Below are 126,561 nucleotides of genomic sequence, written 5' to 3' on the forward strand. Positions count from 1 at the left end.
CACCCCCAGCGGGACTGGGCCCTGCGGGGGAGAGCCCGGCGACCCACAGCCCGCGTCAGTGGTCTCCGGGGTAAAGTCCCCTCGGGGGCCGCAGCCTCTCTCCAGGCCGCACGTCGCTCCTCTGGGGCGGGGTCAGGGGGCTCTCGGACCCGGCGCTCCCCCTGCGGCCCCGCCCCACCGGGCAGCAGAGCCCCGCTCTCCCCCTACGGCGACTCCGCGCCCCTCCCCCCACCCGAGGCCCCGCCCCTCTCGGCGCCCGCCCCCCCCGCCGCCCGAGGCCCCGCCCCCGCGCGGCGCCCAGTCGCGGGGCTCGCGGGCCCGCCCCCGCCCTGTGCCCGCCCCTCCCGCCGCCAGAGGCCCCGCCCCCGCCCGCGGCCCCGCCCCCGCCCGCCCTGCGCCCGCCCCTCCCGTCGCCCCTCCGGCGAACCCGGCCCGGGGCGGCCAGTCGCGGCCCGGAGCTGCGGAGCTTGGCTTCTCTGCCCGCTCGGACGGCGCGCCCGCTCGGCCATGGAGCAGGGCCCCGACCCCGAGGAGGCGCGCACGGTGCGCGAGGCGCTGGGCCGCTACGAGGCGGCGCTGGAGGGCGCGGTGCGCGCGCTGCACGAGGACATGCAGGGGCTGCAGCGCGGCGTGGAGCGGCGCGTGGCGGAGGCTCTGCGCCTGGCCGGCCCGCTGGCGCGCACGGTGGCCGAGCTGCAGCGCGACAACCAGCGGCTGCAGGCGCAGCTCGAGCGCTTGACGCGGCAGGTGGAGGCGCTGGGCTTGGCGACCGGGCCGTCCCCCGCGCCCGGAACGCCCGGCTCGCCCGGCTCGCCCAGCCCCCCGCCCGCGCCCGGCGTCCCCAGCCGCGCGCCCCGCCTGGGCACCGCGCGCTTCGCCAGCCACGCCACCTTCTCGCTGTCCGGCCGCGGCCAGGTGAGCCTCGGGGCGGGGGGCGCGGGCGCCGGGGGCGTGGGGCCGCCGACGCGGGGGTGCTGGGCTGGGGGCAGGGCCTCTGCCGGCCGCGCGGGGACTCACTCCGGGGTGGGAGAGGGCCCTAGAAGCCTGCCCGCTGCACCTGTCTCCGGCTCCCGGCCCCCTCCTTTCTTGGGAGCCAGGCCCTGTCTGCCCCGAGTTCTGACTCCCTCTCCCCTTTGTCCCATGACGCTGAGGGCGCTGAGGTTCGGCCCCTGACCGGTTCAACACCGCCTGGGCCTCGCCGGCAGCCCCCGACTCCCCCACCTCCATTCATGCGCCCCCTGCGTCGCCGCTTCACTGAGGCCTGACGGCTCTCGTTATTAATTAACCCAGACTGAGAACTCAGGCCCGTGTGTGTGTGTGTGTGTGTGTGTGTGTGTGTGTGTGCGCGTGCGCGCGCGCGCGCGAGGGGGAGGCCAGGAGGACGCAGTGTGGTCGGGGCGGCAGCGTTTGGGAACTCGCAGGGGGTAAAGACAGATGGGAAACCAGCCTGGAGCAGTCTCCAGCTTCCTGGGGTCAGTGACCCGCGTGGGGGTGGGGTGGAGGCCGGTGTGGACCAGCACGCCCAGCATGGGGCCTCCCGGAGAGGCAGGTTAGAATGTTTCCATGGTGTGCGCAGTGGCCTTAGGTGGGATTTTCCACTCTGCTCAGGCATGTGCTCTGGGGTGCGGTTTCCAGGGTCCGGGTCTGAGCGCTTTGCACCTGCCGCCCCTCCTTGGTTCCATCCGTCATCCGTGCAGATCTCCTGTGTGGGCTGGGCTGCACCTCGGGGGCCAGGAGGAGGGGGATCACATCAGCCCCTGGAGGTCCCAGCCGGGTGGGAGGTGGCCCCAGACAGAGCAGTGCCAACAGTGTGGGCAGCGGGACCAGATGTTGTGCCCCAGTCCCTTCCAGGTGGGTGTCCCGGGAAGGCTTCTGTGCCGGAAGCCCAGGGCTTGCTGTAGCTGCTGTTGCAGGTTGCGGGGGCGAAGGGGACTGTGCACGTGCAGGCTCCGCGATGCTTTCAGAGGTGGGGGGTGGCGAGGGGGGCTGGTGGGACTGAGAGGGGAGGGCTGAATTGTGAAGGCCCTCTGGGCGCTGGCTACGGGAGCTGGGCTCTGTCCCTGGTGTCCGGTGCTCCGTGTGAAGGGTCTGGAAATGTGGAGACATTTAATTCTGTGCCATGAGCACAACACACTACGCATCCGTGGTATAAAATCACCACGGTGCGGTGAGCTCACACGTGCCTAATCAACTGTGTCATCGGCTGTTTCTGAAGTTGGGTTTTAACACACGTTTGCTACTTGTCTGCTCATGGAAGCAGCTTCCCAAGTGTCCAGAGACATAACGTCCCAGTCATATGTGTGTGACCGCAGGTACGCACGTGCGTGCTCATGCATGTGTGACAGGAGGCTTTCCCGGCATCCAGCTGTCTTGGTGGGAATTGGCCGTTCTCACCTGAGGTGACTTAGTCATCTTGCATATCGTGGGGGTGGTGGGTGTGGGGCACCGGGCAGGGAGGGACAAGGTTCTCCTTGTTCCGCAAGGTCCGGCAAGGATGGGTGGCGGGTTGGAGGGTGGCTGGACACAGGGTGGGTTAAGGGGGATGGTCCAAGGAGAGGAGACGATCTTCAAGGGGGAGTCGGCAGGGAGGCACAGACCGGAGCCGTGCCTGGGGAGCTGTTGGGTCACAGATCGGGGTGGGGGGGGGATGCCGGGATCTGGCTGGGTCCTGCCCAGTGTGAGGGGCTGCGGGACATCCAGGCCAAGCTGTCCCAGAGCAGGTGCAGTCCCTGATCTGGTGAGCCAGGGGGAGTCAAGGCTGGACTTTAGGGAGACATCAGGGCAGAGCCTACAGCGGAGCCCTGAAGTGGGTAAGGTGTTCAGGTAATTGTGCAGCAGGACGGGGAGGAGCTGCTGGGCAGCTAGGGGGTCCCAGCGAGCCCTAGAAGTCAAGGGGACAGCACTTGGAGGAAGGGGTCAGGGACGCCACGGCTCTTTGTGGGATAGGGATGGAGTCACGAATGGGAAGTGGTGTGGGCTTCAGAAAGGTATAGACGGGCACTTGGGTGGAGGATGGCCAAGGTCTCCAGGGGGTCAGAGGTCGTGCAGCCCCCCTGCGCCGAGGCAGCACCCCCTCTGCTGGCTTCAGAAGCGTCGTCCCCACTTCTCCTGCAGCCCCCTCTCAGGAGCGCTGACGGGCGGCCTCCAGCCAGTTTCTGGCGGCAAAGGGGACCGTGGAGACATCTGTATGTCCCCACTCTAGCAGCACACAACTGGGTGCTTAGTCACGACCTGGAAGTCAGGGCTCCAGGCTGGGCCCCAGGGTGGCTGGTTCTGTGTTTCGTGCCCCGGCTGGTTCTGTGTCACAGCGGGGAGGGGTCAGTTACAGCCGAGGTGAGGCCAGCGGGGCCTGGTGTTACACCGCCCCTCTGTAATAAGCGGTGAGATTTAGAGAATCTTTTGGTTTCTGCTGTTTCAAACTTGAGGCCGTTGAAAGTGCATCATACTTAGCATGTAAATGGGTCCCGAACTCCATGCAGAAAGAGTCGATCATGGAATCCACTTCTGAGTGCACAAGCCTTGACCTTGCTAAGTGGTAAGGAGACAGAAGAGTAGCCAGGGCGGCTCCAGGAGGAGGGAGAGGGCAGGGCCATGGAGTGGGAGAAACCAAGGTGGACTTCCTGTAGGAGGCCCAAGTCCCGGAAGCAGACAGGAGCTGCTTTTGCCATGTTTGCTCTGAGGCCTCGGGAGCACCTCCTCAAAGGTCGACCTCAGTTTCTCAGGATCTAAACCAAGGGGGATGGGGCCAGGCTGGGTGGGCCCCTCAACTCTGAGCTGACTGGCTCCTTATAACGGTGACATCGGCAGGGTCTGTTCACAAGCATCCACAGAGCCGCAGCCGTGGCCTCGCAGGCAGAGGGAGCCCGCGGGGACCTGTGGTATGGCGGCAGCCTGAGGCCAGGCCGGGCCTGGAGCGTGGCCCTTGGAAATGTCCTCCGCTGGGCTGGAGGCCCGGGCCCCGCTGGCGGAGGCCCTCAGGGCCGGCTGCCAGGAGCTCTGGGTCGAGGCCGGCGGTGAAAGAAACCAGACTCCCTTATCTGCCTTCCTTTCCCAGACACACTGTGTGATAAGAGAGGTAAATGCTTTGGGGAGATGTTTGGGTTGAGTCTCGAAAGCCGAGTGTGAGTGGGGGATGGGCAGCAGTCTCAGGACGGGCTTCTGGCCCCTCCCGGGCTCCTGTGCCCACGCGTGAGCCCCCACACGTGAGCCCGCATGGGGCCAGCGGCACTGAGAATGCCTGAAATTTTCCCACCCTCCCGAAGCGTCTGCAAACTTCCCAGTGAGAGGATCGTATCTCCTGGAGTCCCTGCAATCAGACCTGTGTCACCCTGTGCCTCCCTCTCATGCTCTCAGGCCTGGGCTCCCTTATGCAGGGGGTGGGGGGGGAGTGGGGGGGGTGGGGGCGGGGCTCTTCCTAAAGTCCAGATGGGGACCGTTCTGTGCTGGTTCCCGTCCCCAGGGCTCACCAGTGATTTCTGCCCCAGCACACAGAGGCTGCCCTGCCCCGGTTCTCTTCCTGGGGGTGAGGCAGCCCCCCCACCCCCATGCCGGGAGACGCTGGGAGAGTGTGTCTGAGGTCCCAGGGTGTGCTTGGGGACCAGGACAAGTCCTTGGTTTAAGGCCTCTGTTCTGCAAAGGTCCTGCTGGGGCGGTTATCCCATTGTTAACCCTTTTCCTCCCCCTCATCTGGCTAAGACAGGTCTGGCAGGGGCCAGGACCCGCCCTGCCCCAGGTCCCGGGGGACACGTTTGTCCTGAGCTGTCCTCTGTTCTCTGGAAGGCCAGAGTGCCTTGTGGACAAAGTCTCAGGTTGGGGTAGGAGACCCGGGTCCCAAACTTCCACTCCTCTACCCCTCCCCAGCCTGTCCCACGAATGGGTTATGTGATGATTGTTGGTGGGTGGTCTCCCAATGACCCCTTGGCTTGAGGGGACAAGGGGTAGTTCCAGTCGAGGGGAAGTGGCAGTGGGGGGGGTGGCGGGCAGGAGACCCAGGAATCTGGCTGGTCCAGAACCTACTTCCTGTCTGGTTGTGGCTCCTGGTCCCCTGGGGCGTCACAGGGGTGGGGGACCTGCTACGTGCAGGGGCAGGCGTCTGGGGGCCCCCCATTCCTGGGAACGTGGTTTCACCATCACCCTGTCCCTCCAGGCCTCTGCCCAGACCTGTGGCACCGGTTGGGCCAGAGTAGGAGGGTGGGGGGACACGGAGACCCCAGGCTGAGCTGGCCCCGGTGACAGGTAGGGGCTGGGGTTCAGGGTGGACCGGCTGTTTCTCCTTCTGCTGCTGATTTGGCTTCAAGTTAGGGGTGCCCACAGAGGCCCCCCTTCTCCACAGCCTGGCCCCTCCCTCTCTGTCCTCCTGAGTCAGAACTTGAGGTGTCCCCTCCTCTCCCAGGCGCCCCCCCCCCCCCCCCCAGGGCTCTGAGTCCTGTCCTTTCCTCCTTCTGCAGGGACCCACACCCCACAGAGGGACAGCCCCTCCCAACTCTTCCCCTGTCCTCCCAGCTTCTCCCCCCTCCGCCCTCTCCCGCCCCACCCCTACCTCATTCAGTCCCTAAATCACCTGCCGGCCTCTTCTTTGCTAAACCCAATGAGCGGCCTCTTCTTTGCTAAACCCAATGAGCGCTGTTCAGATCTCATCTCGACCATTTCCTTGACCCGAGGCCACCTTTGGGCGCCCCAGGCACGCCTGTGCTCTTCCTGAATGTGTCTACCTGCCTCACCCAGCCTTCTCCATGTTTTCTCGCTGCCCCTCTGTAGACCCCTCTTCTTCCCCCAGGCCCCCTCCACCCCTGGCCACCTCTTGCTCTGTGCGTGTGCCGAGGACACAGGACTCCTGCTTGTCCCTCATTGTTCCCTCCATCCTTCTGTCTTGTCTCTTAAACTGTAGACCCAAACACACAGCTGTGTCCTGACCTCACCTCCTGGATGCCCCAGGGCACCTTACACTCCATGTGGCCCGAACTGAAGTCCCTGTTGTCCCACCAACGCCCCTTCCTTCCCCCTCAGGTCACTTATCCCTGCAGTCACCCATCAGAACGCGTCACAACTCCAAGTCGTCTGTCCCTGCAGACGCTAGTTGTCCCCTCCTCATCCACCTGGCGTACCCTACACCCGGCTTGGGCACTGCTGCCTCCGGGGGGCCCTCCCTGACCTGCTGGGCTGGACGCACTCTCGGGCTCTGCTCGAGGTCCTGGCTCCCCCGCCAGAGCGATCCCCCCATGGCACAGTGGCCACCCCTAGCACTGGCTGAGGGGCCGCTGAGCCATCTGGGGCCAGGGGTGGTCTTTAGTCATCTGGGAAGCTTGCAGGCAAGAGCCAGCCTGGAGGTGTCTCGGGAGAGGTATAGCCAGCCTCCAAGTGGCCCTTAGTACTGGGGGGTCTGCCCCGATCCCCTTCCCGCCAAGCAGACCCCGCCAGCCCTGTGGACACGCCGGGCCCTCCCCACCTCCCTCGCTTTGAGAGAGGCAGGAGCTCGGTGCAGGAGGACGTCCCTCCTGGCCACAGACCACAGGTGATTCTCACGTGTCACTGTGGACAGGACACCTCTTCTCGGAGCCTTGGGCTTTCCCTGCCGCGTGGGGGTGTTAGCACGCACCCGAGAGGACGAAAGCACATTGGCGTAACTGGCGTGGCCAGAAAAGGGCCTGATGCCCGATGGATGCTCTGCAGTGTACCTCCCTTATCTCAGACGGGAACACTGAGACCCAGCAGCGGCATGACCTGACCCCCAGCTCCCCCAGGGGGTCCGGTATTGGCTCCACTGAGGTTCGGGGGGGCTGGAGGGCCCCGGAGCCAGTCAGACCCTCGTAACCCCGGGCATCCAGGCAAATCTTGTGACCGCGTCCCATGGAAGGTCCTCAGCACGAAGGCCCCAGTGCCTGCTGTTGGCCCAGAGAACCTTAGGGTTCTGGTTTCAGCGCCCCTACACGGGCATCCGTGTCGGCTGGCCACGCGGGGGTGAGAGTGAGAAGGGCCAGGTTCTTGCCGGGGCATCTGGTCCAGGCAGGGGAAGGGTGGGCCACTTTGCGCCCTGCCAGGAGCCCCATTCTGATCTTTGTCTCTAGTGCTTTTGGAGTCTGGGGTGAGCCCAGGAGAGTCGTTTGCCTGGCAGGATCGTGGGGGCTCAGCAGCCGGGGCCGGGTCCATGCCAGCTCGCTGTGTGGCCTGTGCCCAGGACCGTATCTCCCAGGGGCTGTCTCACATGGGAGTGTTACTTGTCCCCAGAACTGGGGGGGCCTCAGGCAGCAATCTCGGGAGGGGGCAGCCGGCCCTGCCTGACTGGGCCCCCCTGGTGCGTGTGTCTCCGTAGAGCGTGGATCACCAGGACGAAGCCAGCGAGGTGGACACAAGAAAGGCCTCAGACTCGTGCATCGTTGAGAACGGGCACCAGCCTGGGACAGGTAGGGGCCGATGGCAAGGGGTGCCGTCCCGCGGCCGGGAGGGGACGTGGCCCTGAACCCCAGCAGGCCGACAGGCTGCCCGGAGGGCGGCTTCACTCGGGGTGAAGTAGAACTCTGTCAACGCAGAGGGAAATGGGAGGTCTCGAGGTTCCCTGTTTCTGGAGGAAGCAAGTGGGCCCCGAGGAGATGTCCACGCAGTGGACAGCACCGCGTGGCCGACAGGCTAGGTAGTATTTACTGAACTGATGGTGACAGCAGTTTGGAACAGACATAAACTCCGGTTGCATTGAGGCGTCCCCAGAAGAGGGAGGTCAGGGAGGCCTTCCTGGAGGAGGTGGGAGGAGGGTTCACAGAAGCTGGAGTCCTACTTGGGCGGGGGGCAGCCTGAGGCCCCTGCAGATGCCTTGGCTGACTCCCCCCACCTTCCCCACTGGCCTCGTGTTTCAGGTCTGGGCGATGGGTCACCAGAAGCCGCTGGATCCTTACCAGCACCAGAGCCCCCCAGGCCTCGCCCCGTGAGCCTCTCCCTGCAGCTGCCTCACCAGCCGGTCACGGCCGTCACTCGGGTCTCGGAGAGGTTTTCAGGGGAGACCTCGGCCGCGGCTCTCTCGCCCACGTCTGCCGCCATCCTGGGGGGCCCCAGCCCGAGCCCCAGTGAGGCCACCGCACCCTGGACTGCAGGTCCCAGCGGTAGGAGCGGGAGAGCATAGCCTGGGTGCAGACCCCACGGGGGTGGGGGGCTGGCGAGAGACTCGGAAAACCTGGGACCGAGCTGCCCACCTGTGCCCGGTCCCTGTGACGCCCTTCCCTGCCTGACTCCTTCCAGAGATGCCGTGAACTGGCGGCTTCCCTCGGGGAGACCGTGGCTTTCATTCCAGGTCAGGCTGTGGTGAGGACGTGGCTGACACCCTGCCCACTTGGCAGGGCTCCACCAGCCTGCTGTGGGCCTGTGGTCAGGGCCCGTGGTGTGTCCTGGGGTGGGGCTTCCAAAATGAGGGTCTGGCGACAGCGTGCTGCACCCTGGGACCTGTGCTCCCCAAAGCAGCCAGGAACGCTTACAACACCTTATGTCCGAGCTCTGAGCTCCTAGCCCCTCTCCCTCAGCTGTTGGCCATGGGGGGCCAGCCTAGCGGGGGGGGGGGGCTGCCCATCCAGGGAGCCGTGTTGGGTCAGGGAAGGGCGCCGGTGGCTGGCCCTCCCCAAGGCCGTGGCTACTTCTGTTCCTCTCCTTGTCCTGCAGAGAAGAGTCCTTCCGCCCCGAGGTTGAGCTCTGGCTATGGGGCAGCATCGGCCGGCAGGAGCGACAGGTGCGTCAGGGTGAGGCGGCCGGGTGGGCTGTGCTGTCCTGGGACTTGGGCTCCCTGTGCTGACCCAGACCTTGGAGAGCCGGGCAGCGGGTTGCAGGAGAGGCCGGGCCGCGGGGCTCGCTGGACAGCCTCGTTTGGAGAAATGTGGCCGCGGCTGGCTTCTCTGTGGACCCTGCAGAGCGGGTCTGTGTGGAGGTGGGAGGGGGTGTCTCCGTCCCCACAGAGGAGGGAGGGTGGGAGGGCCTCTCCATGCGGGTGCCCAGAGAGGCCCTGCCCCCCTCGTGGTACAGACCCCCTCCCCCAGCCTGCAGCTGTCCCCATATTCCCCCAGGCCAGCTGGCTGGGGGTGGGGGGCTCGCTTGGCTTTTCTTTCAATAATCAAGGAAAATGGTGACTTTCTGGCAAACCGTTCAGGAGAAAACAAAGGGGGTCTTATCTAGTGGTGGAGAGGGGCCTGGTGCGGCTGGTTGGGGGTCCACCTTCTGCCCCAGGAATTGGCACCTGCTGAGGGGTGATTATGCCAGGCATTGGGTGCCCCCTGCAGCGGGCCAGACCTCTCAGTCAGAACCTGCCCAACAGGTTGTGCCTGGTGCTGCCGTGCCTCCTTTGTTCCTGCCTCGGTCACTGGGGGGAGGGGGGCCCTGGGCCCGAGTGGGCTGGGATGTTCCTGACTCGGTGGTTCTCTCTCTCCTCAGCCCACCCCTGGTGACGCCTCGGTCTCCACCAGCCACCGCCCAGGCCCGGCGCCGGGAGCTGGTCAGGTCGCAGACGCTGCCCCGCACATCCGGGGCGCAGGCCCGGAAGGCCTTGTTTGAGAAGTGGGAGCGCGACACCGCGGGCAAGTACGGACGCTCGCGCCCAGACCCACGTGGGGGCCAGGCCGCACAGGAAAGCCGGCCCAGTCCTCTTCCCTGGGGGCTAGGAGCAAGGGCAGGGCCCATGATGAGAGCCCCTCGCCTGCCTTGTTCCAGAGGTGCCCCAGGCCGCCCTCCCCGTCTCGCCTGGTTGGACGGGGAGACCACAAGGGGTAGTGGGTTAGGATTCCCGGGGGCGGGGGCTGTGGGGTGACACCCTGCCCCCCTTAGGGACAGGGCTGGTCTTTGAACAGGGATCCAGTCGTCAGCATGACACCTGCTGGGTGCAGGGTGGGGTCCCAGCCTGTGTGGTGAGGACGCCCCTAGCCCCAGCTTCCCGTGACCAGTGAGGGAGACGGACCAGGGCAGTTTCCCCGCTGAGCCAGATCTGGGCTGTGTCCTCGGGGCCACCAGGGGGACCACCCTCCCGGGGCTAGGAGGCTAGGAAGGGAGCTGTCAGTGAGGGTTACGTCTGGGCGGCTGGGACGAAGGGAAGGGAGCAGAGGGCAGGGGCCTGAGGCCACGTGGGCTGCGGTCCCCTGTCCCAGGATTGCCAGGCGACCCCCGATTCCCAGTGTGGGAAATGGATGCGGGCTGGCGGCTGGAGGGAGGGTGGTCCTGCCAGCGGGGCGTCTCCCCGGGTGAGCAGAGCAGGTGGTGTGCGAGCGGTGGGGACCCGCGGCCCCACAGCAGGCAGGCGCTCTTTGCACAGGGGGAAGGGCGAGGTGCGGGCCAAGCTGAAACGGTCGCAGAGCTTCGGTGTGGCCAGTGCCAGCAGCATCAAGCAGCTCCTGCTGGAGTGGTGCCGGCAGAAGACCCTTGGCTATGAGGTGGGCCCAGACCCCGCCCTGGCCTGGGGGTGGGGAGGGGGACCCTTGGCTACGAGGTGGGCCTAGGCCCGCCCCAGCCCAGGGGCCCCTGGTCTGCTCTGGGAGGGGCTGGGAGCGTCTGCTTGATGAGTTAAATTGGGTGGGGGGCGCGGTGGTGGGACGGAACCCCCGCTCACGCCCCTGTGTTGCCCCCGGCCCTCCGGAAGCACGTGGACCTGCAGAACTTCTCGTCCAGCTGGAGCGACGGCATGGCCTTCTGCGCCCTGGTGCACTCATTCTTTCCCGACGCCTTCGACTACAGCGCCCTGAGCCCCGCGCAGAGGCAGAAGAACTTCGAGCTGGCCTTCACCATGGCCGAGTGAGTATGGCGGGTGCTGAGCCCCCCTCCTGCCCGGGGGAGTCGTCTGCAGGGTCCTGAGGCCATCCCACGGCCTCCTGTACGGGTGGGGACACTGAGGCTGGAGGGGTCGCCCACACTCGGTGCACCTGCCCCTCTCGCTGGGTGCCTGGCCTCTGCTGTGTGGTCTGGGAGGCCAGCCAACGGGCCGGGCGTGAGGGACTGCGGGGTGGGCTCTCCCAGGGCACCCAGCCTGTCCTCTCAGCGTTGGTGGGGAGACACTGTTGCTTGGGCAAGCAGGACGTTGAATAATGTCTGCCTCGGAAACATTTTTAAAAATTCTTCAGTAAGTAGATTTTGCTTCCCTAAATGTTGTCCTAGCGTTTGCTACGAAATCGTCTGTTTTCCTGAGACTGGCTCCGAGAGGCAGTTGGGTGGGGAGAGACTCTGGGATTCCCTTGGCACTTGGGAAGCCAGTCTGGGATTTGGCCAGTGGCTCAGGGCAGCCCCTGGGGCATCGGGGTTCTAGCTGGGGTCGGGAGGTGGGGGTTGCAGCCTGTCCCCCGGGGCTGGTCGCCTGACGTTGTGGGGCCTGGAGGGCAGCTGTGTGGGGAGGGCTGGCTCACGGGCTGTGCGTGTGGGCGGCGGCTGGCAGGGAGCTGGGGCAGAGGGCCTCCTGTTGGTTGGTCACAGTCCAGAAGCAGAGGCTCAGGGGAGCCTGGGGGCGGGGCTCAGGGGATGCTCAGGGGATGCTGGGGTGGGGGGGGGGGAGGAAGGTGAGAGGAAAGGCGCAGTTTCCTGGAGGGGATGTTTGTCTCCTGCCGCAGCCTCTGTGCCTGGACGTAAGCCCGTGAGCAGCACCTGCCCACCAGGTCTGCATCCCTGGTGCCCTGACCAGGGGGAGGCCTCGCTCCAGACCTGTGTGCCCTCCGCACTCCGTTCCTGGACCCCAGCCCTGGCCGGGCAAGGGGTCGGAGCCTACGGGTCAGTCCTGGGGGCAGAGTGGAGCCGGCCTGAGTTGTGGGAATGTCGCCGTTGCCCCCGTGCAGTGGTCTCAGGTGACATGCCGGGACTCTCGGCCCCCGCGGGGTCACAGAACTCCTTCTCTTTCTCGGCTGCTCGAGCTAGCTGTCTTCCTAATCGCAGAAACAGCTCTGGTTGGAGTGTGTTATGCAGCTGGACCCAGACGGCGGTGAACCAGAGCCAAGGGGGACAGCACAACGTCGGGGAGGGACACCTCGCAGGGGGAGGCCCGGCTGCTCGGGCCTAGAGACGGTGGCTGTCAGAGCAGACTGAGTGTGCAGGGCGGGGGCTCTGGTGTGGGCGCCGCACCTCAGGACCCACCCCGGAAACTGGGCCGGCGAGGCCCCACTCGGGCCCCTGGTGTTTTCTTCCACAGACCAGGCTGGGCCCGGAGAGGGGGCCCTGGGCCGCAGGGTGGTGGCCCTGCCTCCCAGATGGTGGGGAGTACAGCCCCGCCCCGACAGCCAGAGCCAGATTGCTCTGTGGCTGTGCTTTCCCAGACGTGGGCACCTCCAGTCTCGCAGCACAGAGCACGTTCCTTCTGTTCCCAGCCTGGAGGGTCAGGGTGTGTGCAGGCCGCTCCACGTTTTGCCTCCCTCCTCCCCAGAGCAAACGGTGGGGTGGGGTGGGGGGACTGAAGCCCTGCCCTGCCTCTCTGTGGCCTGAGTATGGCTGGGGAGGGGAGGGTGGTCTGCCGGCTAGGGGCCCAGGGCAGGCCTGTGTGGGGAGCTTGTTTGGGGCCTGGGAAGGGACCTCCCCTGGGAGTCCCTGGGGGAGGTGACCTCGCAGATATGGGGGGGGGTAGGAAGGTGGCCTCCTAAGAAGACAGCAGCTTGGGTCACCTGGCTCGCTCCCGGGACAACAGGCTGGAAAGAAAGCACAGGACCCCTGCTGGACGGTTCTGGCTACCAGTTTCTTAGCAGACACTCCCCAGGTTTGCCAGCGAAGGTCCGGCAGACTCATGGGCCCACAGGCGGCAGGAGCAGGCTGTGCAGGGTGACAGGGGTCCGGGCTCCATGGGGTCACAGCCTTTGCACAGGAACAGAGGACAGACAGGCCCCTCAAACAGGGGGTTCACCCCCCCCCCCACATCAGGAAGGAAACGTTTGCAGACCCTTCTGCGAGCGAGGGCCTTAAAACCACAAAGATGCACCGGGAACTGGGTGGCATAAGCCGTGTGCTACCCCTCCTCCCGGGAACTCCCGGCCCCGAAGATTCCCCGCGGCCTAATCTGTGCGAGCAATGCGGTGTTGACAGCAAAGTACGAGCCCTTGTTGGACAGGTGTCCCGGGCTTGGAGAGCGGGAAGACCGGTCCTTTTATGGAAGGGGTGCGACGGTGTGCGGGGGCCCTGCCCTCTGCGCCCTGCGCCCCACATCTCCAGGCCGAGCGCCCGCCCAGAGCCGGACGTGTGGCCTGAGGCTCCCGCTTGCCCTGCAGGGAATGTGTCCTGCTCTCGGGTTACGCCCAAGCAGAAGGGGCTTCGGGCTATTTGTAGTGTCCATGTGTCTCTGTCTAAAACCAGACTGGAGGCTGTAGTCCGAGCCTGGCATCTGCGTTTAGCGAAGGCTTAAACAAATAAAAATAGCCCCTTGAGCCCCTCCTCCCTCGCCCTCACAGGCCAGCCCCGTGCCGACCGCAGATCGTAACAGAGCCGGGGCAGGAGAATCCTCGGAACCTCGCTTTTAAGCCCCAAGGAAGGTGGGGCTCAGTACGTTCACTCAGAAATGATGGCACACAGATGTCACCCCGGTTCCTGCTACACGGTGCCATTGAAGTGTCTTGTGCTTTTCCCTTTGGGCTGTTTCGCGGCGCGGGAGTTACGCTCGTATCGCTGTTACAAACGCACTTGCTTCCTTTTAATTTGAAAGGCAATGGGGTGTGTGCCTAATAGTGTTCTGCCTTAACCGTACCTCAACTCTTTAAAAAGGGCAGTGGGGGCCTCTAATATTTTGAGACTTGAGTATTTTTATAAAAGTCAATACTGACCACTTTCCTTTTCTCATATCCTGATTCTGAAGTTTCATTCAACCCGCGTGTGCAGCTTTTAGGACTCGTGAGGTTACCGTTGTGGCTGCTGGGGTGGGGACCGGGAAGCCAGAGCCTTGCCCGTGACCTCTCGCCTGGGTTGTAGGGGTGACGACAGGGTAAGGCCTTAGTGCCCACCCTGACCGCGGCCCTGAGGGCGAAGCCTCGCTGCCCAGGCAGGGATGCCGTGGGTGGGAGCCGGCGCAGAAGGGGGTCAGTGGACCCTCCCTGCGCGGGTTGGAACATCCTAGGCATTGTGGGCGGGAAGAAGAAACCAGAAGCAGGGCACAGGAGAGCGTCCCAGGTGCCCTTTGGAGGCCCAGTGAGGGAACCAGAGAGATGTGGTGTCGGGGAAAGACGTGATATGAAGATTCTCTTCCAAAGCGTGAAAGGCTTTGGTGGGGAAGAAATTAGGCAGAGAACAGACTTGTGGGGCCATCCGTAGAAAGTGCCCAGCGGCAAGTGAGCATAGGGAACAGGAGGGAAACTCTCCTGGCCAAGAGCCACCTGCGGAGGGATTTGACCGCGGGGCGCTGGGGCCCGTGGCCTGAGCCTGGAGAAGATTAAGGCCAGGCCGGACTCCCCCGTGTCTGCAGGGTGCACTCGGTTCTCTTCCAGGCCGAGGTCAGGGCTTTAGTACGGCCCTCCTCTAACTTGGGGACCACTGTGGCCAGTGGCGGCGAGTGATGGTCTGGCGCGCATGCATGGCCCGCCCACACGCACCTGGTGCAAGTTCGGGCCCGCCCACACACACCTGGTGCGTAGGAAGGGCTCACTCACACACACCTGGTGCACGTTCGGGGCCCCTGCAGGGCACGCTCACACGCACCTGGCCGGTGTGCAGGGGGCCCTGGGAGGAAGGCAGGAGCGGAGCGCAGCAGGTGCTGACGGCTCAAAAGGTGAACTCAGGCCAGGGAACTTGGATTTGCAGCTCTTCGCCATTAACAAAGCACCTTCCCATGCCTGCCCTTGTCAGAGCTCGCACTTCCCTGACCCCGAGCCCGGCCCTGGCCCGTCTGGGATGCCAGGCCCTGTCACCTCACAAAGCCGTTGGATTCCGCCATTGGCCACCGGCTCCAAACCGAGGGGGAGGGGGCAGTGGGACAGACGTCCCCATTTGCTCTGACATTTGGTTAGCGATAGGACGTCTGGCACATGGCCAGCGCAAGATCCACCCGCGAGATCTGGCCGGCAGGCGCTGGGGTACAGGCCACAACCTTGGAGGTGGGGGTCTGATCTCTGCTGAGGACACGGCTAGCGGACCCAGGGTCTGAACTCCGCTGTTTAGGTCCCAAATTCTGACGAAAATGGCAACCCCCGGGGACGTGTACTGAGCTCTTTCCAGGCACAGAAGCCGTGCGACCTGCGCGCCCACCCCGCCCCGTGCAGGGGCGATGATTCCACGTGGGGGACTGGGAGCCCGGGAGAAGCCAGGTGTCTTTCTTGCCAGAGTCAGGGAGGCCGGGGCCGCCGTGAACCCCGACAGTCATGCATTTGTTGACAGGAGAGGCGGGGGGCCCCGGAAGCAGGGGGGTGCCCCGTGCTCGCTGCTGAGCAGGGGTGGTCACGGACTGGAGCAGGTGTGGGAGTTTGTTCCGGGCTGGGTCCCCCAGGCCCGCCGCTCTGCACCCTGGGGAAGCCCGGCTCAGCCTCCGGAAGGACACCCGCTGTTATTTCAGGGCGTGGCGCTGACCCCTGCCACCGTGGGTGCCGCCTCGTGGGTCGTGGGAGTTGGGGCAGCGGGGGAGCCGCTTTCTTTCCAGGGCAGTGTCTACACGCATGTTTCCCAGAGCGCGAGGCACAGGCCCAGGGGTCGTAAGTGGAGGTAGGCAGGTAGTGAAAGCAGGTGAGTGTTTCGTGACCAGCGTTCAGGAACAAGTGTGGGGCAGGAGACACGAAACGCCACGGAGGAAATCTCGGTGGTGAGACGTTTGTGAGCGTTTTCCGCGTGCACGTGCTGACCTGGGGTGAGAAATCGCCAAGGGTGCGTCTTGGAAAAGTTTTAAAAGACGGTTTTAGAAGCCGCATGGGTGACTTCTATGTTTTACTTCATTTTACATTTATTTTTCTAGTTCGTGCTGATTTCCCACAGGCTGCCGACGTACGTCGAAGTTTTTAGTGAAATTTAGTTTTTATTTTTTTATTAAAAAAAATTTTTTTTTTTAACGTTTATTTATTTTTGAGACAGAGAGAGACAGAGCATGAACGGGGGAGGGTCAGAGAGAGGGAGACACAGAATCCGAAACAGGCTCCAGGCTCTGAGCTGTCAGCACAGAGCCCGACGCGGGGCTCGAACTCACGGACCGGGAGATCATGACCTGAGCCAAAGTCGGCCGCTCAACCGACTGAGCCACCCAGGCGCCCCTGAAATTTAGTTTTTAAATTAAACTGAAATTTGACTAACAGAGTTTTGACTCGCATTTACTTTTTAAGTGGATTTAGTGAAAAGTTCAAAGTGAAATTAAATTTCACTGAAACTTGCAATAAAGTAAGTCTACTTAAGTCAAAACGTGAGTTGTCGCAGTGGTTCCTGGACGCGGGGGTCTGGGCAACCCGCCTCCGAGTAGGCAACTCCAGGGTCTCAAGGGGTTTCTTGGGGTCTGCTGGGGTCTCTGGGTGTCTCCAGGGCCCTGCTGGGGACTCTCAGGGTCTGCGAGGGTCTCCCAGGGTCTGCTGGGGTCTCTGGGTGTCTCCAGGGCCCTGCTGGGGACTCTCAGGGTCTGCGAGGGTCTCCCAGGGTCTGCTGGGGTCTCCGGGTGTCTCCAGGGGTCTGCTGGGTGGGGGGGTCTCCCAGGGTCTCCTGGGGTCTTCAGGCATCTCTTGGGGGGGGGTCTCCTGGGCTCTCCCGGGGTCATGGAAGGCCCTGTGGGGACACCCCTCCTCTCTCCCCGGGGTGGCGGGGCTGGCCGGTGGCTGGGACCCTGGTCCTGACCCAGCTTCTGTGTTTCAGGAATCTGGCCAACTGTGAGCGCCTCATCGAGGTGGAGGATATGATGGTGATGGGCCGCAAGCCGGACCCCATGTGTGTCTTCACCTACGTCCAGTCTCTGTACAACCACCTGCGTCGCTTCGAATGAAGCCCGTGGGGGCTGGGTGGCCAGGGCCCAGGCCCGGGAGGACACGGTGGGGCGGCCCCACGGGAGGCGCGTGCGTTCTGGGGTGAGCGCGCCCTGGCCCCTGTGTCGCTGATGCGCCCCCCGCGCGCAGGGGCTCCGAGGAGGAGGGAGCGCGCTCGGTGCTACGTGATTATCTCCCTGCAAATAAAAGGCTTGCCTGTGGATTCTGGAATGTGAGATCCCTTTTCCCTTGGGCGAATTTGATACATTGGCTTCACGGGGTTACACTGGTTACCAAGTGTGTGTGCTCAAAATACCCAGAGTTTTTTTTTTTTTTTTTACTTTCTCACCGTATCTTGGGTTCCCTTCCGCCGTCCCTGGGGCCTCTGCCGGGAAGCAGGGAGGACGCCCCAGCCCAGCCTGACGCGGAACCGTTCAGTCTCCCCCAGGTCCTGGGCGGCAGATGACCTTCAAGTTACCCTGGCTGGCTGGGCGGCGGGAAGGCCGTCACCTGGTCCCCAAAGCTCCCTGTCTCGGGAAGTTAACGCTTTGGGGGGAGGACGAGGCCCTTTGTGCATAGAGGTAGTTTTTATTCACATCTTTTTTTAGGGGATTTGCTGGAGATATTTATGAAAAGTAACTATGTACCATTGGCCGTTTGTACATAAAAAGATGTGTCAAACTTCGCTTTGGATTGGTTGTTTCTGTTCGGGAGACCCGGGGCCTGTGGACGACAGACTTTGCATGCATTCCGAGTGAAAATCTGCTCAAATCCCCCCCTTCTCTGCTTCTGCACCTAGATCGCTGCCCAGGAAGTTGACAACCACGTCCACGTACTTGTCAGTCGGGCTCCCTCGTCCCTGCTGCTGGGGGACGTGGTCTGGGAGTCCCCTTGGGTTTCCAGGGGACTCTGGGCCTTGGCTGGTGGGTCTGTGATAATGGTGGCCCACGTGTGGAGGAAGCCCACCTCGGCCACTGCTCTATAGTCACAGCGATTTGTGCTAGGATTCTAACATCTTTAGGTCCTGCCAGGTGCAGTCTTTAGCTCCTTCAAGAACCATTTTCTTTCTTTTTTTTTTAATGTTTATTTATTTTTGAGACAGAGAGAGACAGAACATGAACGGGGGAGGGTCAGAGAGAGAGGGAGACACAGAATCTGAAGCAGCTCCAGGCTCCGAGCTGTCAGCACAGAGCCCGACGCGGGGCTCGAACTCACGAACTGCGAGATCATGACCTGAGCTCAAGTCAGACGCCCAACCGACTGAGCCTCCCAGGCGCCCCAAGAACCATTTTCTAATTCGGTTGGACTTCAGTCACACGCTTCCAGAATTTCCCTTCAAGCAGCTAGTATGTTCTTCAGCTGGTGCAGTTTGGGCTCCTGTGACCGCCTAGACGCACACGCGTGCCCCCCGTGTGTCGGGAGGGCAGGGGAAGAGCTCTTTGGGGTGTGAGGGGGAACGTGGTGGGGTTTTTTGGGGGGGGGGGCTGAGCAGTAGGTTCAGCAGATTCGCTTCTTCGGGACAAATTCTTGTTCCACGTTTTGGATTTCCCCACAGCGGGAACCAGGAGAGGGGCGGGGAGCCCTCTTGTTAGCAAAGACGCAGGGCCCGTTTTTTATTGTATTTTGTTTCTTCATACTGCAGCTTAGGGTTTCAAACCTAAAGCCGATGTGGGAACACAAGAGCCCTATAAAAATCATTTCTATATGTGAGTATTCGCGCATGTTAAACGGAACTCTCCGGAATTGCAGATGTGGCCGCACACCTTCGCTCATAAAACAGAGCGGATCCTGCCGGGACAAGGAACGATTTCTCTTCAACGTTCAGAACGATACAGACCGGATACCGTTTAAAGCAGGGTCTGTCTGTGATGATCTCGTCTGGGGTCTTCAGGGGGAACTCGGATACCTCAATGGGTTTCAAACCTCATTACCTCTAGGACAGAGCCTGACGGTTCCCGGGCTTGGGCAGAAAGTGCCGGAAGGCTGCACCACGTCAAGACATTAGGAAACCATCGTTTTAGGTCGGGGTTGCTTAGAGGTTCCGTCTGCGAAATCCAATTTCAGGTACAAATGGCTTCACGTCTTTTCTCATTTCCCTCCCCGGAGAGAATTGCTTCTCAGCGTGCCTGTAAGATCTTCTCGCTTTTCCAGATAGATTCCTTCACCTGGCTTTTGTTAAGACTTACTAAGTCGGACAAAACTGGCTTGTGTCTCCCTGACGTGAACGTTTCGCCGGAGCCAGCATGGGCTCTAGCCTTTCTGACAGCTGATGGGTTATTTCTCAAGGCGACTGAGAGCTTATAAGCACTTTCTGAATATGATACAGCACATGCCGGTTAGCAGAGCACGTACAGGCCAGGTGTTTGGGGAACAGTTTGTTAAAGCCAATGAATTTCGCAAATGGTCGAGGGGATGAGAAGTTCTCCGCGTCCCAGGCCACGGCGCTCAGGACTCTGTAACCAGAGGAGGCGAGCGGGGGGCACTATTTGCTGCAACGCCGGGTCTGTCGGACTCCAGGCGATTGGGTGGCCAGCTAAAAATGCTGGTTAAGTCGGTCAGTCGTGGGTGGGACATCTCCCCACCCAGCCGACGCAGCTCCAGACTGGGATTCTTGAACTGGTGACGGCTGACGCTCCTGTCTGCCTTCTCTTAGCCCGCTCTCAGGCTGCTGCTGATGGCAAATGTTCCGGTGTGACTGTCCATCCCATTTCCCTTGCTTCTAGCGCCTTTGATCTCTTATCTCTTGGTTCTTCGTCCTCCTTTGACATCCAACAGCCTCCGTTGTCCTTTGAAGAGCACATTAAAGATGCCTGGGCAGGGGCACCCGGGTGGCTCGGTCGGCTAAGCGTCCGACTCTTGGTTTTCGCGGTACCTGAGTTCGAGCCCCGTGTCGGGTTCTGCACTGTGCTTGGGACCCTCTGTCTCCCTCTCTCTCTGCCCCTCCCCTGCTCACTCCCTCTGTCTCTCTCACTAAATAAAGAAACTTTTTTTAAAAAATGCCTGGGCATGCCTCTTTCCTAGGAAGCATCAAGCAAGGCAAAACACCGAGGAAGGAGGGAGCCGAGAATTCTGGGCTCTCCGGGGCATCCAGGCAGCCTCCGTGGGATTGGGCCGTCCGACCAGGTGTGATAAAGGGCCGCGAGGGGCCTCCGGACAGTAGGGCAGGTGACAGGGCTGGTGGCAGCGGAGAGATGCATCCAGACCGGCCACGGCCATCCCTCCACTGGGTCCCGTGCTGGCACGGGGCGCGGGGGCAATGTTGGACCCTCTTCCTGCCGCCCGAGGCCTCACCCGCACCTCCAGGTCCCCCGTCTTCCCGGCCTCTGTCGTGGCCTCCCTGCTCTCATCAGTGTCCTGAGGCAGAGAGCCATTAAGTTCCCAAGGTTCTGGTTCAGAAATCCACGGAAAAGCGGGAAGACGAGGTCAGCGGACAGGTGTACTCCTTTCGTGGATTGCGAGCACTGTGCCACGTTCCTGCTTGCCGAGCCGTGGGTAGGACGGCGCAGAGACCGCGACGCTCCCGGCCGAGTACTCGGACATCCACGGAGACACCCACCTCCTCCCACACGCGCGTGTGTTAGCACACTCCAGAAATCAGACATTGATTCACCTGATGTACAGCCTGTTTTCAAATTTCTCTAATTGTCCCCACATGCCTTTCGTGGCTGTTAAGAAACTGAAAAACCCCAGGGTCCCGTAGAAGTTCACGCGCCACGTTCCGTTGTTACGTCTTTTTAACGTCTTTATCTAGAACACTCTCCCCACTCTCTGCTGTCTATTTTCCATTCGATTCTTTTCAAGAGCCCGGGCAGGGTGCCTCCCCAGCTGAGCTCCATTCTGCACGTTTCTGTTTCCTCCCGATCAGACGTGGACGAGACGTGTTCGGCACAAATACACCCAGCGTGGTGGCAGGTGACGGGCTCGCGCTGTGGGCTGGCCCGCCCTCCGCCGTGGGGGGGTTCGACTGCACACGGCACCTTTAGGGTCATCGAACGATGATTTTTACCTGAATCTGTAATGATGCCGGGCGTTGACTGGTGATTTATTTTTTATTTTTTTTTTTAACGTTTATTCATTTTTGAGACAGAGAGAGACAGAGCATGAACAGGGGAGGGGCAGAGAGAGAGGGAGACACAGAATCTGAAACAGGCTCCAGGCTCCGAGCTGTCAGCACAGAGCCCGACGCGGGGCTCGAACTCACAGACCGCGAGATCATGACCTGAGCCGAAGTCGGACGCCCAACCGACTGAGCCCCCCAGGCGCCCCAGACTGGTGATTTTTAAACTCCACTTAAACTCACGAGTTCTTTTATTGTTTGTTTTTGTTTCGTTTGGTGGGTTGTAACCACAGTGGTCCAAGGCCGTCCTGCCCGCCGGAAGGGGTCAGCTCTGGGGTCCCTTTGACGCGTCCCCAGGCATCTCCGGGCACCTCCTGCTTTGGGCACAAGGTGCTCCCAGCTGACTTTTGACTTAAACTTGGAATCAGTCGTTTCCTTGAGAAATCCGGCCTCTTTTAGAGGGGACTCAGATTTATCTATCAAGATTCGGAAGCTGGCTGTGTTCAATGCAGGACGTGGGCGTCCCGCGGTGGTCACGGCAAGGACGTCTTGTGCAGAGATGCCCGCAGAGGCAACAGTGCCTCCCGTTTAAATCCCGCACCGCACGACTCGGCCAACTGGCCTCTTTTCTTACATTTCCTTTTCTCTGACCCTTCTGATTCCCCACGATGTCCATATGTCCGCACATTTCTTCCTCAAGACACAGACAACAGTGCCGTGGTTTTACGCCGATGCCACTGCCAGTAACAGGCCACTAAGTGAGGTCCCGGAGGCCTCTGGGCGTCACAGAGAACGGATTCAAAGTTACGGATTGGACGCACGTTACCTTCACTTGTTTCCGCCTGTGTTCAGTCGAGGGTTTGTCTCCGTCATTTTATTTCATTTCCGTGGATCCGAAGTTCTTCGGCTAATTCAGAATCACGACCAAACGAGGTTTATTTCCTCGTCCTCCACCCAGCCCTGCTGTGCTTGTCGCCGGTCCGTCCGTCCGTCCTTCCTTCCCCTCCCGCGGCAGGAAGCAAATGCAAACCGTGCCTCTGTTTCCCGTCCTGTCTTACACAGCAGAAAGCGTGGCACATACTCTCCGTGGACTTTGCTTTCCATTTTTGTTCTCAAGTGAAGTTTGGGGCGCCGACTCTTGATTTCAGCTCAGGTCGTGATCTCACGGTTCATGGAATCGAGCCCCGCGTCGGGCTCTGATGCTGGCGGTGTGGAGCCTGCTTGGGTCTCTCTCTCTCTCTCTCTCTCTCTCTCAAAATAAAAAATCTTAAAAAAAAGAAACAAATGCAGCTGTCCCCGCCCCCGGACAGCACAGCCGCGGGGGCCTCCAGCCCGTGCGGGCTGAGCTTTACTCGGGGGCGGCCGGCCGCTGACACCAGGGACTCTGCTGGGGAGCTCTCGGCTCGGTGCCTGTGCTGTTCACACTCGTGGGGACGAGTCCTCGGGGTGAAAGCCCAGGCACGAGATTGCTGGCTGGAAACGCCGCGCGGGTCTCTGCGAAACCGGCCAAATCTCGCTGCACCCGGTGGTGCCACCTGCACTCCCACCGCCAAGGTGTGAGGACACCTGTCTCCCCGCAAGGGAGCGTGCTCAGCCTCCTGGACTTCTGCCATTCCCCGGGCGACAGGGGCTGTCAGCGTTGTGTCTGTTTTTACTTGTCGTGTGAGCGTTTTTATATATATGTGAACCACTCCTGTGTCTTCTCCTATGACCTCCCTCTGTTCACCTCTCTTGTCCATCTTTCTTTTATTCCTCTTGATTTTTAAGAGCTCTTTATATACAAGGAGGACTTCTGTATCTCCTTGTGCCGGTTTCTCCGTCCCCTCGGCCCCGGAACCGTGTCTGGTTTGTATCACTTCTCACTCGGATTGTAATGACCTCCTAACTGGCTTCCAGACCTCCCCTCGTCGGCCCCCGTTGTCTGCACCGCCCCCAGGAAGAGTCTCTCCAATATGTGTCATCATGTCACCTCCGCTGAGTGGATTCTCACGTCCTTGGGACAAGCAATTCCCTCACGGGGCATCGAAGGCCATCTCACCCGCCTCGAGTCCCGCCACAGTTCTCCCTTTGCCCTGCTGTCCCCGTTCACCCGACTCCTCCTACCTGGTGCCCAGAGCTCAGTCTACACCTGGGGAGAACCTCACCGACGCCCTCTGCTCCTCGGCTCCCAGAACGTCACCAGCTGGGTCTGCCCGTCACCGACCACCTCACTCGATCACTAGGCCGTGAGCTCGGGAGGACAGAGGTGCCTGGTTTCCTCGGGGGTCCCCGTGGCCTGACACGTGCTTGACACATAGTGGGGGCTCCAGGAGTGTCTCAGAGGGGTGGCCAGGCTGTGAACTCAGTGCCGGGTGAACACGGGAGGAGCTGGCTGAATGGAGCCGTTGTTCAGGCCCGTGGACCCGGCCCAAGTTTCTGAAGGCTGAGTGCTTCCTTTCAGAATTAATCGGGTGCCATTGCCTGTCTCTCCAGTGGGACGTTCTTGTTCGGGAGGGCTTCAGCTCCGCTCTCGGGGGCTCCCGGACGCCGGGGAAGGCGGCCCCGGGGTCACGGCTGTGCTCCCGTGGGTATCTGCTTTACTCAGCAGATGTTCATACGTGAGGCCGAAGGTAACTTGACTGGGGCCCCGCTGGTTCACGTTTCCGTGCCCAGGGTGCAGCGTCACGGCCTCGGAAGAGGGACAGTTACTAGCGTCGCGGGGCGACCACCATCTCCTGGCCATTATCCCCAGACTGGAAAAAAATAAAATCACCTTTGGTGAGAGCCCGGGGGACCCCGCCCGCTGGGGCTGCTGCACTCAGAACACGGGACCCCCGCCGCCCCTGCACCCGCACGACGGTCTGGGGGCCGTGCTCCCCGAGGCCAAAGCGCCCAGCAGAGTGAACGGTCGGGCCCGTGCCGGCGTGGCGGGGCCACGTGGATCAACCACCCTGCGCGTGCGGAGTCACGGCGAGGGCTCTGGAGCCACTCGGTGCGTCCACGTGGGCTCCCCAGGGGCCGAGGGCGCCGTGTCGGGCCCAGCTGGCCGCAGCGGGCGCTCAGTGGCCCTTTGACCTGGTGTGCCCACCTGTTGACCTTGTGCCACCGTCACGGCCACGCTCGCACGTTGGGGAACTGCGGGAACAGCGCTCGCCAGGCCACCCGATCGCTGTAATAACGGAGCTGGTTCCGGGGGGTTCGTGGGCTCATGGTGTGTGGAGGGTTAAACGGTTCGCAGCGGCCTCACGCTGGTGTTTCCTCTGCCCCCGGGAGGGGTGGGCTCCAGGCGGTTTCCCTCGGCCGAGGAGTTCTATTTCAGAGGAGATCTGTGTGTTTCTTTGTTACTTTATCCACGGCTCACCCGCCCCGAGCAGGGTGACTCAGGGGAAATGGGTATTTTCAGCCAGGGGCCACCACAGCTGCTGCATCAAGTGTCTTTGGACCGGCCGGTTTCACGACAGGTGTGTTTTTATTCAGGAAAAATAATGCACTTAATTTAGAGGATGCACTTCCCTTCCAAGAACATGGCCCTTCCTCTCTCCCCACCCGCCCCTCCCGCCCGTAACCCGCGGGAGGGTGACCTCGTGTTCCCAGTGCAGAGGCCGCCAAGCCCCCAGCCGGCAGACGGGGCTTCCAGTCTGCACCGTCCCCTCTCCCGAGTGGGTGGGGGCCCGCCCTGTGAGCCTGGGGGCGGGGGGCTGGGGGAGGCCGGACGCTGGGGTCCTTGCGGGCCCAGGCATGAGGAGGCACACGGACGAGGGGGCCCGTGCCATATGGGTGTTCTATCCTAAACCCTTTTAAAATCAGTTTTACCGAGGGGCGCCTGGCTGGCTCAGTCCCGACCTCGGCTCAGTCCCGACTTCAGCTCAGGTCATGATCGCACAGTCTGTGGGTTCGAGCCCCGCGTCGGGCTCTGTGCCGACAGCTCGGAGCCTGGAGCTGCTTCGGATTCTGTGTCTCCCTCTCTCCCTGCCCCTCCCCTGCTCATGCTCTGTCTCTCTCTGTCTCAAAAATAAATAAAAACATTAAAAAAATTTTTAATCAGTTTTATTGAGACAAAATCAACACCCTCTTAAGAAAGTGCTAATTCTGTTAGCAAAGTAATACTTGTGCAGAGAGTAAATGGTGGGAAAGATGCCTTCACCACCCCCCCACCCCCCACACCCCGACCCCTGCCAGGAGGCCTCCTCACGGTCCCTTTTCCGTGGATTCCCTTTGTACTTGCCCGTATCTCTAGTTGGCCTTTCTTTCTTGATTTTCCCTTTGGATGCATCCACGGATTTCCCACGGTGGGGGTGGGGGCTGGGCTGTCCCACTCTGTGGCCCCCACACGTCCCCCCCGTGTGGTCACCTCACGAGCGTGGGCTTAAGTCACCGTGAGAGTCTCTGCGAGTCCGACTCAAAACATTCCCCGGCTGGGGCGCCTGGGTGGCGCAGTCGGTTAAGCGTCCGACTTCAGCCAGGTCACGATCTCGCGGTCCGTGAGTTCGAGCCCCGCGTCGGGCTCTGGGCTGATGGCTCGGAGCCTGGAGCCTGTTTCCGATTCTGTGTCTCCCTCTCTCTCTGCCCCTCCCCTGTTCATGCTCTGTCTCTCTCTGTCCCAAAAATAAATTAAAAAAAAAAAAAAAAAAAAAAGTTGAAAAAAAAAAACATTCCCCGGCTGAATTCTTCTCTTCTTCCCCAGACCTGCCGTGGTGACTTCGGACGCGTTCACAAGTTCCGTGAGTCCACGTCCATCAAGAAGGGAAACTGATCCCTGCCCTACTGAATACGGTGACTGGATTCCAGGGAACAGACGCGGAGGCCGTGCTGTGTTGCTGCTGGAGCTGGGGCGTAAGGGCCACGTGGCTTCTCGGCGCGTCTGTGCAGCCCGGGGCCACCACGTAAGGAGTCTGGCCACTCTGAAGGCACCACACTCGGGAGATCGTGGGCAGATACTGGGGCGGGGAGGGAGGGATGTCCAGACCCCTGCTGTCCAGCCCCAGCTCCCGGGATCTTCGAGGGGCCCCGGCCCCAACCACCAAGGGAGACACACGCGGCTGAGCCCCGTCAACTGCTAGAACCACGCGCGTTAATAATAATAATGTGATTGTTGTTGTTTTGTGCTCTACGTCTGGGCTGGTTCCGCAGTCGGTAATGGGAACGTTGATCTGGTCACCTCACTGAGGGCAACTTTATCCTTCCAGACCGAAGCCTGGGAGACATTTTTGACCCCATCTTTCTGCACACGTCACAACTAGTATGTCACGAAATACTTGGGCTCGTCCTTCAAGTCAACCCCAAATCCAGCCGCCTCGCAGGGCCTGCAGGGCCGACAGCTGGTCCGAGCCCCATCGTGTCCTGCCCCGGAGCACGGCAGTGGCCTCCTACCTGTACCGGTGTCTTGCTCCCTCCTTCCCTGGCTTATTCTCAACACAGCACGTGAAATTTCCTGCCGACAGGTAAGTCAGGGCAACCCCCCCTCTCCCTGCAGCAGCTGAGTCCCTGTCCCTCCGAGTGGAAGCCTGTCCTGGCCCCTCCTACCCTGTGACATCATCCCCTGCCCCCCCTTCTGTCCCGCCCCCTCCTCTGAGAACACACTGTACCTCAGGCCCTTTGCACAAGCCATGCTCGTCATCTATTTCCTGGAACCAATAATTACGGCTGGTGTTCTCCTTGCCCGGTGCTCCACGCACCATTTGCTAATTTCCCAAGTGCTTCAGTGTTTCTGGTACTGGTTTCCATGCCACAGGTGTGTCGTTTTCTCCCATCCTTCGGGTGGTCTGTCTCCAACAGCGGTCACCCCGGCATTTCCTGTCGGTGCCCGGCTGTGTGGAGCCCGTGAGTCCCCTCCCACAGCCCTGTGCTCCGTGCACTTGCTCACCCGGCGGGCACACAGCCAGAGCACGTGTGAGACGTGCATTCCGCTCCCCTGCCTCCCTGGTCACCTGGTCCGAGCGAGTCGGAGCGCTTGGTCCGTAGCTCGCTCTCACACACGATGGCGGCGGGGGCTCTCTCACTCGCAGCGGGGACCGCTCCCCTCGCTGTGCGGTGACTATTCAGACACCGGCTGCCACTCTGGTCTTCAGAGCGGGTTTCTCCCTGCAGATCTTACAATTTTTTTTTTAAACATTTATTTCTTTTTGAGAGGGCCTAACATCGGTACTTCTCTGACCGAATTCTTCAAGGGATCTTGGCATCCACGTTCTTTTCCTGTCCCTGCACGTGTCTCTCCTCCGGGTCCTCTTTGCTGGCCGTGGGTGGGGGGGTCTCTATCTTCAAGCTGACCCCTGGTGGTCTCGGCCGTGCACTCTTGCCTGAGCCCGACCTCCTGGGCAGGTGAGGGAGGCCGGGGGCTTGTCTGTGGGGGGAGGGCCTGCACAGGTGACCTCAGAGCTGGGACCCTCTGCCCCGGGGCCGTGGGGGCCGGCAAGGCTGCTGGAGGCAGGAGGAGGTAGACATAGCCTTTACCCCGATTTTAGGGCCAAGCCTCGAACGTTCCTGCCTCCTGCGGATCCTGGCCTCCCTTCTCCGGACCTCGGGCTCCACAGGCCTGTCCTCAGTCCTCTGCGTCCTCCAGGCACCCGTGGGACTCACTCGTCCACACCGCGCCTTCAGCCATCGTTCCCTCTAGGTGTGCGCACACGCGTTCACTTCTTCACCGCGTCCTGGTGATGCTTTGCAGGCGGAGTGGGCAGCCGGCCACGTTTGCTCACACCTGGGTTGCCTTTAATTTCCAGAATTTGTGTTGCTCAATGAGAAGGGAGGGAACTGGGACACACAGTCTGCGTGCAGGATGTGGACCCTCACTCAGGGCGCGTCCTTCCCCGGGGGGCCCGCACCTCCCACTCTTACACGCGCCTGGCGACCACCCTGCGGGGTCTAGGAAGTAGGGGACGGGAACAGGTGGTGCCCCCGCTGAGGGTCTGGGAAGTCGGGGGGGGGGGGTGAGGACAAGGTGACGCCCCCCCCCTGCAGGATCTAGGAAGTTGGGGGGGTGAGGACAGGTGGTGCTTCTTGGAGCCACGTGTGTCGTGAGAATGCTGGAGGGCGGGGCTCACACACACTAGTATAATTTTGGGGTGTCCTTGACTAGAGGCGCTGGGGGTGCAGTCTAACTGCCCTGAAGCAAGAGGCAGGCTTCCGGGGCCTTCTGGGAAGTGCGCCCACCCGGAGGGGAGAAGGGCATTCCCTCTGGTCTCGGCCCCCCTGGTCGGGCGCACAGCAATGACACGTGGGGCGCCCAGCTCAGCCTGGAGTTTTCCCTCTCCCCGCACGAACCCGTCCCTCTGCAAACGGCCGTTCTGCGCCCCCTCGACCCCCTTCTAAAGTGTTCTACCCACTCCTGCCCGGATGATTCTTTTTCAACACAGAAGTCCCTGTTACGTTTGCCACAGAGACACCGGGGTTTCAGTTCTGTCTCTGTCACTGATTGCCTGGAAATAGCTTCAATTCAGGACCTAGACCCGAGCGGCCCAGGCCGGAACCCCGGCCCTGCGCGAGGGCCGCGTCCTCCGGGGCAGGCACGCAGTCCCCAGGGGCAGCTCCGCGGGCCTCCCGTCTGTCCCATGCTGAGCTCCGGCCTCCGGGGCTGGGGAGGGGGCCGCGCCCAGGCAGGCTGGCGGTTCACCCGGTTCACAGGGCGCCAGCCGCCCCCTGGATCATCCTCCCCGCTGGAAACCCTGCACGCTGGTTTCTCCGGCGCCCAGGACGCCTGGGGGTGAGGCTTCGCAAAGGGCTGAGGCAGAGGAAATGCGATCTCGCTGAGTGTTTGGTCTCCCGGGACCTCCTAGCAACGGCAACATAGCAACCGGGGGACAGCCCTTTTGTTCAAGACGGCCGACTGCATTGAAAAAAGTGTCGTTCCGGCTTGAAACCACTTGACTGGTCCTCTGCCGTGCGCACGCCCCTGTGGCAACCGTGGGCTTTGATCTTGTCGATCTTGTCTGTGTCACGGCGGGCTGTCTCCCCCGAATCGGTCCAGGAGCTGCCAGCTCCCCGCCTCCTTCCCGCCAGCCTGTGAGCTCGGAGACGGGTGACAGGCCGCCCACGGCGCCCTCTCGTGGAACAACGGTGTCCTTGCGCTTAGGGCCTCGCCTGGATTGTAATAGGACCCCGCTGAGTTATTATTCGGAACGTAAGGCCTATCTCAAGATACAGCCTATCCACACGTTTCGCAAAGCGCTTCTAAAAATCACCCGTTATTTCATTTTCGATCCTTGGAACTGTGGGGTCTGCCTTCACCGCCTAAGATTCTGCCTGGTGGCCCTACACGCTGGCACAGTGCAGAAGACAGGCCTCTCCAGAGCATGGGACAATTGTCCTGCACGGGAGCTGCAGTGAGAGCTCAAAGACGCTGCCTGCAGTCACTTCCTGTGCCAGCCCTGACCGCCTTCTCCCCGGCTGGGCGAGCTGGCGATGTCGAAGGGGGTCAGGAAACGCCCCCCTGACATAGGCCACTTCGGCACAAGGGTTATTTTGAGCTGAAGGTAACTGAGAATCAGCAGGTCAGGAACAGTGTGTTGCCCTCCTCTTATCTGCCTAAACGCAGGGCATTAATTTTCCTTTGAGAGAGGTCCCCTCCACCGGGAGAAGGAGATTGTTATCACGAGATTGAGGGTCACATCAAGGTGAATCTGCATGAACAGACCTTCCTAAAATAGTCCTTATCTTCCATTAGTTCCCCCAGATCTTATACTCATGTTCCCACAATTTATTGCCCTTTCCAAAAATGGCATTAAGTGCCCAAGTCTAGCCGCTTCTTTGAGTTTTTGCTTCTCTTTGGTGAAGCCCCCATCGTGTGAAGTATTAACATCAATGAAAATGGTATGCCTTTCCTCCTGCTAATCTGTCATTGCCTATTTAATTTGCAGGCCCCAGTGACTGATCTTAAGAGGATAGAAGATCAATTTTCCCTCTCCTACGATCCCGGGTGTGGACCTAATTGTGAAAAGGGCGGGAGGTGGGTCAGCAGGCTTTGCTCCACCCTCCAGGGGCATATCTTGCAGTTGGTTCAACTCCTGAATGTCACTGCTTTATCCAACTCAGCAGCCTCAGCCGCGGTGCCCGACGAATGGCCAAAGACAAGAAACCAACCACACAAAGAGCGCAGTGCACGCTTGGCGTCACCTCATCTTGACTTTCAAGTGGCTTTATGTGCTCTGTGAAATGTTAATCCTCGAGGGTGAAATCCAAGCCGGTTTATCCTCGGGGCTACCAGTGCCAGTGGTGATGCTGAGCATCGAGGCACCAAACTTCTTCTCCTAAAACACAAGGGATCTTTTCAACACACTCACCGTTGCAGCACAAAAAGCCATTCTTCTGTCAGATCAACAGAGGGAACTGGTCCAAGCGCAAAGACAATTTGAGGCTTATGTTCTGTTTCCTGTGTCCTGTTTCCTTCCCCGGGGGAAGACCACCGGTCGGACACAGCAGGGACCCCGAAGGTCCAGGTTTCTGCAACTCGAGTTCTTATTCGGCAGGTCCTGTGGCGGGGCTGGGAACCCACAGGCGTCCCCGGTGAGGGGGTGGGTGGTCCTGATGCCGAGGCCTGAGGGCCGCCCACATTCCAGAAACACCCCCAGGCTGCACCTGCCAGGATTCAAGAGCAGACGAAGTTAGAACTACCAGGAGCCCGAGGCCAGACACGGCCGTCAAGGAGTAAATATATTCACAATTTCCAGGGTTGGGCCCACGCAGACTTTGCCTGGCCCACGTCCGCGCAAGCAGAGGGGTATTTCCCAACAGCGAACGTGCCTGTGGCTTCCTGAACTGTACTTTGAAATAGAACATTAAGAGATAGTCATTACTTATGCAATTAATAATTCCACAGTTGGCATTTAACACAATTAACAAGGAATAATTAGCGTAATTTTTACTATGCAATGCTAATTTAAAAGGATCTCTTACAGCTCACGGGGTGGGGCCAGGCTGCTCAGACCTCTGTGGGAGGCCTGGCTGGTGCCTGCGTCACTACGCTTTTCCTCTCCTGGGTCCCGGGTCCCCACGCGATCGATAATCTCATCGTAAAGAACAGAGACAACCGCTGTGTCTAGATATACTCCGCCGCTTAGGGACCTGTTCTTTATTAAATCTGCTAAATACAAAATACACGTGAAGCCAAGCCCTCGCACTTTACTTTCCTTGGAGAATTCTGGTATTTTCATTAGGAAATACCATCCTGCGTAACCATATATTTTTAAATTTTTTGGAACTCATGTATTTTTAAATATATATATATAGGGGCGCCTGGGTGGCTCAGTCGGTTGAGCGCCGACTTCGGCTCAGGTCACGATCTCGCGGTCCGTGAGTTCGAGCCCCGCATCGGGCCCCTGTGCTGACAGCTCAGAGCCCGGAGCCTGTTTCAATTCTGTGTCTCCCTCTCTCTGACCCTCCCCCATTCATGCTCTGTCTCTCTCTGTCTCAAAAATAAATAAACGTTAAAAAAAAATATATATATACACATATATATATATATATATTTTTTTAACTTTAATGTTTATTTATTTTTGAGAGACAGACAGACCACGAGCAGGGGAGGGGCAGAGAGAGAGGGAGACACAGACTCCGAAGTGGGCTCCAGGCTCCGAGCTGTCAGCACAGACCCCGACACGGGGCTCGAACCCACAAACCGCGAGATCGTGACCTGAGCCGAAGTCGGACGCTCAACCGACTGAGCCCCCCTAGGCGCCCCGAGAACTCATGTCTTTAAATAGGAAGGTTGCTGAGTGGATATTTTGTTCCAGGGGCTCTTGTCAGTCTTACCCAAACTTTAAAGCGATTTTCAGGGAATAGAATACACACTGATTATGTGTCGTATGGTTTCCCACGACTAATCTAAGATGGGATAAGTTCAAAAGCAATTAATTTGCAGAAGTCTGCCTCCTTCTCCCCCGTGCAGGGAGCGGGAGGAGAGACCTGTGTCCTCTTTGCTGCTGGACTCGGGGGCCAGCCCTGGTCCAGCAACCCCAGGGCAAATGGCAGAGTCGTGTTCCTGTCCTCACAAGGCCTCTGCCCGCCCCCGGGGCTCCTGCGAGGCCGCCTGGCAAGCTCCACACCTTCCTTAATGAGGCGCCGGGAGAGATCTTTACAACGTCCAACAAAATAATATGCAACAGTCAGTGTGTTTGGTGTATTCTTACCAAATAACTTGGCAGAATATACGCTGTTTTCGCTTATCTTAGATGCACGCTACAGTTTCCCAGTGAAATACTTGCTTTTTAGTAAAAACTGAAATTCACAATTCCTTGCAAGATGGACAAAAGGATTTTAAGAGATTAGAATGACTTTCTTCCTGTGAAGGTCGCTGGGCCTAAATCTTCATTCTCTAGATAAACAGGGGATCCATCTGAGAATTAAGTAAACGCAGAAGGTATCTTTCCAAGGGGCGGGCACCGAATCCTAACGAATGAAAGATAGGAAATTCCATCAGAGAAATGGAAACTTTAAAACATCACCAAGTGGCAGAATCCTAGTACTAAAAATGAAATATTGGAAATGTAAAAATCATGGGATGGGCTCACAGCAGCATGGAAATGGAAAAAAGAACACAGAGAAAACAGTTTGGGAAAAAATGGCGCACGTCTTTGGGAAAAATGAACGTTCTGCGGGCGGGGATAGGGAAGGGGCGGCAGTGGGGGAGTTTGCCTCTCATCGCATATCTTTTTTTTTTTTTTTTTAATGTTTATTTATTTCCGAAGGAGAGAGAGACAGAGCGTGAGTGGAGGAGGGGCAGAGAGAGAGAGAGAGAGAGAGACAGAGAGAGACAGAATCTGAAGCAGGCTCCAGGCTCTGAGCTGTCAGCACAGAGCCCGACGCGGGGCTCGAACCCACGAACAGTGAGATTGTGACCTGAGCCGAAGTCGGACACTCAAGCGACTGAGCCACCCAGGTGCCCCTAGAGAATGTGATTCTTTTTTTTTAAATTTTTTTAACGTTTATTTATTTTTGAGACAGAGAGAGACAGAGCATGAATGGGGGGGGGGGGTCAGAGAGAGGGAGACACAGAATCCGAAACAGGCTCCAGGCTCTGAGCTGTCAGCACAGAGCCCGACGCGGGGCTCGAACTCAGAAACTGTGAGATCATGACCTGAGCTGAAGTCGGACGCTCAACCGACTGAGCCACCCAAGCGCCCCTCATCGCATATCTTTTTTATGCTATTAAGTGTTTCTTAAATTACAGTTTTTTCAAGTTTATTTTTTGGAGTAATCTGTACACCCAATGTGGGGCTCGAACTCATGACCCCAAGATCAAGAGTCACACGCTCCTCCAAATGAGCCAGCTACAAGCTTTCCCCCGTTTTTATTTTACATTTATAACTGGAAATTTGTACCTCTTCATGCTGATCGGTCATAAGTCTGCATCATTGTTCTAACAGGAAATAAACGCACGCTGTATTCGCGCAGCCAGCCCTGCGCTGGTGATTCTGACGGAGCCGGTCCGACAAGCACTAGTAAAGAAGGGTTTCAGGCAGGTGCTGATATGAACGGCTGGTTACAAGTTTCTGCCCCCCCCCCATATGTGCTGTTTGTATCACTTGTTTCATAACATACGCTGCTTGCAAGTGATGTTCGTCTGAGCGCGTCCACACACCGAGCACCTGACACAAAGTATTTACTGATCAGCTATTACGTGACAGCTCTTTGCATACATTCCGTTTAATGCACATCGTGCCCGATGAGGTAGATACTATCGTGTCCTTCGTTCACAGATGAGGAAACCGAGGTGCAAAGAAACAGGTGTCCCAGATCGCCCAGCCGGTATCAGGGTCAACTGGATTTTGTTTTCTGTCATTGTCTGAGTTTAGCGGTCGCGCAACGGTGCGCTCGTCCCGGGTGCACGACACGGCGACTCACCTCTGTCATGTGATGCTGTGTTCACCAGTGTAGCTCCGACCTGTCACCATCCAAGGCTATGACGGTATCATGGACTATATTCCCTATGCTGTGCCTTCTACCTCCGCGGCTTGCTCATTCCCTGACTGGAAGCCCGTGCCTCCCACGCCCCCTCATCCATTCTGCCCGCCCCCTCCACCCTCTCCTCTCTGGCAGCCTCGGCTTGTTCTCTGTGTTTACAGGCCCCATTCTGCTTTCTGTTCACTGATTATTTGTTCCTTTTTATTCCACTTACGTGTGATATCCCATGGGGTTTGTCTGTCTCTGTCTTATTCCACTTCGCATAATACCTTCTAGATCCATCCGTGCTGTCACAAACAAGACACAGAACCCCAACCAGGCTCCAGGCTCCGAGCCGTCAGCCCAGAGCCCGACGCGGGGCTCCATCTCACGGACCGCGAGATCGTGACCTGAGCTGAAGTCGGACGCTCAACCGACTGAGCCACCCAGGCGCCCCTCGTCTTTTTTTTTTTTTTAATGTTTATTTATTTTTGACAGAGAGAGAGAGAGAGAGAGAGGGGACGTGTGTGAGATGGGGAGGGGGACAGAGGATCTGAAGCCGGCTCTGAACTGGCAGCACAGAGCCCGACGCGGGGCTTGAACCCACAAACCGTGAGATCATGACCTGAGCTGAAGTCAGACGCTTAAGTGACTGAGCCACCCAAGCGCCCCTGTTTCTCGTCTTTTTAAAAATGTTTATTTATTTACTTTGAGAGAGAGAGAATTAAAGTAGTCTGTGTGCTCAGTGCAGAGCCCAACCTGAGGCTCGATCCCATGGCTGGGACATCGTGACCTGAGCCAAAATCAGGAGTGGGACGCTCAACCCAATGAGCCACCCGGGCGCCCCACCTCATCGTTTTCATTGTAGCCACACTGTCAGGTACGGGGCGACATCTCATGGTGGTTTTGATTTGCATTTCCCTGGTGATTAGAGCCTGAACTGGGTTTGAACTCAGTCTGACGGCAGAGGCTGGCCGCATGCTGCCCACCCTGAAGCATCTAGAACGGTGCTATGCAGCTAGCGGAGTGCAAAAAAGCAGAGTGCAAAAGGGATTTGTTAAACACGTGTGTAAATTAGGTAAAAAGTTTTCTGAACTGCAGGCATGTAATTACTAATTAGATGTTCAGGAAAACCACAGAATGTCTATCATTATTATGGCGGGGACGCCTCTGGGGCTGCACCCAACGACAACAACAAATAATTATTAGGACCCGGAATTTCCAGGGAATCCTGCACATGTAGGTTATGTAATGGCTTCACCAAAGCAGAAATTGGATTTCCACTCTCTTTTCTGGAAATGACCAAACGCAGTGACTCTGTTACAGGATTATCTGTCTTGTTCCTACTGTTCTGTGCTCAGCTTTCTTTAAACATTTAATTATTTTTGCGAAGGTAGTACATGTCTGTGGTTCAAAATCCGAAAGACACAGAAGGGTATTCCGTGGGAGGCCTCCCGTCCACGGCGGCCCCCCCAGCTGCCTACTTTCTTTTAGGGCCAGCCGGCGTCACCAGCTCCTGGTGTATCCTTCCCGGGATATTTATGCGTTTACAAGGAAACGTGTGTATGTTTTTGCTTTCGGAAAAGAGTCGTCTTTCCTCTCACGTGACTGCTCTCACGTGACTGTCACGCTCGCAGCACCGGTGATGCCGGGCCTGTGGGGTTTTTCCCACGGCAAACAACTCCGTGACACCAGCCGGGCGTCCTTCGATTTAACCCATTTCTGACCCTGTCCGCCCAGAGATCGCGCCAGGTCGCGCAGGTTGAGGGCTCGGTCCCCCGAATCTGCCGCACTTCAGATGCCGGTGGGAAGGACTAGGTCCCCCGGTTACGCGCAGCTCTCGTCCGACTTGGCTACAGATCAGACGTTCCCACCACCTCTTTCCCCTTGGACTTGATGAGTTGCTCAGAAGGCTCGCAGAACTCAGGGAGGCCCTTGCTTCTGTTTGCCAGCTTATTAAGGGTCCTGGACGAAGGCCACCGGGGGGCGGCCAGAGGAAGAGACGCACGGCGTGAGGTCCGGGAGGGTCCCCAGCACAGAAGCCCCTGTCCCCGCGTTCTCGGGGGGCGTCACTCTCCCCAGGGGGACGCGATCACCAGCCCGGAGGCTCCCCAGCCCCGACTGCCGGAGCTTTACGGGGACTTCCCCGCGTGGGCGTGGCCGGCTATGAACCGTCTCCGGCCCCTCTCCCCTCTCCGGAGGACGAGGGTCCGAGCTTCCAGTCCTTCCGCTGACCAGTCCCCGTCCAGGAGCCCAGCCAGAGTCGCCTCAGTGGAACGGAAGAGGCACGCGGTGTTCTGTCACTTGGGGGCTCACGAGGGTTCCGGGGGCCCCGCGCCAGGAACAGGGACGAAGACCAAATACAACTCTCTTGTCATAAATCACAATATCAGTTTCCTTCCCCCCGTTTCGTGCGCAAACGATGGCGTCCGATACCAGCAGGCTCGCACCTTGATTCTTGCTGTTCGTTTCCTCGTTGAGCATTAACCCTTGGAGAGCCTTTCGCTTCCTTGCTCTTAGGGTTCACAGTTCACAGTCGTAAAGACCCCACGCGTCTTTAACAAGCCCCCTGTGGATGGGCAGCACAAGTTCCCGGTCTTTACTGCCGTCATGTTGTGAATGCCACCGCGTGCGGGCCTCGTCCCCGGAGCCCCCGGCGGAGCCCCGAATGTTGAACGTCTTCCGTCTTTGGTTTGCTCGCCGGGACAGCAGCCAGGAGCAAGCGCTGTGGGTCTGATCAGACACCCGTCCCCCGAGCGTCTCCAAAGCTAAACCCGAAAAGGCCGGAAACAAAAGGCGTTTCGTAAGGGTTGATCCAGCACTTTTGGAGACGAGGGACACGCGGCCAAAGCACCGCCAAGCCTCCGCCGTGACTCAGGAGCCCAGGCGTCGGGCGGCAGGACGGCCCGAAGCAGGGCCCCTGCCCGGAGGTTGTCGCCGTGCGAAGCAGCCTGCAGGACATCTCCCGCGGTGACGGGGGCTCTCCCGGGATCACTCGCACAGCCCACTCTTCTTTAAGGGAACCAGGACAGCACACGATGAGGGACGTGATACGGCCACTCAGCTCAGGTTCCAGAAGGCAGATACGGGCTACACGCCTTGCCAGATTCAGGAAAGGTCTCCGTCAAGCCTCGGGCGTTCTACTTGGAGAAGGCCACCTTGGACTACCTCAGAAATGCCCGGCGGGTCCTCCCGAGCACGCGAGTGACTGCAGGGCTCAGATGACGGGCTCAGGGGTTAGGGTTACAGGCTGTAGCGTCATGTCCTTGAAATCCCAGTTTTTGGCTCAGGTCGGCTCAGCTAATAAGAGGTGGCCCTGGGATTCCAGTGACAGTACCGTACCGGCTTCCACATCTATTATTTCTCCTTATTTTTTTTTTTTTTTTTTTTTTAATTTTTTTAACGTTTATTTATTTTTGAGACAAAGACAGAGCATGAACGGGGGAGGGGCAGAGAGAGAGGGAGACACAGAATCGGAAGCAGGCTCCAGGCTCTGAGCCATCAGCCCAGAGCCCGACGCGGGGCTTGAACTCATGGACCAGACCGTGAGATTGTGACCTGAGCTGAAGTCGGATGCTTAACTGACTGAGCCACCCAGGCGCCCCATATTTCTCCTTATTTAAAACAGTTAGGGGCGCCTGGGTGGCTAGGCCGGTTGAGCATCCGACTTCAGCTCAGGTCACAATCTCGCGGTTCGTGAGTTCGAGCCCCGTGTCCAGCTCTGTGTTGACAGCTCAGAGCCTGGAGCTGCTTCGGATTCTGTGTCTCCCTCTCTCTGCCTCTCCCCTGTCCAAATCTCTCTCTCTCTGAAAAATACATAAGTATAAAAAATTAAATAGAACAGTTAGCTGTATAATAATGAGAAAATCCTACAGATAAGTGGTAGCAAATGACATTCATTTTCTAGACTTGCAAACCCAATATATTCTTCAGCCAAAAACTGACCCTGAGAGAGACCATGTGAGCAGGGGAGGGGGCCAGAGAGAGAGAGAGAGGGACAGAGGATCTGAAGTGGGCTCTGTGCCGACAGCAGAGAGCCTGAGGCGGGGTTTGAACTCATGAACCGTGAGATCGTGACCTGAGCTGAAGTTGGACGCTTAACGGACTGAGCCACCAGGCGCCCCGGAATAGACCCTTCTTAATGAAAAACGCTTTTAGATGTAGTGCTCGGCTTTTGGGGTCACATAGTGCCCTCTTTCTCAGATTAAAAATGAGGAACAGGGGCACCTGGGTGGCTTCATCAGTTAAGCATCCAACTCTTGATTTCGGCTCAGGTCATGAGCTCACGGTTCATGAGGTCAAGCCCCGTGTCAGGCTCTGCGCTGACAGCACGGAGCCTGCTTGGGAGTCTCTCTGTCTCTCTCTCTCTCCCATGCTCACGCTCTCTCTCAAAAATAAAGAAACATTAAAAAAATTTTTTTAAATACGTGAAGTTTGTATCCATGGATGGAAACTACTGAAAGGACTTTCCAGCACAGCAGCCCAAAGGAGGACTGTCTTGGAGGTGATGAGCTCCCCGTCCCTGGGCATGATCAAGCACTGGGCAACAATTTGGCACGGATGTTGCAGAGGACATTTCCACGTCCGATTGGACCAGACAACCTTTCAAGTTCCAAGAATCAGATTCTCTTTTTTTTTTTTTTTTTTTTTTTAACCTTTATTTATTTTTGAGACAGAGAGAGACAGAGCGTGAACGGGGGAGGGTCAGAGAGAGAGAGACACAGAATCTGAAACAGGCTCCAGGCTCTGAGCTGTGAGCACAGAGCCCGACGCGGGGCTCGAACTCATGGACCACGAGATCACGACCTGAGCTGAAGTCGGATGCTTAACCGACTGAGCCACCCAGGCGCCCCCAGATTCTCTTAAAAGATATTCCAAAAATCCCAAAGTAGACCCATAGATTTAAAAACTACCAAAATTGCTTCCCAAAGTTCTTTCACGTGAAGTGAAATAAAGGGGAGGAGAATTCTGGCCCCACGTATGCTGAGTGCTTAGAACGTTTGAAGGACTAGAACTATATTAAGCCGTACCTAAGCCATCAGAAATGTACGTCGAAACCAAAGGAGCCAGGACATGCACAGGCCCCAAAAAGGTAACCACGAGGAACAACAAAATAACACAACCTGTGTGCTTTCTAAGGTGTTGAAGTATATTTTAGTTTTTGATAATTGGGATTCATAAATGTTCCATATTATTTATGGCTACTCTCTATAATACGAGTGATACTAATTTTCCCTTTACGATGGTGATATAAAGCCTCCTTTTAAAATAATTATGCTTGGGGAGCCCGGGGGGATCAGTCCCTTAAGAATCCGACTTCAGCTCAGGTCATGATCTCATGGTGCTTGAGTTCAAGACCCGCGTTGGGCTCTGTGCTGACAGCTCGGAAGCCTGCTTTGGATTCGGCGTCTCCCTCTCTCTGCCCCTCCCCTTCTCGTGCTCTCTCTCAACAATAAATACACATTAAAAAAATAAATGAAATAATTATCCTTACATGTAAAAAGGAGTAGAGTTGAAGGAAACCGCAGAATAATTTTATGGGTGGTACATGGAAGGGCCAAAATTTAATAAATTGGTACCAGAATGACTCAAGTTTGGGAAACACGGCTTTATTCCAACCAACGAAAATCTCAAAATCACTTAAAGCTTCAATACACCTTGCCTGAATATTCTAGTTTGTAAGCTTTGGCTGCATGCTTGTTAAGTTAGCAAATTCTAAGCCTTGTGCTGGACGTGTGCTTTATAGGGTCCATCCAGCCCGCAGCCGTGTACCAGGCCCCCCTGAGCAATCAATCGGTGATCAGTCCTTCCAGGCTTCCTCTATCCGGCCCATTCCTTTGCTGGCTTGTGCGTGCAAAATAAGGTGTTTCTTCTGAAAATGTTTTCAAATACTTGCAATTATATTGGAACTCTAGAATAAATAGCTGGAAAGTCAGTCCTTTCTCCTTTTTAAGCACATCGAGAAATGCAGCAGAGTTAGGCCTTTGGAGGGCGGACCTCCAGCGGAGGGGGCCGGCTTCACTTCACCCCTAGCGCCGGTTCTCTGCTGAGGGTCTCAGGTTCTTCTAGCCCCCTCCACCCGGTGGGGAGGGCGAGGGTTACCTTTGAGCATCGGTGCGGATACAACGGTGACCTACGATCATGATTCACAACTCATTTCATGTACTTCTGCCCATTCTACCCTCTTTCCAGCACTTCTGGGAAGCCTCGGGGGTCTGCAAACTGGGGACGCCCCCATGGTGGGTGGGGCCTCAGGCCCACCAGCTCCCAGGACACCGCCCCCTCCTTTCGCCCGCGTGCGTGAGTCCAGCACACCCGGGAGCCACACGACCCCCACCCGTCCCCGCGCTCGCCTTCCGAGCGGGAACCCCACAACACAGACAAGACACCCAGTTTCTCGCCGGGACACTGACCGCAGGGCGCCCAGCTCGCTCCTTAAATAGACGCTTCTCGGGGGCGGGGATATGAATATACAATATCAGCTCCCCAGGATGCCATTGGACAGCAGCTGCTTAATATTCATGACGCTTCGCTGGACTCCCGGCCGCGCCGACGGCTCGCGAGACGTAGGGGGCGGGCTTCACGAGGCAAAGCCTCCTCTGATTGGTTGTTTTTAGAGGAAGGTTGCCTTCGATTGGCTGGTGTCAAGCGGTAAAGTAGTCCGCCTCCTGGACGGGAAATTTGAATGCCCATTTTCTGGGATTCGGGTTGTGTGGACGAGGACCATTCCGCATTTCTCCCCCAGCTGGGTAACTCGTTTATTTTCTGTTAGTGCGCACATATCCCGAGCGCTGTGCTCTCATCCCATAGCCGGGCAAGCTGCCCCCGACCCTCAACCCCCGACCCTCCCGGCTGCCAGTGCCTGCGCCTTCTCCCGCGGCCTCGGGTCCCGGCCCAACCCGCTGGGCCCCAGGGGCGCCGCGGCAGGGCCAGGCCAGGCGCAGGGCTCCCCACCCCAGACTCGGAGCTACGGTCGCTGTCCCCTGCCTGGCGCCCCCCGCCGGTGTGGGAGGTGCGCACCGCCGAGCCCCCGGCCCACCTCCCCAGCCGCAGCTAGGCCGCAGGGTCCGCGCCTGCGCAGAGCCTCCCGGCCGCAGCCGCCCCCCCCCCCCCCCCGCAGCGAGGCCGCAGGGTCCGCGCCTGCGCAAGCCTCCCGGCCGCAGCCCCGCCCCCTTGGCCTGGGTAACGCGTCCCCGGTTGCCGCGGAGACGCGCCGTTGACCCGTAGGTTTTGCGGAGCCGGGAGCTGCAGGTGGGTGAGGGCGCCGCCCGGGAGCCGCGTGGTCGGTGGTTCCCGGAGGTGAGTGCAGGGCGCCCACCCTCCCTCCCCGTCCGGCCTCTTGTCCATCTCCCGGGGGCTGCTTGGACGCACCGAGGTCTTGGGGTGCATTTCGAGCCCGCATCCGGACGGACTCGGGGGGCCGTGGGAGGGTTGGAGGTTCTGGCCCCTGAGGGGCGTGGGCGGACAGGTGTTCCGGGGGTGCTGCGTGAGGAGCAGGTGTGGGGGTCGGGGCGCTCTGGCCCCCGCAGGCCGCCTTCTCCCTTTTCTTTGTCGTGCGGAGGAGGGTCTGTTTCTTCCACCTGCCCAGCAGGCTCCAGACCCACCTGTCTGGGTGCAGATGTCACAGGTGTTGGCTTGTCCAGGGAGCGGGGCTGGGTTCCTCTGCTGGCAGAACATAACTAAAAGTGAACACTGCCCAGGATCCAGCCATTCTGATGAGTCTTAAAAATGCATGCCCGGGGTCGCCAAAGGACACGTGTGAGAATATTCCTGGCACACTCCAGATAGCCCCACGCTGGAGCCCCAAACACCCAAACACAGTAGAGAAGACAGATACATTCACGGCGTACTGAACAAGCCACTCACACAAACCACATCTAGGTGAGCGATGCGGGTGAATCTTACAAACATAAGGTTAAGCGGGGGCGGTCAGATGTCAAAGGGTACATGCTGTCTGATTCCACCTATAGCACGTTCAGAAACACCAGAACGTTTCTAGAGTGGAGTCAGAATACTGGTTGGCCCGTGGGAACGCGGGTGAAGGACAGTGACCCGAAGGGAGCGTGAGGTGCGTACAGGTTATGATTTAGGTGCTTTTTGGTATGTATGTCACACTTTCATACAAAGTGACATCAAAAAAAGGACAGATTGCTTTCTACGAAACTAAAGGAGGGTCTGCCTTTGTAGTCAGGACTTTGGGAAGCTGCAATGGCCAGACTTCTGCAACCTCCGCCCAAGTTCCTGCCGGCAGAATGGCACATGGCGAACGAGAACCAGTACCACAGAGCGGAGGCCGAGAGGTCCCGCTCCGAGCGCCTGGTGGCAGAAAGCCAGAGGCTTGTGGAGGAGATCGGAAAGACCACAAGAAAGTCTCAAAGCGACGTGAACAAGAAACTAGGTAAGGCAGGCCACGCGCCGCGCTTTCGCACGTGCCCGGATGTGGCGGGCGAGGCCCAGCCACGGTGCCGTCTGCATTGGGCGCTCGCGAGTGGCAAGGGAGTACCCTGGAATAGCGGGGGAGACACGCGTGCTCTTCAGCTTCCGGCTTTAAGTTCACGGCCCCAAGACAGAGGCCCGGTAACCTAGCCCGCTTTCCAGCTCTCCGGTGTCCATTCCTCTGTGGATTCCAGGCACACTTACTGGGCGCCTGAGAGCATCAGACACGATTTAAAGGGCAGTGCCCTTAAGTGAGCAAAACTCACATAAACATGAAATGAGACAACACCTCCCAGGTGCCAAAGAGGTGACAGCTGGAGGGAAGAGGTGTGGCGGGGCCGCGCCCTCCCAGCAGGCTCTGGGGAGTCTGCTCGTGCCTGCCTCTCGGTGTCTGGTGTAGACACAGCCCTCCACCTCCCACCTCCGCTGTCAGTGACGTCCCCTGAGTGTATGTCTGTGTCTTCTGTCTTTGTGTGGGGACAGCAGTCGTACTGGCGGGGAATTTGGTTGCACCTGCAAAGACCCCGTATCCAAATCAGGCCACACGCACAGAGTACCGGCAGTTACATCGACCCACGGGTGCCTCCCGTCGTGTGCTACATGTGTCACTGCAGGACCTCACTGAATGCACCCCTGCCTCCGTGCATCTTTCACACTCTGTCTGGAGAGACCTTCTCAGGGCTCAAGTCTAGAGGTCAGAGCAAGGGGCTCGTCAGTGCTGGAGCCTTTCCCGACCCCCAGCCTCCCTCCTTTGAGCCTCCACTGTGCTTTTTACGTGGTGAGAGAGAGTACAGACTCACTGAATTGAAACTCTGTTTTCGCGTCTGCCTCACACACGATGTCTTTCCATTGCGTCTCTTGGACCTCACGCCCGGTAGGGGCCTGGTAATCAGCATATTGGGTTCCTGAGTAAATTCTAGCAACAGGAGTCCAGGAGATGGCGTTCTGAGCGAGGAGGTGGCCCGGACGGAGCCACGAAGGCGGGAGGCGTGCAGCACTCCTGGTGTGCACACAGCGGGGTGGAGGGAGGCTGGCCAAGCCAAGGACGGCTGTGGGTTGGGAAGGCCCAGTTCGGTGGGAAGCCAGTTAGATGTGGGGGCAGAGGTGGCGGTCCGGGGTCACCACGGGGCAGAAAGGGGAGAGCCAGGCCATGCTGTCATGGGCAAGGAGGTCTTCCACTGTGCTGGTGGTTGTGCAAACGTCAGGGAGGCTGAGAGCCGGACGAGCAGGAATTGAACCGGGGACCTGTGGCTAACAGATCCAGCGGGGCAGCGGCCGATGCAGCGTGAGGGTGGTGGTCAGGTACAGGCAGGCGTCGGGGGACATCAGGGCACGTGGTGGACACACGCGTTTGCCTTCCCTCCCTTTTAAAATTTCGACAAAGTCGGGGCGCCTGGGGGGCTCAGTCGGTGCAACGTCTGACTTCGGCTCAGGTTATGATCTCACAGCGCGTGAGTTCGAGCCTCCTGTCGGGCTCTGGGCTCACAGCTCGGATCCTGGAACCTGCTTCGGATTCTGCGTCTGCCTCTCTCTCTGCCCCTCCCCTGCTTGCACTGTCTGTCTCTCTCAAAAATAAATAAACGTTAAAAGGATAAAACTCCAACAACGTCCTGTATGGCATCGATGAAGAGTGTCAGAGCTGGTGGGGGAAGGGAGTGAAGTGGAAACGTTGTGGAGAGAAGATTCTGGGGACAGAAAGCAGAAGGTCCAGGTGACAGGCGTAGGGACTGCAGGAAGCCTGTGCAGGTGGGGACAGGAAGATGCTGGCTGGGCCTGTCGCAGATTCGTGTTGTGGACACTGTGTGATGCTTAAAACCTAAGCGTCAGTTACCTGCGGCTCTGGACGTCCAGGGCAGAACTGGAGACGAGACTGGTTGGAAGAGTTTACAAAGAGCCCCTTCCGCACTGTGGCTCTGTCTCCCCCAGTGGAGAGTCACAGGCCTCAGTCCGTGCGAACAGCAGCAGGCCCACGGGGGGCATCTGCAGACGATAGGGCCCGGGATCACCCGAGGAGAGAACCAGGTGCGGGGGCGGACAAGCCCTGTGCCTGCAGAGAGAGGTTCCAGCCGGGGTTTCGGTCTCAGGCGTAGTCAAGCTGAGGGTCAGCCAACACGACATCTGTCTAACACGACAGGACACTCAGACAGACACACGGATGGTCAGACGCACACAGGGCCAGAGAAGAAATTATACCATAAAGTCTTCAGGAAATTTGGAGAAGACACTGTGTCCATAGACCAAGGAGAGTCTTAAAAAAGAACATTCGGGGCATGAGAAAGTGTTCTTGGGAACTAAAAATATCAGAGCAGGACATTTTTACAAATTAAAAGAAGGATTGAAAGAGAAAGTGGAAGAATCTCCAGGATGTAGGGGAAAAAAAGACAGACAGTTGGATAACAGGAGAGGAGGGGTAAGAACTTGGGGACCCTGCGGGGAGGCTGTGTCTCTGACAGGGATTCAGAAGGAGCACGGAGAAGACGCAGGAGAGGAAACCACCTGCGGGGGGCCCTAGCAAGCTCCCCAGAACCGGAGGGTCTGTTTCCAGCGTCGAGCATACTCGAGTAAGGCCGACACTAGGGGAACAGGGAAGAGACCCCGGGAAAGCTTTCGGGCCGCACACAGAGAATCAGGAATCCGGAGGGCTTCAGACTTCTCCGCAGGAGCTCCAGACCCTGGCGGGAAGTGAAGAGACGTCATCAAAATTCTAATGAAAATCACAGCCTGTAGTCTACACGTAGCCAAAGTCAAACGAGGAAGGTAGAACGAAGGCTTTCAGACATTTCCGGTCATGTGCGCCCGTGTCTCAGGAGGGCTTGCTTCACCTGTGGAGGGGCGTGAACAGGAGGAGGAGACAGATGGGACAGGGCTGCGGCGGGTGCACAGGGTGGGGGTTCTGGAACAGACAGATGGGGGGCTGCTGTGGCAAGGGCACAGGGTGGGGGGTTCTGGAACAGACAGCTGGGGAGGGGGCTGTGGCAGGTGCACAGGGTGGGGGGTTCTGGAACAGACAGCTGGGGAGGGGGCTGTGGCAGGTGCACAGGGTGAGGGGTTCTGGAGGAGACAGCTGGGGGGTTGCTGTGGCAAGAGCACAGGGTGGGGGGTTCTGGAACAGACAGCTGGGGGGGCTGTGGCTGTGCTCAGGGTAAGGGGTTCTGGAGGAAACAGATGGGGGGGCTGCGGCAGGTGCACAGGGTGGGGGTTCTGGAGGAGACAGCTGGGGGGTTGCTGTGGCAAGGGCACAGGGTGGGGGGTTCTGGAACAGACAGCTGGGGGGGCTGTGGCTGTGCTCAGGGTAAGGGGTTCTGGAGGAAACAGATGGGGGGGCTGCGGCAGGTGCACAGGGTGGGGGTTCTGGAGGAGACAGCTGGGGGGTTGCTGTGGCAAGAGCACAGGGTGGGGGGTTCTGGAACAGACAGCTGGGGAGGGGGCTGTGGCATGTGCACAGGGTGAGGGGTTCTGGAGGAGACAGGCATCGCCGGCGAGCAGGCAGGCAGAGAAAGCGCTCCGGGCAGAGGTCCTGGGGAGTAAGCAAAGCCGTTGGCTAATCGATGGGTTTGAATATACCTGTGGGTCATAGTTCTGTCAGAAAGTTGAAAGAAAAGTTAGTAATGAGTATCTGGAAAGCGAAACAAAAACACAACTAGCAGCCCCTCCGAAAACAAACAAAAACGTGTAAGAGAAGAGACTGGTATTAGCACGCTGCCTGGCTCAGGTGTAAATAGCTTCACATATTTGCAGTATCATAAGCAAGTGTGAAATTATTGTGTAACCAGAAGCCAATGCGGCCGTATCGGGAAGACAGAAGGTCAGGGACGTGCTGTGTGAGCGCAGATCCTGGTCTTTCCACCACAGGAAACTGACCGACGTCGTTGAAAGTGATCCTGAACAAGCAGCCGTGTGAGCAAATGCGGGAGGAAATTCTAAAAGCATTTAGAAGGCAGTTGCTTCCAGAAAGCGGGATTGGGTGGGGAAGGGTCTGCAAAACTTGGTCCGTTTGACTTTTCAAACACCGTAGGTTTCCAGCTTTGATCGGATTAAACGTTATGAAAAACACGGGTATTGAAGAATTAGAGCGACCCGCGTGGATGGTGTTTGCACGAACTCCACCTTGGTTTTGTAAGAAGAGATCCCTTCCCTCCCTCCTGCCGCCCGGCCCCGCCCTCCCCCAGTCGGCACCTAACGACGGCCCGAAGGTGCCCCAAGCAGCAGAGAACGTGTCCCGGCTGGTTTAGGTCTCTGATCCCAGAGCCGGTGGCCCCGGGAGCGGGCTGGCCCCCGTGTGACTCCGTGTCCTCTCTGTGTGCCCAGAACAGAGGCTCGAGGAGGTCAGGTTCTGGAAGAAGGAGCTGGATGACAAGCTGGAGGAGCTGGTGTGCACCACCGAAGACCTGCTCGCCTACCGGACCAGACTGGAGAACGCGCTGGAGAGCCTGAAGGAGCCCCTGCACATCACCCAGATGTGCCTGGAGTACAGGTGGGCGGGGGGGGGGGGGGAGGGCTCCCCGAGGGACCTCTGCTGGGAGTCACCGGGTGCTGGGTGGCGGGTCGCCAGGGGCAAACGAGGACATTTCTCTCGGCCTCCCGCGGTGGCGGGCAGCTGGCGGGCAGCGGAAGGAGCTGTTGTCTGCCTTAAGTTAAGTGGAAGTTAGGGCTGGGTTTGTGCACGGCGAAACGGTGCTGAATTTAAATAGGGTGGTTTCTGTCTGTCTCACGCTTAGGGAGTCTGCAGACGGCGCAGGGCTGGCACGGTGCGCGCCGTGCTAGGCTCCGGGCGCTTGCCGTCCCGTGCCCTGCCGCATGCGTTCATCCCCCCAGGTTACCTCGCGTCGCCAGACGGCAGCCGGCGCCCCAGCCATTTCGTCTGTGTTCCCGCAAGGAGGAATAATTAGGGCTTGGTATTTGCCATTTCCACCTGCATCCCACTGACCAGAGCTTAGTCACATGGCCACGCCAGCGGTCTAGCGTTTTGCTCCCGTGCACCAAGCCACACGGGAGCATTTGGTCACCCAGAGGGCCCTGTGCAGACATACCTCTTACTGTCCCTTTGCTCCTACCAGTCCTGGGAGTGGGCGGTGCTGTCTGCTCTGGGGAGACACTGTTCCAGTTTTCACGGGGCCCCCCTGGGCTCACAGTCCTCTCCCTCCAACCCGATGCCTCCAAGATCAAGTGGCAGCTCCTTGGCCAGACCCCCCAGGGTCCTAGCGACCGAGCCCAGGGACCTCTCCGGACCCTCACCTCACGCCCAGCAGTGGGGTGGGCTCAGTCGGGTGTGCAGAGTTTGAGACCTCGCGGCTGGAAGAGGTGGGGCCTTCCCGCCACGCACGGCCACGCGGGGTGGACAGAGAGATCGGCAGGGACGGGTCCTTCTGGGGGGAAAAATGGGGGGGACGTGGCGTGACGCTGGGTGAGATACTTGCTCTGAAGCGCCGTTTCCTCGAGTTTGCTGGAAAGGGCACGTCACAAAAGCCCTTGAAAAGGCCGGCACGACACCTGTGGTGTCACGGACGCCCAGCGTGGGCATTCGAGCCTGCGTCGTGGTTACTATCAAAGGGCATCTTTCTGGATTCAAATCCTCGGCAACAGTCAGGACTGGGTCCTGTTTCCAGGAAGGAAACAGGCGGGTTTGGAATTCTAAGTCAAAAGACGACGTTTCTAACGAGCGAGTAAAAAGGAAAAGGCTCCTGAATGAAGGCGAGATCGAGGGGACGAGTGTATCCGCCGTGAGCAGCGAGCAATCGATCGTCTTGCTTCCTTGTGCTTTGGATATTTTGAAGTCTCGCAGATGCGGACCCACGCACGTCCCGGCCACGCCGCCCAGACGGGTCTGGCCGTGCTCGAACCTGTTGTCCGGCCAGACGGCGCGTCGAGCGTCCCCGGCCCGTTGGATGAGCAGCCCCTTCCTCTCGTCCAGGGAGAAGCGGGTCGGCATCGACCTGGTGCAGGACAAGGTGGAGCAGGAGCTGGTGAAGGAGGCCGAGATCATCCGCGGGGTGACGGCCTTGCTGACCCGCACCTTGGAGGAGGTGTCCGAGCAGATCAGGTGCGCCCGTGCGGCCCGCCTGCGTCCGCCGGGGGCGTGCCCAGGAAACAGGCCCCAGGCGGGGCCCGGGAACACGCAGAATCAGGCCTACGTGACAGCCGCCCCCTGGCCGTGGCGGGGGACGGGGGGGGGGGTTGGGGGGGGGGTCAGGGATTCACCCCGAAGGACACGGAGCCGTTTCCCGCCAGCGCTCAGCCCCCACGTTCCGCACTCTTCCGCGCCGACATCAGGAGCCGTCCCGGTGGGAGGGAGGGTCTGGAAGGCCAGGGTGGGTGACCCAGTGGTGAGCGCGGTGCCGGGGGCGGGCGGGAGGGGAGCAGGCGCCGTGTCCTGCGCCAGGCTCGCGGTGGCTGGTGTCCCAGGGTCTCCGGGGGCCCGCGGGTGCCGCCTGGGCGTCGCAGAGGGAACCCCGCTTCCTTCTTCCGCAGGCTGAACCGCTCGGCCAAGTACCACCTGGAGAAGGACCTGAAGGACAAGTTTGTGGCCCTGACCATCGACGACGTTTGCTTCTCCCTCAACAACAACTCCCCGAACATCCGATGCTCGGAGGACGCCGTGAGGGTGGAGCCCCAGTGAGCGGCCCGGGGCGGGGGTGGGGGCGCCTCAGGGGCGTCTGATACAAAAGCTCTAAACAGTGAGAACTTGTCCTGTTTTAAACGTACGGGGGGCACGTTAATCACCCCCTTTCCGGCCCACACCCGCGGACACAGCCCGAGTCGGGTGCGCATTTGCGGCGCCCGGCACCGGAGCGACAGCGGTGGCCACGGAGGGGCCGCTGCTGGCTCTTTCTGGAGAGGGGGGCTTCCTCGTGCTCCCGACCCCGGGGGGGGCGGGGGGGGGCAGGCCGAGCTTCCGCGGATCCGCGGGGCCCCGTCGCCCGGGCGCACCCCTTCCGCAGCCCGACGCGCCGCGAGTGAGCGCGTGGCTTCCGTCTCAGCTCCGTGAGCCCGGAGGACTGGCTGGGGTTCTCCAACGCCAACGTGGAGAAGGCCGCCAAGCAGAGGAGCAGCTCCCTGGCGCTGAAGGCCCTGGTGGACCGGATCCTGTCCCAGACGGCCGGCGACCTGCGCCGGCAGTGTGACGCAGTGGACGCGGCGTTCAGGGACGGGCTGCAGGAGACCAAGGGCGCCAGGGACAAGCTGGCCGCTCACCTGGCCAAGGTGAGCCCCTGGGCGGGGGAAGCGGGAGGCTCGCCGGGGCCGGGGGGGGGGGGGGGGGCGGGGGGGGTAGGGGCGGGCGGCGGAACCAGCCCGGCCCCCGGCCTGTGCTCGTGGTCCGCAAGGAGGAAGGCTGTTCGGCCCCCCGGCTCGGCCGCAGGGCTCGGCTTCTGGGGTCGGAGGGGACTTTGCCCCGTTCGGGGGCCTCCGCGTCGTCTCTACGAAGAGCGGGCCGTCTGCCCACCCCGGGCCTCGGCTCCGCTCGCGTGCGAGGTGGCCACGTCCTTCGTGACTCCGAAATTCCACGAGTTCGTCGGATGCCGCCGATCGCCCCATCCCCGCCGGGGTTTCAGGATTCGGGCGCCGCGTGCCTCTCGGTCACCCGCTGCTGGGCTGCTGGCCTGGCGTTCGGGACAAACTAGAGCTACGGGGCCCCGACTTCCAGCATCTGCCGGTTTCTGTGGTGTAAGCACTTGGGGCCGCCTACGTGGCAGCGGGCCGGCAGAGTTGCACTCGGACCTTGAACCCAGGCCTTGGCCGTCGGACAGCTCAACCGCGCGAGGAGCCACACGGGCAGAAAGCGGGGTTCCGGCAGCACCGCGGGGTTCAGCCAGCACCTGGCGGGATTCAGTCAGCACCTGGCGGGATTGAGTCAGCACCACGGGGTTCCGTCAGCACCTGGCGGGATTCAGTCAGCACCTGGTGGGATTCAGTCAGCACCTGGCGGGATTGAGTCAGCACCATGGGGTTCCGTCAGCACCTGGCGGGATTCAGCCAGCACCTGGCGGGATTCAGTCAGCACCTGGCGGGATTCAGTCAGCACTTTAGGGTTCAGTCAGCACCGAGGGGTTCAGTCAGCACCGAGCGGGATTCAGTCAGCAATGCAGGGTTCCGGCAGCACCGCGGGGTTCAGCCAGCACCTGGCGGGATTCAGTCAGCACCTGGCGGGATTCAGTCAGCACCTGGCGAGATTGAGTCAGCACCACGGGGTTCAGTCAGCACCTGGCGGGATTCAGTCAGCACCTGGCGGGATTGAGTCAGCACTTTAGGGTTCAGTCAGCACCGAGGGGTTCAGTCAGCACCTAGCGGGATTCAGTCAGCAATGCAGGGTTCAGTCAGCCCCTGGCGGGATTCACTCATCGCCGCGGGATTTAGTCAGTACCACGGGGTTCATTCAACACCTGGTGGGATTCAGTCAGCACCTGGCGGGATTGAGTCAGCACCGCAGGGTTCAGTCAGCACCGCGGGGTTCAGCCAGCACCTGGCGGGGTTCAGTCAGCACCGCGGGGTTTAGTCAGCACCTGGTGGGATTCAGTCAGCACCTGGCGGGGCTCAGTAAGTACCTGGCGGGATTCAGTCAGCACCGCGGGATTCATTCAGTACCACGGTATTCACTGAGCACTTGGCGGGGTTCGGTTAGCACCTGGTGGGATTCAGTCAGCACCGCGGGGTTCAGTCAGCACCTGGCAGGATTCAGTCAGTACCTAGAAGGATTCAGTCAACACCGCGGGGCTTAGTCAGCACCTGGTGGGATTCAGGCAGCACCTGGCGGGGCTCAGTAAGTACCTGGCGGGATTCGGTCAGCACCGCGGGATTCACTCAGCACCGTGGGATTCATTCAGTACCACGGTATTCACTCAGCACTTGGCGGGGTTCGGTCAGCACTTGGCGGGGTTCGGTCAGCACCTGTCGGGGTTCGGTCAGCACCGCGGGAGCGAGAAGAGCCTGGCGGGTGAGCGCGTGGACCCCGGACAGATGGAGCCCGTGTGGCGCTGGGGGGCCCCCTTAACGTTTGTGCACTTTTTGACGGACCCCCAGGTGCAGCGGCCGGGGAGACACCGCTGACCAGGCCCGCGGGCCCTAGAGGCGGACGCCCGCTCAGGGTCGGGCGGAGACGCGGGTGGCCGGGGCCCGCAGCGGGCGTGAGGGGCCCGGGCTTCCTGGGGCTTCCTGGGCAGACGCGGCAGGGCCGACAGAGCAGCTCGGGACGGCCTGAGTGACGTGAGAGGTTCTCTGGGCCTCGGGGGCGTCCCTGGCACCTGGCCCTGGGGGGCTAAGGCGGGGAAGTACGGCCCCCGGGCTCGGGGCGCACAGAGCGGGCCGAGCCCCAGACCATCGGTCTGCCGGCAGCGAGCGCAGGCGGCCCCTTCGCCGTCGCCAGGCCCTCCCCACCGGCAAGGGTTGGTGTTTCGATGGCAGGACATCAGGATATGCAGAAAGTTGACAGCGTGCGCAATCCGCCTGAGCCCCGTTGCTTATCTTCCTCGTTGCTAACGTAGGGAGCCGCCTGGGTGGGTCGGGGTGACAGCAGACAGCCCCGGCCGGGCCCCCAGGACGTGCCGCACGCGAGTTGCACGTGTAAACGTACGCACGTGGATGTGGCTCATACGACGTATCCCCGGTGCAAACTGGCGGCCGCCGCTGAGAGTGCTATGAATGGCCAGGGAGCAGGAGGAGGCTTGGTGGGGGCCCCGGAAGGAAGGCGGGTCTGAGGCAGGAGGGAGGGGGAGGGTAGCCTGGGGCAGGAGGGGTCGCGGCCCCCGGAGCCGAGGACCCGGGGGTGCTGAGTCCACAAGGGATCCAGCTGTCCGGACAGGCTGGGGGTGGGGGGGGGTCCGGTTCAGTGAGACCCGGCAGACCCCGCAGGGCGGCCTGGGGGGCAGCAGGTGGGGGTGGGGCCTCAGCCGCAGGACTGCCGCCAGTAAGACGCGACAACGAGAGGGGCAGCGTCGTGGTCCCCCTCTCTAGGGTGAGGACGCCGGGGCCACAAAGGTTGACAGCTTTGTTACGGCCCCGGGGCTCACGGGCTCACGGGCGGCAGCGCCGGGCGCGGAGCCCGGGCCGGGTGGCTCCCGTCACTGCCTCCCGTCACGGCGACCGCAAAGGCTGTGTCTCTGCTGACCCCACGCATGGGAGGGATGGGCGGGCACTTGGGGGGTGACTGGGTGGCACAGCCGAGGGGGTGGGACGCCGGCCACGTGTCACAGGAGGCGACCCACACGCACCCCGCAATCGTTCCGATGTTCACAAGGGTCGGCACGGGGACTGTCCCCTGTCCTTTGGGCGGATCAGAGACAAGGCTGCTGTGGGGGCTGGTGACCTCGCCCTGGGAGTGGCGGGTCAGGGATCCCCCAGGTCGGGGAGCGGAGGGGTCGGAGAACGCAGGGCCAGGGAGCCGTGGGGTCGGGGAGCTCGCGAATGGGTGACTGGGGCTGCCGGCACCGTCTGGCTCTGAGACGAAAGCCTCAGGCCCAGCCGGGCCGCTCACGGGGAACGAGACGGACCGTGCGAGTCACGCGCCTCGTTCCTTGAGTGACCGTCGGTGGGCTCCCAACGCGCCTGGCGCTGCAACCCTTCTTGCAGAAGGACCGAGGGTCACCAGCACATTCGCATCCTCGGGCCGCCCTTCCTCAGCTGCCGCCATCGAGCACGACCTGATTAACTCGCCCTCGGCCAGCGGCTTTCCCGCGCGGCCGACGGCAGGGCCGCTCGAGCCTCACTCGGACCCTCAGTTTCATTTTTGTGAAGAAATCCCGCTCCTGGGGGCGGGGAATGTTGCGCCGTGTGGCGCAGACGTCCGGCCCTGCTGTGCGGTCTCCTTGATTAACAAAACCCCCCCTTGATGCGCCTTAAACGTGCAAAACGCAAAGGCTGCTTTCCTTGCGTGACCGTAACGAGCGTGCGCAGGTGCACCAAGTAAGGTGGCCGCGGAAGTCGCGCTGTCGGGTCACGACCGTGGCTTTGGGGTTTGTGACGTTTGGGGCGGCGCAAAGTGGTGACAGCCGGGCCCGTGCCGTCTGTCAACCCGCCACCGTAGTCCAGAAGGAGCCACTGTAATGAATGCGCGTGGCTGTGTTCCAGTAAAACCTTATTTCTGGGCACCGAAATTTGAATTTTACATAATTTTCACACGACGTGAAATCTCATCCTTCTTTTGTTTTTTTCAACCACTTAGACACGTGAACACCTGTCTTTCACTCTTTTCTAGAGTCTACTTATTTTCGAGAGAGGGAGGGAGTGTGTGTGCATATGAGCATGTGTGAGTGAGGGAGAGACAGAATCCGAAGCAGCCTCCGTGCTGCCAGGGCAGAGCCCGGCGCCAGGGCGTGATCCCGTGAACCGTGAGATCGTGACCTGAGCCGAAAGCAAGAGTTGGACGCTTCACCGGCTGAGCGGCCCAGGCGCCCTGCGAAAACCTTCCTTTAAAGAGAAAAGATGGGCCACAGACTCGGAGAAAAGACGTGCAAAACACACGTCCGATAAGGGACCAGCACCCAAAATAGGCAGAGAACTCTTAAAACTCACCGAGAAGGAGACAAACAGACCGACTGAACCATGGGCAAAAGACGTGAACAGACGCGTCACAGGAGGAGACACGGGTGGCTGAGCTCGAGGAAAGAGGCACCACGTGGCGGGTCGCCAGGGAGGCGCCTGTGAAGGCAGCGGGACGCCGCGCGCACCTGCAGAAAATCCAGCAGGGGACGGCGCTAAACGCTGGCGAGGAGGCGGGGCAACGGGCTGCAGTCCGTCCCGGTGGGAGCGGGGAGGGCAGCTCGGCAGCCTCTTAGGAAACCGAGCGCGCGCCTCAATCCAGCGGTCTCGCTGCGGGGCGTTTGCCCAGATGTGTTGAAGATTTATGTCCACACGAAACCCTGCGTCCGAACGTTCGTAGGACTTTACTCAGGATCGTCGAAACTTGGAAGCAGCCAAGGTGTCCTTCCATAGATGAACGGACGGAGAGGCCGTGGTCCATCCACACGACGGAATGTTACCCAGAGAAAGAGAAACAAGCTGTCAGGCCACAGAGAGATGTGGAGGAACCTCAGCGATCGCTAAGTGAGAGGCGTCCATCTGAAATCCATGCCGAGCTAGTCGTTGTCTGATCCCACCCACGTGATGTTCTGGAGAGGGCGTGGCTACAGGGACGAGCGTGGCCGGGGTCTCCGTGAGAGGGAGGGGTGAACAGGAGGTGCATGGGGGGGCGGTTTAGGGCAGTGAAGTTATCCCGTGTGACCTGTGTCATCACACGTGTGTCCAGATGCACAGGATGTGCCTAACGTGAGCCCTAACGTCACCGTCGACTAGTTACTAACGTGTCAGCATGGTTCACCGATTGTGGCAAACGCACGACACCGATGCCAGACGCTGATGATGGAGAAATCCGCCCTCCAGGGAGAGGGGGTACGTGGGAACTCTGGACGTGCCGCTCGTTTGCTGAAACCCTAAAACTGCTCTTGAAAAGAGTCTGCTAATTAAAAAGACAATTTTTTTTTAACGTTTATTTATTTTTGAGACAGAGAGAGACAGAGCATGAACGGGGGAGGGTCAGAGAGAGGGAGACACAGAATCCGAAAGAGGCTCCAGGCTCTGAGCTGTCAGCACAGAGCCCGATGCGGGGCTCGAACCCACGGACCGTGAGATCATGACCTGAGCCGAAGTCGGACGCTTAACCGACTGAGCCACCCAGGCGCCCCTAAAAAGACAAATTTTTTTTTTTAATTTTGTGTACAAACAAAAACAGGCATCAGACTGGGTTTGGCCATACTGCTGACTCCTGACCTAACCCATGGTGACCAATTTTGTTTTCAAGAATCTGTGTGTATGTTGGGTATTTTAAGCATTTGTAAAATTTAAGAGAACGTAGCCTGTTTTTAAAGGATTATAACTTGAGCCGAACTCGGATGCTTAACCGACTGAGCCACCCAGGTGCCCCAAGAGGTCTTATGTTTTAAAAACACGTACTCAACTTTTTTTTTTTTTTTTTTTTTTAATTTTTTTTTTTTTCAACGTTTTTTATTTATTTTTGGGACAGAGAGAGACAGAGCATGAACGGGGGAGGGGCAGAGAGAGAGGGAGACACAGAATCGGAAACAGGCTCCAGGCTCCGAGCCATCAGCCCAGAGCCTGACGCGGGGCTCGAACCCACGGACCGCGAGATCGTGACCTGGCTGAAGTCGGACGCTTAACCGACTGCGCCACCCAGGCGCCCCTCAACTTTTTAACACTAAGGTGATACAATATCTGGGATTTGCCTTAAAATGGTTGAGTGGATGGGCGGGGCTGGGATGGAAAAGAGCTGACCATATAGTGATTGCTGCTTAAATTGATGAGGGGCCCACCGGGGTCACTATCCTCTCTACTTCTGTGTTCTTCTGGAAATTTCCATGATGCAAAGTTTAAAAACAAAAAAGCTTAAGGAAGAAATACAATTTGAAACTAGTTAAGTATTCATCTAAAACCCCAAGTCACTTCTAAGTGATCTTTTCTGCGCACAAGCCCCCATCAAAGAGACCCCGAGGCAGCTCGTCCACTCTCTCCAGGCTTCTAGGGTGGACCCCGGGCCGGCGGGCAGACCGACAGGGAAACGGGCAGCTTTGTGCTCCCGGCACAGGGCACCCGGCCGAGGTCGGCGGGCAGCCTGCGGCCCACGCTCAGGGCGTTCTCCAGGGAACCCACGTGCCCGGGGAAGGACGTGAGGCGACAGCGGCCTCGTTCATCCCACCGGCGAGGTTCTGAGGGTCGGTGAGCCTCCTCGCCGGCCAGCTGTGCCCTCGGCAGGGAGGAGAGGTCAGGCGCGTCCCGGGGCCCTGCGGGGGTGCAAGTCTTGCTCACCTACGTGATCGCAGCAGCCGTGAGAGTGTGTGCGGCCGAGCGCTGAACGGCACAGCCCGCCCTCACTGTCTCCGATCTGCTTGCAAGGTCATGGAAGAGATTGCTTGCCAGGAGAAAAATGTCACGGTTCTCGAAAAGGCCATCGCTGACCAGGAAGGACCCGCCAAGGTGGCTCACACGCGCCTGGAGACCAGAACGCACCGGCCTAACGTGGAGCTGTGTCGCGATGCCGCGCAGTGTCGGCTGGTCAGGGAGGTCCAAGAGATCGCCCACAGCGTCGCCAGGTAGGGGGCGGCCGGCACTCGGGGTGCACAGGACTGTGCGCGTGGACTGTGAACAGGGCTGGGCAGAGCCACGTGGGCATGAGCGCATTTGCACCGGTGAAGTTCGAGGGCTCCCTTCCTAGAGGGCGGCCACTTGCTGTCACGCAGAAAATGGGTCCCGAGGTTTAAATTTTTCTGGAGCCCAAATCCAGACGTTTAGGTAAAAATCCACAGTTGTTTTTTTAATTTTTAAAAAATATTTTATTTATTTTTGATAGAGACAGAGGACAAGTGGGGGAGGGGCAGAGAGAGGGAGACACAGAATCCGAAGCAGCTCCAGGCTCCGAGCTGTCAACACAGAGCCCGACGCGGGGCTCGAACTCATGAACCGCGAGATCATGACCTGAGCCGAAGTCGGACGCTCAACCGACCGAGCTACCCAGGGGCCCCCCAAAATCCACAGTTTTAAGCGTTGGCAGTTGGTGGGGGTTTCTGCCTTGGGAATCTGGCTCCCTTTGAAGTCTCCGTGGGGAGGAAACTATCAATCTGGCTTCTGTCCCGAACACATGAACACATCCCCCCGCACCCGGCCCCGGGAAAAGCGCCTCAGGCTCTCCCTCTTCTCCTAGACTCAAGGAGACCTTGGCCCGGGCTCAGGCGGAGCTGAGGGGCCTGAACCGCAGGCAGCTGGCCCTGCAGGAGGAGGTCCAGGTGAAGGAAAACACCATCTACATCGACGAGGTGCTGTGCACCCACATGAGGAAGTCCATCCCCCCGAGGGACGGGGGCGACCAGGGCGAGTGGGCGGGGGGCCCCCGCCCCGACGCCGGCTGCTGATTGTGCCCACGGTTCAGATGCTGATTAAAGCACTTCACGACCGGTGGCCCAGAGCTCTCGCTTCGGGGAGGCGGGACTGCGGTCAGAGACACAAGCTCTGGGCGGGGCCTCGGGGCCGAGGTTTGGGGGGCGGCTCGGGGCCGCTGGTTGGGCAGTGGTGGCTCCCCAGTTGCACCCCACGTGCCCGGGTCCAGTCGTCCATCACGGGACTCGGGGCCTGGGGCGGAGGGGTCCCAGACGTTTAGTTCTGATTCCGCCGACTGTGGTCCTGGATCCCCTACGCAGACTCGGGAGAGGGACGGACCTCTCTGGTGCCACCATCCCCGTTCCCTATGAAACCACGCCGGGGCTGCTGACTCAGACCCACTATTCAAGCCTCACAGAGAGCAGATGAGAGCAGAGGCCCTGGATCTACCCGCACCTGCAGGCGTCTCTCTCTGGGCCCCTTTCTGCTGGGAGACCCAAGAGGACAGAGGGGCCTCAGCTCCTAGACAGTCAGCTGAGTACTGGGGCTTGAGGAGCCGGTGGGCCCGGCTGCTGCCGCGTGGGGTCGTGCGGTTCGGGGGCAGGGGAGGGGTGGGGAGGACGCCTCTGGTTCACCGGCCGGAGGGGTCGTTAGTGGACGCGTCTGTTGCAGAGCCGGCCGTCAGGCAGGGCAGGCTGTGGTCTCACGTCTCCAGTCAGGGAGATAGAGGGCGCCTCCTTCAGCCCCCCCGGGCTCGGGGAGAGGTTCCCAGCCTCCTTCCTCCCCTGGATGCAGACGGAGGGTGTGAGTTTAGTGACGGTCTCCAGACCAACGGGTAATCATTTTTCAGACTCAAGTAACAGTAAAGGAGAAAGGAAAAACGTTCCCCGTTTCTGCCGCAGATTCAAGCCTGTGTCTGGACGAGTAGGCAGCTCTGGAGACGCAGGGGGGCCTAGGCCCCCGCACTGCCCGCCTGGGGGGGGGGGGGTGCCGCGCGGCCGTGTGAGCCGCGGTGACAGCCCCCCTGCCCTCACACCCGCGTCGCTTCTGCACAGCTGTGCTCACGGCTCAGGCGCGGTGAGGTCTGACCTCTCTTCCCTCGTGGTGGCTGTGGGGACTGGCCACCCGCCCTCATTCTGACGTCAAAGGGCCACCTCGCAAGTGCGGGGCTCACGTCCAGGCGCCTTGCTCGGAGCCACTGCCACGCTCGGTGCTCACACTCGACTCGGTGATGCGGGGGTGGGGGGGGGCCACTGGCCAGGAGGGCGGAGCCCCCACACCCAGGGTCAGCACCTGGATTCTAGTTCCCACATGGCCAGCCGAGCCCGCCTCCTCTTAGGGCCCCCTGCAAGGTGACAGTCGGCCAGACAGCCCGGGGCCTTCCCGTCTCTGATGTTCCCTGAATCTGGCTGCCCAGCTCCAGACGCGGTGTCTTGAACAGTGTCAGACGCGGGCCCGACTCCCTCGGGGTTTAGCATCTAAGCGTTCCTTGGCCCGGAGCGTCTGTGCGGCCGGCGAGGGGTGTCCCTAACCTCTCTGAGGCTGAGGGCGTCTGCTTCGTGCCGACCTGCGCCGTGACCTGCCTGCCCAGGGGCTGCGTATCTCCTGCCGGGTGATGAGGAGGGACCCCCTCCTCTCTGCCCCGGGGGCGCCCCCGGGAGCTCCTCTGCTCTGGCTGGGAAGGGTCCGGAGCCCCTTCCCAGGGGAGAGGCAGGGGGTGTCTGTGCAGACTTGGGATTATCCCAGGGGGTGTGGTCAGCAGGTGCGAGGACTCAGCGGGAAACCCTTTCTTGTGAAAACAGCTCTGAGGGGCTCCGTGGTTCCTTGAGGTCACCACCTGGCTCAGGTCAGCCCCGTCACCTGCCTGGTCCCCACCGGTCCCCGGCTCCCAGAGTGCCCGCTGCCCCACAGGTAAACCGGGAGTAGTGAATCCCGACCAGTAAACCGGCGTGTGGCCGGAGAGGACTCGATGGGGCGGTTCCATCCACCGCCATTGGTGCCTGTTCCCGCTGCTTAAAAAGGGTGGGGTCTCGGGGCGCCTGGGTGGCTCAGTCGGTCGAGCGGCCGACTTCGGCTCAGGTCACGATCTCGAGGTCCGTGAGTTCGAGCCCCGCGTCGGGCTCTGTGCTGACATCTCGGAGCCTGGAGCCTGCTTCGGATTCTGTGTCTCCCTCTCTCTCTGACCCTCCCTCTCAAAAATAAATAAACATTAAAAAAAAAAATAAACCTTGGTTCTTGAGAACTGCATCTTCCACGGCAGCATTTCTCAGCTACACATAGTAAAACGGAAGTTTTCTCTGATTCGTCCGACGCTCCCGTGCTCCGGCGTCGCGGGGGCTCCACGTGTCCTTGCGTGGGAGGCAGTTGGCCGGAATGAAGGGAGAGGCTCTAGGTTCCGGTTGGCGTTGACGCACCTGCTTCCGGCACTTCCTGAGCGAGTGACCTCGGGCAGGTTACTCTTAAGTCCCTGTTTCCTGATCTCTGGAGGAGGGAGGATGGCGTCCACCTGCCAGGGCTGTTACGTGGGTTCAAGGAAACCGTGACCCACACCTCGCACGCACGCACTGAGCACTCCGCCCCTTGTGGGGACGCCTCCCGCTGTATGGGGGTGGGGGGTAGAAAGTGTCCCGCGTTTCAGTCAGGGACTCTGGTGTCAGCTCTGCCACTAATTGGCCGTGTGGCCCCGGGACAGCCACCTCTTCTTCTGAGTCTGTGTTCTGTCATGCACATATTAAATCCCTCACGGCCCATGGCCAACTCTGGGTCCAGGCGACAGACGTGGCCCTTCCCAGTTCCGTGCAGCCTCCTGGACCCCGTCCCAGCTTTATTTGCATGCTGGGGAGCTCGGCATGTCTGAACCAGGTACAGAACTCAGGGTCACACAGCCAGTGGCCTGAGGGGACGGAGGTCACAGGTATCAGGACCCTTCTGCCCACGGAGCTGAAGGCCCCTCGCTCAGTCTTCTCAGAAACAAATCCTTCACTTTTGTTGTGGCCTTGCCTGTGGGTGGTGGTCTAGCGCCTCAGGGGACCGCGGTCCTGCTTTCCTCACGCATTTAGAAATTCGGAGGATTTGGCCCCCATCACGGTCGCCAGGGCTTCCTCTGCTGCACCCACAGCCGGGAGAGGCTCCTGTGCTCCGGCCAGAGGGGACAGGCAGGGACACGCAGCCATGGCCCACGGAGGTCACAACCCTGTGGCCATCTTCATCCACTCCTGGGCCCTGAGCATGCGGGTTACAGACTGCGTGTGCTCTGTGTTTCCCCGGGGCTCCCCTACTCTCAGCTGGGGGTCCTGCCTCAGCTCCATGGGGAATGGGAATGTCTGTGTGGCCAAGGAAGTCTCGGTGTCCTTCAGACTGTCGTCAGGGGACCCATGGGTCAAACTATTTTAACAACACCACCAAGATGTTACATGTGTTTTCACTCATTCTCTCTGGAGTTTTCCAGAGGCTGCATGGCATGTGATGTCTAAACAGATGGCAGAGGCAGGGATGAGAAACCCAGGTTAACTATTGAGCCAGACTTAAGATTGTCTGAACTGTAAACTGAGCCCACACTTCTTTGGAAAACATGTCCATAAAATGTGTTAATGTGTTTTCTGTATGAGACTCCTCTACACTCAGATTCCATGTTTGGAGATGAAAGCAAGCTGTCCAAAACTGGTCCATGCCGAGAAGTCATTAGCCAGTCAGTCAACCAGCCATCAGTCAACCAAGCAGCCAATCAGTCAACCAACCAATCAATCAGTCAACCAAGCAGCCAATCAGTCAATCAACCAGCCAGTCAACCAACCAGCCAGTCAGTCAACCAACCAGATGATCAGTCAACCAACCAGCCACTTAATCAGCCAGCCAATCAGCCAAATAGCCAATCAGTCAATCAACCAACCAGCCAATCAGTCAACCAACGAGCCAATCAGTCGATCAACCAGCCAATCAGTCGATCAACCAGCCAGTCAGTCAACCAACCAGACGATCAGTCAGTCAACCAGCCAGTTAATCAGCCAGCCAATCAACCAAATAGCCAATCAGTCAACCAGCCAGTCATTCTTACAGGTGGTCTGCATTCTAGCCGAGGCTCTCCTCACTGAGCTGGCTGTGCCCTTGTGGCTCCCAGGGCCCCTCTGGTGTCCCAACAGGGGGACCTACCCCCTCGCCTGTGTTGGTCTATCCTGAATGCTAGTGAGACAGGAGCCACGGGGACCCAGCAGCTGCAGGGTGGTTCCTGGGGCCGTGGCCACGGAGGTGCTGGGACCTCAAAAACACTGGATGCACAGGAGCTCTCACAGAGGCCTGGGCAGCTGCACAGATGCGGACAGAGCACACAGAAGGCTGCGCAAATCAAGTCTGCAACGAGACCCTTGTCGAAGGTATTCTGAAATTTTATTAATTGAGGTCTATTGGGAAAAAAACCCTATATGCAAATATATGCACAAAAATCTCAAAAGACCAGGATTGATACATGTCTGGGGCCTGGGCCCAAGGATTTGTAATTACTTCCTATTTAAAACACAGGAGACCACCCCCCTCCATTCTAAAAATAACACACAGCCCTTGTAGAAAGTTTGAGAAGTGGGGTAAAGCATAAAAAGGGAAACGAAAACCACGTATAATCCCATCACCCAGGGACGCTGTTAACATTTCTGGGGTAGCTCTTCTCTGCTTTCAAAACGCCCCCCTACACACTTTACATGATTGATATCTCACCAAACACGCAGCTTTGTGTCCTGGCCTTCTCGCTTAACACCGAATTAGGGATGTGTCCCCAGGACATTACAATTCTTTGTCAGTGGGAGTGATGGCCACAGCGCCGCTGGCGTGGGATCACTGTGCAGGGGTCAGGGGAGGTGGGCCCAGTTCTGAGCGGCTGCATTTAAAAGCGGGAGTTTGGGGGCGCGTGGGTGGCTCCGTCGGTTAAGCACCGGACTTGGGCTCAGGTCATGTTCTCGGGTTCGTGAGTTGGAGCCCCACCTCAGGCTCCATGCTGACAGCTCAGAGCCTGGAGCCTGCTTCAGATTCTGTGTCTCCCTCTCTGCCCCTCCCCTGCTCACACGTGCGCGCGCTCTCTCTCTCAAAAATAAATAAAAGTTAAAAAAAACTTACAAGCGGGAATTTCCCCACCTCCCAGAGGACGTGCATTTCCAACCCAGCGCTGAGCTGGTGCTGGGGCTCCTGCAGTCACCAGGGACGCCAGGCTTTTCCGAATTGGCCAGTTGGGGGAAAGCGCGGTTCTGTTTGCCCCCCGAGGTGTTCTAGGTGTTCTAGGCGTCGCTGCTCTGTGTGGCTCCCGGCTCTCAGCTCCCGCCTGAGGCAGGCCATGCCGCCCAAGCCCAGGGACAAAGGAGAAGCCAGCCCTGGGTAGTTGGTAAAGATAGCACTTTGAAGGCACATCACCAGCGGCCCCAGCCTTTGTCGGGGCGTCGGATGGGGTGGAACTGGCAACAGGGACACGGGGGGTGGGAGGGGGGGTTCCGGGTCCTTCTGTGGGAACTGGCGGGGGGCTCCGACGCCCTCGGAGAGTGCTCCCTACATCATGGGGTAAGCGATGACGAAATAGTTGAGCTCAGAGTCGATGAGTTTCCTGTACTTCCGGTGGATCTCACGCAGCGTCCTGTCCTCGTCGTTGGTCTCGTACCTGTTCGTGTAAATTCGCACCTGCGCAGCACAGAAACACGACACGCGCACCGTGACTGCGCCAGGCCGGCCCCACGCTGGTCCCAGCCTCAAGCGCACACGGTCGGGCATCGCCGGGCACAGCCCAAAGCCAGCTGCTGGGGAGAGGGGGCTCTGGGCCCCCTCCCGTGCAGGTACTGCCGGGGACAGACCCAGGGCCCCACCTTGAGAGTGCGCAGGGAACACTGCCCTTCCTCCTGGCTCTTCAGGATCCGCTCCACGAACCTGACGTCCAGGAAAGCCCAGATTTTGAAGTAGAACAGCTTCCTGCAGGATGAGACGAGGAAGCACAGTTCCTCGTCCAGGGACTCGTGGTTGTTGTTGAACTCAAACGTCAGTTTCTGGAAAGGCAGCGAAGGGGAGACGGGGTGAGGGGGGTGGGTGGTGCAGTGGGCAGAGATGCTGGGACCGGCTGGGTCCTCCCACAACACGCCTGCGGCCCGGCTGTGGGTCAGACGACCACGGTGGCCCCAGGGCCACAGGTAACAGACGGGACGTGTGGGTGATTTCACCCAATCTGCAAGAGGCATTTGGAGCTCAGAGCCCGAGGCGCTGGTCCCAGCCCCTCAGCCTCCCGGCCGGGCCACCAGGCGGCCGCCCCCCCCCCCCCCCCCCCCACGGAAGGACAGTAACAGGCAGGCTTCAAATGAGTTATCGGCACTTAGAGGCCCTCGTTGGTGGCGGTGGTATTTGTATCAGTTGACCGCAATCGTCCCAGCCCCCCAGGAGGTCCTTGGAGGGACACAATGACCCCGATTTTACAGATGGGGAAGCGGCCAGGGGAGAGGGCCGCGCACGCCCCTGGGCTCCTCAGTGACTTGGTGGGTCTGGTCTGGAGTCAGACTCCCGTGTGCTGCCGGGACCCGGTGCCGGGAGGAAGCAGCCTCAGACCCGCCCTCAACCTGGAGAGGCTCCGAGAGGGCACAGAGGGCTTTCCCTGGCGGGTAGCCCACCCGAAAGTGCCTCGTGCTGCGCGTGCACAGGTGAGCAGTAGCTGTCACCCGCTGTGACCCTGGGGCAGGGGCGGGGGGTGGTGGGGGGGGATGCGTAGTCCGGGAACATAGCCCGAGCGTCGGTCTGAGTGGGCACGGGCCCGGCCGGGAGCAGGCAGCAGAGGAGAGGCCTCTGCCCTGGGGGAGCCTCCCGGCCCTCGGCCCCCCTACCTGCAGCGTGTGCCGGAAGGTGGGCAGGAGATCCGTCAGCGTGGGCCTCATGGACCAGTCCGGGTCGCTGAAGTAGCAGCTTCTCAGACTGAGGCCCCGAACGGGGATCTCCTGCAGGAGGACCCGGGCCAGGCGCTCGTGCTTCATGACCCGCTCGAAGAAGAAGTTCACCTGGAGGTTGGAGGCGCGCCTGGCCAGCCTGGCCCAGGACATGCCCCAGATGACCTGGCCGTGGGGGTCGTGGACGTGGCACTTGATGTTTATGGTCCAGAGGGTCCCGGCGTTGTTCTCGCACAGGCCGTCCAGCAGCTCGTCCGAGATGCAGTTGTAGTTGAGGGTCAGGGACACCAGGCTGCGGAACGTGGCCATGGTCTTGCTGAACTGGGGGCTGCTGTAGACGGCCAGGTGGTGGCTGAAGTAGTCCTCGATGTTGAGCTGGGACACCAGGCTCTCGCCCCGAGAGCAGCTCAGGGAGCCGAGCACGGCGCAGCCCTGCTCCACGGTCAGCCTGGCCCCTTTGAGGCTGAGGTGATCCAGCTGCCTTCCCGCTTTCTTCAAGAAGCAGCTCAGGCTCTTGATGAACGAGCCGCGGATGCTGTTCCTCCAGACGGGACGGTCCAGCTCCAGGTGCTGCACGGACAGCGACTTCAGGCGGTTGTTGCTCTTGCCCAGGCAGGACAGCAGGCCTCGCACGGTGACCTGGAACTTCTTGGTGAGCACGGCATTGTAAGGGTTCAGAAACCTGATCTCCAGGTGCTCCAGATAGCGGCCAAATTTCTTCACGTACCAAAGAGCCGACTCGAACTCGGACGCGTGCACCCTGGAGGGTCTCCCGCTGAACGTGATGGTCCTGTACCGCCAGAGGTCAGCCGAGTACATCATCTGGTTCCACTTTCTGCAGACGAGGGCGGCCCGGGACCTGTCGCTGTCTCCCAGCCACCAGAACACGCGACGCAGGCACACGTCGGGCAGGGCGGCCCAGCAGCTCTGGTCTCGGGGCTGGACGGCTTGGCTTTCTTCGTCCATCGAGGAGCCGGGGTGTCCAGAGCAGCCGTGCGGTAGGCAGGGGCTTCCAAAAACGAGGAAACAAAAGCGACCGCTCGTCTTCTGTGGGGAGTAAAAAGGAAGCGCCGTGACCTGCCGAACGGAAACCAGACCCCCTTGAATGAGCTCGCAGCCCGGCCTCACGTGCAGCCCTTCCGCGAGGGGCGAGAGCCTCGCCGTGAAGGCCCGCAGAGACCCAGGCCGTCGGGGTCTCTCGGACACACGCACACCGGGACCCGCGCCCAGCACGGTCCCAGGAGTGAGAAGCCTGGGGACAGGGCTGTTCAGAGGAGGCGGCATCTGGGAGGGGCTTCGCGGGCTGCTTGGGAGCCGCAAGGCAGCCCGGGTCGGCCCGGCGGTGCTGGAGGAGAGCGGACGCACTCTGGGCAGCGGGCACCGTGGCGCAAAGCCACAGAACTGGGAACGAATGGGATCTGTTCACGTGCGGGGAACTAAAAATTGTCACTTCACTTGTGGGGGCGGGGGTTGGAGCCGGAACGGGGGGGAGGTGCCGGGTCAAGGGGCCCCGGAGCGATGCAGACAGAGGCTGCGTCCCAGGGGCCAAGACTGGAGTTCCGACACGCCGGGTCCCCTTCTGGGGATGGGGACCCTGGCTGCTTGGCACCGAATTGCCGATGCGGGTGTTTGCATTCAAAGGGTTAGCGGCACATCAAGGGTCACGGGCGGAGAGCCTCCCATGAGGCCGCGGGGGCCGGGCAAGGGCCAAGGATCCTGCGTCCACAGGTGTTGTCAGTCTGACGTTAGAAAGGACCCTCCAGGGAGGGGGAGGATGAATGGCCAGAGCAGACTTTGGGCTCCGAGCCTGGGGCTAGGGCGGCGGGACAGCGGGGATGCGTGGGTTTATGCGTTCTTTGCAGGACACGGTGACTGGGAACGTAGAAGTGGGGCGACCTGGCAGCCGGGCTGCAGGCGAGACCTCTACGAAGCTAGGGAGGCCCCGGGAGGGCCCGGCCACCGCCCACCCGGGGTGCGGGGCCCTGGGACTTTCTACAGGAGCCATCTGCTGAAGTTTTCCTGACGGCGTGATTTCCACGTCTCCCCGGCCTGAAACTTCTCCTCTTTCCCTTTCCCTGTCTCTCCCAGAGGCCCCGCTCTTCAAGCTTGCGGCCCTGTGGCCCCGGAACGCTTCTGCCGGCTACTTTACCAAGTGGCCCGAGATTATCCTCACGGCTCATGAAACCGCAGGGCCGGAGGAGCTCTGGGAAGTATGTCTTTACAGATGGAAACTGAGCCCCAGAGGGGTGAGGGCGCTTGCCTGTGGTCACACAGCCCTCAGGAGCCGAGGGACACGTTAATCGCATTTCTCAATGCGGGACGGACATGCGTCTGCGCGTGAGCTCGTGAGCGTCGCTCACGTGCTCTCCGTGCCTGTCCCCGGCTGCGTCTAGGATCCGCGTGCAACCGTGGTGGGCGTCCGTGCCGCTCTCCTCTCGGCTCTCCCTGTGACGGACCCCCGGGCGCCCCCGACGGTGGTGACGTGTGGGAGGCTGGTTCTGCCGGGTCCTCTGGGGCCCGGCGCCCTCCCCCACCTCCGGATCCAGGCAGACCTGCACGCGGGATTTGGCAGCGGCCTGGCCCCGTCCAGGGTTCCCCTCTCGCCCGTGCCCGTCCCTGACGATGATCCTCGGCCCAGCCTGTCTCCCGCGGGACTCACACACCCCTTGAGGCCAGGGACGGCCTCATTCTCGTGAGTCGCACTTGCACACTGAACAAAGGAAGAGAGAGGGTCGTCTCTTTGTTCACAGAACTGGGTCCCCAGCACTTTGCTTGGAGCTAGGCGCGTGAGAGAGGCCAAGCCACTCCCAGAGCTGAGCAAAAGCCTTTGCCCTAGCAGTCATGGGCGCAGGAGCTCTCAGACACGGAACCACGGGGTGGTGTGGGCAGAACCGATCTGCGGGCTGGGAAAGCCAAAAGCCACAGTCGGTACTGGGCACAGCCTCCCCTCCTAAGCGACCTCGCCAGCCGTAGGCCGCGGAGCTCAGAGGTCGGGTCCTGGTTCCATCAGTTGCTAGGGATGACCTCAGGCAAGTTAATTTTCTCTGTGCCTCAGTCTCCACATCTGAAAACCAGGGATAACAGTGGCGCCTCTGTCTTAGCGGCGGGACATTAAATGAGCTGATCCGTGCAGGTGCCTGGTGTGTATCAGAGGCTGTACCGCGTTTGCGCCTGGTAAGTGGAGGCCAAGGCGCTTCTGGGGGGGGGGTCCCTGCTGGGCGCAGTGAACACACCCAGTTTGCGGGTGGGGAAACAGAGGTGTTGCAAGTTGGGAAAGTCTCCCCGCGAAGGCCCGCAGAGAGCGGGCAGGGATCGGAACCCACCCCAAGGGCTCACAGACCTGTCCCCCAGGCGGGGAGCTGCCAGCCCGGGAAGAAACCTAAGGAAGCCGCGTCACCCACGGCCCGGAGGTGCCCGAGGACGCCTGTTTCCAGGAGGAGGCGGCAGGGGCCCCATTACCCGCTCACCGCGCCCCGCTCGTTGCGCCCGGTTTGGGCTGCGGGGACAGCGAGCCGCCCGCCTGCTCCCGCGCCGCCTGCGCTCCGACGCCGACTCCGCGCAGGCCTCCGGGACGCGCGCCCTCGCCGGCGATGAGCCTTTGTGACGCGCCCAGGCCTGCGGGCCTCCGCTGTGCCCTGGGCGCGAGGCCCCAACCCGGGGTCGCCAGGGTCCCCGCGGTGCGTGCGGGGGGCCGGACGGCCCCTCCAAGTGTCCCGGAACGCGCGCCGGGGCCTGGGAGGACCTGGTCCGAGGGTCCCGGGAGGGCGGGTTCCGTGCGCAAAGGTGCGTGGGGCGGGGCTGGGGGGGGTCCATGGGGGGTGGGCTCCGGGAATACGAGGCGGTGGGTTCAGGCACCAGCGGGGAGGGGGCCGGAGAGAGTACTGGGGGCCGGGTCCGCGGGGTGGAGGAGGGGGGGCGGGGTCTGGGCCGTGGATGGGGCTCGGGGTTGGGGAGGGCCAGAGGGCAGAGGGCCGGGGTCACAGAGTCGGAGGCGGAGCGCAGGGTAGGGGCGGGGTCCGGGCGTGGCTGGGGGCTGCGTGCGCGCGACTGAGGGTGGGCTTCCCTCTGCGATGGGGAAGAGGCTGTGCGGGAGCTCGGGTGCCCGGCCTGTGGGAGGAGGCGCTGCGCTCTGCCCCCCCCCCCCCCCCCCCCCCCCCCCCCCCCGCCTTCCTCCAACTCGGAAGTGGTTCCCACCGGAAAGCCTTGGCCCACCTGACTCACCTAAGATAAGGCGTGAGTGGGTGTCTAACGCACCCACTTTCCATGGCCCTCCCCTCCCCGGCCGCCCTAGGGTGTCCCTAAAGGCCAGGCAAAAAGGCGCGGGGGGGGGGGTGTACGATTGCGGGCGGGGGGTGCATGTGGGCCTCTGACACCAGCCTCCCGGCTCCGGTGTGCGTCCTGAGCCCCGGCCTGCCCCCGGCAGGCAGCCGCATCCTCCCTGCCTCCTTCCGTTTCTGCCTTTCCCTGCGCGTTGTCCCTTCCCGTCCTGCCCGCTCCTAGCGCCGCGTCTCTGACTGGGAAGGACCAGTGAGGAATCTCAGGAAAGGTGGACAGGAAAGGGTATTTTCAGTCTCCAGAGACAGGCCTGGGTTCCCCGGTGTCCAGACTACAGCCCGGATGTCCGATCCAGGTGCCTGACACCTGGGATTCCCAGGCCCAAGAGCCGGGGGCCTCTCTCCTGGTTTCTCTGCGGCTGCTGGCAAACCAGTATCTCCGTTCGAAGGAAAATAGTTAAACCTTTTCTTGTAAGAGGAAAAAACCCAAGAAGAAAATCCTTCCCTTTTCACAAGGAAAGACTGCCAAGGGGGGGGGGGGGGGGGGCGCACAGGAAGACGGTATAAAACGGAGTCTTCTCCATCGGCGGCACCTTTTCTGTTCCAGGTTAGCGGGAGGTTCTCATTCGGTTTCCTTGCCGTGAAGCCGGCCGCCAGCCTTTCTCCTGAAGAAATGCGTATAGAAAACCTGGTGTGTTTGAAGTGCAAAAGCCAGTTCCGGGGCTATGTCTCCGTGCTGCTGTCCCCGGTCCCCAAAGCACAAACCCTGAGCTGCAGGTGACACCCAGGAGACACGGAGGAACCTTCTGGGGGCTTGGGACAGGAGGGACAGACTAGGGAAGCCACACTGTGCGCTCTTATGTGGCTATTAAGAGAGAAGAGCCACATCATCTGGCCTGGAGACATGTCCTTGGGTGTTTGGGGTCAGAGGTACAAAGCAGCGTTTATGGTGGGACTCCCAGTGTGCGTGTTTATATAATCGGGTTGCCAGATGAGATATAGGATTCCCCGTGAAATTTCAGTTTCAGGGCCACATTTTTCTAGTATAACTGCGTCCCATGCAATTATTTTGTAACTGTTTCTGTCCCAAGTAATGCATTTTTATTTGCTGGATCTGGCAACCCTGTGACGTAAGGGTGGGGGAAAGCGTGGAAAGAAAAGGCGGACCGTGGGTGGCAAGGGTGTGCGGCCCCAGTACCCCCACCAGTTGTGGAGCTCACCACCTTTGCAAGATGGTGCCCTCGTGTGCTCGTAGAAATAGCTAAAGAAGTTAGAAAGGAATGTTTAGGTCCATTTTTTTTTTTTTTTTTGGTAAGGAGCGTGTGTCATATATGAAGAAAAAAAAGGCAAACGGCAGAGTAATGAGTATAGTGAGATAACATATGGGGAATAAGAAACAAGTTAAACCCCACGTGAACTTGTCCGGGTTTGCATGAGCGAAGGGAAAGTGTTCAGAGCATACTGACCAGACTGCCGGTGTGGGTGTCCTAGGGTCCTGGGGCGGGGAAGGGAGGTTGTCAGCTTTCCCCTCGTGTGTGACCTTATATCAGCCGGTTACAACCAAATCTCGTACTTCTGTGTTTTGAAAAACATCCAATAGTGAAAGCTTGTGGTCACTGCTGTTTTTGTCTTTTAAATGAGGCCTCCGGTGTGTAAGCTTCGGAACTCCGTCCACGTGGATTCCACGCTGGATCCTGCCTCCCTTTCCTCGTATAATCCCAGGGAAGCTCCCCGTCGGCTCCGTCTAGCTTCCTTGGCTGATTAACCGTTTATAAAGAGCTTCCTGTTGAACCACGTTCACACGATGGTCCGGTAGCTCCAATGCCAACTCTTATTATTACTAGGAAATAATTTAGGATGTAAAAACCTAGCGGCTACAAACCCCGATCTGCTGGAGGCAAGCCACAACAGCTTGGATCCCGCCCAGGACTTGTGCTCTCTGGGCCTCCGCTGCCCGCTCCACCACGAGAGCCGGCCCGGCGCCCTCCGCTTCCTTCACTCCCTCAGCGCGCGTGCAGTGCTCGCGGCGTCCGTCCCCGGGCCCGGAGCCGGAGGCACACGCTCAGAGATCCGGCTCAGCCTTCGAAGGCGGCCCGGTCTCTGGGAGCTCAGGCGACGAAGCAGGTATCAGGTGCTCTGAGAGACTTCACTTGGGCACGCGGAGAAGGGGCCTGGAGAAGGGCTGGCGGCCGTGTCTGCAAACATCCGGCAGCTCTTGGGGGGTTTTAAAAACACGGTCCAGATAGTTCACGGCCAGGTAAGGAGAGAACAGAGGCAGGGCCTGGTGTTGATTCAGGGTCACACTGAGAACCGCGCTCGGGCTGTGCCAGGCTGCTCCCACGGTCTTCTGCGGGCGGACACGGGCTGTGCTCACACCGCAAAGGCGGGCTCACCGTTTTGCTTGTGCCCCTTGCTGCTTGCTTGGTTGAATTTTCAGAAGGAGGAAGAGACTCCCTATTCTCCATCTCTGGACAGACGCCTTTCTCTGTCTTGGAGGTCGGATCCTCAGTGCTTTGACTTGGGAGGGGTGCAGAGAAAATGTCTCACGGACCCTGGGATCCCACATTTACCCTGCAGTTGTGAGTGATGCGGTGAACTACAACAATGGCTTTGGCTTTAACAGTCGGACAACACGATAAACTAGATAACCCCAAAGCTCCCGCTACGCGCATGTAGAAATGCCCGGTGAGACGTGGCAAACGTTTAAGCCAACAGCTGACTTTAAAAGAAGGAAACTTTAAAGGTCCACGTCCCAGGAATGAAGGCCTGACCTTCTAAGCACATGCACTTACGGAGGAGACGTGGGTCCCCATGTCATAATAAGGGCTTGGACGAGAGAGAAGTCTTGTCCACACAAAGTTGGTGGGGATAGGGGGCTGGAAGTAAGCTTCCCCTTTCCCTGCACGGAGCTGGGAGCCTAGAGGCTACACTTGTGGCTAAGAGAGAAGAACCAGTTCAGTGGAAGGGGAATGTGGCAAGCCAGCTCGTCTACACTGGGCTGGGATCTGAGCGTGGGGGAGAAACACACTCCTGAAACCTTGGAATCACGGGCGCACGCCATTCGTGTACTTGGGGTTCAGACTTACATTAGCCTCGTGGTCTGGGACCCCCATCATAAGAATTAACATAAAAATTGGGAAGTCTGGCTGAAGCAACCAGAAAAAATCCCTCTGGAAGGTACATCAGCTCAAACTAGGTCATTCCTCCAGGTAGAGTCCCACTGAATGGAGGCTCAGGGTTCAGACTCACAAGGAAACACTCTTCCTTGAGTGAGAGTCAGAGGCACAGGCAAGAGCAGGGCTGTTCTCGGGAAACTTCAGAAAATAGAACTGTAGGAGACTGTAAAATAAGCTGATTGGAAAGGATTAGGACAATTGATGTATCTGAGTGATGAATATTATATCATATTAGCTTTCTACTTTCATATTTGTTTGAAAATTTTGTAATACCCCTAAAAGGCTTAAGGTAGTAGAGGGACTCTATTGCCATCCAAGCTATCCTTTTCAGACATATAGGGTCTCAAAAATTAGCTTTCTGTGACTTCTTTCTTAAGAAACTCTTTGAGGATATGCTCTAGCAAAGAAGGGGCAAAACAAGAAAGAGAATGACCTGAACCTGAACCTGAAATTTGGGAACAGAACTCGACACTGGAGAAGGTGGAAGAAATTCCCAGAATGATAGCTATTCATCAGGTCTGGGGAACACATGCCCTCAAAATGAAATGGACAGAAGACTACTGTGTTTGATTATGCCAAGGAGAAATCTTTCTAATCCAGTAGAAAATTCTAGGAATGATTTATAGTTACCTACGAAGAGAAGAAAATGAAAAATTGGAGCAATAATCAACTCCAGGAAAAGCAAAAAGTTACGGAAGAAAGTAGATATAATCATAATTTGTGTGGTGTCATCATTTATAGTATTTACATGGTCATGGTTGAATGATGATTTAACCAGCATGGGAGAGTGGAGAGAGAGAAGCCTGGCAGTGTGTATGAGATCGGTGGTGTAAGAGAGAGAAATCCGTATCCCTATATCCTTATGGATTAATCCATAACACCTAAAATTGAAAGCAAAAAAACAGCAGCGTAAGAAGGTGCTTGAGAAGTATAGAGGTAAATACCAGAAGAAACAGTCCAAAAGGTTGGAAAGCAGAGTATTTGCGTGTGGGGCGAGGGTAGCATAAAGGAGGTAGTGGCGTTTAAGTGGCCACAGTATTAAGTACATTACATGATATGTTGGCAGTTGACCGATGGCGTAGAAAAGCGCCTCTGTGTGCGTGTGGATGCCGGTCCGGTGGCACATCCGTGGTGAGTGCCCGCGGGTGTCCTCGGGAAGCACTAGACAGCCCCCTTGACCTCAAGAGAGAGGCTCCGGGAAGCTGTGCGGCCAGCAAATGGCAGAGTGGAGCTGAAATCGCGGACCTCCAGCCCCAAGTTGGTGTGTGGGAGCCTCTGGTCGCCAGTTCGAAGGGGAGGCCTCCGCCACGTCTTGTTCCCCGGCTCACCAAGTATCTCCCGATTCCAACGCAAGACCACGTACGGGTTGGAGAAAGCCCCAGCGGTGAGGGGAACAGGTACACTGGCGAGTCCGTGCACCGCTGAGCCCGGGACCCGCGTGGCGGGGGCCCCCCAAGCTGGGAACACTGGGGATCTTGTGGAGGGGCATTTCTGGGGGGAGGGGGGAGGCCTGCGATCCTGCAGTTCTCACAGGCTCCCGGGTGATCCTGATGCTGGTCCACGGGCCACACCTCGAAAAGCCAGCACCGCGAGGCAGAAGCTCCAAATGCCTGTCAGCAGACGGATGGAGCGTGAGGGGTGGCTGCACAAAGGCCATAGGACGGATGCCATACTGAGAGGCGCCACGATGCGGGTGGACCTTGAAAACCTTCTCCGCGAAAGAAGCCGCAAGTCCACATATTCTACGATTCTGTTAGTACGAAGCATCCAGAACAGGCAAATCCAGAGACAGAAAGTGGATGCGTGGCTGTCGGGGGCTGGGGACGGAGTGGGTGGGGCGCGGCCAAGGAGTAGGGGGTTCCTCTTCGGGGTGATGAAAATGTTCTGGAATAGGCAGTGGTGGTGGTCGCATAACACGGTGAATTTTGTGTGTGTTTTAGCACAAGAGGGCAGGACCTAGGTCGGCCTCGGGTCTCCTTAGTCGCGGTGCTCTCTAGCTCTCTGAGTCGAAGGGTTAGGAGAGGATAAGCAAGGAGGCAAGATCCTCGGAGAGAAGCCTTGCTAAACTTCCCCAGAGGAAAAGTGCTCCATCCTCCCAACCGGGAGAGTGGCCGGGAAACGCCAATGCCTGAGGAGGTGCCCGTGAGTGCTCCCCGCCCGCCCGTCGATCCCGCCAGTGGCCTCTACGGAGTCCCCTTCTTTGTCAGCGTCCTTGAGGGCAGATAGGGCCAGGAGCTCACAGGCTGACAGACTCTCACGAGGAACAGAAGATGATGAGGCAGGTCCTACTGGGGACCAAGCCGCAACGTCCCCAGGGGACGTTGGGGACCAGGGGTGCAGGGCGGCGCGTGCCAAGATGCAGGGTTTGGAGCCACGTCACTGAGCAGCTTGGCGATGGAGGACGCCAGCAGGCCGCCTCCCCGAGAGGCTCTTCCCTCGCTTCTGAATCCCGACAGGCATGCCTCGTGGACACTGTGCTCTCGGCCAAGTGAAGGGCTGCGGCCGCCGGGCGGGGAGCTCGTCTGTCCATGCTGTTGGTGCAACGGCGTTTGCTCATTTCCTGTCTCTGGGTCACCTTTCGGTGATTCTGGTAATATTTCAAACTTTTCGCTATGATGTTGGCGATGGGATGGGATCTGCAGTGATCTAATCGCTCAGAGGATGGCTAGCATGTTTTAGCAGTAAAGTATTTTTGCTTGTGCCTCAAAATTGAGACATGATGCTATTGCACACTTTATAGACTCCAGAGTGGTGTGAACGTAACTCATATGCATGGTGGGAAACCAGAAAATTCACGCGACTCCCTCTATTGCAACGCCACCTTTATCGGGATGGTCCACGTGGAACCACGGTGTCCCCGTGGTGCGTCTGTAGAGTGAACACGATCGCTGACGAGGCTAGAGACAACAGGGAAGGTCATCATCCCGGCTTCAGACAAACCGTGCACGGAGGGGCGAGGTAGCAGGCGTGTGTCCACAGGCAGCAGATTCAGACCCGGAACCCAGGCAGAGTGGCCCGGGCTGGTCTCTCCCAGGACGGCTGCAGGGCCGGGAGGTCTGGGTTCAGATCCTGAGAGTGCACTTAGCTTTTGGGGCCTCTGTCTCATTTCTTTGGACTCCACTGGGGACCTGGGGGGGTTTAGGGCAGGTGCTCCCAGAAATTGTGCGCAAAGCTGCCTTCGAGTGCGTGTTCCTTTTCCCGAGGAACGGTCAGCATTTTGGGGGGCGTCCACAGCCCGACAATTCCTAACGGACGGGGCTGAGTGGCCCAAAGATTTGAGATTCAGAGAAATCAAGTTCTGTTACAGGCAACAGACGTCACACGTGCATAGTGGAATCAACTGAATAGAAGACATTTCTTTGCGCACCACTTGTGGTCTTTCCACAGGAAGGAGGTGCGGGTGGTTAGACAGATAAAAACGTGGGGGCAGCACATCTCATGGCTCAGCGGGAACTTAAAGAATTTGCAGATAATTGCAACTCTGTTAGAAACTTTTAGATACTAGGTGCTTCATGTTAAAAACGTTCAGGGCGTTTTTCTGTTCCCAGAATTTGATTCATAAAAAGTCAAGCCCGTGTATAATTAGCTTCACAATTCATACTCACCTTTTATGGTTTGTAAACACGATTAGGAAATTCCTGAGCCTTGGAGAGGGTTGAACGTGGCCGCGTAGCTGTGGAAATACTCGTTTATTTCGGCCTCGGGGAGCTTGCATGCGTAACTTCCAATGGCAGCTTTTTGCTACAACTTGCAGACATTCTCCCTCATCTGGAATCAAACAGGGTTCTCTGGGGGCACCGCTGGGTAGTAATGACCGACCGCCCTTGGTCCGCCGGGCTCGGGGCTCTCGGCGCTGGATGAAAGGGCACGACCTCCCAATCTTGTCCACATGGGGGGTGGGGGGGCATCGCTCGGCGAACCTGCAGAAAACCACTGATGTGCCCGATCCTAGAGAGTGTGACATCCCCGGTCTGGCATGTGGCCGGGGCTGAGAGAGGTCCCGGGGGATTCTAAGGCGCGGGGATGCGGTGTGCCGCGGGTGTAGGAGGGAAGGCTGGCTCTGAGTCCCAGGGCCGGGGCTCCGAGCTGACCCTTGGCCTCTGGCCTTTCCATCAGAGCAAGAAGAAGACGGGAGCGGATGAGCTCGCTGACATGTCTGGAGGTGCAGGTGCACAGGGTGGGGACGGACACCTGAAGCTCGTGGAAGAAAGATGGGCTGCGTTGCTGCAGAGGAGAGAGGGGCAGAGGGCAGAGGTCCCCGTCACCACCCTGGCCCTGATAAACTCGTCAGACGGAGGGGACCCGGCCCCAGGAGTGAGGCTGGGGCAGGGGGCCGGGATGCCGTGGGCGAGCGTGTGGGGCAGCCCCCCCCCCCCCCACCCAGGTGCCAGTAAGCTTCACCTGGAAGAGAAGGGGTGACGGTCTGCGGGACGGGGGCCTCGGGGATGCGGGGACAGGACGTGAGGCCACACACGTGCCCCCACGCTCACGTGAGAGACCCCTCCTAGTGCGTACCCCTGGGGTCTCAGAGCCTTTCCCAGCCCGGAGCAGCCGTGCTAACGGAGGGCTGCAAACCACCGTACGGAGGGAAAGGCCCGGATCGGACTCCGGTCTCCTGCCTGACTCTTAAATCCGGGCACCGAACCAGAGACCCCACGGTGGGGTCTCCAGGCTTATGCCAAGCATCTTGCAGGCACTGTCTCTTTTCGTCGCCCAGCTGGTCTGGTGTAAGCGTTAACAGCCCCATTTTGCAGCCCTAGAAACGGAGGCACAGGGAGGTTATGTAATTTGCCCAAGGTCACACGGCGAGTGTCAGAGCTGGGTTCAAACAAGGTTGGTGCGACTCCAGGACTTGGGTGCCCAAGCGAGTCACAGCCCACCTTGTTGGACATGTGGGCAGGGGGCGCCGGGCCAGGAGAGACCCGGGTCAGCCTCCCGGTTCCTTCCTCGATCCCGACGACCTTTGCTGCCCACCCTTGTCCGTCTCCTGGAGCTCTGGTGAGTATTGACAGTAATGAAAAAAATGAGACGTCACAGGGTGTCCTGTCTCTCGCGGGGACCCCCGGGACGGAGGGGTGGCTGAGACCCAAAAGGGGGCACGTGGTGAGGCCTCCCGGGGGCAATAATCGGTGGGAGAGGGGTGAACTGGAAGTGACCCCGAGCTTTCTCGTCCACATCCTACTTTTCTTCCAAGATGCTTCCTCTTTCCAGACTGTCCCGCCCCGCTCCCCCCCTTCCCCTGCGGACGACTCCTATGTTACCACTGGTCGGGGCCGCCCTCCTTTGCCCCGGCTGTAGTTAGCTGCTGGTCTGTCTGCACGAGTGATTGGAGAGTCAAGGCCTCTCCCGTGCGGCGTTCTGATCGGTCGCCTTCCGCCAGAGGGACCCGCGTGTGGTGCCCGGGTGCCTGTGGCGGGAGGTCGGGCGCTGGCCGGCCTGGACGGGTGTGAAGGGTGCGCGTCTGAGTCAAATAGAGCGGGAAGTTAGAAGCCCCTCCCAGACCCTGAGGGCTCTCCAAGCAGCAGGACGGCCGTGGTCCTTTGATTTTAAACATGACTCATGACTATGTCACTAACGCACCAACGTGCTTCCACTGAAAAAAATTAGAATATTACAGACAAAGCAAGAATTCCTTCTGACCGCCGGGCCCGCTGCAGAGCCACCGCTGAGCGGGTGAGTGGGCGCGTTCTGGCTGGCACGGAAGCCTGTCCCCATTCCCACCACGACGTGAGCGGGTCCGCGGGCTCGCATGACTTCATCGTTCAGCCAGCCGGCCCTGGCTGGCCACCAAGCCTCCCCAACCTCGTCCCGTAAAACACTAGATGCAAAACGCCCCGCGTGAGCTTAGGACTCCTCTCCAGGCCACTGTGGCCGCCCGCTTGGCGGCTGTCCAGCCGTGGGACGGGAGGGGTCCGGGCTGCCATGGGAGCCCCGCCCCTGACCTGAGTCGTGCAGATGTCCCCTTCTGCGGGGAGGAGGACGCCGGGGCAGTGGGCTGGACCAGGTAGCGGGATAACGGCACTCGCCTCCGCGCGTGGACTTGAGGGCAAGTGAGAGACTGTGTGTGAGGGGGGTCCGGGGCCACGGGAGGCAGGAGGGAAAATCACAACAGGAAGATTTCAGTCGTCGGCCTCGAGAACCATCTCGGGCGTTATTCCTCCGGGACCGCTACGCGAAGGGGAATGATGTAACGGCAGAGGCATTTCGCTTCCCAGACGGAAATTACACGGTGTGATTGCGCCTGCCCCTCGGTGGTGCCTTTGGGAGGATCCTGTGGTCAGAATGGACCCGGGCCCCGCGAGACGCGATGGTGGAGGCTGCTGTCTGCCGGAGGGCAGTGTGTGGGGGTGGGAGTTTCTTTTTCAGACCGCATGCAATTGCACGAAATGACCGGTCTCTGGATGGAATTCAAGCCCCGGAACCTCTGTGTTTGTGTTTGGGGCCGACCCCGGGGCCCCGATGGGCAGCGGAGTCCGGGGGTGCCCTCCCGGCTCCTGCTCGGCCGGCAGGCGCGGGAGGGGAACCTTGTCATTAGGCCCCTGGCGGGAAGCCACGGCTCCAGGACTCCGTGTGTGCCCTGGTCCCCGCTACTCTCCTGCCCTTCGTCTGTCTGAGGTCTCTCTTCACACACTGGTGACAGCACCTGCTGTACCCTCCCCGCCCCCCCCCCAGCAGACACGCCCCTCCTTGTCCCCAGACGGGCATTTTCCCGGGGCCCTGAGGGGCACTTCAGGGTCGGTGTTCAGGGGCCTCCGGTCTCACTGACACGACGGCCGCCTTCGCTGCTGCCAAACGCCGTGTCGGGGCACACGGGACAAATGACCACGCACGTCGAGTCTGTTCCTGTCACTCGTCTGGGGCGGAAGAGAAAAAATTCAGACCCAGGCACCTCTTTACTATCAGTAAAGAGCCAATATGTGCGTGTCGTCGGGAAAAGTAAGGCGGGGCAGCAGGCCGAGGTGGTGGGAAATGACCTTACAAGGCAGGAGGCACAGTCGGGGTTGAATTATTTCCTTATCCTGCTTTGTTTCACGAGATACAGTAGAGAGGGGCTAGGCTCCTGAATTTTCCACTTTCTTTCATTGATTAATTAATTTGACAGCCAAAAGGCCTTTAAACACCTGGCTCGGGGGCTGTGCACTCAGAGCGCTCGCAGGCCAGAGGGGTAAAGCCCAAAGCCAAGGAATGCACGTGAACTTTGTAAATGCCGAGAAATCATCTCACCAGGGAGGTGAGCAGGGATGCTGGAGGCGGTCAGGTCTGACTTCCCTCGTGCGGAGGTGAGGCCTGAGAGGGTGTGCGCGTGTGCGTGTGCATGCTGTGAATAGATCCGGAGAGATTTTTGAAAAGATGCTTTCAGGAACAAGAAGAGAACGCAAAGCGAAAGACTATTGTTAATTGGAAATGAACAATGTGATAGTGGGAAAAAAAAAAAAAAACCCAGCTCAATAGGAATCTTGGAAGGTGAAGTTGAGGGAAACGGAAAGGAAGACACGATCAAAGAAATAATTTAACAAAAATCTCCGGAACGAAAGGACGTCAGTTTGCTAAGCTTAACACACACACAAAACTAAACATTCGATTCGAAAATCTCAGAACCCTGGGGACAAGCCTGTCAACTTCCAGAGAGGAAAATACAGCAGGTTCCCTTAAAACTAACCCAGAGCAAGAATGGACTTAGAGTTTGCATAAAAACACTGGATATTAAAAGACAGAGGAGAAAATTCTCTCACGTTTCTGAGGGAAAGCGGTTTTCAGCGTAGAGTTCTTCACTCGGCCACACTGCTCATTGAGGAGGGGTGTCGTGTGAGGACGTGTTTGGCTGGGGCTCCTGGCTCAGTGGGTTCAGCGTCCGACTTCGGCTCAGGTCCCAGTTCGTGGGTTTGAGCCCCACATCGGGCTCTGTGCTGACAGCTCACAGCCTGGAGCCTGCTTCGGATTCTATGTCTCTCTCTCTCTCTCTGCCTCTCCTCCGCTGTCTCTCAAAAATAAATAAACATTAAAAAAAAATTTTTTTTAGGGGCACCTGGGTGACTCTGTCTGCTAAGCATCCAACTTTGGCTCAGGTCATGATCTCATGGGTCGTGGGTTCAAGCCCCACATTGGGCTCTGTGCCGACAGCTCGGAGCCTGGAGCCCGCTTCGGATTCTGTGTCTCCCTCTCTCTCTGCCCCTCCCCTGCTCAGGCTCTCATTCTCTCTCTCTAAAATAAAAGGGTAAAGAAAAGACGTTTTTGGTGCTTTGTGGGACTGATTTTACACTGAGTTATTTGGGGCACGTACGTGTTCATCTGCAGGCATATACTTTTCCCGTTACGAACCTTCCTTGCCTGGATTTGGTTGAAAGTTGTCACAATATGCGCGTATTTGTAAACGACACTGCCACCCGCCAGCCAACCCCCCCCCAGCCCCCAAGCTGGAAAGCTGAAAGTCACACTGGCTTTTCCCTCTCCCTCCCTCCTCCTTCAGCCAGGCTTTGTTGAGCACCTACTATGTGTGAGGCAGGGGTGAACAGGGCAGTGGACACATTCTTGCTCCCTCAGCTCGTGTTCTAGTCGGGGACGGACCCGATCAAAAGCTGTGGGGAGAGGTGAGAAGAGACGCGCAGAAGGGGCTGTGAACTGTGCCCGGAGACGCCGTTGATGCGGGCGGACAGGAAAGGCCTTCTCAACCGCCCGGCGGGAATCAGAGGTGGGGAGGCAGCGAGGGGCACGTCCTGTGGGTAGGCGCCTGGAAGGTTCTCCGGGACGAAGGGCCGGCATCTGCAAAGACCCCACGGCGGGAGCAGGTGTGGTCTGTTGGGGTGAGCAGCTGGAATAGAGCGGGCTCGCGGAGGGGACGCACGTGCTGGGACGCCAGGCCCCTTGACACCTTGACCATTTCCGGCTGAGGCCACGGTGAGCGCGGTGGAAAGTTAACGAGGGTTTTCATCAGAGTCTGTTCCGGAGGAGGCCTGGGGTGGCCTGGAGATGGACCCACGTCATAGAGATGACAGTGAGCCAGCCCACTGACCGAGTCGGGAAGGAACTCAGCCCTGGGATTCTCGAATGTTCAGAGCTTTACAAGACATGGCAGCAGGGCCCAGGGATGAGCCACCAGGGTGGGAGGGACCAGAGAGTGGGGGCCCCTGGGCTGGAGGGGAGGGGCTGCGGGGGGGAGAGCTCGGTCTTGGGGGGGTCCCGGAGCTGGAGGCAGGGGTGGTGGGAGGGAGAGCTTGGTAGTGGGGGGTCCCCGGGGTTGGAGGGGAGGGGCCGCGGGAGGGAGAGCTCGGTCGTGGGGGGGTCCCGGAGCTGGAGGCAGGGGTGGTGGGAGGGAGAGCTTGGTGGTGGGGGGCCTGGAGGGGAGGGTCCGTGGGAGGGAGAGCTCTGTCGTGGGGGGCCCCGGAGGTGGAGGGGAGGGGCCGCGGGAGGGAGAGCTCGGTCGTGGGGGCCCCGGGGCTGGAGAGGAGGGGCCGCGGGAGGGAGAGCTCGGTCGTGTCAGGTGCTGCCAGGAGCAAGTCCAGCACAGACCCTATGGGGTCACTAGAACCAGCGAGGTGGGGACACTGGTCAGTTTGTCCCAGTGTAGTTACGGCAACAGAAGCCACATTGGCCTGGATTTAAGGGTGGGAGGAGAGATTGGGGGCCGTGGGTGTAGACCACTGGTTCTAGTTCTCTGTTCCTGGGAGGCAGGAGTGTAGCGGTCAGTCTGGGAAGGTGGAGAAAAGCAGGTGTAACGGGGGAGCAGGGGGAGAGGCCGTGCTGAGCCCCCTGTGGAGGGTCTGTCAGTAGGGAGAGGACGTCGTGGGTGCTGTCCCTCCATGCCCATGACCCAGGTCTCACCCGGGATTCTGAACAACTTTCTTTGTTACAGCAAACCCCGCACAAGGGGTGCCTGGGTGTCCCGGTCAGTTAAGCGTCCGGCTTCAGCTCAGGTCATGATCTCACGGTTTGTGGGTTCCTGCCCCGCGTCGGGCTCTGGACTGACGGCTCGGAGCCTGGGGCCTGCTCCGGAGTCTGTGTCTCCCTCTCTCTCTGACCCTCCCCCGCCCGTGCTCTGTCTGGCTCTGTCTCAAAAATAAACATTAAAAAAAAGTTTTTTTTAATGTTTAAAAGAAAACCCTGCACGACACGATTTTGTCACTTCATTCAGCAGAAGAGACCGCTATCTGGCGTCTTTAACAACAAAATACAATGTGCCATAAAAGCACACGTCCCGGCCATGGAAACCGAAGCTTTCGTCCTCCCCATTGATGGACGGACCTGACAGAGAGGAGAAGAAAAGGACTCAGGAAAAGAATTCCATGGCATTCAGCGCGAAGGGAACTGAATAATTAGGGCAAAGGGGAAATTTTGAGACGTCCGGGAGCCCAGAGGGACCCGCGTGCCAGCCCGTCAAGCCAGCGTCACTCGTTCATGGCACAAAACTTTGGACCCGGCACCGACCTGGAAGGGGGATCAAAGTGCACATTCTACCCGGGATGTCACTGATGGACACAGCGATAAAAGCAAAACAAAACTCACCTCACTCCAAAACACACGGTTCGGCCGCTCTCCGCCCCCGGGGCTCTGGGGTGCGGGGTGGCTCAGCTTTCAGTTATTTCGTCCGAAAGGCTGTTTCCTCTCTCTTTCTCTCACGCCTGGAGCCTCACTCCTGCTCTGGTGCCCCGTGTGTGTGCAGGCCCCTTCGAAAACGGCACACACGCTCACTTGGCCACACTCAAAATATGCGAGGAAGCGCGGGGACCACGCGGTGGACGCCCCTGTGTCCCCCGCGAGGTAATAAAACATTTCAGACACAGTGGGGGCCCCGCTCCGAACAGCGGCCGCCTCCCCAGCAGGTTAAAACTAGACCCAGCGTGATGTGTATGTCTATCTTCTTTTCCTACGTCTGTCTGTAGCCCAGAGCAAACCACAGCACGACACGGCACGTTTTCAGCGTAGCAAACGCTATCACGCGGTGAGACTCGGTGCGTCCGTCAGCGCAACGAGGCTAGAGAAGGTCCAGTCCCCGCGGAGACTCCCCCCCCAGTCACCTGCTTGGAGCCACATGCTCCCCAACCCTGCCCCCCGGCAGCCGCTGGTCCGTTCTGCTCCCTCTTAACTTTTTTACTTGCAGAATGTCAGATAAATGGAGTGATGCGGTACGTAGCCTTTTGAGACTGGCTTGCTCACTCAGCAGGATCCCCTTGAGATCCGTCCGGATATGTTCTTTCTCCCGGCTGAATGGTATTTCGCCGCACGGCCGGCTGGCTGTTTACACCCTCACCCGTGGAGGGACGCGGGGATGTCCTGGCTCGGGGCCGTTATTAATGACATCGCTACGAACATTGGCACTCAGGCTGATGCGTGAACGTGCTGTCTCTTCTCCAGGATGATGCATGTTTGACTTTATAAGCCAGACCGTTTCTACGTCTAGGCTGCTGTAAACTCCCAGCAATAGTGTGGGAGAGACCCAGGGGCGACGTGCCCTCGCCAGCACCGGGCCAGAACCTTTTTTTAAATTCTTATTTCAAGACAAATGTAATCGCGAGTCAACCTTTTTTATCTTTGCCACAGACAAGTGGCTTTGAAAGCATATGGAGGCAAGAGATGACATCCACCCTGTGCTTTCACATTTTTTTAAATGTTTATTTATCTTTGAGAGAGGAAGACCGAGCACAAGCGGGGGAGGGGCAGAGAGAGGGAGACACAGACTGTGAAACAGGCCCCAGGCTCTTAGCTGTCAGCACAGAGCCCAGCTCGGGGCTCGAACCCACGGACCACGAGATCACGACCTGAGATGAAGTCAGTTGCTTAACGGGCTGAGCCAGCCAGGCGTCCTCAGCTCTAAATATTTTTAAGAGAATCCTAGTCTTGGCCCCCAGTGATGCTAGTCTGTACGAGCGTCCAGAGCCGCGATGGCCTGTGAAGATGTTACGCTTGCCTTATATTCTCATTATCACCCAGCTCTTCTCATAGAACATCGATAGGTGTGCTTTCGGAGGCTGTTTTGCAAAGTTGTTTTGCTCGATAGATGGTTTCGTAAATGAACAAGTGTGCTGGGGAGGCGGCCTGCAGGGCTCAGCATGAACAGCGTTCTGTAAATTCTGATGTGGTTGCAGCTGGGTTTATGGGATTGAAAAGCCGTTACTACATTTGTGTAATCTCTAGAGTCTGATTCTGGCCATCGCATCCACCGCCTAACGGTATCTAAGGGAATTCTCGTCTCCGTTTTCATCAACATCCCCATTTTGATGTCTTAGAAATTCACCCATAGGCTGGTACATTTGCAAAAATTTAAATTGCACACGAAGCCCATTATGTCTTACCAGAAAGTAGTAACTGCAAATTGAAACTGAGGTCAAATTGATATACCTCAGTTTTAAAAAAAATGTTGATTTATTTATTTTGAGAGAGAGAGAGGGGGGCAGGGAGGGGCAGGGAGAGAGGGAGAGAGAGAATCCCAAGCAGGTTCCGTGCTGTCAGCACAGAGCCTGACGTGGGGCTCCATCTCAAGGACCATGAGATCATGACCTGAGCCAAAATCAAGAGTCAGACGCTTAACAGACTGACTGAGCCCCCCAGGTGCCCCACTGCCTTGGTGTTAAGATTAAAATTCTATTAGGGGTGCCTGGGGGGGCTCAGTCGGTTGAGCGTCCGACTTCGGCTCAGGTCACGATCTCGCAGTTTTTGGGTTCGAGCCCCGCGTCGGGCTCTGTGCTGACAGCTCAGAGCCTGGAGCCTGCTTCCGATTCTGTGTCTCCCTCTCTCTCTGCCCCTCCCCCGCTCATGCTCTGTCTCTCTCTCCTTCAAAAAAAAAAAAAAAAAAACATTAAAAGTATTAAAATTCTATTAAGTTATTCAGATGGGGATAAAAGTTGCATTACACAATTACAGATGATATATCATTATGACCAAATATTCCAAAATAATTTTAATTTTGTGTATATCAGTAAAAACATATTTTTAGTTAGGGAACTATTTATTTTTATCTTCAAGAAATATATCCTAATGTTTGAATCCATATCTTGAGGGACATCATTTTTAAAAAGCCCCAAGGGGAAAAAATGCAGAACAGATCCTGAGGGGGTAGGTTACTCCAAGCAGGCACATCGAGATATGACGTTTGACACCTTCCATTTTTCGGTAAGTTACCAATACAAGATATAAATTGATACACTCCTTTTCATTACTTCATTTATTATCATGCAATGTTAACAGGCTAAAATTATAAGCTTTTTTGGGGGCTCCTGGGTGGCTCAGTCGGTTAAGCATCCGACTTCGGCTCAGGTCATGATCTCACTGTTCGTGGGTTTAAGCCCCGCGTCGGGCTCTGTGCTGACAGCTCAGAGCCTGAAGCCTGCTTCGGATTCCGTGTCTCCCTCTCTCTCTGCCCCTCCCCTGCTCGCACTCTGTCTCTCTCCCTCTCTCTCAAAAATAAATAAACATTAAAAAAAATTTTTTTTAAGCTTTAAGCTTTTTGTAAGTGGGAGTTTGATAAAAAAAACAACAGAGTTTTCTGTTGGTAAATATATTTGCATTCGAAAATCGAACCTTTATGTTCAGCTTTTGGAAATAACTAAATAAAACTCATGAATACAAAAATGGGAAATAAGTTCATTAATTTATTAGATATTACCATCACGCTGTTCCTACGTGGTCAACATGTTTAGTGAAAGACAAATATCCCTGCTGCTAAAAACTAATTAGTCTAACCGCTGCCAGTGGGCACTGAATATCCATCAATCTGTCTTGTACGTCAAGGTTCCATATGAAACGGACGTGCGCGGTCCGTTTCTAGGCTCTTTAATCTGGTGACCTACTTTTTCTGTCCCCATGCCAGTAGTGAGTGATGGCACCAATTACTATGACTTCGTAAGCCTTGAACTCTGATAGGGCAATTTCCTTCCATTACTCCCCGCAAATGTCTGAATTCTAGACCGCTTGTGAGATGAAGACTCCGTGGGGGTTTAACGGGAATCGAATGGGACTTGTTGATTGACTTGAGAGACGCGTGTCTCTTTACGATGTTTGGTCTTCCCGTCCACGAATTGATATAATCCCTCCATCCACGTGGTTTATTTTCTCGTCGCAGTACTTACGTTCTAGGACTAAACTTCTAAAGTTTTTTTTTCTCAACCACTTTGTTATTTTTTCGTTCGCTGATGGATTCTGACTAGCCTCCACTGCTGCCTGGCAAATCTTACTCAGCTCCGAAGTCTCAGCTCAAATGTCACCGCCTCCGTGAAGTCTTCCCCCATCGCTGCTGCAACTCAGAGCATTTTTCGGATACTGGTAAGAGCGAATCTTTCCCGACTGCTTCTCGGATGCCAGAGATCGTGTTAGCTCTCTGAGCGTTGACTCCTGCAACCTTCAAGGCAACTTTTTGGAATCAGTTGGTGTTACTACCCCCATTTAAGAAAAAATGAGCTTCATGGGATAAGGCCGGGACACAGATCCAGGCAGCACGGCTCTGGGGTCCACCTCTACCCGGGTTGGGCCCCCTGGAAAGCCGTTGTGTTAACCTACCGAAATGGTTTCCTTGTCTCATTCGCACGGCCCGGAGCAAAGGCTCTGAGAGAGTGTGCCGCACCAGCCACGGAGAAGGTGCTGGCTGGCAGACGGTGAGGAATAAAGCAGACATTAAAGAAAGTCCACGCCAGTAAACATAAAGGTACAGATTGTGGTGAGTGTGCAGGGTGTGGGGGTAGAGGGTCGGGGGTGGGGAAGGCAAGGGGGGAAATTCTGAGAAGGACAAAGCAGGAGGGTGCTGGCAGGAGGCTCGCAGAGGCAGGAGGGGTCTGGGGGGCCTCCTTAGGTGGGGGTCACGGGAAAAGTCACCGGCCTGACTTAGGATGTGTTGTTTTAGGTCCTGCTGTGCGTCCAGGCAGGAAAGGTTGGAAATGCGTGCGGGGCTCCAGCACCAGGGCGGGATGAGACCCGGCCTGACCACTAAGGGGCAGGCTGGGGTTCAAGCCCAGGCTGGGTGCGACTCACCGACAGAAAGCTGCAGGATGAGACCGGCCTGCGGAGGAGAAGGGAGGGAAGGAGGCAGTGAGGAGGCCTTACTGTCTGCACCTTGGTGCAGCCCCAGCCAGGGGCCCAGCACACAACAGGCGCTGAGGAAGTGTTTTCAGGAGAGAGAATGTTTGAAGGGCCCTTCCACCGGAGACCCCCTGCCCCGCCGCCGTCCCCTCTGTAACTTGGCAACAGCAGCCTGGGTCAGGCGGGAGCCGCAGGCGGCTGGTGTCCGCTGGAGGGCGAAAGGCGCTCGGCCCTCGGGGACCTTTGCGCGGCCTCCTCGGCGATCGCTGCAGAGCGCGGGACGCGCTGGGTCGGGGAGGGCGCGCGGAGGGGGGAAGGGGTCCTGCGCCCAGCGCAGCGCGGACGCGGCCGGGAGGCCGGGGTGACCTGCGGGCGCAAGGCCGGCGGCGAGGAGGGCGCGGGGACGTCTCCGCCAGAGACCCCTCTGGAGTGCGGGAGGCAGGGGCGGGAGTAACCGGCAAAGGAGGGAGCGGCCGGGGCGTCAGTTCCGAGGGACCCAGGGGCTTGCGAGGACTTTCCGTCCGGGAGCCCCGCGGAGACCAGGAGGCTGCAGGTGGCTCTGGGGACGGGGGCTCACGCCAAAGCCGGCACCACGAACGACCCATCGCCCCTGGTCGGCAGCCCCGCGCGCGCCTCTGTCCTGGGCAGCGCAGGAAAGGCTTGGAGAGCCGGCGGGTGCCCGGGCCCAGGACGCTCCCGGGCGGGGTTGGCGGGGTTGGGGGCCGGCGCGCCCCACCGACCCCGCGCGGTGGCCCCGCCCCTGGGGCCGCGGGGAGGCCCCGCCACGGGGGCGGGGTTGGCACTGCCCCCCCTCCCCTTCCCGCTGCGGCCCCTTCTTAAGCCCTCGGGTCGCTGGCTGCCGTCACTCGCCTCTCCCGCCGCCTCCCTCCTGCGTTATGGCCTCGGCGGCGCGCAGCTATGTCTCCAGGTTCAAGTCCTTCGTGATCTTGTTCCTCACCCCGCTCCTGCTGCTGCCACTCGTCATTCTGATGCCCGCCAAGGTCAGTTGCGTCTCCCCGCAGCCCCGCCGACCCCCTGCGCCCTGCGCGGGCCGCGGGCACCGACCCGGGAGCACAGAGCTGGAGCGCGGGAATCCCCGGGGGCGCACTCTGGCGGCAGCTCGGGGGGCCAGATGGGAGGTGCCCACAAACAACGTCGAGGGGCACGGAGACCCCAGGGCGCAGAAACCCGCAAGCTAGCTGGGATCCTGCCACACAGACTGTCCATGGGCTCAGCCCCTGGCTCGGAATCTCCCTCCGCTTCACCCTCAAGTGTCGCCCGCACCCACGGGGAGCCTGGGCGCCTGTGTCCCCCCACCCCCTCTTAGCAAATGAGGAATTCGCAGCTGTGGGGGGCTCCCGAGGCCAGTCAGGGAGGCACGCAAAACGATCACCCCTGAGTGGATCCCGAAGGGCTGTCTCTGCCGCTCCCCGGCCCTTCTCTGAGCCTCAGTTTCCCTCTCAGTGATGCACATTTCTTCCCTGCTCCGAGGCCGGGAAGCCGCCGGCCGAGAGGCTGGTCAGAGTTGGCCTGCGGCTCCGGGCAGGAGGCGGGCGCGTTCCCAGGCTCACGCCTTGGGTGGCACGACCCAGGGCTTCGGGGAAGCCGCGGCCCTTACCCGGCTGCCCAGCGCTCAGGGAGGGAGGCCTGGATGAATGGCCTTGGCCGCAGGGCGGGGGCGGGCCGGGAGCCCTGGCCGCTGGGCCGTGGAAGCCCGTTTGGCAGAGGCCCGAAGCCCTTTGAAGCCTTTTGTGGCTGCTGGCTGCTCCTTCCTCCATCCCTCTTTGAGAGCCTTCACTCTGAGCCCAGACAGGAAACCTCCGGTTCCCCACCCCCACCGGGGGGCAGGTTCAGGGGAACAGAGGAGCTCTTTAGGGGGCGCCCCGGGGGCCAAGGAGGCAGGGGGGCTGGGCTGGGAGTTCGGGGAGCCCACCTGCGACGGATTTCACTTGCACCGCCGCCTTCTCTGTGCGACTTGACCCAAGAGCCCGCGCTTTCTGGGCCTTGGTTTTCTCATCTCTACAGTGGGCGAGGAGGTGTGCTTCTGACGCTTTCGGACTTTGGGCACCAAAAGCGGACGATGCCAGTTCCTAGGATGGGGGAGGGAGGCCGGAAGGACCCTTGGGTGGGCTGCGCGTGACCCTGGACCGGCCAAGGGCCTCAGATCCAACCGCGGGGGGCCCTTCAGTGCCGCACCAGCTGCAAGAAGCCGTATTTTCTCGTAGACGGCGAGGGAGCCAGGCAGGAAAGCTGGCGTTTCCTCTGTGCTGGCAGGGAGTGAAGTTCCTGGGAGGGTGACAGCAGCTTGGCTGACCTTCCTGCTCAGAGAGAGAGTGGCTGAGACCCCACACCCCCCCACACCCCCCACTCTCCCCCCCCCCCGACACACACACACCTCCACACGCCCGCATGAGCACACACAGGGGGACCCTCATGATGGGACCCTCAACTCGGGGTGTGTATGCATGTCAGCAACCTGCCCTGGGAGCGAGGATCAGGCGAGGAAGGGGAGACCCTCGTGAGAGGCATCCTACAGGCAGCCTTCTGTGCTGTCCCCTCCCCCCCCCCCCCACCAGCATCCGGACCCTGTGTTCTTGTTCCCTCCCATGTGCATCTTGTTTTGGTCACCAGCAAAGAGCTCGCTGCCCCGCCCCCACAGCGCCCCCTTGTGCAAGGAACCCAGGTGCACCTGTCGGGGACAGGGCTTCCCGGAAGGCGGAGGGCGGGCGGTCAGCAGCGTGGGCGGCCGTCCCGGTCCCGAGCTGCTGCGGAAGTGGCTCCCAGGCAGCCACTCTCTGCTGGTGCCCGGCCCTCTCCCCGGCTTTGCTCTTTTTCCACCTTGATCCTTCCTGGCATCATCTCTGCTTCACTTCTTGGGACTTTTCTCTGGGTCCTTTCCCGAGAAGGTTGCTCTTTAACAGAATAAACAATATGTTCATCCTATTGTTTGTTTTGTTAAAATTATTAAATAATTCTCTTTTTTAAGTTTTTTTTTATGTTTATTTTTGAGAGAGAGAGAGAGAGAGAGAGAGAGCGCACGAGCAGGGAAGGGGCAGAGAGAGGGGGAGAGAATCCCAAGCAGGCTCCACAGTGGCAGCCCAGAGCCGGACGCGGGGCTCGAACCCACCAACCGCGAGATCACGACCTGAGCCGAAACTAAGGGTTGGATGCTCAACCGACTGAGCCACCCAGGTGCCCCAAAATTATTTAAAAATTCTTAATTGCAAGGTCTGTTACATATAATATGAACATGAAAACACCCTTAAGTGCCCTAACACACACTCACGCACAGATGTGCTCTCACCCACGTTTCCCCGTTAAGCACCGTGTCACAGACACCCTTGCTTGTTAATTAGTTTCATAATGAGCCATGGTTTTATTCACTTGTGCATCGGGCAGACGGCTGTTGACCCGCTGCGTGCTGGGCACTGCCCTGTGACTCCCACTGTCCACCTTTCTCTCGGAATTAAGCTGCCTTCCAGACGCATTCCCAGCGGGTTATATTTGGTGCCTCCAGGGACCGGGCCGTGAAGAGTGGTTACACGTGTCACGTTGCTGAGTTTAGACGACATGAGTCACAGCCAGCCCTCTCTGCACACCGGACGTTAATGGGTGCTCTTGGCTGGGCACGAGCCAAGAGAGGGACGGGCTGGGAGTGGTGGTGGGGGGGCGGGGAGGGATATCCGCGACCGACCTTGCTGAGCATTGCTACGGCAGGATGATGACGAAGAGAAGGATTCGGGGACAGCGTTGCTGTTTTTAAAGTCTCTACAATGTACCTCCTTATTGTCCGCCGCTGGGGGGGATCATTCCTAGCCTCCCCCGCCACGGAACCAAGGTCCAGACACATCAGGGACCCTGAAGGCCAGACAGTGGCAGACAGTAGACAGGGATCGGGTCTGTCTAGCGCCAAAGCCTGGGCTTCTAACCGCGCTGCAGTCCTGCCTTGAACCTTGCGACTCCAACCAGCATTGACCCCTGCAGGCCCCGGGCCCCGGGACGTCTGGCAAAGTCTGGGGACATTTTTACGATCACCCCTGGAGAGGGCCCTTTCTACTGGCGTCTAGTGGGGGCAGAGGCCACGGATGCTGCGTCTACAGCTCAAGGCTGGCTCGGTCCCCCGCAGAACCACTGGTCCCCACGCAGTAGTGGCCGGGCCGTCGGGCAGTGCCCCGGGGTGCTCCTGGGAGGCCGAAGGAAGTTTACTTTTTATGACTGGCAACACCGTCCAGATGGAGAATTTCCAGGTCTTGGTGCAATGTTTCCTGCACACAGTAGGTGGTCTCCCGGGTGACGAGAAGGTGACGGTGCACAGGAGCATCTGCCGTCAGGTGGACGGCTCAGGCTTGGCTGGTCTGTCCCCGCATCGGTACTCGGCCAGCGTCCCCTGAGTGTCAGTGCTGGGTGCTGAGGACAGAGTGACCCACGGGCTCGGGCTCTGCCCCCAAGCTGGTCGCTGTTGGCTGTGTGTGCTGGGTGGGGGCCAGCCGTGACAGCCCAGGGTGCGAGCTGCTGGGGACACAGGGCGGGTGGGGTGGGGGAGGGGCCAGGGAGAACCCCGGAGCTGTGCGGCCAGCGCTCCCTCCAGGCGGGGGGGGGGGGGGGTAGTATGTGTGCAAGAGAAGAGTGGTGACAGTCACCGCCAGAGGAGTTCGGGGGACAGGGCGGGGGGGGCGGTGTCTGTAGGGCCGGCTCCTCACAGGGGGTCTCCTGAGCCCTGCTGAGGCATTTGGGTTTTGTCCTGAAGGCAACAGAAGGCTTTTAAATGGGGGATGCCCTGAACAGATTCGCAGATTGGGAGAGGGAGCCAGTGTGCGGGGCCGGACGTGGGAAGGTCAGAAGGGTGCAGGCGGGCGGTGGCACGGTGAGGGGCAGGGGCGGCAGGTGTGGCTGACTCGGGGGAAGGGCCGGGAGGGGGGGCAGAGGGCGGTCTGGGTGGGCACCCCAAATGCCAGCCTAGGGAGGCGGGCCAGGTCATCCCCGTCCCCGGAGGCGATGGGGCCGAGGCCCCAAGTCCTACAGCCGGTGAGCGGCCGGCCTCCAGCTCAGGCCAGAACCAGGCCTGTCTCACCGCAAAGCCGAGGTCCCGGGGGCTATGCGGCTAACGGCACCGACGGACGGTTCGCCCAGGGTTAGACTCCACTCGGAAGCTCGAGGCCTTTGTGACGGGAGGTCCTGATGAGAAAGCCCAGTCGTAAAAACAAGCCTGAATACCCTGCACCAGTGGTTCTCCGCACGGGCTGGTTGGCAGCTAGTTTCCGGGAGCAGGCGCTCCGGGCAGCCCTTTGGGACGGGAATGAGAAGCCGAAGCAGGAGTTGGGGCGAGCGGGTCCCCTGGAGAACGTGGGGCGGTCCCGACCTCCCGTGCCGGCCGAGAAGAAACACTTCCTCCACGGCAGGGGGCCAGGATCCCCGCCGCATCTGCTGTTGTGAGAGTGACCGGCGCGTTACTAAACAGGTGCCGATCTTCCTGGACTTGGGACGGGGCTGTGTCCCCGTGAACCCACGGCCAGCGGAAGGTATCTAGGCGGAGAAAGCATTCAGCACCTGCCGTGGCGCCTGGGGCTCACCAGCCGGCCCCGCAGTCGGGCACCAGCCTCTCTGACCTAAAGTGTTGAATGTCTTGTGCAATTCGTGGAGTGCGGTCCCGAGAGTGACAACCAGGAGGCCTGTGGGGGCGCAGAACGGGTGTTCTGAGCTGAGGCCGCTGTCGCCAGGGTCACAGAGGAGGCCGGCCGCTCGCGCGGAGCCCGGGGAATTCTAAATACGGATCCTACTTCGTGTGGCCACGTTGGCACCTCGGAGGGTCGAAAAACCGTTAGGTCAAACCGTGGGAAGCCGGGGACCTCTGTATCCTGTCCTCGTCCTCGTCCTCGTCGTCCTCCTCCTCCCCCCTCTTCCTCCACGCCCCCTCTCTTACTCTGTCCTGCCCAGGTGCGAGGGCTTGCCCAGGACCCAGCTGGGAGGCAGGGGCACGAGGTCCTGGGTCCCCTCGGGTCCTGGGCCGGTGGGGCGGCCCGAGGGCAGGCCCTCTGACTACGGCAGCCTGCTCCGGCCGTGCCCGCGGCCACCGGCGGTGGGGGGGGGGGGGGCCTGGTGGGGGAAGGGGGCACCAGGTGCCGAGGCCTCAGGGCTGCTCCTTCAGTTCGTCAGGTGTGCCTACGTCATCATCCTCATGGCCGTGTACTGGTGCACGGAGGTCATCCCCCTGGCCGTCACCTCCCTCATGCCGGCCTTGCTCTTCCCGCTCTTGAAGATTCTGGACTCCAAGCAGGTGAGCGCCCCCGGGGGCCCCCGGCGGCATCCTGCGTCTGCCCCGTGGCGCACTCCCCGAGCCCCTGTCGGAGCTGCCCGGCCCGTCCCCTCTCGGGCGGCCCGGCCTGCTGGCCGGGCTCGGGGCCGGGGTGGCCCTAATGGGCCCCGTGCTGTCCTCCAGGTGTGTATCCAGTACATGAAGGACACCAACATGCTGTTCTTGGGCGGCCTCATCATGGCCGTGGCCGTGGAGCGCTGGAATCTGCACAAGAGGATAGCCCTGCGCACGCTCCTGTGGGTGGGGGCCAAGCCAGCACAGTGAGCGCCCTCTCTCTCTCGGCACAGGGCTCTGCAGGGCCGGGCCGGGGCGGGACGCGCCACACCAGATGCCCGGCGCGCGAGGGCCGGCCGCCAGGGCTTGGCAGGCAGCGGACCCCTGGGTGGGGCGTGTGAGCAGCGGGGAGTAAAGGTCCTCTGAATGCAGAAGAGACTGGGCAGGGAAGGCCCCTGTGTGTTCAGAGGACCTGGGGGAGGGGTTGCAGGTCCCGCAGGGAACCGAGCGGGTGGAGGCTGGATCAAGCCCTGCCTGATACCCGTAGGGGTTCTGTGGGGAAAGCAGGAAATGGGCGGGTCAACAGCCCAGTTCAAGGGGAAACAGAAAGGCCGCCCCTCCGAAACTGGCATATGCACCCCCCCGCCCCCGCCGCAGAGAAGCCACTGTGTCATTTTCCCCCACCTCACTCAGTACCTCACTTTCTCATGGCTGCAAGGTCCCCCCTGCCCGCCACAGGCCTCTTCCCGCCATCCCATGGAGGTGACGAGAGCAGGACCCCCTGGGTGCGGTGAGAGCACCTGCAGACCCCGGGCGGGCGGAGCACTTGACCCTGACCGCAGCACCTGCCACCTTGCCCTCAGGCTAAAGACTGCTGACGGCCACATGGGGGTCGGACCGCCTGAGCCTCTAACTGGGGACTCAGGCCGCACCTTTCTCTTGAGGCTCCCTCAGTGAAGGCAGGCCGTGTCCCTGGGTCTCCAGCCCGGCCTCCGGAGGCAGCGGCTGGTGAATTCCCGGTACATCCCTCCTGGGGAGTCCACGTGTCGGGGTCGTGCCGGGCACTCCCAGACCCCGGCCCCCGATCTGTCACGCTCCATGGAGCTTCTGCAGGGAGCTTCTACGGGGTCGAATGCAGAGCCCCTGCGTAGTTTAGAGGCCTGAATTCTCGAATTCTCAGAGTCCTCACTCTCGGGATCCTTGGAGGGTGTGGCTTCTCCACAAGCAGGTGGACCTCGTTCTGGAGCGAGCCGCACAGATTTGCCTTCCAGACCCGGGACGGCCACACACTGGTCTCCGCTCCTCCTGGGAGCTCGGCCTCCGGCCGTCCACGGCACTGCCCGTCCTGGGGGGGCTTTTCGTTGAGCCTCCGTGGGGCCTTGACTCATGCAGACGTGGCTTCCTCCTGGCCTCTGCTCTTCTGGGTCCATGGGGCCCACCTGCGTGGACACCTGTTGAACCTCCCTGGATCCTTCCTCGGGCCGGTCGGTGACCTCGGGGAGGGGTCTGGCCCACAGGAGCACGGAGACCACCAGCAGCGGAGTCCCATTCAGCCCCCGCCCCCCCCAGCCTTCCAGTCCGGGCCCTGGAGCCTCCGGGAAGAATCAGACCCTCCCTGCTCACAGCCGAAGGGGGAGCAGATGTGGGAACGTTCCTCCAGATCCGGCCAGAGACGAATGTCCCAGGGAGGCTGGGGGGTGGGGGAGGGGATGTCCTCGGCCCTGGTGGCGGGAGCTGGGAGAGGCCTCGGAGAAGGCTGCCGTCCGACAGGTTCTCCACGAGGAGCCAGTCTAGATGCTGGGGAAGGTGGGGTGTTACCAGTAAAGGGACGTGTTTCCAGAACAGTCTGTGGTCCTGGTCCACTGCCGAGTGGAGGGGGCAGAGGGCGCGGATGGAGCGGGGGGCAGGCTCCCACCCCTGAGGGCTGGCCGCCCAGCCTGGTCACTCTGGGGCCGGCTCTCCCCACTGGGCCGGCTCCCGCTGGATGTTGCTGCTGACTTGCTGGATGGGAGCCCCTTACAGCCCTGACTGGGTCTGAGGCTCTCGGTGACCCTGTAGCCGGCACAGGGTGTCAGAATGTTTGTGGGGAGGGTTGCGGGGGGAGGCACTAGAGCTGTGACCCCCTCCGACACCATCCCGTCTCGCACCGGCTTCCACGCCTCGGCCCCGTTCCCTGCCACCCCTGCAGGGCCGTCCCGTCCCCCGCTGGCTCCCGAGGGGGGCGCCGGGGGAACCTGTGGCCTCCCTCCCCGCCCCGCCTCTGCAGGCTGATGCTGGGAACCTCCCTCCCCACCCCCACCCCCCCAACAGGCTGATGCTGGGCTTCATGGGCGTCACGGCCTTTCTCTCCATGTGGATCAGCAACACGGCCACCACGGCCATGATGGTGCCCATCGTGGAGGCCATGTTACAGCAGATGGAGACCGCCGGCTCTGCCGAGGCCGGCCTGGGGGCCCTGGAGCTGGCAGACAAGGGCAGGGCCGGCCAGCTGCCAGGTGAGCCCCCGGCCCGGGTGCCCTTCACCCCTGCCCGCACCTGCCCCTGCCCGGGGGGCCTCTGCTCCCACAGGCATCGGGGGGCAGGGGGAGGCCCCGGGGCTGGCCAGAGAGCCCCCGTCTTATTCATTCTCTGCCGCGTTCACCGCACGTCCCCGGGGTGGGGGGGCGATGGCCTTGTCGCCGGGCCCCGGGACGGGTTCCGGCTCCAGAGGTGCACAGACACGCTCCCCGGGGACGGCAGAGCCCGGCAGGCCGGGTAGGGAGGCCCCCGGCGAGGCTCATCTGACCCAGGGATGCCTCGGCCGGACGCCGAGGGAGCACTGGAGAGGGACGGGCCTTGCGGGGGGAGAGGGCCCTGAGGTGGATTCGGAGGGCTGTCCCTGTCCCCCAGCGGAGGGAACAGCCTGAGCAGGGACAGGGCACCAGGAGAGAAGGGCGTGTGTGAAGCCGCTGGATTTGTGTGGAGCTGAGCCCCTGGAAGGAGGTGGAGGCAGGCCGCGGGGGCCCGGGGCAAGGTCAGGCGCTGGAGCTCAGCCCGCGGCGTGCCCCCCACAGGGAGCCAAGTGACCTTCGAAGGGCCCCCCGAGGGGCTGCGGGCCGACCGCGACCGGAGGAGCGTGCGCAAGGCCATGACCCTGTGCGTGTGCTACGCGGCCAGCATCGGAGGGACCGCCACACTGACAGGGACGGGGCCCAACGTGGTGCTCCTGGGCCAGATGCACGAGTGAGTCACGGGCCTGCCTTCTGGGGACGTAAGGAGGGCCCGGGGCCGGGGGGCCCCCAGCTCTCCTTCCCGCTCAGCCGGGGCCGGGGCCGGGGCCGGACGGCCCTGCACCTGCCCGAGACCCCCGCAGGGTGGGAGCTGGTGTGCACAGACCCGGCTGGCTTCTGCTCTGGGGCGAGTCCTGCCCTCCTCCCCGGGCTCTCGCTCCGACGGGAATGTGCCCTGAATACGGAGCTGAAGTCGAGGGAAACGACAGTGTGGCGCGAGAGGCCGGGTCCCCGTCAAACTTGCAGAAAACAGACACAGAAGCCCCCTCGCAGCGGGCTCGATACGTTAACAACCCCGGCTGTTAACGGTGGTGCCCTATGGGAGGGTCAGAGGTCAGGTTACTTGTTGCCTCTAAGCGCCCTTGAAGGGGCTGCAGAAAAACCACCGGGCTGGTGGGCATGTTCCCGCCCTGGCCACAAAGGGACACAGGCCTTGAGGAATCTCATCCTGGGCCCGGCTGGTGCGGGTGGGGCTGGGATCGCCGAGTGAGGGGCCCTGACGGGCAGCTACCTGCTGGACCAGGCCAGCAGGCAGGACAGCCGGGAGGCGGGAAGGAGCCCAGCCCCAAGACACTTGAGGCCCAACACGCAGACTGTTTTGATCTTCGAGGACCTTCTATAATGATGGCCTTACCGTTCTCCCCGGAGTTCCTCTGGGAAAGGCAGCTGAGTGGGGAAGGCTGTGTCTAAGGGAGCCGGTGCCTGGGGGCAGAGGGCCGGCCGCCGCAGAAGTGACTCTCCGCCAGCCCCAGGAGGATCGGGAGGGTGGCTTTCCCAGGCCCCCCCCGCCCCCCCACCTCATCCGTGGAGCCCGGAAGCTGTTGGCCGGCTCCTGTGTGTAGGCGAGGCCCTGACTTTTGCGAGGTCCCCAGGGGGGCCCGGATGCTCAGGCAGGGCGGTCAGCCACCCCCCGGTCTTGTTCTGTGCGTGGCGAGGCCCGGTCTCAGCGTCCACCCTGGGGCCACCGTGCACAGCTCAGTGTCTCTCCCTTCAGGTTGTTTCCGGACAGCAAAGACCTGGTGAACTTCGCCTCCTGGTTTGGCTTTGCCTTTCCCAACATGCTGGTGATGCTGTTGCTGGCCTGGCTGTGGCTCCAGTGCGTCTATATGAGGTTCAGGTGAGCGGGTCCGGTGCGTCCGTACGAGGCTCAGGCGAGCCCGTCTGGCCGGGGGTTAGGGCTTCAACATGCGAACGTGGGGGACACAGCGGAGTCCATAAGAGCCCCTCTTGGGGAGGCCGAGGGTTACTGCCCTTGACTGCCACGAGGCCCGGTACAGCCAGGCGTCAGGGGCGCCAGCCTGAGCTGGGGGGCTGCCCGAGGCCCCGAGGCCCGCCGAGCTCCTGGCAGAGAGAGCAGGGGGCGCTGGGCTGGCCCCGAGGCCACAGGGGCGCTGCCAGCGTCAGGGGATGTCACGTCAGGAACCCCAGCTGTGGCCCCCCAGCCTGGCGAGGCTTCTGCCGCCCTTCTGAGGAGGGCGTCCGCCTGTGTCTGCGTTCTGGGCTGCCGCGCCCACACGGCCAGCCCGCGGCTCCAGCCCCGTGGTCCTTGCTAAGCCGACGCGGAGCCTGGTGGGTGGGCAGCTCCCCGGAGCCTCGCCGGGACAGCTTTTCACACAGCCCCGATGGCGGGAGCAGCAGGCCGTGCCTGGAGCCTTTCGGGCCCCGGGGGCCCCTGCCCCAGGCTTCCTAGATGCCCTCACCGGATCAGGGGTAGCACCTGCCTCTTGCGGTGCCCTCATCCGGGTCCCGCATCTGGATGGTCGTGGGGATCAACCTCAGGTCGTGGGGCACGACCTCAGGGAGGCTGCCTCCAGCCTCCTCTAGGAAGCTCGTCCGGGAAGCCGCCTTCCGAATTCACGAGTTCACATCCAGCCCTGGGGTCCACAGGCCCCCAGCACTAACGGGACATCACAGCCGGCTCGTACCCGGCTTTCCTGAGCAGGCTATCCCCGGGGCCAGGGATGGGGGTTCCTCTGCGCACCTTCCCCGGCGACGCCCTTGGGGGTCCGAGGGCCTCCCCGCCCCGGCTCTACAGCACCGGGTCAGGGGCTCCGTGGCGGCCATTCTGCAGGACCCCGCACCCCCCAGCCCGGGGCTCCCGCGGGCAGCCCGACCCACCCGCCGGCATCGGGTGCCAGCCCGGCAGCCGCCAGATTAACCCTGAGCCGGGAGCGAGCCGCTTCATGTCAGGGAGGGGGCGTCCGGGAGGCGTGGCGGCAACGGCTGGGGGCCGGCATGGACACCCACCTGCCCGAGGGAGTCCCATCTGCAGCCGCCGTGGAGTCGGTGCCGGACGTGTGGCACCGGACACGGCCGGGCAGCTGAGAGCACCGAGTGGCCCCTTATCCCGGGAGCCGGCGTCACGAGAACGGCTCACAGAGTGGCCCTTGGTGCCGATTCCGTGCACCCCTGCCCTCCCGGGAATTGTGCTCCAGGGGTCAGGAGGCGCTCCCGCCAGGGAGGGCTCTCTGGGGACAGTCCTGTTGGCCTCGCCCAGTGCCTTCAGGCTGACGGGGGCTGGAATGCCCGGAGAATCCCGTGGGCCCGCGTCCGGGGCCCTGTGGCCCTGGCCGGCCCTTCCCACGGCTGAGGTACCCTTACAGCTGCCCAGGGATCCCTCCTCCTCCTTGTCCCTCATGCCAGCACCTCCGGGGGAGGTCCTGCAGGGCGCACCGTGGTGGCCGTGGCCACAGGCTCCCGGGGAGCCCCCTCCGGCTCTGGGGGTGCCCTGGGCCACACGCTGGGCACGCCTAACAGAGACTTTCCCGCCCTGCGCCCTGCGGGGGAGGGCCGGCAGGTGAGGGCCGCCGTGGGCGACAGCCAGCACCGTCTGACTGTCCGGCCGGCCTCGCCGCCTTCTGTCTCTGCACCTCCAGTTTTAAGGCGTCCTGGGGCTGCGGGCTGGAGAGCAGGCATCACGAGAAGGCCGTGTATGAGCTGCTGTGGCAGGAGTACAGGAAGCTGGGTCCGTTCTCCTTCGCCGAGGCCAACGTCCTGCTCTGCTTCCTCCTGCTGGTCGGCCTGTGGTTCTCGCGGGACCCCGGCTTCATGCCCGGCTGGGTGTCGCTGGCCTGGGAGGAGGGCGAGACAAAGTAAGTTACGGGTTCCCCGGCCCCGCGCGTGACTTCTGCAGCACTGCCTTGGTTCACGGCTGGTTCTCTTCTCCCCAGTCCTCGCGACAGGCCCGCAGACAGTTCCTGCTGGCCAGGCAGGGTGGCCGGGATGTGACGGAGAGAGATTTGCTGAGCCCGGAGCTCTAGCTTCCAAACTTCTGTTCGCCGTCTTTCCTCCCTCTGAAAGCAGACGGAGTCCGGGGTCCAGGGCCTCTTTGGCCCCGAGGGTGTGTGCTGCCTCCCTCCAGGTTGAGCTGTTCTGTGGCCAGAAGGAAGCAAGGTTGAGAAACACCCGTGTCCTAGACAAGGCAGGCGATGCGGGCGGGCGGACAGCTGCCTGTGGCCACCTGTGGCATTTGAAGGCTCTTGAGTTATCACCAAAGCCCTCGTGGGCACCCTGGTGAACCCAGGATTCCAGAGAGTCTGATGAGTAGAGGTCATGAGGCTCGTCCACGGAGCAGCACAGACCGAGAGGGAAGCCAGTGGCTGAGGGTCCCCCAGCGGGGGGCAGAGCTGGGCAGAGACGTGGACATCCTGGTTTCCAGCCAGGGTTCCGTCTACACGGCCCTTAGGGCTCCAGTCCTCACGCTCGGCTGAGCCTGTAGACGCAGAGCAGGCTCGCCGAGTGGTGATGGTCCCAAAACTGAGCTGGGCACGTCTGTGTGCTCTCTCTGCTAGGTACGCGTCTGACGCCACCGTGGCCACCTTCGTGGCCACCTTGCTGTTCGTAGTGCCTTCGCAGAGGCCCCAGTTCAACTTCCGTGGCCAGACGGAGGAGGGTAAGGCCCCCGGGAGCGTGCGTCAGGCCTTCCCTGGGGACTGTTTTCTGCAAATTCTTCTCTTGTGCCCTCCAGACGTTTGAAACCTTGGCAATATTATAAGAGGACAGACAGACGTTTCCAATTTCCCGCAAGGCCATCCGTGCTTTTTCCGGTTTCTCTCCTCTGGTCTTTGCCGGGATGCATGTGTTACACGGGCCGCTCAGATTCCGTTTCTCGGTTGTTTGGGTTTTCGTGTCTTTACGGTGTGATCGCTTCCTGTTAACGCCACAGGCTTCACGTCCATTTTCTCTCATTATGGCATTGTAGCGCATGGAGGGGCGGAGCTGTTCTCTCTTGTGGAACGTTCTGGTCGTTTGGAATTTTCCGTTGCTATCAATTAGTGTTTTCAGGTGCATAGGTGTTTCTTCTTTTTCTAAAAATTTTTTAATGTTTTTATTTATTTTTGAGACAGAGAGAGACAGAGCATGAGCAGGGGAGGGGCAGAGAGAGAGGGAGGCACAGAATCGAAGCAGGCTCCAGGCTCCGGGCTGTTAGCACAGAGCCCGACGTGGGGCTTGAACCACGAACTGTGAGATCATGACCTGAGCCGACTGAGCCACCCAGGCTCCCCTAGGTGTTTCTTCTTTAGGATAAATTTCCAGGAATCGTGTTATTGTAAGGGTATATATGCCAAATGGCTTTTCGTTAAAAAAAAATTTTTTTTAAGGTTTTATTTATTTTTGAGATAGAGAGAGACAGAGCATGAACAGGGGAGGGGCAGAGAGAGAGGGAGGCACAGAATCGAAAGCAGGCTCCAGGCTCTGAGCCATCAGCCCAGAGCCCGACGTGGGGCTCGAACTCACGGACCGCGAGATCGTGACCTGAGCTGAAGTCGGACGCTTAACCGACTGAGCCACCCAGGCGCCCCTAGGTGTTTCTTCTTTAGGATAAATTTCCAGGAGTCGTGTTATTGTGAGGGTATATATGCCAAATGGCTTTTCAAAAAGATTGGGCCAATGCGTATGCTCCCCAGGAGTGGGTGACCGTGTTACCCAGCATTTCTCACCAGCACTGGGTGTGGCGTTCATTGTGAGTTTCAGCTGATGTGAAACCTCGCTCTGGGAGGGCGTCCCTGGTCCACACGGGCTTTGATTCCCCTGGAATCGATCTCTTTTGCTTCCCGCTGCTGCTCTGGCTTGTGTATGTGTGTCTTTTGTTGTTTCTTCCCAGAAAGGAAAACTCCATTTTATCCCCCCGCGCTGCTGACCTGGAAGGTGACCCAGGAGAAAGTGCCCTGGGGCATCGTGCTGCTGCTGGGGGGCGGCTTCGCACTGGCCAAAGGATGTGAGGTAACGCCCCCGGCCGCCGGCTGCCAGGGCCCCTCTTGCACAAGACGGCGTCAGAGACCTGAGGTGCCCCTCTGCCCACACCCCTGCTCTGTGCTCTGTGGCTCTGTGTCTGCTCCGCAGAACTGCACACGTCTTGAGGACACGGGACTCTGTCTCGTCACCGAGAGGCCCTGCAACACGGGCAGTGCCTGGAAGAGAGAAAGTGCTCTTTGAAAAATTGCAGAAACGAGGGAATAAGTGACCAAGAGAATAAGTTAACCAAGAGAGGCAGGGGACGCTGTGAGGGCTGCCCCGGGGGTTGGCGATAATGATCTCTGCTTTGATTTGTTCTGGGAGGTCTTTCTTTCGGGTCCCTGTGACCACTTCTACCACTACACCTGGTTCTTTCACTTGACGAGTCCTTGTTGATACAGTTGACATTTAAGCATTTTTCTCTAGGTAGGTATGTAGCAGCACAGAAGGAGAGGACGGGCGTTTAGGAGAAAACACACACGAATGAAACTTTCTTACTTCTATTCCTCCCCAGTAGGGAAGAAGTAAGGTTGAGGGAGAGATGAGCCAGCTTGGTGCTGATATCCATCCACCCATCCAACCGTCTGTCCATCCATCCGTCCATCCATCTGTTTTTCCTTCCTTCCTTCCTTCCTTCCTTCCTTCCTTCCTTCCTTCCTTCTTCCCTGCCTTCCATCCCTCCAACTGTCTATCCATCCATCCATCCATCCATCTATCCATTTTTCCATCCATCCGTCCCTGCATCCTTCCCTCCCTCCAACTGTCTGTCTGTCCGTCCATCCATCTATCCATCCATTCATCCGTCTGTCCATCTGCCATCCATCCGTCCATCCATCCATCCTTCTTTCTGTCCATCTGTCCATCCGCCCATCATCCATCCACCCATCCATCCATTCATCCATCCACCCATCTATTTTTCCTTCCATCCATCCATCTGTCTGTCCATCCATCCATCTATCCATCCATTTATCCATCTGTCCATCTGTCCATTCATCCATCCATCCATCCATCCATCCACCCTTCCATCCGTCCATCTGTCCATCCATCCATCCATCCATCCATCCACCCATCCATCCATTCATCCATCCACCCATCTATTTTTCCTTCCATCCATCCATCTGTCTGTCCATCCATCCATCTATCCATCCATTTATCCATCTGTCCACCTGTCCATCCATCCATCCATCCATCCATCCATCCATCCACCCTTCCATCCGTCCATCTGTCCATTCATCCACCCATCCATCCATCCAGGAATAGAATGTCATGGACAAATTTGGTCTATCTTATTTCTGCTGTTCCCTCAGCATCTAGAATAGAGCCCAGTGCATAGCAAGGACATAAATATCTTTTGGATGAACAAATGCATCCATCTGGTCACCTCATGCATCCATCTGTTATCTCCCATTCATTCATTCATTCATTCATTCCTTCATTCATCAAACATTCCCTTTATGTCCCTGTTAAATCAGCCTGAGCATTACAGAGGAGATTGATATATGTCAAGATTGATATATGTCAAGATTGATATATGTCAAGATTGATATATGTCCAGATGCGAGGGGGACACATCTGGAAAAGCATGTCAGGGAGAAGTGACACTTGAGTGAAGGGGGCAGTGTGCCGTTTCTAGTGCAGGAGCAGCAGAAGAGGAGGCTGGTGCAGCCACTCCGCCGAGGGTTACAACAGAGAGAGTGGACTTACTGTGAAGACCGTGGGTGACCACTGAAGGGTGGTGGCCGCGGCGAATCAGTCAGATCTGCACTTGGCAAACACCCTGAGGTCGAGTAGACCTAGCAGGGAGGCGTTGAGGGAGACCCAGCAGGCGCCCCATACAGTCGGTCGTCCAACCCAGTCTCAGAGCGGGAGGCCCCGTGAGCTGTTCTCTCCTGAGTCTCGCTCCTGCTCTAAATCCCCAGCGTCTGCCTCGGATCCCTCTCCTGAGCGTGGAGAGCTACCGGGGGCTGAGAGGAGATGGCGATGAGGAGCTCTGGGTGACTGGGTGGCTGAGTGGGCATAAGGAAGAAGGGGACAGGGACCCCAGGGCGGTGTCCAGCTTCCCAGGGTGGGCGGCAGGTGTCTGGGAGCCCCGGGGAGCAGACTCTGGGCCAGAGAGAGTGAATTCAGGTAGAGGCATGTTGAGTGTCACTGGGCCAAAATTCAGTTACAGACCAGCTGGGCTGGAAACGGATTTAGGAGACAGCAGGGCGAGGGTGGGGATTGAGGGTGTGGCCTCGTGGAGCCCACCCGTGGCTCTTATGCAGAGAGAGAGTCAGACTTGCAGGAGGGGCTGAGCTCCCCGGGCCCGCAGCCTTCGGTGACTGCCCCCCCCCTCCGCTTTCAAGGCCTCGGGGCTGTCGGAATGGATGGGGGAGCAGATGGAACCCTTGCACTCTGTGCCCCCGGCGGCCATCACCTTGATCCTGTCCCTGCTTGTTGCCGTGTTCACCGAGTGCACGAGCAATGTGGCCACCACGACCCTCTTCCTGCCCATCTTCGCCTCCATGGTGAGTGACCCACCAGGAAGGGGACGCTTAGCCGTCATGGCACAAGAAGCCGCCAAGCTGGGACCGTGTCCTGGGTCCCTGAAGGGACGGAGCCCAAACACGCTTTGCGGGCCTGGGCCTCTGAGCCTCTGTTGACCCTCGGTCTCTGTCCTCGGGTCCCTCGCGGGCACCCAAAGTGCACAGCAAGAACCAGGCCCTCGAAATCCATTTATAAATGCGGCCGGTCATTTCTCAAGCTGAGGAGACAGGATCTGCGGGCCAGTGTCATGGGGGTGATGGAGGGTCTGGAGCATGTAGCCCGGGGTGTGCACGAGGGCGGCCGGGCGGGGCCGCCAGGAAGAGACCCTGGGGGACTGGGTCTTGGGGAGGCGGGAGGGAGAGGACGGTCAGGGCGGGGGCGGGGGGCGGTGCCAGGCTAGGGGTCTGTGCTGCGGGCAAGCACGTGCCGGCCGGAACTCAGGAGGAGGCAGGGCACGGAGAGGCTGTGATCCCTTACGCTTCCTTCCAACGCCCATCGCGCGGCGGTCCCGACCTCAGGGTGGTGCAGCAGGAGGCCGGGCTGGCGGTCGGAGGACCTGGGTCCAAGCTGTGGTTAGGGCCAAGTAAGAGGAGGGCCGTGGAAATCTTCTGTGGGCGACAGCCCGAGCCTGGGAGAGACCGTGGTTGTCACCCTGGAGTCAGGAGTCTGAGCCAAGAGCTCAGGATTCGAGCCAGTAGATTTCCACTCTGTGCCCCCGCGTCCGCGTGTATGGAAGTAAAACCCAGTGGTTTTGTCCTTCCGTTCCGGGCAGGGATGAAAGTGTTGGAACTCGGTTCCCCTAAGCAGGCTGCTGGGCCAGCGCTGGTGAGCGCCCCCCGCCCCCGGGAAAGGCCTCCAGCCCAGAGCCAGACAAATGGAGGTCTTCACCTGGGGGTGTGGCCAGGCCCTTGGAAAACAGGCTTTCCTAGAAGCAGAAGCCCACGGTACCTCTGAGGCCCCCGGAGCCCCCTCGGCACCCACCCCAGGAGAGGGGGCAGGCGGCGACCCCCAAGCTGGGTCACGGAGGCACGTGGGGTGCATACACCACGCACATCCAAGGCCAGGACGAAAGGGGGGTCAGGACACAGACGGGGGCCCTGCCTGGGCCTCTCAGCCCTCCCCAGAGGGCCTGTGCCCGGGCGTGGCCTTTCCTGAGACCTGTTTACCCACAGGAACCCTAACCTGAGGTCCGCCCCAGCAATTTCATGTCTGGGAATGTATCTCAGGAAGATCTCCAGAGGTGCTCATTCCAGAACAACCCATCACAGAGTTACTTGTTACAAAAATATTTTCATAACAGCAGAGGATTGGGGAGATTAAACGTATTCGTACGGAATGACACTATCAAGCATGGGGGGGGGGGCAGATCACAGCTTTGAAGGGTATTTAGAGTTGAAAACGTGATACTTACACGTGGCTAACAAATGTTCAGTAACGCCAGACCCTGACCCCCCAGCTTCCATTTCTGTTATTAATGTCTATTTAAACATTTTTTTAAATGTTTATTGATTTTTGAGAGAGAGCACGACCGGGGGAGGGGCAGAGAGAGAGGGAGACCCAGAATCCGAAGCAGGCTCCAGGCCCCGAGCTGTCAGCATAGCACCTGACTTGGGGCTCGAACTCATGAACCGGGAGATCGTGATCTGAGCCAAAGTCAGACGCCCAACCGACTGAGCCCAGGTGCCCCTCTGTTATTCATTTCTTAGGTATCTTTCTGGATGTATCACACACACACACACACACACACACACACACACACACTCTTTTTAAACCAATGGCCTCATTCTGTGGTCCTGTTCTGCACCTGAATTTTGTTTTCCCGTGCTGTCATTCTTCACAGCCCCAAGCTGTCCCCTTGTTTGTAGGTACGTTTTCATTTAAGCAGCCTGCTTCTGCGGCCACTGGCTTAGGGATGAGTCTGTCTCCTGAGTGCTTTGCTGCTATAATGTTGCACAGGCGTCTGTCCTCACGTGCACATAAATCTGCACGAGGGATCATCGCTAGTTTTGATAGACACGAACAAATATTGTGAGCTGTAGCATTCGTCCATTCAGCAAACATTTAACGAACATCCACTCGGTGCGGGGCGCTGTCTGAGGTGGCTGAATTTTAAGCTGTAGGGTAAAAAGAAGTATCGAATTCCGTATGCAAAACGATCCCAGACATGTGTAAGAGCACGTGTGTGCGTAGGTGAGGAGACGCGGGTCCTCTAGGTCCGTGGCAGGACGGACAGCCATGTGCACACGTGGGCCGCGGGGACGCCGCGAGATTCGGTGCGGCCTGAGCACCCGGCATGGTCTGTGGCTCGTAGCTGGTGCCCAGGAAGTAGGTGCTGAATGGACCGAGGGGACCTTCGGGAAGGCCTCCCCGGGAGGTGGCTGCGGGTTCAGCCTTCAGGGCCCAGCAAGGCTCTTATCGAGACCCGTGCCGACGGGAAGAGGGGCCGGCGGGACGGAGGCACAGGGCGCGTTGGGGGGACGCGTTTCAGAGAGACGGTCCCTGGAGCCTTCGTTGCCTGCGTGTGTGACCCGTGGCGCCGTGTTTCTCCCCAGTCACGTTCCATCGGCCTCAACCCGCTGTACGTCATGCTGCCCTGCACCCTGAGCGCGTCCTTTGCCTTCATGCTGCCCGTGGCCACCCCGCCCAACGCCATCGTGTTTGCTTACGGACACCTCAAGGTTTCCGACATGGTAACGCACGACGCCCGGCTGGCGTCAGGGGTACCGACCGGTGACGGCCACGACCCGTGCGTTTGCATGCATGTGCTCCTTTGGTTCTTTTCTGAGACGTTCTCACGTTCCGGGGACCGCTCTGCCCCCCAGAGCTGGGAGGTGAGGCGTGGAAGCTCTCACCTGGGGAACCCTCGCTGAGCCCTCGGAAAGGGTGAGGGCGGGGGTCCCGCGTGGCCGTGACGGGCTTCCAAGACCAGCGGGAGCCCGCGAGGACAGTCAGGAGAAGCAGGGAGGGGGCGAGAGAGGCCACCGCCTGGGAGCGGGGGATGTCCTGGACGCAGAGGCAGACAGAGGACGACCCCCTCCTTTGTGCTTTGGCTCCATCACCTGGGATGGGAGGGGGAGGCCAGAAAGGAAGGCCCTCGTGGTCACAGAGCCTCCGCTGGGCCTCAGGCCGCCTCCCCGAGGCTGTTTCCAAATGCCGGCCTGGGTGTGGAGGTTTCCCGGAGGCTCTGAGCACCGAGGACACCTGCCGACCCGCCTTGCTCTGCCTGGGGGCGGGTGACCACAGGGCACAGAGCACGGCCCAGGGACGGGAGCCCAGCAGACCAGCCGGTCACAGCTGTTCTGACGGCCCGGCCCACCCGGGGGTGCTGACTCTGACCCGTCTTTTTCCAGGTGAAAACAGGACTCATGATGAACATAATTGGGGTCTTCTGTGTATTTCTGGCTGTCAACACGTGGGGACGGGTCATCTTCGACTTGGACCATTTCCCTGACTGGGCTAACCTGACACACGCGGAGACCTAGGGAGAGCCTCACGACCCGGCACGCCGCCCCCACCCTCCTGAGGACCCGAACCTCCCAGCACACCTCCCGGCACAAGTTTGGGGTTCGCTCCCCAAAGCGATCCAGTGATGCCCACACCCCCACGGAGACCCAGCCTGGGGGCTCCATGCAGAGCTGGGGGGGAGGGCTCTGCAGGGCCGGAGAGGGGGGCGCCCCCCGGGGGCCTGCTGTCACTCCTGGGACAGGGATCAGGACACAGGCTCCTGTCCCAGCTCGGCCGCCAGCCGGCCCCAGGCTGGGGTCTGGCGTCATCTAAGGGGGACTCCGATCGCAGCTCGGGAAGCGAGAAAACAGCCTCCAGAGCCCGTCCCTCTTCCAGCTTCTCCTGGGCTCCTCCGCTCCTTCCTGTTGCTCGGCAGGGGCCACCCGGCCCGGGGACGGCCGCTGGGGTCGGAGCCTCTGGGACCCCTGGGGACCGTGTTGTGGCCACCCGAGGGTGAGGACTTTGGCTGACATTAGCCACCGCACACCGCTGGCTAATCTCCCCTCCTGGCCCCGCCCCGTGTCAGCGGACGACGCGGACCCTTGCGCAGCCCTCCCACGCACCCCTTCTGTTGTCCGGGCCCACACATGCTCGGACCCCCGGACCGGGGCCCCCTGCACCCCTGATCCTGCAGGCGGCCGTGGCCGCACTCCACGTACGGGCGGCCGTGGCCCCTTCGGGGCCACCGGTGGGGTTCCGGGTGCTCCTGCACCCGCAGGCCCGGCGTGGACACAGCTGCTGACGGCCAAGAGCAGGGTCCCCACAGGATCTCCCTGCCGGAGTTTCAGCTCCCCGCCGCTGACTGGTGGCCACAGAGCTGAGGATAAGCAGTGCTCGGCGGTCCCTGGGCTGACAGCATCTGGTGCCGCCAGGGGCGAGGACGGCAGGGCGGCACGGGGACCCTCGGGACCGCCACCCCCCCGCCCGCCAGCCTCCTCGGCCGCTCTGGAAGCAGAAGCTCGTCAGGATCCTTGACGGCATTTTTCAGGGCAGGACACCGTTCGGGACTCAGGGCAACGCCCTCGGGGACCAGGCTCCCGGGAGGGGATCATTCCGGGCCCTGCCCCGCGTGCCTTCCACGGACAGGTGCGCTGGCTCTGGGAGGGGGCTGGTGGGTGAGTGAGCCTTACTGGCCGCCCACCTCCCGTCCCCGGTGCTGCCCCGGGATCTGTTCCTGGGTCCCCGCGGCAGCCGCATGGGCTCGGCCGGTGTTATCCTCACTTGTCTGTCGAGGACACGGGCTCCGAGGGGCCAAGTCATGTGGCCAAAGTTGCGTCCAGGTTGGCGGCAGTTAGGGCTCCATCCGGACCTTGCACCGTGGTGTCCACTGCTCCCCGTCTAGCCGAGAAGGGCCTGGCCCCCAGGGGCCTGTCGGAGACAGTGGGGGCCATGGGTTCGGGGAAGAGAGTCGCACCGGGGCCCCCACCGCTGCCTCCTCAGAGGCGGGCTCAAGACAGCACGGGGCGTCTGTGTCCGAGGGAGCAAAGTGTCCGGTTGGGGAGAGTGAGAGGATGGCCGGCTGCCCCTCCAAGGTGAGGGACGTGTCCGTGCCCCTGTCCGAGGGCCCCGAGGGCCTGGGCCCCCCACCGGCCGGGAGCTGGGACGTTGCCCGGGCCAGAGGGGCCGCCGTGGGTGCAGCCGGTGGACACGCCCAGAGGGTGGTCGTGAGCGAGGTCACGAAGGGAAGGCCGTCCAGGGGGCCTGGCTGGGGGCTGGGGGCAGGGGGGCTCCAGCTGGCTGACAGGAAGCCGGGCGGGGGCTTCCGGAGAGCAGACCCTCGGGCTGGGGACCCTGACCACAGGCTGCTTCTACACAACTTCTCCCGAAGCCGGGTACACACCATTATGGCCAGTGCCCGCCAGGACTGCGTTCGGCTGCAAAGTAACCGTCGGGCGTGTGGTGTCCCCGGGACAGGAACTCTGAGGTCGATGGCCCTGGACTCTTGAGCACACGGAGCTTTCACTGTGACGCTTGCCCCTGCGGCCCCTGGCACTGGAGGCGGGAAGAAGGGGGCGTGAGTCTGCTGCGTCTTTCCCTTTTACTAGGAAAGCCAACGCTTTCTCCGAAGTCCCGAGTCTCCCCTCCAGGGGCTGCCAGCCACAACGTGGCCACAGGCCACCGTTAGGCAGGTCGTGGACCCAGGGCAACCGGAGCGTCGTCAGGACGTCAGGAGGCCAGTCGGGACTCCTCTCCCGGGCCTGGGGAATGGGCCCACGTTTCCTCCACCCACCACAACGTCGGGGTTCTGGCAGGAAAACAGTGGGGGTGCTGTTGGGCCGCTAACGAACAGGGCTACTCTGGCCCCTCCGAGGTCCCTTCCCGAGAGCCACGGGTCCCCTCAGCCACCGCCGCCCCCACCCGGTCTTCGCCATTTGCCGGAAGGCCTCTCACACCTCTGCCCCGTCAACATTTTGCCTCTGAGAGGTTCTGCCCAAGACCCTTGTTCTCTCTTCTTGGCACCTGCCTGGACGTTTGGGCCCGAGGTTCACTGAGCACGCGGTCCTGACCGGGACGGCTCTCTCAGCCGTGTGGCCGGGGACTCACGACCCCACGGGGGCCCCGCGCATTGCCCAGGTTGTGCAGTGTCTACCCCCGTCCCCCAGGCTGAGAGCTTCCTCAGGGAAAGGCCCCAGCCTCCCCCGCTGGCAGGGCCAGTGAGCCGACGCGTCCCCGGGATGGGTGACCAGTCCCTCCTCCCCAGCGTCTGTTCCACAGTGGCCGACGAGGGACAGCGAGTCATCTGCTCTGGGCTCTGAGCGGCGATGAGCTCGGCAGCATGGAGTCCGGCCTCAAAGTGAACATTCAGTGGGCTGCTTCGTGGCTTGTCCTCGGAGTAGAAGTGAAGACCAGACCCAGGACTGTCTGGTGGTCCTGCTCGTGGCTCAGAACCCCTTCTTCTAGGTGCTTCTCCCTCAGGTCCTACGGCCTCTTAGGAGCTGTACCTCCCAACCCACCAGGGAAGCTTCCTCTCACACACACACACAAAAATCTAGAAGTTTCCACCAGATAACTCCCCTGTGCCACGAGCTGGGCTTTCACGTTCTTCAGTGGAAATCCGACCATCTCGGGCTGAAATCCTTGCAGTCCGGTATTGGGTTTATTTCTCTTGGTGCCCTGGTTCAGGATTCTGCTTCTCCCTTCCCCGGTCTGCTTGTCCAGATGCCCACGTCCACCCTGAGCGACGCAGGCCGCCCCCGGCCAGCCGCCGTAAGGCAGCGTTTATGGCCCCGCTTCCAGAGAAACCCCAGACTTGAGTCTCGGAATGCTGTTACCCAGTCGGGAAAGTCTGGCTGGTTTTTGTATTTAAAAAGTTAACACCAACACGGTACAAGAAATTCCGACAGTACAAAACAGCGTTGAGATGTCCCCTCCACGCCGGACCTCAAGGCCTCCAGCCCCTCCGGAAAGGGGTTCGCCAACAGTGTCTTCCACATCCTTCCAGAAACATCTCGTATATATGAGCTGTTGAAATAGATGTACATCCTCCTTATCACACGGGGCATGCTGTATACACTGTCCTTATTCCCGCCGCTCCCCTTAATTTATTTGGAGATCATTCCATTCCAGGGCATGTTAGGTTTGACTCGTTTTTATGTCTTTCCATTCAGCCGTTAATTTTGTTTTTAAATTGAGGTGAAATTAAATCCAGTGAATTGTACGGGTCTTGAGTATACAGCTCAGTGTTTTAAGCAACCGTCTACACCTTGTGAGCGACATCGCCGCCCCCACCCCCCACCCCGGCCCACGTTCCCGCCTCCCTCCGCCTGGAAGGCCGTGGCCCCTTCCCGTAACCCACCCCCTCCCCCAGGCAGCCCCTGTTCCCGTAAACCTCCCTTACCGCGGGCTGGCTTTGCTCGTTGAACTTCATACACACACGGATCCGTAAAGTACACACCCTCTTGTGTCTGATGTATTTGCCGAACCGAATGCTTCTGGTAATTCACTCTGGTCGCTGTTGCTGAGTGTTGCCATCTGTCGTGCGAACAGGCTACAGTCTGTTTACTGTCCTCGGGTGGACCTTTGGGGTGTTCCAGTGTGGGGTTATGACGAATAAAGCCGTTCCCTTCTCCGCACGGGTCTGTTTGTGGACGTGGGTTTTCGTTTCTCCTGGGCACGGGCCTAGGAGTAAGCCCCAGGCTTTTTAAAAGCCGCATCGTACTCCATTGTGAGAATGTACCGTCCGATGCTGTAGTGAACGTGCCTGGACTTACATCTGCGTGAACCTACTCTCCCAGGACGGCAGGCTGCAGGGAAGGGTGTGTGCATTTAAATCTGGGACAGATGCTGCCCAACGGCTTTCCTAAGAGGCTCCGTGTGAGGCCCTATTGTCGCACATCTTAGCAACTCCGTGTACGATCAAGCTTCTCAATCTTCGCTAATGTGACCATTGAAGAATACTAACTCATGATTTTCAATTTCTTTTTTTTTTATTTTGTTAATGTTGTTATTTATTTTTGAGACAGAGAGAGACAGAGCATGAGCAGGTGAGGGGCAGGGAGAGAGGGAGACACAGAATGCGAAGCAGGCTCCAGGCTCCGAGCTGTCAGCATAGAGCCCGACACGGGGCTCAAACTCACAAACCGTGAGACCGTGACCTGAGCCGAGGTCGGACGCTTAACCGACTGAGCCTCCCAGGCGCCCCTCGATTTCTTGAAATTATGTAGAACAAGGAACATGAATTTTTTCCCCACATATTTATAAACCATTTGTGTCTCTTTTTGGTGAACTCCCTTTTCCCATTTTTCTTCAAAAGTTTTTTAAAAGGCCTTTCCTTGGGGCCTTTTTTGGGTGGCTCAGTCGGTTGAGCGTCTGTCTGACTCTTGATTTCAACTCAGGTCATGATCTCAGGGTCTTGGGATGGAGCCCCACGTCAGGTTCTGAGCGGACAGCACGGAGGCAGATTGGAATCCCCCCTCCCCCGCCGCCTTCCCTCTCTAGCTCACTATCTCAAATACACATGAAAAAGTAAGTTTTTTTAAAAGGTCTTTTCTTATTCATTTGTAAGAACTCTTTATATATTAAGGACACTAGTCATTTGGCATAGGAATGTTCATAGTCTATGTTAAGATCTGGTGAAGCTCGTTACTCTCTGCTTATTCTTCTCTGTAATCTCCCTCAACCCCCGCCCTAGCGATCCTCACAAACTTTTCCATAAGAATTTCTGAATCAGCTTCTCTAGTTCCAAAAACAACCCGGTGGGCATTTACCTCTCCGGCCATCTCTCCCACTGCTCGCCCTCCCCCTCCAGGGTTTCTGGGCCTCGGCGCTGTTGGCACTTGGGGCCGAATCGTTCTGTGCTGCGGGATATTCAGCAGCGTCCTGGCTTCTATTCACCAGATGCCAAGAGCAGCCCCACACCCCCACCCTCCCGCCGGGACAGCGAAACACGACTCCACGCGTTGCCAAGCGTCCGGAACCGCGGGCAGAGCCGATCTGGCTGCACCGGACCCCTCGCTGCTCCCCGACCAGGCGAGCCACACTCTGTGCCAGTGGCCCCACGCGCTCCATACGTTCCTTCATTTTTCTGTGCTGGCTGTCCAGCAGAGTATAATTTGCTTCTCGAGTTCTTTCGTTTGCGTCCCCTGCACCTTGAGGAGTGCCAGCCTCGCGAGGGCAGGGGATGTGGGCTGTTCTGTACTCCCGCATCCCCGAAGCCTGGAGCGCATCTGGCACTTAGTGTAGTCTGACTCGGGTTGTTTCCGTTCAAGAGCTCATTCTGTTTTTAAATTGGAGAAATGAGTAAATCAGAATAGGTTTGTAGTCGAACTCAGTTGACGAAGGACATCTACGCAGAAGATGCCCTTTCCCGTGTATCCGAGCTCCTCCTGCACCCTCCCGTCCGGTGCAAAGTACGCTGTAAATAAGCAGCAGTAAATGTTTTTCGTGGTGAACATCTGTCCAGCCTGTTTCTATTTTCCCTGTTAGTGGGCTTGGGAAGCCGGGCCTCCGACTCACAGGGTGTGGGGACGGGCTGCCAGCAGGGGACGGGCCCCAGGACTGACCTCGGCCGGGGTAGGTCGTGTCCGGGACCCCTTCCGGTCTGGTCTCTCTCCTCGGCTGACCGAGCTTCCCAGGCGCGCATCTCCGCCCCCCTCCCCGTGGGGCTCCAGCCCAGGGACAGGGAAGAGAGATTGCTGAAGCCGGTCCCACCTCATGCCGTGTCCCCAGAAACCCAGGGGCTCAGCGCCGAGCTCTGCTGCGGGGCAGGGGACAGGTCGGAGAGCGACCTTTCTTGGCCGGTTCCCTCGCCTGAAGGGAGGGTCTGTGCCAGGGACAGACTGTCCAGTGGGGCAGGGGTGTTAGAGGAGAGCCTTTCCTTCCCTTTCCGTTTCCCAGACCCTTCTGGCCGGGCCTGCCCCCCACCTGGTGCTACACTCCCGCCCAGGCCTGCAGGGTGGGGGTGGGGGGAGGCCGGCCCCTCCTCCCGGGGTGGCCCCCGGCCTGTGAGGGGTCACGAGGACCTCTCCAGGCTTCTGAGAGCTCTGGGCCATCATCACCGCCTCTCGTGGGACCCCCTGTTCACCAGTGCCTGGGAGCAGGCCCCAGGCCCACCCCAAGGTCACCCTGACCATGCCTGGGGCAGCCTCCAGATGGGTCTGAAGCCGTGACCTGGACCTACCCCGGCAAGGGTCAGACCTGCAGAAGAACACAGCTCCAGAAAGACGATATAAACCAAGCTGAAGGGGGTGGTGCAGAGGCCCCGAACACGGGTGTGCAAAGCGCTGTGCGGTGTCCCGCCTGCCCTGCCCCCAGCCGGGCGTTACACCGGCCCCCGCGGCCCTCTCAGCCTCGGAGCTGGGACACGGCTTCCAGGGACCCGGGGCTCCTGCCCACGGCGGGCTCTGTGGTGTCCGCGGTTGGCCACTTGACATTTATAGCCACAGAGCCTCTCGGCTCACTGTCCCTGCGGTGGGGCCCGGCTCTGGGGACAGCACGGCTGTGGTGAGCTGGGAGCTGGCCGCAGCCCCGAGGCTGAGCTGGGAGGGAGGCCCGGCGCCCGCCACGGGCTCGCCCCGAGCTCTTTCTAGAACCTGGCTCGAGGCTGGGGAAGCTGCCGCGGTGCTGAGGCCCCCATCCCCCCCACCCCCTGTCCCCCGGGACCTCTGGCACTCCGGGCCTAGGCGCGGGTGCAGGGGTGAGGGAGCCACGGACTGGAGACGGGCTCACGGGAGGGCTGGATGCCAGGGGCAGGGGCCTCGGGGGGCCTCTGTGAGCTTGCCCCGCCTGCATTTCGGACCCTGTGCGGCCCTGCCCTGGCTGGCCCTCAGCACACACGGGCAGCAGCCGCGTCTCCCTCCGGCCAGAGAGGGGCTGGGCTGGGAGGGGCTGAGGAGGCGGGCGGGGGGTCCAAACACGCCAGCCCCGGCAGAGCCGACCCTGACATGGTTCTGACTCCAAAAGCCCACTGCTGGCACTGGGAGGACTGGCGTTGTATTGAACGTGGAAGGGAGGTCCCGCGGGCCTGAGACCTGGGAGGGGCAGGGCTTGGCTCCCCTGTGCCCAGCCTCGACTCTGCTCTGCTGTGGCTCAGTGAGGGGCCACCCAGTCACAGACTGGCTCCCTGCCCGGACTCTGGCCTGCCCCTGCCCCCCACCCACCCCTGGACCCTGGGGCCTGACTCTGGCCTGCCCCTCCCCCCACCCACCCCTGGACCCTGGGGCCTGACTCTGGCCTGCCCCTCCCCCCACCCACCCCTGGACCCTGGGGCCTGACTCTGGCCTGCCCCTCCCCCCCCCCCCACCCCAGAACCCAGGGCCCTGACTCTGGCCTGCTCTTGGAGAACTCTGGGATTAAAAGTCAGGTCAGGGAGGGAGGGAGGGAGGAGGGAAGGAGTCTGGGGCCAGGCATGAGTCGGGTCTCTGGGCGTCTGGAAGCTCACACCCTACAATCCAGGGAAACTCCAGAGAGCAATCAGGGGAGAGGACGGGTGCAGGTAGGGCCTGATTATGGGGTGGGGTGTGGAGCGGGCCTGTGGGAGGGCAGGGCCACCTTGGGGAGGTGAGGCAGGACAGCTACCTAAAAATGGAGCCGATTTTCATATAAATAGAACACTTCTGGGTCTGTTTCTTTTTTAGAGTTAGGACCTATTTCAGCACTCAATCCTCCGCAAACGCCCTGGCAGCCCCTGGTGGTTTCAGCCTGGTGACATGGGCGGCTGGTTGGCTCGGGTCACCGTGCCCTGAATCTGGGTCCCCGCACCGAGGAGCGATTCAGTCCTCCATTCGCCGGCCCTGCCAGATGCCTGGTGTGCGCCTGGATGGGGTCACGGGGAAGAATCCGGCTCTGTCCCTGCCGTCCAGGGTGGACCCGGGAAACAGCCCTCGGCCGCACAGACCGTGGAAGGGCACGTGTTACCTCGGTCTGTGTGAATCAGCAAAGGCTTCCCGGGATCCATTCTAAGCAGAGTTTTGAAGGATGCACGCTTTTGCAGATTCTCCTGTTTTCTTTCTTTCTTCTTAACAAGCGGTAAACACCTGTGCCAAATATCAAACTAGTGACAGACAGACAGACGCGGACCCTGGCCTGAGGACTCTGGTAGGAGAGTCACGTGAACGGTGACAAGGGGGCACATCACGATAGACAGGAGAGGAGTCGAAGGCAACACAAGGGAGCCGTCAGTCCCACAGCTGGCTCGTCCTGGGGTTTGGCTGGGGCAGGGGGCGGTGGGCGTGGCCGGGGGGGGGGCAACAGGCGCACGGAGGGGCAGGACCTGGCGCTGGGCTCAGGCCGCCGCTTGAGCCTCAAGCTGTGTCTGCCTGGCAGGGGTGACAGCGACGAGGGCACACGGGAAGGGCCTCCAGTCGGGCAGCAGGGCTCCCGGGACCAGGACGCAGGACAGTGTGGGGGCCCCGCGGGGAAAAGGGCTGGTGCAGCTCCAGCTGTGAGAGCGGGCGCCCAGTCCCACTCTTGCCCCCTCAGGGGTGTCTCCGTGGGGCTGGGAAGGGCCGTTCCCTGGTGGGTGGAGGGGGGGCCCGGGGACAGGTCTGGCCCCTTTCTGCTCCTTGGATTTTTTTCTCTTTTCTGAACGGGGCCCCTCCGGGCAATGCCAGCCCGTCTGTGACAACTGTCCCCAATGGCCAGGGCTTGGCCTATCTGACCCTGAGATGAGGGGCAGGGGCAGAGCGGCATTCAGGAACCTTGAGAGGGCAGAGGCTGAGATCGCCCTGACCGAGGACGGAGCCCCCCCCCCCCCACCCCGGCCCCCTCAGCGGCTCGGCAGGCCCCAGGCTCAGGCCCGAGGCCGAGGCCGGGCAAAGCCGGGGCGTCTCGTCTGCTCACAAGCATCGGTGGTCTTGACCGAGGCCGGTGCTGACTCTGACAGCTGACTCTGGCTCTAACAAGACTGGCCCTGCGAGAGGCCCGTTACCTGCCAGTGGTTGGCATTCAAAATAGAATCTCGAGTTGCAGCAAAGCCTTTAATTCGATGTGTCCCAACAGCGGGTCGGTGTGTGGATGACTATGATCCGGCCGGTCCCGGGCTGTAATCACGGAGTCAGAATGAAAAATTACAGGCATTGTGTGGGCTTGTTTTAAATATAACGTAATCCACACCGTCCTCTCTCTTATTTGCTAGATTTGAAGTGGAGTCTTTGGCAATTGGCACAGGTTTTGCCTGACGTGTAGCGGATAAAAATGGCCCTTGCTCCGTGAACGGGGCACAAGGAAGGCCTCCCCAGACCCCGAGTGTTCCCTACTGCGCGTGGCCCGTAGGCCACGGGGAGCGCGGGGTCCGTGCGGCCGTGGGCTCCGACTCGGGCCCCGCGTCCGCCCAGCCGTGGGAGAGTCCCGGCAGGTAACAGATGCGTGGGCCCAGCTCTGTCGCGACGAGGAGGCCGCGCATCCTGGGGCGACCCCAGGGCCGCCACAGACACGCATGCCCTCTCCCTCCCCAAGCCTCAGCTGACCCGCTCAAAGCAAGCGGTAGACGCACCGCCTTTCGAGTCAGTCGGTGTTTCCTAACGGTGTTTTCCCCGGTGTCTTTGTGTGTGGTAAGGTGGGCACGGGTCGGTTCAGCCTTTCTGGAAAGAAAAAGTAGAATTCCACACGTATTCCTTCGGGGAGGAATCCGACCCGAGGGAAATAAATCAGGGACCAAGATTCGTGGCCAAAATAGCTTCACCGCGGTGTGTTTTGACGCTCTTGAAAGGCTGAGAAGAGAAACGGACGCCGCCCGGGCGACGGCAGGAGTTTACAGCGTGCTCACTCTGCAGCCCCTCGAGGTCATGGCACACGTCTGGCTGGGGGGCAGAAGCCTACGACAGAAAGCGAAACACAGAAGCGCGCACGCTGTCCGACCCCAGCGGTGGCACGGCACGGCCGCAGGAGGGAAGGGCGTGGCGAGTCTGTAGGATCGAATTTCGTTGGGGATGATTTCTCCATTTTCCGAATGTTTTATATCTGGTGTAATAACAACCTTAAAACAGCTGAGTGTTGAAAAACGTCAAATACGATGAGTAGGGGGGACCTGCCGTCCGGGGTCCCGTCTGGCTTTCGCCGGCCGTCCTCGGGGTCCGCGAGGTGACCGCGGAGACCGGGGCGCCCCCTGCCTCAGTGGCGGGCAGCGACGGGTCCCACGCCTGGAGTCAGCGATCCGCCAACCGCGGGGCTTCCCCAGACGTGTCTGCCTGGGTAGATTAGTGGTCTTCTAAAATCTTCCCAGCGCCCGAGAAACGTCAAAGCCGTTGGAAGCAGGGCAGCCGCCGGCCCAGCTCCATCCCTGCTGCACCACGGAGCGCCCGTGGCCCCCTACCCACCTGGGGCCCAGTGGGCTTTCTGCCTGAGACGTGAGCTCTCCCTGCCATTTAGGCGGGGGGCCCCGTTGCTGCCCACACATCTGGGCTTTGGGGACACCCTCCTGGCTCTGCTGGACCACACATCCCCAGCTGCCAGGACACGCGGGCCCACCTGGCGAGCTGTCACGAGGGTAGGGAGCCTCCAGGGCCTCCCTGGCCAGGGTCGCTCCCTGCCACCTCTCGGTAGGTCAGCCCAGACGAGGCCACCTGCAGAGATGAGGGGTGGGGCTGCAGAGGCCGGTGGCCAGTGTCCGGGTCTAGCTGGCAGCTTGCCTGGGACTTCCGTGGGCCAGACCCGTGCCTGCCCAGTCAGCCGCTGAAGACGGACAGGATTCAGAAGCTGAAAGGCTGAGACAGACAGACAGACAGTCCTCAGAGGGAGGTGGAGCGGGAAGGACGGTCGCAGAGGCTGTGACGCGGAAGACGCCCCCGGCCGAGCGCGCTCACCCTGGGGCAGACGTCTGCGGTGCCCACGACGCGCCCCTCCAAAATCAGCACACGCTGAGGAGGTGATGGCACCTCGTGCCGTCCAGACGGCGGGAAAACCATAAAATCCGCAGACACGTTGCCAGCGGCCTGTGAGTTAGCACAGCCTCGTAGGGAAGAAATCGGGCAAAGCATGTTGCCAGGGCTACTAAAACGTTTATCCCACCTTCCGCGGTAATCCCACCACCGGGAATGTGTGGGAAGGACGTAATTCAACCGAAAAATGGCAGATTTGTCCGTAGGAGCTGACGAGTGCAGGGACAGCCCTCGTGTCCGACGTGCTCCAGTGTGGCCGCCGTGAGCGTTTTTAGAGATAGGGAATATGAAGGCTATCTGACAACGTTTAAGGATCCTTAGAATACGTGCAAACAAGCAGAAAATAAAACTACCTACACGTGAAAATTAATAATTACGTAAAGCAGCCTCCGGGACGTTGGGGAGGCCCCGCCTCTGCTGGTGAACGTGGTCTGTGCCTCCCCACTGGCCACACAGACACTCCTGTCTTCCCCGGGGGCCTGCCCTGCTGTGCCCTGTCTGGGGCTCTCTAACCGCGAAGCCGCAGACCTCAGGCTGGTGGGGACACAGTCCCGGCCGAGCCCGCCCACCCGGCCAGCTCACCCTGGTGGCCCCACGGGGCCTGGGTGATGCCCGCTAAGTCATTCTGAGATCACACCTCGAGGCACCAAACCAGAACAGATACGGGGGGGCTGGGTGTCGGGTTAAGAAAAGGGACGAATGAAATGGCTTTGAAGGCTCTTGCTGTTTGCAGGTGAAGCCATCTGGGTAAGCCCGCGCAAGTCCGGACTCCCAGCTACAGCGTCACGGGGCGACGGCGCTTTGTCACGGACTGAGCCCTCCTGGCCTACCCGGCAGCAGGCACGGACCTGAGCCCGAATCGCCCGGCGCTCCTGGCGACCAGCACGGCCCACGGCACCGCGTAGGGACCCCGTACACGCTGGGGAGCGGGAGGGGACGGGAAGGACCGCGCGGTGCGTGGATGAACACGTCCCCTCGGACAAGTGTGTCTTTATTCGGAGCCCGTCTGCCTCCAGATGCCCTTTGCCGGTGTTCCCACGAGGCTGCACCCCCCAGCCGGCCCGGCCTGTGCCTGCCGCAGGGGAGCCAGGAACGCTGGGTGACGCGCCTGTGTCCACACCAACCTAACCTCGTTCGTTTGCTCCATGCGTGCTCACCGGACAAAGAGAGGCTTTAGGACAGTCCCTGCCCTTGATGGGTTTCCAGTCGCCCGGGAGACACGGGGGCAGGTCAAGGAGGCAGCGTCCCAGGGGGAGCCACACGGGTGCTGTGGGGGGAGGTGCAGCGGGGGCGTGGGAACACCCAGCAGGTGGGCTCGGGGGTGCGGGGAGGCCTGGGCAGGGCCTCGGGACAGGTTGCACGCCACCCGGCAGAAGGAGCGTCCGAGCGTCTGCTCAGGGTCCACCCGGGCCCCCCCTGGCCGCCCACGGAGGAGCCAGCGACCCCGCACAGACCCACGGGGATCCAGGGGCAGCCTCGGTCTGAGTCCCAACAGCGGAGGGTCCTGAAGTCCCTCCTGACCATTCGTTCACTCGTTCATCCGTCCTTAGGGCGAACGCGGTGCTGGCCTGCTCTGCACCAGGGGGCGGGAAGTCGTGACCCGCAAGCCGAGGTCCTTGTTCTTCCCGTGGGGCGTGCAAACTCCAGTGCGGGCTGTGTAAGTGCCGTGCACAGATCCTAAGGGCTGGGGTTGGGAGCGACGGAGGTGGGGGAGGGGGCACGCGATCGAGCGCCTGAAGGACACCAAGGGGCAGATCGTTACCAAATCCGGGCAGAGCGCTCAGGCAGCGGCCGTGGAAGGTGCACAGGCCCTGAGGATTAGCCGAGGCCAGTGAGGTGGGAAAGGGTGGAGGGTGCCGGGACACAGGGCAAAGGCGGCGGGGAGCCCCCCGGGTCGTGGTGCTGGCTCCTGGGGGGCTCCGGCTCAGGGTTCCCGCATCTCCGCCAGGCTCCTGCCACGAGCACAAGGCCCCGGGGCTGGATCCAACAGGCTTGCCCGTGTGGGGGCCCACGCCATGCCCCACCCACAGTGCCCGCTGGGCCGGACGAGGACGGGGCCAGGCCACACGATGCCGGCCCCCGTGGCCCTGTCTCCCTCCGCGGCGGCTCTGGGGAGCACCGGCTGGACAGGAGTGAGCACCAGCAGGGTGTGATGGGAGCACGGCGCTCAGCCCGCGGCCAGGCTGCGCGCCGTGTCGGAGGCGCAGAAGCACCACAAGGGTGTGAGGACGTGGGAAAGGAAGAGTGAAACGTTTCAGAAACGCACCTGTGGCCGCACTTTGCAGACGGGCCAGCAGAGAGGAAGGGGACGGTGGGGGACGGTAAACTGCGCTAGCGGGGCCTGGGGCTAGCTGGGGACGGTCCCGAATCCCGGTTTTCCAAGGTGAATGTGGCCGGGGCCCAAGCCTCAATGCCAGGACCTTCCCCTGAAGTATCCGGGGGTGTTCTGACGTCCAAAGAACCCGGTCTGGGGGTAGAGGGGGGAAGGGTCCTGTGGCAAGGCCTCGCTGGGGGGAGGACGACGGGCTCTCCCAAGTGGTCACCCCAAGGCAAGACAGCCGGGGTTTCTATTAACAGCTGCCACCTCGGGCCTGTTGCTTCTCAGCTGAGGTCGGGCCTTAGCCGAGGTCGGCCGCCCTGCGGGGATGGCCTGACCTCTGCTGTCCACTGCCTGTCATGGCACGGATGCTAAGCCGGGCGCGGACGGACTCGGAGGGGCTCTGTAGCGGGAGGAGGCCTTGGCGCTTTCCTCCAACGGGTTTCACGTGACTCCCAGTGTATGTCCCACACGGTGACAGCACACAGCACCTCCACTTTTACGGTGTGTGAACGCTCGGGCAGATTCCGCGCTTTTCTGTGTTCGCTTCGTTAATGAGAAGAACGCAGGTTGCCATCCACAGAATTGACGTCACACTCCCAGATTTTCTTCTGGGGTTTAGTGTGCTGAATGCCCACCCTCGCTTCCCAAGCTCCGGCCACAGATCCCAGATACGCAGTGAACCGCGAATGAGAAACAGGAAGAGGGTGGGGGTGCCTGGGGGCTCAGTCGGTTAAGTGTCCGACTCTCGATTTCCACTCAGGTCATGATCTCACGGTTCGTGCGTTCGAGCCCCGCGTCAGGCTCTGTGCTGTCAGCTCAGAGCCTGGAGGCTGCTTGGGATTCTGGGTCTCCCTCTCCCTCTGTTCCTCCCCTGCACACACTCTGTCTCTCGAAAAATGAATAAATGTTAAAAAAAAAAAAAAAAGAAGGCATTGGAATAACACTTTTAATGTACAGAGAGAAAAAGAAAGTAAGGATTCTCTGTCCAGGAAAAAATATATTTCAAACACGAGGACAAACTCACAGCTTTACTGGACACACAACACCATGACCTGCACTGACAAAGGGCTTCGGGCAGGAGGGAGGAAGGTGCGAGGGGACCCAGACCCTCTGCACCCATGCGAAGGGACGGGCCTCCCATGTCTCTGACGGTGCGAGGGAATAGGACCTTCAGAAGTTGTTATTGACATTTCTAGAAAACATCATCGAATACACCAGCCACGAACGCGGGGTCTGCGACGTGGGGGACACACAGGAGGACAGCAGCGGAGGCGGGGACGGGGGCGAACCCTCCAAGGCTCCCGTGCTGCATGCCACGCGCATAGCATCCACGTGTGGGCACAGCGTGGTCCGAAACGGGCGCTGTGAACCCTGACGAAACCCGTAACGGGAAACAGAAAGAGTAAATCAGCCAACCCCGTCAATAATCACAGAAAATAGAAGCTGCCTACACATCCCGAGTTAAAGGCCGAAACGATTACGTTAGGAGAAAAAACCAAGATCCAGCTACAAGATACAGCACGTCCTCCATACATGGGAAGACGGGCATTTCCTACCCATAAAGGGCCAATTTATCAACGAGACATGATGACGCTTCTGTACCTAATAACACCTTCAAAAGTGTAATGAGCTGTTTACAGAGTCTCCTGGGAATGAGAGTGTCTGCAGAATTCCATAGAAGTGTCGCTCCGTCTCTCCTCCTCCTCTGGTTTTAGTCTCGTGCACGGTGCTCCCTGCAAATTCACCGTAGGGACACCACACTCACACTCACCTCCACTTGGCTATGACAAGAAACCGTCCCAGGAGGCGGGAAGCAGTGGTTGTGAGGACGTCTGCTCCTGGCCAAGCTGCCTTCGGCCGCTGCGGACTTCAGCCTTTTCCATCTGTACCACGAAGATCGACTGTGATGGGGGAAAAATGGGGGTGGGGTGGGTTTAAACAGTGAAGTCTTTCTCTGGGCCACAGCATGCGGAAGCCCCTGGAAGCTGGGTCACGGATCCAGGGCAGGATGCCCAGAGCACAGACCAGATGCCTCACTGGTTCTTCCCGTGGCTTGTGTGACGGGGGGGGGGGGGGGTGGGGGGTGGGGGGAGGAGGGTCCCCGTTAAGGGCATTCTTCCGAGCCTTTTCCACACAGCTGACCGCGCTTACGCACATGCTTCATTCCCTGAGCTGCCCTCAGCTTACATTTAAACGGATGGATTACGAGGACGGTGACAGGTGCTGACTCGTACTTGCTTAGTTTTCCAAACCAACCTGGTTGGCAAGAACCACAGACAGCTACCTAGCTCGATAAACCCAAGGGATTAGTAGATGGAGCCATTGACGGCGGGCGTTCTTGGCAGGGGCGGAGGGACAGCATTGCTGTCTGCTTCTTGTGCACCTGCTGGGCTCAGCCTCACATCCACGTCACAGGTCCAGAAGCTCCCACGGTGTGTGGTGGGGGGAGGGCACACAGACACGGCACACAGAAGGTGCTTCCAACATGACGACCGATAGAAACTTCTTTAACATACGGGGCATTTTATTTATTCTTTTTGAGTTTAATTAGTTTTGAGTGTGTGTGTGTGTGTGTGTGTGTGTGTGTGAGCGGGAGACAGGCAGAGAGGGAAACAGAGAGAATCCCAAGCAGCACAGAGCCCTACGTGGGGCTCGAACTCACGAACCGTGAGATCATGACCTGAGCTGAGATCAAGAGTCAGACGCTTAACCGACGGAGCCACCCTGGTGCCCCAACACACGGGGTCATTTTACACCTGTGGACTCGCAGATGTAAAGCAGAGTAAGTGACAAATATCTTGTGATACCCTTTTCCTTCATAACTCTTGTCCTTTTTTGGATGCCATCTTGCTCTGTGTATGCCTCTCTGGGTTTCAGCTTTGAAACACGGACAAGTGAAATTGGGAAGGACAGACTTACATAAAACCCTTTTTTTATGGCATGATCATAACAAAGAGAAGGAAGCTCCCAGAATCCCGTATCCTTTCAAGAGAACCAATCATCTGGAAATCAAGTCTTTGGCGTTTCCAGTAATCTTCCAAGCCGTCTTGCCCGTGCTACTACGAAGGGGTCCGGAAGCGGTGAATGCGGAAAGGTCTAGAAGGATATGCACCAGGCTGCTGACATCAATGATTTCCAGAGGATGTAATGGAAAGGAATGATGACAAATTATTAAATTTTTCTTTACACATCATTGAATTATCTTCATTTGTTACACGTAACACATATCACCTTTGTAATAAAAATGTCAGTAAGGAACATTGTTAAAGAAAAGCAACTACTTTGTTCATTAAAAAAAACCCGCTGGGGGCGCCTGGGTGGCGCAGTCGGTTAAGCGTCCGACTTCAGCCAGGTCACGATCTCGCGGTCCGTGAGTTCGAGCCCCGCGTCAGGCTCTGGGCTGATGGCTCGGAGCCTGGAGCCTGTTTCCGATTCTGTGTCTCCCTCTCTCTCTGCCCCTCCCCCGTTCATGCTCTGTCTCTCTCTGTCCCAAAAATAAATAAAAAACGTTGAAAAAAAAAAATTAAAAAAAAAAAAAAAAAACCCGCTGATTTCTGGGCAACCGGGTGGCTAGGTCGGTTAAGCATCCGACTTCAGCTCAGGTCATGATCTCATGGTTCACGAGTTCGAGCCCTGCATCGGGCTCTGTGCCGACAGCTCAGGGCCTGGAGCTTACTTTGGATTCTTTGTCTCCCTCTCTCTCTGCTCCTCCCCCACTCATGCTCTCTCTGTCTCTGTCTCTCTCTCAAAAATAAGTAAACATTAAAAAATTTTAAAAAACCCCACTGATTTCTGGGCGATTGGGTAGTTCAGTTGGCTAAGCGTCTAACTTGGGTCATGATGTCGCAGTTTGTGAGTTCGAACCCTGTGTCGGGCTCTGTGCTGACAACTCGGAGCCTGGAGCCTGCTTCCGCTTCTGTGTCTCCCTCTCTCTCTGCCCCTCCCCTGCTCACACTCTCTCTCCTGTCTCTCAAAAATAAACAAACAGTAAAAAAAAATTTTTTAACAGGAAAATTAAAAATAATAAACATAAAAACCACTGATTGGGGCGCCTGCATGGCTCAGTCGGTTGAGTGCCCAACTCTTGATTTCGGCTCAGGTCATGATCTTGCGGTTCGTGAGTTCGAGCCCTGCATTGGGCTCTGCGCTGGCAGCACGGAGCCTGCTTGGGATTCTGTCTCTCTCTCTCTCTCTCTCTAAATGAATATTAAAATAAATTAATGAATGAATTAAAAAAGACACTGATTAAGAGAGTGTTTGTATATAATGCACATGGTCTGTCATGCTAAAAAGAATTAGTAAGCTCACCAAAGACTAAATTCCAAAGTCTAATTGTTAGTTTACAGCATCAGTTTTATGAGTCAGAAGCTTTAGGGTACCCTCTGGGGTTTTACACCACCCCCCTGGCCTGAGCCCCTGAGCCCAGGGCACTGCCCCGTGATTAGATGAAGTGGTGTGGGTAATGACTTAGCACAGTGCCTGGCAATGGCCAGTGCCCGACCCCACCGCGAGGTCCTGCAGAATCAAGGTCACCTACACCTGCTAGATGGGACTGCCCACCCACCTTCCCTCCAGGGATAAATGTCACAGGAGTCACTGACAGCAGGCAGGTAAGGTCTCCTCAAAATCAACATCTCCCTCTCTCGGAGCACCTGTCCTGACATGTGACAGAGGCCACTGCCTCTAACCCTCTCCAGCAGCAAATCCTTCTTCCAAGTGGGGTGCTTCCCCCAACGGACCACGCTCTAGCCTTCTAAGCTGCTAGAATCTTCAGAATTTTCAACCTTGATACCGTTGGTATTTGGGGCCGAGTGGTTCTCTATTGTCGGGGGTGGGGTGGGGTCCTGCACATTGTGGCAAGATTATTGGCATCCCTGGGCTCCACCCGCTAGATTCCAGAAGCCTCCAACCCACACAGTTGTGACAAAAATATCTCCAGACACTGCCAAGTGTCCCCTGCGGGGCCAGAGTGCCCCCAGTGGAGAACCACTGTTACCGGTTCAGGTGGCCTTGGCCCTCCCATGAGGACCTGGGACTAGGATGACAGGTTGATATCCACACACCCCCGCCCCCGCCTACCCCGCCAAAAAAAACCCCCCAAAACCCAGGACATGAACCTTCGAGACCTTCCCAGGAGCAGTAGTAGCCTGTGAAAGCCAAGATTTGTCTACCATTTTAGTGCAAACTTTCTCCCTTATTGGTGGCCACCAGGAGGCTCTGGGCAAGGAAAAATTGTGGCAGGTCCCTGTGGGGCTGAGAGAGGGAAGGGGTGTTCAGCCAGCTGGTACTCGCGAATCCATTCACGGGGCATAAAAGGAGCGGGACAGACTGGCAGGTGACAGTCACTCAGTCCCGTGGCTTTAATGCCACCCATGCACCCACGAGCTCTCAATTTGTACTTCCAACCCTCACCTGTCACGGTAGCCAGCCTCCTGCACCCCCCCGCCCCTCTGCGTCTGCGGGTATTTTGCAGGCATCTCAGACTCAACGTGCCACACCTCAACTGGGTTTCCCCCCAGACCTGTCTTCCCTAGTGACCCTCATCCCAGGAACTGGCACCACCGCGCACCGGACCGCTCCAGTCATTCTTGGTTCTCTTGTTCCTCTCCCTCACCTTCCACGTCCAACAGTCATGTCAGCTCTGCCTCCGAAACACGTCCCTATCGGCCGTGTCTCCTCTAG

At 59.8% G+C, this 126,561-nt stretch overlaps 4 protein-coding genes across 16 annotated transcripts; 3 read left to right on the plus strand and 1 right to left on the minus strand.

Annotated features, from left to right (window-relative positions):
• The first annotated feature begins 428 nt into the window (after positions 1-428).
• Positions 429-17,520, plus strand: SMTNL2 (smoothelin like 2). Of its 2 annotated transcripts, none has more exons than XM_042915312.1 (8): positions 429-915; positions 7,310-7,400; positions 7,848-8,090; positions 8,641-8,707; positions 9,403-9,549; positions 10,274-10,391; positions 10,598-10,749; positions 16,729-17,520. In XM_042915312.1, exons 1-8 carry the CDS (start codon positions 508-510, stop codon positions 16,853-16,855), a joined length of 1,353 nt encoding a protein of 450 aa, XP_042771246.1. In that variant the 5' UTR covers positions 429-507; the 3' UTR covers positions 16,856-17,520. The 2 variants fall into 2 exon arrangements, with proteins under 2 accessions (XP_042771246.1, XP_042771247.1); XM_042915313.1 differs by lacking the exon at positions 429-915 and adding an exon at positions 1,793-1,851.
• Positions 17,521-40,909: 23,389 nt separating this feature from the next.
• TEKT1 (tektin 1) lies at positions 40,910-57,135 on the plus strand. Of its 5 annotated transcripts, none has more exons than XM_042916740.1 (8): positions 40,910-40,995; positions 41,936-42,142; positions 46,489-46,654; positions 48,092-48,220; positions 48,649-48,792; positions 49,158-49,380; positions 56,077-56,273; positions 56,882-57,135. In XM_042916740.1, exons 2-8 carry the CDS (start codon positions 41,953-41,955, stop codon positions 57,087-57,089), a joined length of 1,257 nt encoding a protein of 418 aa, XP_042772674.1. In that variant the 5' UTR covers positions 40,910-40,995; positions 41,936-41,952; the 3' UTR covers positions 57,090-57,135. The 5 variants fall into 5 exon arrangements, with proteins under 5 accessions (XP_042772674.1, XP_042772675.1, XP_042772672.1 ...); XM_042916741.1 differs by having other exon boundaries at positions 40,917-40,995; positions 41,932-42,142; XM_042916738.1 differs by having other exon boundaries at positions 40,937-41,043.
• Positions 57,136-62,413: 5,278 nt separating this feature from the next.
• FBXO39 (F-box protein 39) lies at positions 62,414-67,513 on the minus strand. Of its 6 annotated transcripts, none has more exons than XM_042917090.1 (4): positions 67,418-67,513; positions 63,891-64,997; positions 62,892-63,068; positions 62,414-62,709 (listed from the first exon to the last, which is right to left on the minus strand). In XM_042917090.1, exons 2-4 carry the CDS (start codon positions 64,914-64,916, stop codon positions 62,581-62,583), a joined length of 1,332 nt encoding a protein of 443 aa, XP_042773024.1. In that variant the 5' UTR covers positions 64,917-64,997; positions 67,418-67,513; the 3' UTR covers positions 62,414-62,580. The 6 variants fall into 6 exon arrangements, with proteins under 6 accessions (XP_042773024.1, XP_042773025.1, XP_042773023.1 ...); XM_042917091.1 differs by having other exon boundaries at positions 63,891-65,027; XM_042917089.1 differs by having other exon boundaries at positions 67,291-67,509.
• A 104-nt stretch (positions 67,514-67,617) lies between these two features.
• SLC13A5 (solute carrier family 13 member 5) lies at positions 67,618-107,349 on the plus strand. Of its 3 annotated transcripts, XM_042916597.1 has the most exons (13): positions 67,618-67,733; positions 85,539-85,653; positions 92,549-92,677; positions 92,840-92,976; positions 95,021-95,205; positions 95,764-95,932; positions 96,974-97,096; positions 98,856-99,071; positions 99,771-99,871; positions 101,084-101,202; positions 103,560-103,721; positions 106,293-106,430; positions 107,091-107,349. In XM_042916597.1, the coding sequence occupies exons 3-13, from the start codon at positions 92,579-92,581 to the stop codon at positions 107,220-107,222; spliced, it is 1,581 nt and encodes a 526-aa protein (XP_042772531.1). In that variant the 5' UTR covers positions 67,618-67,733; positions 85,539-85,653; positions 92,549-92,578; the 3' UTR covers positions 107,223-107,349. The 3 variants fall into 3 exon arrangements, with proteins under 3 accessions (XP_042772531.1, XP_042772532.1, XP_042772530.1); XM_042916598.1 differs by lacking the exon at positions 85,539-85,653; XM_042916596.1 differs by lacking the exons at positions 67,618-67,733; positions 85,539-85,653 and adding an exon at positions 87,300-87,404.
• Positions 107,350-126,561: the final 19,212 nt, after the last annotated feature.

This window comes from Panthera leo, chromosome E1 (genome assembly GCF_018350215.1).
Source record: "Panthera leo isolate Ple1 chromosome E1, P.leo_Ple1_pat1.1, whole genome shotgun sequence".
Lineage (NCBI taxonomy): Eukaryota > Metazoa > Chordata > Mammalia > Carnivora > Felidae > Panthera > Panthera leo.

Bases quoted from the DNA above. Each gene is read 5' to 3' on its own strand.
- SMTNL2 (XM_042915312.1), top strand. From the start codon at position 508: ATGGAGCAGGGCCCCGACCCCGAGGAGGCGCGCACGGTGCGCGAGGCG. The intron at 8,091-8,640 runs GTAGGAGCGGGA...CTTGTCCTGCAG, and splicing joins CTGGACTGCAGGTCCCAGCG to AGAAGAGTCCTTCCGCCCCG. The intron at 10,750-16,728 runs GTGAGTATGGCG...TCTGTGTTTCAG, and splicing joins CTGGCCTTCACCATGGCCGA to GAATCTGGCCAACTGTGAGC.
- TEKT1 (XM_042916740.1), top strand. From the start codon at position 41,953: ATGGCCAGACTTCTGCAACCTCCGCCCAAGTTCCTGCCGGCAGAATGG. The intron at 49,381-56,076 runs GTGAGCCCCTGG...TCTGCTTGCAAG, and splicing joins TGGCCGCTCACCTGGCCAAG to GTCATGGAAGAGATTGCTTG. The intron at 56,274-56,881 runs GTAGGGGGCGGC...CTCTTCTCCTAG, and splicing joins ATCGCCCACAGCGTCGCCAG to ACTCAAGGAGACCTTGGCCC.
- FBXO39 (XM_042917090.1), bottom strand. From the start codon at position 64,916: ATGGACGAAGAAAGCCAAGCCGTCCAGCCCCGAGACCAGAGCTGCTGG. The intron at 63,069-63,890 runs GTAGGGGGGCCG...CTGCCTTTCCAG, and splicing joins CCTTCCGGCACACGCTGCAG to AAACTGACGTTTGAGTTCAA. The intron at 62,710-62,891 runs GTGGGGCCCTGG...TGTGCTGCGCAG, and splicing joins GTTCCCTGCGCACTCTCAAG to GTGCGAATTTACACGAACAG.
- SLC13A5 (XM_042916596.1), top strand. From the start codon at position 87,300: ATGGCCTCGGCGGCGCGCAGCTATGTCTCCAGGTTCAAGTCCTTCGTG. The intron at 92,977-95,020 runs GTGAGCGCCCTC...CCCCCCCAACAG, and splicing joins GTGGGGGCCAAGCCAGCACA to GCTGATGCTGGGCTTCATGG. The intron at 99,072-99,770 runs GTAAGTTACGGG...TCTCTCTGCTAG, and splicing joins TGGGAGGAGGGCGAGACAAA to GTACGCGTCTGACGCCACCG.